Source organism: Chiloscyllium punctatum, chromosome 47 (assembly GCF_047496795.1).
Source record: "Chiloscyllium punctatum isolate Juve2018m chromosome 47, sChiPun1.3, whole genome shotgun sequence".
NCBI lineage: Eukaryota > Metazoa > Chordata > Chondrichthyes > Orectolobiformes > Hemiscylliidae > Chiloscyllium > Chiloscyllium punctatum.
This window is the reverse complement of record NC_092785.1, coordinates 8,758,271-8,902,449: the sequence shown is the minus strand read 5'-3', so window position 1 is coordinate 8,902,449 and position 144,179 is coordinate 8,758,271. Positions and strand designations below refer to the sequence as shown.

At 42.5% G+C, this 144,179-nt stretch overlaps 1 protein-coding gene across 1 annotated transcript; it reads right to left on the bottom strand.

Annotated features, from left to right (window-relative positions):
* Window positions 1-3,434: 3,434 nt before the first annotated feature.
* LOC140468501 (probable G-protein coupled receptor 139) lies at window positions 3,435-4,259 on the bottom strand. The gene has a single exon (XM_072564580.1). It carries the CDS (start codon window positions 4,257-4,259, stop codon window positions 3,435-3,437), a length of 825 nt encoding a protein of 274 aa, XP_072420681.1.
* Between the last annotated feature and the right edge of the window lie 139,920 nt (window positions 4,260-144,179).

The following is a 144,179-nucleotide window of genomic DNA, read 5'->3' as shown; positions in this document are numbered from 1 at the left end:
TGCCTTAATGAGAAACCCAACACCTCTTCTGGTCAAACATAGCATAATGCGGGAAAATGTCAAATTTCTCATTTTCGAAAAGAGTGCAGAGTATTATTCAACTGGAGGTAAACTTGTGCAGGACACACAGAAAGCTAACACTAATGGGCAGCAAGATAGAAAGAGGAGTCATGGAATGAGTTGGCACTTATTTCCAGGGGAGTTGGAGTGTAAGAGTTTCGAAGTCTTGCTGCAGCTGTACAAGGTGCTGGGGAGGCCACATACGGAGTACTGTGGGCAAATTCCGTCCTTTAATAAAGGAAAGGTATTATTCCATTGGAGGCACGTCACCAAGATGATCCTTGGATGGAGGGATTGTCTCAGGAGCAAAGGATAAACAGGCTGGGACCGTATTCACAGTGGCGAATGAGAATGGGAGGTGATGTCACAGAAACAGAGTGGAGTCTGACAGAGTCAATGCTGGGAGGGTGATACCCAACATGGAAGGGTCCTGTGCTAGAGGGCACAGCTTCAGAATAAAAGGGCACTAATTTCAGACTGAGGGTGGAATTTCTTCGCTCAAATGGTTGCGAGTTGGTTGCACATTAACCATGTAGTCAACATTCTCAGTCATTGTTGATGCCCACTCAAAATGGTTGGCCATGTATACAGTCCTTTGTTCAAACACGAGGACGACAATAGAAAAGCTGCTGACACCTTTTACAGTACATGGTCTCGGAGGAATTGACCTACTGTGAGAAGCTATAGGATAAAAGAACCGACATACGTCCCCAGACAGAGGTGGCGGAGGAATGCCGTTAACCTGTTGAGGACAGCCAAGTGGATTTAATAGAATTGGAGTTCCCTGATTGATGATCTGCTAACCTCCAAACAAAAGCCCTGGCTGTCATGTGAACAGGAGTGTCCGAAGTATGAAAGCTGGCTGAGGAAGCCAGACCAGTGTCAAGTACTGTGTCCGTGTAAATAAAGGGTGACAAGATGACGGGATGTCAGCTTCCATGTGACTGTGTCGATGTCCAACTGGGCCTCTGTTGCTCTAACGGTTATTCTCTCCCTCTCCCTCTCTGTCTGTCTCTATTTATGTATCTCACGCTCTCTTTCTGTGCCTCTTGTGTACAAGGTGACATAATGTTAATCTTATTTTGATGTGTGTCTCCATATGTGTCTCTATGTCTGTGTTGTTTGTGTGCATGAGCGCGTGTGCCCATCTCTCCCAACAATGTGAATGGCTTTATCCTGATGGGCGTGAATGAATTAACTTAAGTGCCGTGAATCAAAAGCTCAGAGCCAAATCCGCCCCATCTTTTCTCTCCCCATCTTGTGGTTAAAGAAATACAATGTGGTTAAAGAAATACAAAGAGATACAAAGAGATACCATCTTCTGGATGAGCCAAGTCACTGCAGAAGCAGTGGATTCAGAATCAAATTCTGTGATTTACTTACGTTGAACGGTTGTTTCCTTCTTCACAGGAAATGTATGGTGATGCAGCACATTTGTGTTCAATCCCTTGCGATGTTGTCCTTAAGATATAAAGAGTTGGAAATGCGCATCCCCAAAATTGGCTTCGAAGGGGTGGACGCTTGCAAGTTGTTTCCATCAGGCAGGGAGACTATGACCCGCTGGCACAACCTTAAAATTAGAGGGAATAAATTTTAAACGGAAGTGAGGAGACATTTTTTCCGCCAGAGAGTGGTAGACCTGTGGAGTTCATTGCCACGGAGCGCTGTGGAGGCCGGGACATTGGGTGTCTTCAAGGCAGAGATTGAGAAATTCATAATCTCGCTAGGAATTAAGGTTTACGAGGTGAGTGTGGGTAAGTGGAATTGAAACCAGCATCAGCCACGACTAAAAAGTGGTGTGGACTCGTTGGACCAAATGGCCTTGCTTTCACTCCGATGTCTTATAGTCTCATGGTCCAAAACTGGTCTTAATCACTCCGACTTTGAATATCACTTTAAACATGTGACAGAACATCAGAAAACAATGGCAGCTACAAAGTTCACCCTGTCTCCTCAAAAAACGTTTCCCTGGGAGGTGCCTGGATGCATTTGGAATGGAAATGATCGACTGAATATTAATAATATCAGCAATATTGCACAAAGACAAATTGTTTTCACATTGTAGAGAGAATGCAACATTTCTCCGCATGCGGATATTCCACACTGAGGGGCCTCAGTACAATTAGAATGTTCTCCACACCAGCATGTGAGTGTGCGTGTGTGTGTGTGTGTGTGTGTGTGTGTATGTTGATAGTGCCGTCAGTTTGGATGGTACTGTGAGCTGCTGTCCTCCCTCTCTCCCTGTCTGAACGAATCCAAAGGGTTTCCAGTGCGGTGGCTTGTGGTGGCCAGCAGAGGCGAGCATTTTATCACTTCCAACATAAAGGGAGCTAAAATGCACGATGTTGATTCTCATACCCATGGCACGAAATATCTCATTGGAGAGCATTGGCGAGGCAACCCACTCAGACGCTGATAAAACAGGAAGCCCAACAATTTGCTATCATTTATTTGGTGGGTGTGTTCTCATAACATGATGTGATCACCTGCCATAATTTCCCAACATGAAACCGTTCATCATTAACTATTTGTGACATTAGCATGTGGTCTGTCGAATTGCCACTCTGGAGTGAGACCATGCATTTTATCGTGGGGCACGTTCTCATATACTATTATACTTAATTTAATCAGAAACCTCCTAAGTCTTAGATTTTGATGGAAATTTATGTAAGGTTCTAATCTGATTGTGACAATCAAGTGGGAACTTCTATTCCCCTGGACAGTTCCTTTGGATTGTGATACGATGGGTTCCCAGATCAACTCTCTCTCTGGGCTGTGATAAGTAACCTCTGTCAGGAGTGTGATGGAACACTCCCCACTTGCCTTGGATCGGGACAGCTCCAGCAGCACTGAAGAAGCTTGATACCATTGAAGACAAAAGCAGCCCTCACTTGATTGGGACCACATCCACAAATATCCCCTCCTTCCACCACAGACACACAGGAGCAGCAGTGCATACTGTCTACATGATGCAGTGCAGATATTCGGCAAATATCCTGAGACAGCAGCTACTGAACCCACGACTACTTCCATCCAGAAAGGCAAGGGCTGCACCTACACTTGAACACTATACACCTGCAAATTGCTCTCCGAGCCACTCACCATATAGACTTGGAAATATAGTACCATAACTCACTGTTGCTGGGTCAAGGTCCAAGACTTTCTACTCTATCAAAATTTTGGTCGATGTGTATTCCGTGGACTGCAGTGTTTCAAAAAGGCAGCTCAATACCAACTTCAAAAGGGATGGCATTTAGGGGTGGGTAATAAATGTTGACCCAGCCAGCGACGCCCACATTCCACGAGTGAATTTTAAAAAAAACATTCCATGGTCTGGATAAAAAGAACCCACCTCTAGGTATCACTGAGGAGTTTTATTTATTCATAGCACACAGAATTCGTGGAACCAGGTACTTTACTGAATTACTGATTTTTGCCCTGAACCTAGACAATGTCGCTGCATAAATAAATGTGTTTATGCAACAACTTAGCCTCTGCAGCATGAAACCAATAATACCGAAGTGATATAGAAAGGGTGGGTAATCATCAGGATTGATTCCTTGAATGACATAAACTAAGAAATCTGCAACATTGATTAACCACAGGAAGATGAAACTCCCAGATATGGTGAAGAGCAAAATCACAGACTTCCTTCTGCTCTCCATCTCTGGGTCTCTGCGATCCTTTCCATTGCTGTCACCCTTCAGTCTCTTCCGGACTCGACTTGTCACCAAAATGTGCCTGACTGTCACAGCATTGAGCAAGAGAATTAAAACGAATGGCAGTAAAGGGGTTAAAACCACATCAAGTGAATCTAATGCCACCCACCAAGTCTCAGTATAGTAACTTGACTTTGTTTCACAGTAGAATGGTGCATTGTTGATTTTCGCCCAAGGTTCATATGCAAAATAGAAGGGGATGTTTTTCAAACAGAACACGGTGCAGGTTGTTGCGAGAACCACAGTCGCCGTTTTCTCAGTGCAATAGTTTGCTTTCAGCTTCTGACAACAGATGATCACAAATCTGTCAAAGGAGAAAGTGACCGTGAACCAGACAGAACAGTCTCTTGCTGCACGACACAGGGCCCCAATAACACTACACACTGGAGTGAGGGACAGGAAAGACCGTGGGTAATAATAAAAGCGAAAACTCGTCAGTATAATGTCAGTCATAATGACCATCAGATCGGCAGCGGCCATAACCACTAAGTAGCGAGTTGTGCAAGGGGAAACACCACACTTTCCCTGTGAAAGGAGAGTAATCGCCAGCAAATTAACTGTGGAAGAAAAGTTGCAAAAGACCTAATGATTTTCTGTTCAGTTATTCTCCCTGCCTGTTCCAAAGAGCAAGAATACCAATTTACCAAAACAATCTGGCACACCCTGTAAGTGCAAGTGATTGGATTTGAGTGAGGTTTAAATGAATGTTTCCACACCATCCTCACATTGTCCTCCAAGACAATCACTCTAGAGATTGCGGAATTTAGCCTGACTGACCTCACATCCCACCGAGGAGTGCAGACGGAGACATGAGATTTGTTTGACTTTAAGGTGACTGAGTGAATTTAACAGATTACTTCGGTTCCCAGCACCCAATCTGGCAGGCGCAGAAACCTATTAGCAACCTTGCTCTCAATACTGTCATAAGACTAGCGATTGGACTGTCAGTAAACCAAATTTACCCCTTCTCCATGTTTCAAATGATCTACTCTTCACGTTGAACCAAATCCTGATTGGAGCCGCAACAGGAAAGGAAACATGTCCAAAGCAAAATCGGATGTTGCTGTAAAATCTCAGCAGTTCTGCACGCATCTGTGAAGAAGAATCACCGTTAGCGATTCGGGTCCATTGACCCTTCCTCAGAACCAGATTCGATACGTTAACTCTGATTTATCTTCACAGATGCTGCCAGACCTGACGAGCATTTCCAGCAACATCTGCTTCCATGACTAATTTACAGCATTCTCAGTTCTTTCGTATTTTATTCAGGAAACGGGTAATCAGAACGTGCATAAGATTTCAAACAAAAATACACCATTGATCTTACTCAAGTTAGATTGGGTTAAATCCCCTACAGTTGGGAACAGAACCTTCAACCCAACTAGACCACACCGACCCTCCGAAGAGTAACCCACCGAGACACATTTCCCCTCGGTGCCGCCCAAGTGCAGATAACAGTACCTCCAGGGCTCGCTCAGTAACAACGTGTGAGTGTTAGCACTGCTATGATATTTTCACTGATAATCTACACATCCGTACATGACAAATGTCTCGATGTACAGGGATCAGGAAGGAAGTCTGCCAAGATTTGTTCTCTCTGAACAACGACTGTTTATCAGTGGATAGTTCTGCTGACAGTGCTGCTCAGTGAATTGCTATCACAGTTCTGGTTTCCAGACAAGGCTGACCAGTCAGTGAGCAGGAAAAAAACATGTTCAAATGGTAAAGACAGAGAGCAGCTCAGCAGCAGATTAAAACTAGTTTAATTTTAATTTTACCATACCTGGGATGCCAATAAAAGCAACGATTGTGTCGAATATCTTCTCCACATGTTCAATTGGTCGAAGCATTTTCCTGGGTGTCTGTTTCTTCATTGACAAGCTCCTTGTTTGAAATTCTGAGCTAATGCATTCCTAGCGTCGTTGCCTTATACAGTGTGGAAGCTCCTTGGGGAGGTCGAGTTCCAGAATTGCTCAGCTTTGTTGCTATTTTCAAATTTCTGTAAATGAACAAATTAATTAGAGTATCAAGCTGAATTCCAAATATGGAGGCGTGTTGCTGTTCATACATCATAATGCAAGAACAAAAGCAGAATCTGGAATCTGCCAACAATAATGCTATCTACTCAAATACTATGAGCTCCATCCCACAAATTCTTCAACCGATGCAACATCGAGGTAGTTTATTCTGATTGTGAACATATGTCTCAGAGCTATCCTTCAGTCCTCAGGGTAGGAGCTGCCTCATCTTTGCAAAAGCACATCCCATTCATTCATTGAAACTTGAGTCTTCAGTCACACTGAATGTGGGCTTTGTTGCCGAAAATTCAGCAGCTTTGTACAAAGAGTCAGAGAGTCATACAGCCTGGAAGCAGACACGTTGGCCGAATTTGCCCATGCCAATAAGATATCCTAAAGTGAACTATTCCTATTTACCTGCATTTAGCCCATAACTGGCTAAACCTTTCCTATCCGTGAATCTGTCAGACTATATTTTAAATAGTATAATTTCAGCAGCCTCCAGCACATTCTCTGGCAGCTCATTCCATGACTGCACCACACTCTGTGTGAAAACATTGCACCTCGGGTCCTTTTTAAATCCTTCATCTCTCACCATAAATCCTTGTCCTATAGGTTTGGACTCCCCCTACCCTGGGGAAGAGACCTGGGCTAATCACCTTATTTCTGCTCGTGGTTTTATTATTCTCTATATGGTCAGCCATCAGCCCCCAACACTACATAGAGAAAACTCCCAGCCTATCTACTTATCACTCAAACGCTCCAATCCCGGTGACATCCTTGTAAATCTTTATGTAAAACCAACCTCTGCACTCAAAGCTGTGACCAATGAAGGCAAGTGTGCAATAAGCCTTCCTCGCCTTCCTGTCTTAATGTGACAACACTTTCAGTGAACTTTGTACTGCCTCGTGGTGGCTATTGCTCATGGATAACTAATAGATTTTCTTAAAGCAAAGTTAAAACAGTCACTTGTTATTTTTTAAAAAACAGCGTACTCAGAAGTTGCTCGTTGTTGGTAATTATTTTGCGATGTATTTTTTCCGATTGTCACACATTCAATTCTCTGAGAAAGTATTGAAAGGTTTGGAATGGATTCCAACATGAAATGATTTGTCTACTGAAAAGAATGGAGGAGTGATTGTCAATTCTGTCCACATGCTTGTGTACACATTTTGGGACACTGAAGAGAATCAACCACTTGATGGAACTGCTTTGAGGGACTCGTATCTTTACAGATTTAGATAGAATGCAGAGTGTGCTAATGCCATTGCTGTGTATCTGTATAAAACTGAGAACAGCAGATGTTGGAAATCTGAACGAGAATGTATTTCCCAAAAATTCATGAGCTTGTTAAACAAATTAACACACTTCTATAATATGGATGAATACATCTTTATTACATTAATGAACAAACATTTATTGCGGAAAAAATAGCACATTTATTCCACGAGTGAATGCAAGTTTATCACGCAAATGAACAGTCATTTATGACACTTGCTAACTCACGTTTATTATTCAAATGAATTGTTTGTTACTCAAATTTTAAAAAGTTGTTTCATACAGAAGTAGACACGGTTAATAAGCTAAAGATGTTTCATGACTAACACAGATGAGCTGTACAACTGCAGATGGGAGTGCATAATTCTCTATTACCGACAGTGCACTGGATGCATACAGTGAAGAAACATGAAATGGCTGACTGATGATGAGATGGAACAGTTGGAAGGTAGATGGAAGGACTTGGAAACACAGGATACAGAATTATCAAATACGGGAGCTGTTAAATCTGGAGAGAAGGCATCCGAATGAGTTCAGAATTCACTGAGAATGAGAATGCCAGAGAGGCAGCACTGTAAGCAAAATAACATTGAAATATAAAAGGACATTAATATCTCACCTAATGGGAAAGATAGCGGAGTGACCTCACTGAAACATGCAGAATTAAGGGGCTACACAAGATTGATGTTGATAGGATGCTTCCCCTACGGCAGAGTCAAGGACAAAAGGACATCGTGTCAGAATAAAGGAACATCAGTTTAATACTGAGATAAGGCGGATTTTCTTCACTCAGAGGATTGTGAGACTTGGAATCGACTTGCCACAGAGAGTGTTGTGTGTATGTACTGCTGAGATAGATTCATGATCGTCGGGGAAAACACGTTTTCTAAGGAAAGAGCAGGAATGTGAACACAAGTATTGTGAGAGTATTGTCATCCATGGTCTAATGAATGGTGCAGCAACCTCGAGGGGCTGAATGGCCTACCTCTGTTCCCATTTCATATGATCTGATAGTGGTGCTAGAACTGAACCACAAGCCACACTCCTCCTTATACTTGAATAAAAACCTGGAAATAATTGAATTCAATTGAGAACAGTGCAAAGATTAGCTCGGTATTCTAATAACGTCAGCTTTTTAAAGGTTTTGTTGTGTCGTCTGGTGCTCTTCAGAGATATTTCCCTTGCTTTCTGCTTAGTTTGAGAAGTTATGTTGACCTGTGTGCTTGTGAGAAATGGTGTAAAAATTATTCTCATTAAAAAGCTACATGTTGTGAGAAAGAGAGACAGCAGATGGCGCCAGTTTTCTTCCTGTTCAAGGCTTCGCTCTGTTTCAGTGGATAAAATAACCCACTGAGGTTTAGCCACGAACAAACAATATTGGTCAATGGATCTCATTTCTTCAGAGGTTGCCACTGTCATTGTACTGCATGTGTCTATGTAGATTCAACCTGTTGTCAATGTCAACAAAACCACAACCCGTTCGTATAGAAACTGCACGTCTTCAATATACCGGGTTGAATGAACAATGTGCTGTCAATGTGAATACTTCTTCCCTCGATATCAGCCACTGATTATTTGTGCTGAATTTGTAAATTGGTCTGAAATGTCTATGATTTGAAGATTGCCGCGTTTACTTAATCAGTTCAGACCAATCTTAGACAGACCGAGCATAAATTAAATAAGAACCAGGAACAGGACTAGGCCATTCAGCCTCTCCAGCCTATTCTTCAATTCAAGACAACCATGTCTGAATTTGTCTCGGCCCTCTTCTCCACTTTCCTTCCCACTCTCTATAATCCTTTAACCTGTTACAAATCGAAAACCTGTCTATCGCCTTCTCAAATCTACTCAATATCGAAGCACTGGTCTCTGGAGAAGCGAATTCCACGGATTCACAACCGTTTTGAGTGAAGCCATTCCTCCTCATCTCAGTTTTATTCTGAACTATTACCTCTCATTCTAGGATTTCCCACATCAGAAAGCATCCTCTCTACACCGACGTTCTTAATCTCCTTTTTCATAGTAGAAATCTCAATGAGGTAGTCCCCCAAATCTTCTGAATTCCAGTGAGTTTTGGCATAAATTGTTCAATCTCTCTTCATAAGACAAATGAATGAACTGTCTCCAATGTAACTCCATCTCTTCTCTAGTAAGGGGATAAAAGCTCTACATAATACTTCATGCACAGAAGAAGTCAATTTGTTACATTGGTCCAATTCTGGCATTAATATAACATTTTGTTTTAATGCCAAATCAAAAGAAAATATCGATTCCTGTCAGTACCTGGGGACTGATTGCTTCAACTCTGGTATCAGAGAAAAAAAAAAGTATGGTTCCTTCATCGAAGAATTAAGTGTACAGTGTTCTGCTAAAATCAAGCGTTGACTGAACAAGCTGTTCACCACATTTGGCCCAGATGCATACCCATGTATATTACGACTTATACAGCCCCATGAGTCTTATTGAAGCTGAAACACGTTTACAGACATTAGGTGTACTTTGTGTACGGAGGGCTCATAGCTGTGGCCACGAATGTTTATGTGTTCTGCTGTTTGTTGAAGTAGGTAGTAATTTAGTTTCAACAGTTAGTAACTCGCTGTCCACCTTTTAAAACCCAGAGGAGGTGAGTTCTAATCCCCACTCCCTGTTTGATGATTCGATTTCAGTTTTGGAGAAGTTGCAAAAGAAATGAGCAAGTTTCAACAATAAAAGTTGCCAGGAAGAAAGGTAGCTGTTCAAGAAATGAAAAATAAAAGTTGTCATTATGTCACTTCGAATAATGTAGTTATCCAGTCCTTAACTAGTCGGTGGAATTTTAATTTTCAGTCTCATACCGACACTAATTCCTTACCAACGCGTCTCTCTCTCTCTCTCTCTTCCTCTCTCTCTTTCTCTCTCTCTCTCTCTCTCTCTCTCTCTCTCTCTTCTCTCTCTCTCTCTCTCTCTCTCTCTCTCTCTCTCTCTCTCTCTCTCTCTCTGTCTCTCTCTGTCTCTCTCTCTCTGTCTCTCTCTGTCTCTGCAATATGGATAGGCGAGCTCAACTGAACCTGCCTCCACCAAGCAGTGCATTGTATGCCCTATCAACTAGCACAGTGAAAACATTTCTCACGTTCACCCGCTTTGTTTGCACATCACTTAATCTCTTTACATCCTCAGTCATGTGACTGGCTGTAGTAATGTCCTCAGCATTGTTCAAGACAAAGGCTCACAGGATAAAAACAGACCCTTTAATCAAACCGTTCCAAGCATACCATAATCTGGACTAGAGTGGTGCTGGAAAACCACAGCAGTTCAGACAGTATCCAAGGAGCAGGAAAATCAAAGTTTCGTGGAAAAGACATTCATCAGGAATACAGGCAGAGTGCCTGAAGGGTGGAGAGATAAATGAGAGGAGGGTGGGATTGGGAGGAAGGAGCATAGAGTACAATAGGTGAATGGAGGTGGGGATGAAGTTGATAGGACGGAGAGGAGGGTGGGTGAAGGTAGCAAAGTGTATAATGGGTGGAGGGGGTGGGGATGAAGGTGATAAGTCAGAGAGCAGGGTGGAGTGGATAGATGGAAATGAAGATAGGTAGGTAGGACAAGACATGGGGACAGTGCGGAGCTGGAAGTTTGGAGCCGCGGTGGGGTGGGGGGAGGAGAAATGAGGAAACTGGTGAAGTCCACATTGCTGCCCTGGGGTTGAAGTGTTCCGAGGTGGAAGATGAGGCATTCTTCTTCCAAGCGTCAGAGTGAGGGAGCGGTGGTGATGAAGGCCTATGACCTCCATGTCCTCGGTGGAGTGGGAAGGGGAGTTGAATTGTTGGGTCACAGGGCAGTGTGGTTGATTGGTGCGGGTGTCCCAGAGATGTTCCTTAAAGGGCTTTGCAGACGATACCACATCGGGAGAAATGGATACAATCAATGATATTGGTGTATGTGCAGGTAAAACTTTGATGGATGTGGAAGGCTCCTTTAGGGCCTTAGTTGGAGGTGAGGGAGGAGGTGTGGGCACAGGTTTTGCAATTCCTGCAGTGGTAGGGGAAGGTGCCAGGACGGGAGGGTGAGTTGTTGGGTGGCATGGCCCTGACCAGGTAGTCATGGAGGGTTTGGCCTTTGCGGAATGGAGAAAGGGGTGTGGAGGGAAATATATCCCTGGTGGTGGGGTACGTTTTGAGGTGGCAGAAATGTCGGCAGACGATTTGGTTTTTGCGAAAGTTGGTATGGTGGAAGGTGAGCACCAGGGGCGGTTCTGTCCCTGTCACGGTTGGAGCCATAATTCCAATCTAAACTCGCCTCACCTGCCTGGCCTTGGTCCATGTACCTCCAAAACCTCCCTCTTCATGAACGTTTCTAAGTGACTTTTAAACGTTGTAACTGTACTTGTACATACCACTTTCTCTAATAGTTCATTTAACATAAAAAACATACTTTGTATAAAAACGTTACCCCCCTCCTTTTTGAATCTTTCACCTCTCACCTAAAAATTATGCTCTCTCGTATTAAACTCCCGTATATGAGGCAAAGGACCCTTTCATTCAGACACACGCATTTTCCCTCATCTTGGTCCAGCGTTTAGCATCCGGCTTAAAGATTCCGAGGGAAGATGCTTGAACTTCAAGTACTTGCTGCATACCTGTTACTCATTGTGAACACGTGTCCAAGAAATTCCACATGCCGCAGACTTGCAACATATATGTGACTATGCTGTGGCTTTAAGACATTCATTTTGTTCTCGTTTTTGTGAATAATACCTGAGACAAAGGTATTGAGCAATCTGCTCAAAACCAAAGGATTAATCAGTTTCTGAGTACCTCGAGTTCTTTTATTCAAATTTTGAACAATAGAAGCAGCCTGAATGGGTGGGGTCAAACTTCCAAGGAATCAAGAGATTTAGTTTTAACTTCCTGCAGTTTCTTAAAGCTGGGCACATAAGCTCTTATTACTGTCTGTATTACAGCTAAAAGCTGGAGCTCTCTTCCAGTTGGTAGCCTTGCAAGTGAGACAATGCATTTTTCTGAACTTTCCTTCGCCAAGGATCTGTCTATGGGATGCAACCATATTCAAATAGTAAATTAATATTAGTCAATATACATATTAGTTTAGTAAGCATTTCAACAATGTTAGAGTTAAACCAAGTCTTTTTTTTTTTCTATTTTGTCTGTATGTTAATTGTAGTTTAATATTAAAGCAAGTTTTATTTAAAGTTAATAGTTAGACCGATCGAATTACATCTGGAATGCAAAACTGTACATTTAATTTTAAAATTTAAAAAAAGTGGTTATACCATCTGAATATATTTCGGGGAGGTTTGGTCTGGGCTATAACAATATATTTACATTCATATTCTATATTATTCCTGAGCACACGAAGTAGAATTTGGAGGCTGAGGACAGACTATAATTACTGTGACATATACTTAACATCTCGGTTGGCTCCCTCTATTTCGGATTGAGAAGAAATTCCCAAGTATTGATACAATGGATAGATTTTTTTTAAAATTCGTTTATGGGATGCAGGTGACTCTAGATCTATTGCCCATTCCTAATTGCCCAGAAATCAAACAAGAGAAAACCACAACCATCAGTGTCCAGAGGTGCATGTTAGCCAGACAAGGTACAGATGGACATTACTTTCCCCAAATGACATTAGTTAACAAGATTCGTTTTAATGACAATCGATTGGTCGCCATCATTTGACTCTTAATTTTTGATTGATTTTCTCATGGATTTATGCTGATTTCAACTTCCACCACCTGCTATATGGAGATTCCAAGCGATGACCACAAAATATTGCCTGGGTCTCTGGATTAATACTCCATACATAACATCATTAGACCATCTCCTCACCTCTGTATTGTGAGATATTCACCAGTGATGAACACTCTCTCGTGACCAACCCCGTCTGCTGAATGAATCCACGTTTACACCAGTCAAAAATGCAGATAAAGTTGACAAACTAATCTCTTCTTTGAAATAGATGTGCTCCCACCCCATGAGACGGTGTGAGGTTGAACAAAATCGCACTGCAACCTGACCCAGAAGAGGACTTTGGTGATCTGTTACCCAAGGTGAAATTTTGCATTCTTCATATTGTACATTTAGTTCTTTTGTCACAGTTGCAATTTTCGACCTGGGAATAACAGGACAATTTCCACAAGGGGTCTGAGTGAATATTAATCAACGTGAGATGCTTCCTGAAGAATGGTCGCTGGACTCGAAGGATATTCACACTTTCTTTCTCCACAGATGCTGCCAGACTCCTGAATTTTATCAACGCTTTCTGTCTTTGTTTGTCCCAGGTGTCCAGTGATATATGTTCTTGTCTATTTCCGATTTCCAGTGATATAGGTTCTTGTTTGTTTATGATCTCCAGCAATCTCTACTTTTTGTACTTTTTTTGCAGATAGTCTTTTTTTTGTTTTTCTTTGTTTTAGAGATACTGCAATTTCTGTTGTTTACAGAATTCCAGTTTCCGCTGTTCTATGCTTTATTGCATCCTCCAATTTCTGCTTTTATGTGTCTCAGATCTCGAGAAATTTCTGTTTGTTTCAGATGGCCAGCATCTCAGTACTTTGCTGTATTTTATTATATCTCTGCACCGTCTGTAATATGAAGACATTACTGTGCTGTGCCGCCTGTGCAGACACTACACGTTGTGGTTGACTCCTCCAGCACTTATCACGAGATAAACAAGATCAACCTTAAAATAAAATAAACAAACTCAAAAAATCGAGCTTGTTTCACTGTCCACAATTGCTGCCAGAGCTGCTGATATTCCCCAGTAATTCTATTTTGTTACATATTGAATGACCGGCTACTATTTTGCAATGTTACTTTGTTTACAATGTGCTATCTGTAGGTTTTGTTAATTGAAGCCATCGGCGTTGCCTGTGGCTAAATGAGCTATTTTATTTTGAATAACATCTTCTTTGTGCATTTTGATTTCCAAATCTGCAATTTCTGTTGTTTATTTCCTTCTCAAGCTGATCTGCATAGCTGTCTTCATTGGAAGGGGCATTGAGTGTCAGGATACACAAGTGATGTTATGATTTAGAATATTGCAGACAGTTCTAATTATAACACTGCCAGAAGGCTATGGACACTTTGCAGACAGTACAGAAAAATGTTACCAGAATGTTGCCTGCTATGGGAAATATTAAGAGTGAAGAAATTTCAGATGGAGTGGGTTGATTTTCACCGGAATGCAGGTGTTTGAGGGGTTTACTGATAGATAGTTATAATATTGTTAATATCATAGATAAAGTAGGAAGTATGAGGCTTTTGCCCAGGGTGCAGGAGTTGATTACTAGGAATCAGAGGATCAAGGTCAGGGTATTTAGGTACTTTTAAAACAGATGTGTGCGTTACGTTGTTACACGAGAAAAGTGACGCGTGGCTGGAACACGCTGCCAGAGGAGGTCGTGAAAGCATGGCAACATTCAAGAAACATCTGGATGAATAACAAAGCAGTGAAGCTTAAGGCTCCTGTAAGTGAAGTCAATTTGTATGGAAGGGAAAAATGTTTCAGTGCAGACTTGGAGGGTAAAAGGGCCTGTTCCTGTGCTGTACTGCTTTTGTTCATCATTTATTTTTGAGGCGTTTTTTGAACATGCTATGTATCCAGTCAGTTTCGTTTTAGAATTTAAATACTGACCCTGCAATAAATGTGATGTTTGGTAACCACAATAGAAAAGTTGGAATGTATTCAACAATCTCTGCTTTTCACAGCAGAGAGGGCTGGAAGTGAAATTGGAGCGCAGAGCTGGTCGGAAAGGAAAGTGATTGATATTTGAGTGGGTGTGTTCTAGACGTCAGGCCCTACAAAGGAGGGCCGCCCTCCCATCCTCCTCCTCTAACCTAACTTTAAAGTCCGCAGGTAAGCTACTCAGTGTTCTTGTTTTGGAGACTAAGTGTAGAGTAATGGCAGCACAGGCAGTGGAATGTTCCTCCTGCAGGATGATTGAGGTAGGGGTGACCACCGATACTCCTGCCAACTTCATCTGCAGGAAATGCAGTCAGCTCCTGCTCCTCACAGAACGCGTTAGGGAACTGGAACTGGGGTTGGATGAACTGAGGATTATTCGAGAGGCTGAGAGGGTGAGAGATAGAAGCTACAGATGTGCAGGTCAGGTGAATTGGCCATGCTAAATTGCCCGTAGTGTTAGGTAAGGGGTAGATGTAGATGTAGGGGTATGGGTGGGTTACGGTTCGGCAGGGCGGTGTGGACTTGTTGGGCCGAAGGGCCTGTTTCCACACTGTAAGTAATCTAATCTAATCTAATCTAATCTAATCTAATCTAATCTACAGGGACATAGCTACGCCAGTGAACAGAGGTAGCTGGGTAACAGTTAGAGGTGGGAAGGGGAGGAAGCAGGCAGTGCAGGGATCCGCTGTGGTCGTTCCCCTCAACAATAAGTCTACAGCTTTGGATACTGTTGGGGGGAATGGCCTAGCAGGGGTAAGCTGCAGTGACCAGGTCTCTGTCACGAGGTCCAGCTCTGAGGCTCAGAAGGGAAAGGGGGAGAGGAGAAGAGCGCTAGTTATCGGAGACTCTATAGTTAGACGGACAGACAGGCGGTTCTGTGGACATAGGCGAGACTCTCGGATGGTTTGTTGCCTCCAAGGTGCCATGATCCGAGACGTCTCGGACCGTGTCTTCAGAATCCTTAAGGGGGAGGGTGTGCAACCAGAAGTTGTGGTGCACATTGACACGAACGACATAGGTAGGAAGAGGGGTGGGGTGGTCATTCAAGAACTCAGGGAGTTAGGCTGGCAGCTAAAAGCTAGGACGAACAGAGTCGACATCTCTGGGTTGTTGCCGGTGTTACGTGACAGTGAGGCAAGGAATAGGGAGAGAGTGCAGTTGAACACGTGGCTGCAAGGATGGTGTAGGAGGGAGGGCTTCAGGTATTTGGACAACTGGACTGCATTCTGGGGAAGGTGAGACCTGTACAAGCAGAACGGGTTGCACCTGAACCAGAAGGGCACCAATATCCTGGAAGGTAGGTTTGCTAGCACACTTGGCGGGGGGGGGGGGGTTAAACTAATTTGGCAGGGGGATGGGATCCTGACTTGTAGTCCAGCAAGTAGGCTAGCTGTTTGTCAGGACGTCCAAGAATGTAGGGAGGCTGTGGAGAAGGTAGCACTGACAGGGAATACTTGCGGACACAGAGATGGGTTCAAGTGTGTATACGTCAACACAAGGAGTATCAGAAATTAGGTGGGTGAACCTAAGGCGTGGATTGGTACCTGGGACTACGATGTTGTGGCCATCACGGAAACGTGGATAGAAGAGGGACAGGAATGGTTGTTGGAGGTTCCTGGTTACACATGTTTCAGTAAGATTAGGGAGGGTGGTGAAAAAGAAGGGGGGTGGCGTTGCTAATTAGAAATGGTATATTGGCTGCAGAAAGGCAGTTCGAGGGGAATGTGTCTTTGGAGGTAGTATGGGCTGAAGTCATAAATAGGAAAGGAGCAGTCACCTTGTTGGGTGTTTACTATAGGCCTCCCAATAGCAGCAGAGATGTGGAGAAACAGATTGGGAAACAGAATTTGGAAAGGTGCAGAAGCCACAGGGTAGAAGTCATGGGCGATTTCAACTTACCAAATATTGATTGGAAGCTCTTTATATCAAGCAGTTTGGACGGGGCGGTGTTTGTGCAGTGTGTCCAGGAAGCTTTTCTAACTCAGTATGTAGATTGTCGGACCAGAGGGGAGACGATATTGGATTTGGTACTTGGTAACGAACCAGGACAATTGATGGGCTTGTTAGTGGGTGAGCATTTTGGTGATGGTGACCACAATTCTGTGACTTTCACATTGGTTATGGAGAGAGATAGGTGCGTGCAACAGGGTAGGTTTTACAATTGGGGGAAGGGTAAATAGGATGCTGTAAGACAGGATCTGAGGAGCATAAGTTGGGAGCATAGGCTGTCAGGGAAGGATGTCGTGGAAATGTGGAATTTTTTCAAGGAACAAATACGACGTGTCCTTGATATGTATGTCCCTGTCAGGCAGGAAAGAGATGGTCATGTGAGGGAACCTTGGTTGACGAGGGAGGCTGAATGTCTTGTAAAGAGTAAGAAGGAGGCTTTCATAAGGTTGAGGAAACAAGGTTCAGACGCATGATGGCCAGAAGGGAGCTGAAGAAAGGGATTAGGAGATCTAAGAGATGGCATGAAAAATCTTTGGCGGGTAGGATCAAGGATAACCCCAAGGCATCTTATGCAAATGTGAGAAACATGAGAATGACGAGAACGAGGGTAGGTCCAATCAAGGACAGTAGTGGGGGACTGTGTATTGAGTCAGAAGAGATAGGAGAGGTCTTGAATGAGTACTTTTCTTCAGTATTTACAAATGAGAGGGACCGTATTGTTGAAGAGGCGAGTGTCAAACGGATTGGTGAGCGAGAAGAGATACTTGTTAGGAAGGAAGATGTGTTGGGCATTTTGAAAAACTTGAGGATAGACAAGTCCCCCGGGCCTGACGTTATATATCCTAGGATTATGTGGGAAGCAAGAGAGGAAATTGCTGAACCGTTGGCAATTATCTTTTCGTCTTCACTGTGAATGGAGGTGGTACCAGGGGACTGGAGAGTGGCGAATGTTGTGCCCCTGTTCAAAAAAGAGAATAGGGATAACCCCTGGAATTACAGGTCAGTTAGTCTGACTTCAGTGGTAGGCAAAGTAATGGAAAGGGTACTGAGGGATAGGCTTTATGAGTATCTGGAAAGACACTGCTTGATTAGGGACAGCCAGCACGGATTTGCGAGGGGTAGGTCTTGCCTTACTAGTCTTATTGAACTCTTTGAGGAGGTGACCAAGCATGTGGATGAGGGTAGAGCAGTGGATGTGGTGGACATGGATTTTAATAAGGCATTTTTAAAATTCCCCAATGGTTGGCTTATGCAGAAAGTCAGGAGGCATGGGATAGAGGGAAATTTGACCAGTTGGATAGAAAACTGGCTAACCAGTCGAAGTCAGAGAGTGGTGGTAGATGGTAAATATTCAGCCTGGAGCCCAGTTACAAGTGGAGTCCCGCAGGGATGAGTTCTGGGTCCTCTGCTGTTTGATTTTTTTATTAATGACCTGAAAGAAAGAGTCGAAGGGTGGGTCAGTAAATTTGCAGATGATACGAAGATTGGTGGAGTTGTGGATAGTGAGGAGGGCTGTTGTCGGCTGCAAAGGGACTTAGAAATGATGCAGAGCTGGGCTGAGGAGTGGCAGATGGAGTTCAAACCTGTCAAGTGTGAGGTTGTCCATTTTGGAAGGCCAAATAGGAATGCAGAATATAGGGTTAACGGTAGGGTTCTTAGTAAGGTGGAGGAGCAGAGGGATCTTAGGGTCTATTTTCATAGATCTTTGAAAGTTGCCACTCAGGTGGATAGAGCTTGTAAGAAGGAATAGTTGTAATCGATTAGTCTCAATTCCAGTCAGCCGTCTGTAGAATAGTTTTTCAAAAATATAGTCTCTAATGTATTAGTGAATTGAAATATCAAAATCAGCAATATCATTTTCTGAAGAAAATGGAATAATGGAATTGTTTCACAAAGGATATTACATACAATATACATTAAAAATCTAATTAACTCCCAAAACACATATTTCAGCGTTCATTGAAAAATGCTTGTAATTTCACGAACTTGGTTAGCAGTCAGGCACATAACAATCTGTATTGTTTAATTGCACAAAATTTATTGTAGAATATGATCGCCTTTGAACATCAATTAAATTCTTTTTATGTTCACTAAAGGTGTATTTACCGGCCAATATTTGAACATTGCCAATCTACGGAACTCGGAACCTGGATTTGTCATAAACCAGTAGTACAGCAAAGTGGAAGACACTGGGAGATTGAATGAAGGAGTTGTTCATCATCGTTTGGAAAATACAAGATGGGAAAATTGAAAACGTTAAGTGTAAGGTTGAATAATTTTTGTATTTGATTTAACCTGACTTAGATAGATGAACGAGAGAATCGACAGCTATCCTCAGTGCGATCATTCCGATAAAAACTTTTCTAGCTGCAATGAATCTCATTAAAGCCCATTAAAACAACATATGAAAACTGGTTCCATTCATCATCAATGAACATCTGGCAGGTATAATTTCAATATTGCCAACAATGCAGCAAATAATGAACAAACATATTTTGTTCCTTTCTCAACCAAAACTGGCGGTGGGCATCTTTGTTGAGCTCAATATTAAATGTTTATTCCCAATGTCCCTTTCAGAATATCGAGATGGACTTTCATCTTTAACTTCTACAAACCCAGTGTGAATGATCAGACCAGAATGTTACCATTTCATCTGGTGGTCATGACCCAGCGGAGATGGAGGACAAATAAAAAAACATTAATCATGCTTCGACAAGATCTTAACAATTCTCATTGCACAGGAGCTCAAAGGACGAGGATAAATGAGAGACACGAGGACCAGCACATGAAAGTTCTGCTCCGAGTCTCACACAACAGCTCTACTTGGATGTACATTACCAATTTTTGTTTACTTTGTAGCTGGCTCGAGATCCTGGGGACCCCTTAATAGCCGCACTGCATGTGTGTCCCGACAGCCAAGAACCGTAGCAGTTTTTCAAAGGAGCTCACCACCACTATTTGAAACACCCAGGATTCTTCAGGGCAAATGTTGAGAGAATGTTTCCCCTCGTGGGAGAGGCAAGTATCAGAAAGCATAAAGTCAGAATTACGTGGCACCAATTTAAAATTGAGATGAAGAGGAATTCCTTTTCTCTAATAGCTATAAATCGTTCCAACTCATTGCCAGAGAGCTGTGGGGATAGAGCCCAGTCATATATTTAAGGCCCAGCTCGATAGAGTTTCAATAAAAAGGGGAATCAAAGGTTATGGGGAAAGGGCAGCATGGTGGAGATTGGGAATTTCGGATCAGCCGTGGCGGAATAGTGATACAGGCTCGAACAACCTTGTCCTGTTCCTATTTCTACCAACATTTTGCTTCGAGAAAACAGACCAAAATATTTATGCCTTGTTCATGGTAAACTGAGAGGCAGGTTATTCCTGGGATTGTACCCTTCATTGTTCTGCTCCTCTCGTCATTCTTTTTTTTTATGTACAAAATGATCTGTGGAATTTTCTGATCGAAAACTAGCGGCTTTTCACACGACAAACATTTCGTTCTGTCCAACACTTCATGCTGCTTCTCGAACTTTTTCAGTTAAAAGCTCAGCACGCACTGCGTTTCTTTTGATTGTCCACAGCATTCTGCTTTCTCCCATTTCGGTTTTTTCTTTGCAGTTACCTGGATTAGCCAGAGATTTCCAGACCCACTAAATAATCAGAGATATAATAAAATCTGGGTGGGTAACTGCAGGGCATTTTCCAAATGCTACTCAGTTGTGTCTGTGCAACAGTGGTGAAGGTAGTGAATTTTGAATTTAGCTGTTCGCTTGCCAATCAAGCAGGCTTAATTATTTGTGCATGTTCCAATTGTCTCGCGTGTTTTTGGAGCAGTGCTCATCCAAGACATTCAAGAGGTTTTCATGACACTCCTCAGATGACCTTGTAGATGTTGGACAGGGATCACAGACAGAGGATGTGAGTGATTCTGAGCCACTCTCACCTGCTCTGCCAGGCATGGTATCAATAGAATGGTTAAATCCAGTTGCTTCATAATGATATTCTCAGGATATGAAGACCTGTAGATTTGAGGATGGAAATGCTGGGCTGATTATTGAATTTGTTTTTGTTGGAGATGCTCATCTGCCAATGATTGTGTAATATGAATATATTGCCTCCTACATGCGACAAAGTTGAAGGCAATGACTCATTGGCCAACTCTAACTGTGTCGATAACCTAATCGAATTCAGGGAGTCGTATCTGATCAGGGGCTCTTCTCCTCACATCATTCCCACGCGCAGTAAACTCCTTCTTTGATTGCACATACTTTGCTCAACCTTAATTTTGTGTCCTTTCGGTCATTAGGATTGGCTTGGGAGTGCTGGCTGTACTCCATTGGTACAAATTGAATTGTATGCCAGTATTTCAGAACACGCTATCCATAGCAAGGCTATTCGGGACACATTGGTGGAGCAGTTTGTCGGGAAGGTTCTTCGTAATTTGAAGCAAAAATTGTTAGAAGGAATGGGAAGATTGGAACCGAATAGATGACATGTTTAATGTTACAACGACATTCAGTGCAGGAAATAACTCCAACACTTTGTAAGCATTTTTATGTTTATGCAGGTTTCTCATGCACAGAGAAAAGGTCAACGATTATGCTGGCAATCCCAAATCGTATCGAAATTCAATTCAAAGTTGAATCTTCGAATTTGGCAATGTATTAGTTTCGGGTTCAGTGACTCTGCTTTCTTTCTACTGATGTTGCCAAACCTGCAGAATTTCTCCAGCTACTTCTGTTCTTGTTTGAGAATTTGAGCATCCGCAGTCTTCACGTACTGTTGTGATATTCTGTCTCAGTGATCTTCAATTTAAACATATTTCTAAATGGCATTGTTTCACATGTTTCAATATTTTATTTCGAAAACCCCTAAACCAAGTTTTCGTGTCATATTCTCGGTGTACTGAGAGCAGCTCACTTCATTACTTCGACCCAATATCGTCCTGTTTGTTTCGGTAACGTGAAATCGCTGCAGCACGATTGACAAATTGGTGGCACTGTTTGGAAATAAACTTTTATAATGTGTGCTGGCTGGAACGAGTTTACATCACCAACATTTTAAGCGGTGTTTCTCATGTGCGATTTTTCTATCAGAGGTGTTGTACAAGAAGTCAACCATTGCGTTCTACAAGAACAATCTGTAAGCAACTTGGTTTGGGTTTGCGAAGTGAACTGTTGAAGCGTGTAAAAAATGCTAAGTAGGAGATATGGTTTCATACTTCAGTTTGGAAAATAATCGTGGAACTTCCTGATCAAACGTTAGCGTGTTCTCATCCAAAAAAAAACAGCTTTCTTCCACCTGCCACACTTCCGTGAAGACATTCAGATTGTGCTGGAACATTCTCTGTAAAATGTTTCTGCACTTTACTCGGATTGTTTCCATTGTCTGCAGTATTATGCTTTCTCCCAGTTACTTACCGCATGCCCCTTTATTTCTTCATCTATTTGGGGACAAGAATCCAGACAGAGAAAATAACATCTTGCTTCAAGACATTTCGTTGAGAGACAGGGAGAAAAATAAAACGAAGAATTGAAAATACAGAAGATCTAATCTGAACACAAAACAGACATTTCTGCAGATCCAAAACAACAAAATGTAGAAACTGCTTTGCACCTAAATAAAAAAATAAAAACAGAACTCATTGGAAATCTGAAACAATTAAAATCAAAATGTGCTGGTATCTGAAACAAATTAGGACAGAAATTACTGGAGAACTGATGCAAACTAAAACAGAAAAAGCTGGAGATAAGAAACAATTAAAAAGAAAAACTGATGGTGATCTGATACAAGTAAATGCAAAAACTGCTGGCAATTCGAAACAATCGAAATAAAAAATCGCTTGAGTATTGATACAGATAAAAAGAAGAATTGCTGGAGATCTGACACAAATAAAACCTTAAAATGCTGGAGATCAGAAAAACAATTGCTCGATATCTGAAACAAATAAAAACAAAATGACTATATACCCGAAACAAAGTAAAACAGAAATTGCTGGAGGACTGAAATAAATAAAAACGTAAACTGCTGGAGATTTGAAACAAAGTAAAGGAGAAATCGCTGGAGATCTGAAACAGAAAGAGCATTGCTGGTGATCTCAGAAAAATAGGATTTGAAATTGTTGGAGATTGAATGCAAATAAAAGTAAGAATAGCTGCAAATATGAAACAAAACACAACAGACATTGTTGCAAATTTTAAACAAATAAAAGCAGAGATGGTTGGAAATCTGGAGCAAAGAGAAAGCAGAAATTGCTGTGATCCGACACAGACAAGAAACAGGTTTTGCTGCAGATCTGAAAAAAAAAGACACAAACAGAGAATGCTGGAGAGAGTCATCTGTAATCAGACTTGTTGCGTTTCTCCAGAAATTTCTGTTTCTTGTTTGTTGAGGCGAGTTACAACTGAGTCACAGTCCAAGAAATAAAATGGAATGGAGAACTCATAGTTTGAGATACTTAGTACCATTGTGAACGCGTTTGGTGAAGTAAAATTGATATGCCGGCTTTCCGTTCCAAATTATATTCTGCGGGACATTCTCATATACTCTGGAAACAATTTCAAGTGCACACCCTGTAAGTTTACCTATGCTGGAGTTCTGCTGTATGAAACTTTTAAAAGTTACCAGTACTGTGCTAATGTTCAATTTTTTTTCTAAGCTGATAAAGTCAAAGGTGCAAACAACGTCATGACAGTACTGTTCAGTCACACTATAGTAAAATATACACATGACAGGATAAAACCTGGAAAATGTTTGGTACTGAACCGCCTGCAGTGTATTCTTCTGCATTTCTGACACATTAATGCAGAATGTTAAAATCGGAGGTCGATGTATTGATTTTACGTGCAATCTTGTTATATTTGCAAGAATGTAAAAGAAAGCATCGCAGATGTGGCACGTAAGAAAACAAACACTCCAGGAAATAGAAAGTGTTGGAGAACTTGGAGTGTTGGAGTGGGCGGCACGGTGGCACAGTGGTTAGCACTGCTGCCTCACAGCGTCGGAGACCCGGGTTCAATTCCCGCCTCAGGCGACTGACTGTGTGGAGTTTGCACGTTCTCCCCGTGTCTGCGTGGGTTTCCTCCGGGTGCTCCGGTTTCCTCCCACGGTCCAAAGATGTGCAGGTCAGGTGAATTGGTCATGCTAAATTGCCCGTAGTGTTAGGTAAGGGGTAGATGTAGATGTAGGGGTATGGGTGGGTTACGCTTCGGCGGGGCGGTGTGGACTTGTTGGGCCGGAGGGCCTGTTTCCACACTGTAAGTAATCTAATCTAATCTAAACTATATGTTTTGGGACAGTGGCTCAGTAGTTAACAATGCTGCCGCTTAGTGCTGGGGAACCGGTTTCGAATTTCAACTAGGAAGGCTGTCTGTGTTGCGTTTGCACATCCTCCCACGCGTCTGCATCGGTTTCCACTCAGTCCAACAATGGGCAAGCGAGGTGGTGAATTGACCTCTGATGTCCTGAGGTGCGCAGTTGAGATGGATTAATCATGGAAAATGTGGGATTACGGGGACAATGTGGAATGCTGTTTGGAATGTCAGTGCAGACTTGATTGGGGCTTCTAGACTCGATTTGGAGTGGCACATCGCCTAGTACTGCTGCCTCATATTGTTAGGGATCCACGTTTGATTCCAATCTCGATTTTATGGCGTTTTCATAATCTCCCTTTATCGGCGTGGGTTTTCTTTGGGTGCTCCGGTTACCTCCCTATGTCTAGAAACATGCAGTTTATGTCCGGTAGGCCATGCTCATTTGTCTATTGAGTGCAGGAATGTGCACCATGGGTGGGTTAGCCATGGGAATTGCAGGTTTAGAGAGATAGGTCTAGGGTGTGTGTGGATTGCTGTTCAGAGGGTCAGTGCAAACTTGTTGGGCCGAATGGTTTCAACGTGCACTGTAGACTTTCTTTATCCGTAGAAGGGGTGATGAACAAGATTGGTTCCAGATGAGCATAGATTGAAAAGGTTGGAACTGGTCACGTTGCAGAGATGAAAGTTGAAAAGGAGATGGGACAGAGGTTCACAAAGTCAAGAGGGAGTTGCACAGAGTAGAGAGGGAGAAGTCGTTCCTGCTCACAAGAGAGTCCATGGATTAAAAGTGATGTGCAAACGAAGCAGCAGATTTGACAGCAAAGGTACTATTTCATGAAACCAGTAGCTACAGAATGTAATACAACGCGCAGAAATGTGATGGAGGCAGATTCACTTGGGGCAGATAAAGGCAGCACGGGATTGGTATTTGGATGTGGAGAGATATGGGTGGAAAGACAGGATGTTGGCACTGACTGATAGAATCATGGCAGGCACAATTGGCCGAATGGCCACTTTCTGCAGCGTCACAATTCTTCCAATTTGTTATATATCAAACGCTCCCTCCTGGAACAATGCACACTTTTCAATTGCAATGGTCAGCAATATAATCCTCACCCTTTGGACTAGTCTCCGTTGCTTTCACGCAAACAGCCAATGGTTATGTGATGGTTATCGGGGAGATTGGATATATAAGTACATTGTTGCTTACTTTCTGAACGTGCGGACGTGCCTAGCGTTGAGAAATATGACCAATGTCATGATGGTGATCATGGATGCATTCATTATTATTATTGAATTCAATACGTACATCCCAAATATCAACTGACTCTGCAAGTTTCGAATTTCCTTGTATAGTTAAAGCAAGGATAGAAAACGTATTGTCTTAAAACACACAAAAAGTACAAAGAATTACTTACTTTCATTGACTTTACTGTGCATGGAGCTCCGAAGCATGTATGGAACAGAACAACTCCCTCCATTGTTTTTACTTTACTTCAACTTTATTCTACTTAAGCATCTTACCTTATCAAGATAACAAAATTAATTTGCATTGGTATAGCCTTCATAAAAACACAAAACATTATTAACTGCTTCACATGAGCAATATCCAATAAGCCTCACTTCATGCTTTACAAGGTTGCTTCTAAGGATTTTGTTGGTGGCTCAGTGATTAGCACTGCTGCCTCACAGTGCCAGGGACACCTTTCGATTCCACCATTAGACAACTGACTCTATAGACTTTGCACATTCTACCCATGTCGGCATGCGATGGCAGACTCCGCACTTGCCGAGGTAAATGCGTCTCTCAAAAAACTCAATAGTCGGCATCATCCAGCAGAAAGTGGCCAGCTTGATTGGCACTGCACGTGTGACGTTTCAGAACTCACGACCTTCACTAATTATGCACCGGGACAGTACAGACTCGCAGCTCGAAGATGCACTAAAGCAAACCATGAATGCTCTGAGGGGAGCACTTTCCAAACCCAAAAGCGTAGAAACTTGAAAAGTACGGGCAGTAGATGCATGATCAACAGCTCACTCACTCCCCACCAGGATAGTCACACTTGGAGAGAGAATGGATGTCCTTCTTACAAGTTTAGTTACAGTGCAGGAGCATTATCGTTCCCAAAATAGCTGTATCCTTATTTAAAATGCATTAAGAGGGACATGGAAATAGATGTAAATTTGAAGAGTTTTAATTTCCAGTGTCGTTTTTAATTTTATGGGGGTTACGTTAACTGCAATATCCGCTACCATGGGGAAAGTTGTTAGCTATCTACCTTACCTGCACATTTCATGAACTTATAGACCAACATAATGTCCCCCGCCCACCCCGAGTTTCCCTCCTTTTCACACATTTCCAGTTCGGATAACATCCGAATAAAGCTTTTCAGAACTTAGTATTTTAACCATGTTCTCCCGATATTGGAGTGAAAAGAACTGCAGTCAGCACTCCAACTGTGGCCTTACCACTGGGGAGTCTAAAATTCGTGAGCATAGATTTAAGATGAGACGGTAGAGACATGAAAGTGTACCGAAAATCAATTTATTCACACAGAGGTTGGTGATTGTCTGGAAAGGCTGCCAGCAGTAATGATGGAGGAGAGAACAATGTTCTCATTTCAGAAACTTTTGAATAGGTCCATGGATGAGATATCTATGCGGAGATAGGGAAGAAATGAAAATGAATGCGACTTGATTATATGAGAAAGCTGAGCGATTTCGACAATTTGGGCCGAAGGTACCGTTTCAGTTCTGGAAACCTCTCTAACTCTGTCATGCACTTTCACCTTACATTACCATTCCCTCCCTGTCGAGGTATCAAACTCCTACAATTCTTTCCCTAACTGTTCTATGTCTGCATCCCAAGGGCAGCAACAATTCACAAAAATCCTCCCGAGACTAATGAGGGATGGACAGTATAAATCTGACCGTGTCAGTGGGCACGTAACACCAGAAGTAAGGCATTGAGGATGCATTAGAGGTTTGGATTAGGAATTGGCTGGCTGGAAGGAGACAGAGAGTAGTAGTTGATGGTATCGGTTCATCTTGGAGCGCAGTTACTAGCGATGTTCCACAAGGATCTGTTTTGGGACCATTGCTGTTTGTCATTTCTATAAATGACCTGGAGGAGGGGCTTGAAGGCTGGGTGAGCAAGTTTGCGGATGACACGAAAGTCGGTGGAGTTGTGGACAGCGAAGAAGGATGTGGCAGGTTACAGCACGATATAGATAAGTTGCAGAGCTGGGCGGTAAGTTGACAAATAGAATTCAATGTAGCTAAGTGTGAAGTCATTCACTTTGGAAGGAGTAACAAGATGGATTACTGGGCTAATGGTGGACTACTTGGTAGTGTGGATGAGCAGAGGGATCTTGGTGTCCATGTACACAGATCTTTGAAAGTTGCCACCCAGGTAAATAGTGCTGTGAAGAAGGCATATGGTGTACTGGGCTTTATTGGTAGAGGAATTGAGTTCCGGAGTCCTGAGGTCATGTTGCAGTTGTATAAGACTCTGGTGCGGCCTCATCTGGAGTATTGTGTGCAGTTTTGATCGCCATACTACAGGAAGGATGTGGAGGCATTGGAACGAGTGCAGAGGAGGTTTACCAGGATGTTGCCTGGCATGGTAGGAAGATCGTATGAGGAAAGGCTGAGGCACTTGGGACTTTTCTCATTGGAGAAAAGAAGGTTTAGGGGAGATTTGATAGAGGTGTACAAGATGATTCGGGGTTTAGATAGGGTTGACAGTGAGAACCTTTTTCCGCGTATGGAGTCAGCTGTTACTAGGGAACACAGCTTTAAATTAAGGGTGGTAGGTATAGGAAAGATGTTAGGGGTAGATTTTTTACTCAGCGGGTTGTGTGTTCATGGAATGCCCTGCCAGTAGCAGTGGTGGACTCTCCCTCTTTATGGTCATTTAAGCGGGCATTGGACAAGCATATGGAGGTTTTTGGGGTAGTGTATGTTAGGTAGGCTTTGGTCGGCGCAACATCGAGGGCTGAAGGGCCTGTACTGCGCTGTATTTTTCTATGTTCTATGTTCTAAGTTAAATTTTCCTCGTTATGAATTTTTGGGAATGACTTTGGCTTCTTCTTCTCTAAGTAAATTAATTGACTTGTTTCATAATGAGGTTGCATCCATAGATGATTTTAAAAGATCCAAAAACACAGCTGTCGTTGGAGTTAGTTAGAGTACTTCGACAGAATTAGAAAATAAACACCCTTTCAATGGGTGTAATCTTACACTGAAGATCTGTCTATTATTCTTCGTTCCCCAATCTATTAATTCTTATTTCGATATTTTAAAGTCTGGTCAGTTGGGATAATGGTGTAATCGAAGTTATGGGAGCAGGCAGTGGGGGTGGGGGGGTGGTGGAACACCAGTGATGAAAATCAGAATTATGCTCAATCATCTTCATTTCATATATTTGATGAAATGCTCTTCGCCACGGCTTGGGTTCATTTTATTCTATAATTGTGTTAAACGATTGCCTGCCACAATGTGTATTTCTCAGAAATCTCAGACTGTTCTAATCATGTTCTTCCCATTCATATATCGACACAGCCTTGGGTGATCTACTTACTCTATGGTTACTGGCCGTTTGGGAAGTATCAACATCAATTGCTGTTTCGTTTCTCGGGTGTAATGAACTGCACATCAGTTCTGAGACCCGAGTCAACAAGGTTTGTCTTAATAGTGACACTTGACAGCTCAGTTGGTGATATCGCAAAATTCTAACACCGTGGGTTGAATTCCTGAATCGGCTAAGTTGCACATAAAGGTCTCTCCTTCTTAACCTCTCACATGGCATGATGCATGTTGTACCTGAGATTAAACTCCTACCAGCGTCCTCTAATACAATAGCAATCCTGTGGTCTAACAGCACCATGGTGACTTCATGGTTGAACTGAAGAGATGTAAAGTACTTGGACTTCTAAAGTTTACAAATGGCGAATCAAAAAGCTTGTAGAAGTAATTGCTCAGTGTTCTTATTCTTTTGTGTTTAAAACTAGATTATGTTTCATGCACGTTGTTTGAGGGGATAGCTATTGTCCCCCAGAATTTGGTTGGAAATGCGACAAAGGATTCCTTCTGGCCAGCTGAGTTTTGTTTTTAATTTAACATCATTAGACTTGAACACAAGCAGTTTGGCTTAAACTCCACCATAGAACAGATGGAGTTTAAAATTTAGATTAGATTAGATCAGATCATGATCTGGGCAGACAGGATACATAACAGCTTGCTATTTACATATCAGTAGCCCTGTTATGCTTCTTTTAACAATGTGATCGCGCAGTTCACTTAAACACTAATTTCAATATTTATGGATGGAACTGCACTTTCTGCACTCCGGATTTTGCAGTACGCACAAACTTTGTGAGTGACTACTTTTTAACATCAGAAGAGAGTCCAATTACTGATATTCAAACAAGGCAGAACTAATTGCACATTCCCCTGAATGGCTGGGGTGCAAAATGTTGAAATGTTCTCCAGATTATTTCTCTGTCGGAATTCCGTTCATTGCAAAACAAATTGGCTGTTACCAGTTTCTGGATTTACTGATGCAAATAAAATAAATAGGAGCAAGGGTAAACTATTTCGCCCATCGATCCTGCTCAACCCTGCAATATGATCATGGCTGATCATCCAACTCAATAACGTGTGTCCTCCATATCCTGTCATCCCACGAGCTGGGAGCTGCTAGGTATGTGATAAGCGCAGATAGAACTTTTGACCTGACTTCTATTTCCCTTCATAGGTCAATGTTAGTCCAGTTGGATTTATTTCTCAGGATACTGTCTCTCCAACACCAGGTAAATCTCTGTCGAGTCTGGAAGGATCCTTTGGGGCCCTGGACGAAGGGGAGTGGGGAGATGTGCACGCAGGTTAGGCGCTTCTGCAGTGGCACGGTAAAGTGCCACGAGTGGGATGAAAGCAGGTCAGATCGTATATCTGACAAAGGAGTTGCTGAGTGAATAATCTCTCCTGAACACAAATAGGGGTGGTGAGAGCTATCTCTCCCTGGTGTTGGGGTCTGTTTCTATGTGGCGGAAATGGAAGATGTTGTGATGTATCCGGAGGTTTGTGGGGTGAAAGGTGTGGACTCGGGGTGTTCCGTCTTTGTTGCGATTGGAGAGTTGGGGTACATGGGCGGAAGTGCAGGAAATGGAGATGATGCACTGGACGGCATTGTCGACGATGTGGGAGGGGAAATTCCATTCTTTGAAGAAGGAGCCCATCTGAGATTTTCTATGGTGGAATTGATCCTCCTGAGAGCAAATGCAATGAAGGCCAGGACATGTCTGACAAATGTAATTGAGGTCTTTGACAAGGTAACATACGTAGTGGATGAGGAATGTGCTGTAGATGTTGTATATTTGGCTGTTCGGAAAACATTTGAAACAGAAGGGTTCTTGGAAAAATAAATGGAATTTTGTTTGCAAGAGAGGAAACAGAAGGAAGGTTTAGATGGGTATTCCTGAGTTTTGAGATGAGTCAAAAGTAGCGTTCCCCAGGGATCAGTGATAGGACCCCCATTTTTGTCTTATTCGTTTAAATGATTTGGAGATGTACATGGTGAGAAAAATCTCAAAATTTGCAGATGATGTTAAGCTCGGGAGAAAACTGAATTGCAAGGATGATACTGAGGAACATTGAGAGTTTGGCCAAATGGGCACACAATTTGCAAATAATTTTCAATGCAGAGAAATATGAGGGAATGCATTTCGGTAGAAGAAACACATGAAACAGTTGAAGCTCAATGGCACAATCTTCAGGAGAATGCTGGAGCTGAGATCCTCAGGTTATACGTACATGATTCACTGAAGGTGGCAAGACAGGTTGAAGCAACTTTCCAGATGTCTATTGGATCTTTAGTTTTATAAATAGAGACAGAGTATGACGTCAAAGAATTGAAGTTAAACCTCTACAGATCATTGGTCGGACTACATTTGGAGTATTGCATTCAGCTCTTGGGACGTTATTGTTGAAAGGATGTTAAAATGCTGGAGATAATTCAAAGATGATTTACTAGAATGAAGACAGGAAGGAAGGATTTTAGATACAAGGATAAATTAGAGAGATTGGTTTGATTCTCCTTGAAGTAGAGAAGGTGAAAAGGTGAGGTATCACGTTTTCAACATCGCCAGCTGGAGAGGTAGGTGTGAGATGAGACGAAGCTTCTTCACTCAGAGAGGTGTTAACATTTGCAATGTGCAGCCGGGGGGAGAGAAGGAAGGGGAATTCTGCAAAAGGTTCCAAAATAGAACCGGATGCACATTTTAAAGAAATAAAGATAGAGGACGATGGAGATAGGGCAGGAGAGTGGGAATACCTGGGTTGAGCATTGGCCATCCAGTACAAATAAGATGGGTCAAATACCATCTCTCTGCAGTGTGAAATTCTATCATTCTACGATGCTTTCATTCTGGAACATATTGAAACATTTTCCCAATCATGGACCTTTTGTCAACTGGTCTGTCAGTACCTGCCTTTTGTCTCCATCCCTTTTCAAATGACAGCGTTTCGTTGACTCTTCCCTGGCCTATTTTGATTCAGGTTCTGCATTTTATGTCCCCAAATTGGACCAATGACGTATTGTAGTGAATTTCTGTTACATCTGTGGCGATTAGGGCAAATTCCACATTCAAATTGATCTTTCTTCCTGTCAGAAATGCATTCTCCAAATTTCTGCCATGAACCGGCTTTTCCTGACCCATCATTTTGTAATAACAGGAAGACATCATATCGACTGAATGATGTTCACCCTGAGCCTCTCTCAAGTTTTACGCGATCACTTTTCTGTCCCCTGTCATTCCAACATTATAATTGATACATCACATTCATGAATGTGAATTACTTACCAATCCAATTGGAAAACTGCAGAAATTGCAATAAAATGTGATTAGACTTTTTGAAGCAATTTCCCTCTTAGGAGTCTCAAGTCAGTGGCAGTGTAACACTGTTAATATTTATAATATCAATTTCATGCCAGGCAAATATTACGAGGGCAATATCCATCAGATTCGAAATGCCAGAAGATGCAGTGTCAACGATAAATATCTTTATGCATAAAGATCCATTCTGGTGTGCCTCAATGTTCTTCCTTCTAGAAGGTCAGTCGCAGAAGATACATGGGAACACCACACCCTGTAATCTTCCTCCAAGCAATGCGCCATCGCAATTGGAAATAAACTGCCGTTCCTTCACGGTCACTCGGTCAAAATTTTGGCATTTTCTCCCTACGGGACATTATGGTCTACTTATGGCACATGGACTGCAGCGATTCAAGAGGGCAGCTTACTAGCACCTTCTGAAGGAGCAACTGGGAACAGGATAATAACGATGTCTATGACCCACGAATGGATAAACTGCACCGTGTCATTTTCTTCCCACTCCATAAGAGTCAGATTATTTTCTCTTTGGTCTATCTCCCAAACTGTTTTCTACCCAATAAATACTTAAACATGAATATTGGTGTATGACTGGCGACAGCTTTGTTCCAGCTTTCTGTATTCAGCCTCGAGGATTCTGAGATAACATTAATTATGGTGCAATATTAAGGGAAAGAAATGTCCTGTTTCACCTTGAGGGCAGCAATGCCCTCATCATATTGTCACAAGGTTCCTAATTCAGGCGAGAGTCAATCAGGAGAAATTAAGGGCTCAGCAGGTAATAGGAACAAATTCCTCATCCTCAAAATAGACTCGGGAATTTTACTATATTGATGCTTTAACCTTGTTTATATATTCCGCGACCTTAGTAGCCTTACACAATTTCTCATGGCCAGTTTATTGTTTTTTCATATAAGCTTTTGGGAGTTCCATCTTATATATGATCATTACCCAATTACATGCAGAATTTCCTCAACTCAGCAGTAAGTTAACCTTCCATCCTTTCATTAAGAACGAATCCTTGCAACCAAGATTCTAATTAACCATGAGGGAATGAGACAGGTCACTGACAATGTGCAAAAACCAGGCGATTCAACCAATTAATTTTGATTTTGTGATTTGGGCTAATGCAAATGATTATTAAAATAAATAAATAAAATAATAATTATTTGTAATTAAGGGTGGAAACTCAACAATTGACTAAGACACTTTAAAAGTCATCAATAAAAATTGGAAATTCATTTTTTAGCATTTAATACATAATATGTAAAATGTATGCAGTTTCTAACTTTGAAATCCACTATAATTACCATGTTTCAGTGCCTGAATTTAAGTCCAAGATTAAATTTCTTAAGTGGTCCTGACTAGTCATTGTTCATTTGCGATGCTATGTGTAATGAAATGACTGGAGTTGCCTTAAAAGATCTTGTTTACTCAGATGATAAAAAAAGATTTCTAATGCACGAATAATTGTCGAATCCAAAGACACAGATATTAACCATAAGATATTAATTTTGTTACATGATTTATCAGAACTTGATGTTGAATTAAAACTTCAGTCGTTGTTGAGGGAGGGGGATCCCTCTATAAAGCTGCGGCTGGCACATCATAATTACCGATGAAACACAGAAATCTTAAAATTAAGTGGAAACAAACGAATCTGAAACAAAAAAATGTTGTCTTTACCGTATTAAACTGATTTGAAATTGAATAAAGTTGGCTTTGATGAATGGTTAAAAGGTCAGTTACAAACGGACCGTGGGGCAATCATGAAGAACATGGGTTAATATTTCATTCCGTATTCATTGAAGGATCATTAACCTTAAAATGATGAATTTTCAAAGTGCAAATCGAATCCAAAACAGTCCCGGATCTCAAGCTACAGCAACAAAACGCACCATTCTCTCACTAACAATCAAATGTGCATTCAAACCGAATCTGGAATGATTAAACCTTCGGCAAACTGCAGGCAGTCTCAGAAACACCGCCACCATCCCCCACCACCACCCCACCCCCCGCCCCCCCCCCCCCCCCCCCCACACACCCACACACACACATTCCAAATGTCAAAGAAATCTTGGTTGTGGCAGATAGGTGCTTAATCAAGTGTTCAAGAATTGTACCACTGGTCAGCTTTCTTATCTATATTTTAACACAACAAGAACAGCAGCCACCCGGGTAAACAAAGAGCAAACATTGAAACGAACAGAAAAAAACGCAGCCAATTTACAGGTACAACAGTCACAATGAACAACAAGACTAATGAGTAGCCAATCATTGAAGGTTTGACTCGACAAAAGCGAACATTTTGTGAAAAACTTCTGATTTGTCCTTTGCCTCTGACTTGTGGTGGAGAATGAGTGTTATCAGGAGGTTTACCCAAGTGTCAAAGAAGTTCTGAGGTTATTCTCATGAAAACGTCCTTGGTCCGCCTGTGTGGCCCCTCGAGGGCAATTGGAGGTCACATGGAGGGGACTGCCGCAAGTAAGGCAGTTTCGAGTCAGGCAGTCACGGGCCCAGTGATATAGGCTGTTGCAATTATAACAGACAGGGGGCAGACACGCAGCGGGTGTCCCTCTGCCATACCCACGACCTTGGCCTCGAATGGGTGCAGGGCCACACAGGTAGTTGTTGAGGTGACTCCTCTTGGACTACAAATTCTGATTTTACACGGATTGGTGGTCTGTCTTCACTCTGCTGTTTCCACAAAGAGAACGACGGACTTGATTAGGATTCGCTTCAATCCAGTCCAAGTTGTTTGTTTTGACTGCTGTGACGACAGAGGGTGACAGCAAGTTTAATAGCCTAGAATTATACTGGGCACGAATAGCATTTAAATTCTAACCCCAGGTCGCTGGAATAAGACTCATAACGTTATCCAAAACTTTCAAGGAAGTCTTCAGCAGACTCCTTGTTTGTGGAGCGAAGTTCAAGGATGCGAGTAAAGTCAATAAGCTTTGCTGGTATGGCAGATGCAGCAGCAGGGATATCATCTTGTTGTTTCTGAGCTGGGGCTACAGCATTAGAGAGGGCAGTAAAATTATTGTGACCAATACATTCAGTAAAACGGGCATATTCAGAGCGGGTCAGGACTTGTTGAAGAACGGACTGAAAATCTTGGGCATTGCCATCATAAACTGTAATTCTGGTGTTTAAAAGATCAACGAACTCCTCAGGAGTCTTTTGAGGACCTCAATAGATTTCATGGCACCATCAGCAGTTCGTTAAATTTCCAATTCAGTGGCAGTATTCTACCATGGGCACTAAACTGATTCTTTATGAGTTTCATCATCATATTGTTTCCACATCTAATTAGTTCCTTTGCTTTGGAATTCATGTTCATTTGCCAAATCATTTGCTGGGCAGATTTGATCAATTGAATACTTTTTGAACCACATAGTGGCCATTGCTCATCACCCAATGCTTTAATTAAGGTGCCAGAAAGTTTCAAAAAGATTTTGGATATCACACACATTTTTACTAACGGTGAAGAACGGATCTTCCATCTTAGCTATTGATTACTCATCTTTAAGCAAACTTCCTTTTATAGTTCTGACTGAAAAGCACTAATTATCCAACAGCCTATCAACACACAACAATTTTCCGACTTCCACAGGCGCTTCTCGACTTTGTTTTCAGATCCGTTTCTAACGTCTGACCATGGATGTCACTATCCCCCCTTTTTCCGTGTATATAATCTATCTCTGACACTCTTTTGTGGAGTTCTCATCTCGATAAAGGTCCTCGACCTTCTCTCTCACTCTCTTTCTCTCTCTCTCCTTCTCTCTCCCTTTCTCCCCTCCCTTGCCAGTACCAATCCTTTTTGGGCTGTATTGGGGCTATAGACTACGAGGGGTCAGTTCAACCACTACTTGAATCAGAGGAAAACAAACGGATATAAAATACTCACGTCTGGCTGGCCCAATTCCTCAACACTCAAGCGTGAAGGACCCAAGGCTCTTACACCGCTGTCCATGATCCGTCTTTGCTGAACCACGATTCGCGCTACCATATGAAGATGTGGATCTGAGTCCGGACCTCTCGGTTTTGAGATCATTTAAAAGAATCAACAGGAATGCTGTCTGTACAAATCAAGGTTACCAGTTTTATGAAATAGGGCAGCCTGGCGCAGCTTTATCCAGCATCACAGAGGATAAAGCTTTTGTGTTCCATAGTGAAATTTTGTGCAATTACATTCGAAAATTAAACATCATTTATACATTTTGTAAAGAGACAGCACAGCCTTAATTACAAGAAAAGACCAATAAAATGTAATCAGACTACGTGATTGACAGCAGACGAATGCAATGGTATTTCTTGGGAAATGGTTCTTGCCTACATAAATCATCATCTCATGCTTACAGTTCAACGTTAGTACAAGTGGTCATTTTATGAAGACTATATTGTCTGCTTTATCCTGTAGTTCAGCTGACACAGCAAAGTAGAAATGCAGGTTCACACTGTCAAAGTATAACTTGAAGCCATTTTGTTACGTAAATTTAATTGGAAAAGCTATTTTGTGTTTAATAAGAACCTGCATAGATTTGTTTCTTCTAACAACAGTCTAAATCATATTTCAAACCCTCATCTCCTCATGAACAATTTCACTGAAAAGTGCCTGGATGCAATTGCAGTGGAAACATTCTATTCATTGTGTCCAATGTCAGGAATACTGCTCAAAAACAAATTACTCCCATATTGCAGAGAGGGCACAACATTTCTTCAATGAGTGTGTTCCACACGCAGGATTTCAGTACAGTTGTAGTCTTCTCCAAAACTGTGTGTGTGTGTGTGTGTGTGTGTCTGATTGTGTGTGTGTGTGTGCTCTGATGGTGCTGTCAGTTGACTGGTGTTGTAAGTTGTTGCCCTACTGCTGTCTCCCCTGAGGGTTTTCACACTTCTCCACCACATGTCCAGTAGTATCGGGGGGGGGGGGGGTGCATCAGATGATGAGATTGTATCATTTTTAACACAAGGAAAGGTGGTTAAATTATTTGGACGCTGTATCCTTTGACGGGACGTTTCTGGTTGGTGTTTTGTTGCTTTCTGTTTTCATCATTTTTAGGTCAGTTCTGGTTATTAACCCGTTTTTTGTACGTTCCGTAGTGTGTTTTTTATTCTATTGGGTAGCTGTGGCATGGGGTCTCACTCGCTCTGAAGGTAGGTATCAATGTCTGCCAGAAAGTCTCTGCTTTCTGAATACATTTAGTCTTGTCCACAAAGCAGAACTTCCAGAAATCCAACCCAAATTCTGGTTCAGATACGTGGATGATACTTTTGTTATCATGGAGAGAATAGAATTGAGAACGCACACTGAATAATCTTGCTTACAGGGATCAGAATTACGAGAGAGAAGGAAACCAACAATCGACACTCTATTCTTGGATGTGATGGCACAAAGAACACAGAAGGTGAATGCAACACACCAGTGTACAGGAAATCAACACACACTGACTAGGTTCTGAATTACACCAGCAAACACCCAAACACACACAAGACACGCTGCATTAGGACCATGTTCAAAAGGGATATAACACATTGTATCACTCCCGACCTGCGAAGAGAAGAATGAAACCAGATCTACAGAGTCTTCACGAAGTATGGATATCCCTGCCTAAGATGCCTAACAAACAATGCAATGAGCCATGACCAAACTCACTGTCCATGCTACCTCGCATAAAAAAAAAGTCTTGGAACTAAAAGCCAAACCTCTCTGACCACTGGGATTCATGACAGCCCATAAACCAACAGCCACGCTCAGACAACAACTCACCAGAATGAATTACGCTCTCCCCGTCATGTGCAAGACGAATGTAATTTACAGGGTTCCATGCAAAGACTGCACGTCACACGAGAATGGAGAAACTGGCAGCAATCGCTCAATCCACATCCACCAACACCAAGCAACCACTAAACACCACGACCAGCTGTCCCTAGTCGCCATGCACACAGACGACAAGGATCACAAAATCGACTGGAACAACACAACGATCGTAAGACAAGCTAAACAGAGGACGACCAGAAGCATGCACTCATCCACGGACTCCATCAATAAGCACATTGACCTCGACCCATTATACCGGCCACTATAAGAAACAACCGGCACCAGCAACCAGAAGTAACAGGAATGGAACCAAGCAGCGCTTTGTAGAAGGCTCCATCGCACCGAAGATGTCAGTTAGGCGGGAGATGGAACGTCTGCAAATCAACTTCCCAGCTTGGTAAACCACAATGTGACAACTGACACTCGATCTAGAAGTCCTTCTGCAAATCTTGAATGGAACACGCTGCTGGTTATTTGCATTGGTGGTGGAGGGATTTACTCACTGCAGGACTCCTAAAGTGAGACATTTCTCATGGCCTCAGTTCTTTGATCACATGGAATTCGGATGAAGTTGAGGTCAGGCATGATTGCATTGAATGGGGGAACAGCCTGGAGGTGCTGAATTTCCTGCTCCTGCTCCCAGTTTGTATGTTCTGATAGAACGCTATGATTTGTTGCGAGGGAAATGAATGCATTTGTATAGGGGTGACGTTTTAGGCTTTTGTTTTCATTCCTGAGACCGCCGCTGTAGTTCCTCCAAAGGGAAGCTCAAATACACCATGTTGCTGTGTGTCTGGAGTCACATATCGGCCACATCAATGAAAGATGGTAGATTACTTTCCCTGGACCAGACTGAAACTGTTGACGTGGTAAAACTTTTATTACATGTGAATGTCATCACCTGCTATGGTGGAATTCAAAATCAATTTGATTCTTTACAATTTAAGATAAAAATGGTAAAGATAAATAAAAACACCCTCCACTCTCCTCCCAGCAGCTTTCCCTGCCACCGCAGGAATTACAATACATGCGCCCACACATCTTTACTCACTTCCATCCATGAATCCAGAGGAGTCTTGCACATCCATCAGAATTTTCCTGCACTTCCAGTCGTCCTTTACTGTATCTGTTGCTCTCGAAGATGTCTTCTCCACATTGGGGAGACAGGGCACCTTCTTGCCGTGTGAATCATAGAACATCTCCAGGATACCCCCACTAACCAACCCCACTGCCTTGTGGCTGGACACGTCAATTCCCCCTCTCACTCCGCGGAGGACATACAGATCCTGAGCCTTCTCAATCACCACTCCCTTACCACCCAGCACCTCGAGGAAGAACGCCACATCTTCTGACTCCCTTCACCACCATGGCATCAATGTGGATTTCACCAATTTCCTCATTTCCTCTTCCCCTACATTTTCCTAGATACAATCTCCCAGTTAAGCACAACCCTCCTGACTTGTCCCATTTATCCATTTTCCATCCCACCTATCCGGTCCACACTCCCTCTGACCTATCACCTTTACCCCCAATTCCATCCAAGTGTCGCACTCTCAGCTACCTTGCGCCCAGCCCCAGCCCCTCCACTTTAACTCACCATCCGCTCGACTCCCAGCCTTATTCCTGATGAAGGGCCTTGGCCCGAAATGTCTGTACTCCTGCTCCTTGGATGCTGCAAAACCTGCTGTGCTTTTCCATCAGCACATTCTCGACATACATAGCAGCAATAATAATTACACAGTAATAGCGAAGGTGTTGCATTTGCTATCATACGTAATGTGAACCTTGTTGCTGGTGAAGATCAGATTGTGAACAGGATATCCTCAACTTCAAGACAGGAAGCAGACAGTCACCCTGAGCTGCTGTTATATGTCCAACTGATGAGGTAGATTACAGGCAAAAGTAAAAAAAGCAGAAACCTTCAACAAAGTTTACCACAGCACTTTTAAAAATCCAAGGATGACGAATTATGATGGACTGGTAATCAACGGTAATGCAATGATCAAGGAAGCTGATAATCGTGCAACTGGAAATGTAGCAGCTGAGCCTCTCAGTAGTATCAAGTGAGATGAAGAAGTGATACTACAAAGGCTGGAGGGAAGCTAGGTAAAGAAATCACCTGATGGGCTGTATTCTGGATTGACGAGAGAGGTAACGGATTCAAATTGGTTGGTCATTGACGGACATTTTCCACGTTTCACTGAACACAGGTCTAATCCCATGCGATTGGAGGACTGTAAGTGTGACACTGCTTTTTTAAGAGAAGGACAAATGATAACCCTGGAAACTACAGACTTCTCAGCTTGATATCAAAACTGGAGAAACAGCTGCAGACAATAATACAGGATAAGCAAAAATACTCGTACGGAAAAATAGGCTAATACCAGTCAGCGGAGTGGCATGATAGCTTGGTGGTCAGCACTGCTGTCCCCCAGTGCCAAGCATCTGGGTTCGAGTCCATTCTCAGGTGACTGGATGAGCAGTGTTTCCATGTTCTTCCCATTTCAGTGTGAGTTTCCTCCAACATCAGAGGATGAGTGAATTGACAATGGGAAATTATACAGGAACATGCCAGTTAGCTGCATTTGTCAGGGGTAAATATAGGGAATGGGCCTGGGTGGTTTACTCTTCAGAGCGTTGTTGTGGACTTCTTAGACTGAATGACCTGTTACCACTCTCTCGGGATGCTACAAGAAAAAGCATGGCTTTGTCAAGATGTATCATTTCTGGCATATTTAATTGATATCGTTAGCAATTTGACACAGGTGATGGATGAGGATAGTGCTGCGAATGTGATATGATTGAGGTTTCAGAAAACATTTAATATGGTGTCTCATTGCATTAGGTTAGCAAGTTAGTTGTTTGTTCAGGATTATACTTTAGCAGCATGGATTGGCAGTTGTCTAACATACAGGAAATAGGGGACAAATGTGTGAATAGGCATTTCTCAGCCTGGAGGCGAGTTGAAATTAGCATTCCATGGACTTTGGTGCTGGAATTCTTGCCTTTTCGGATTTAGATAAGGGATTAGGAGATACTTATCGGGGACTAATTTGCAGATGGTACGAAACTTGGGAGAATGGTGAATTATGAGGATGGCTTTGAGAAACGTCAGGGAGTTATTGACAAGCTGTACAAATGGGGAGACAACTGGCACCTGATTTTCAATACAGAGAAATGTGAATTGATACACTTTTGGAGAAGAAACGCAGAGAGAGAATACAGGCTGAATTGTACCAACTTTGAGGGGAGTATGGGAGCAGAGAATAAATGGAGTTAAGTGCACAATTCCCTGAGGGGTTAATTTGTAACAGTTGTTAAGAAGGCTTATACTATCCTGGCGTTTATAAACAGAGGGAGAGAGTAAAAAAGAACTAGCCAGTGATGCTACACCTCCACATACCATTGGTCAGACGACATTTGAGGTATTATGTTCATTTATGGGCACCTTCGTTAATGAAGGATGTTAAAAACGTAAAGAGATTTCAAAGAACATTTACTGGAATGATGCCAGGAATGAGGGGATTTTCATAAAAGATTAGAGAATCTGGCCACATTCTCCTTGGAGCAGAGAAGATTAAGAGAAGACTTTATTGTGATGTTGATAACGACGAAGAATTTTGACTGGCTCAAGAAGGATATTCCGTCTCCACTGGCCGTTATGCCAGTAACTCGGTGTCACAATTTTAAAAATTTGAACAAGGCAGTGAGATGAGCAGAAACTCCTTTGCTCCAGGAAATTTTGGGATGTGGAAAGCATGGCCTGCGAGAGTTCCGGAGGCAGATTCCAAACCGTGTTTTGAAAGAGAGCAAGATATATATATGAAAGTGATGAATTTGGAAGGCCACTGTGGGAGCGTTGGAGAGTGGAACTACCTGTGCAGTTCTTCCTGGAGCTGGTACAGTCACGATGGTTTCAATGGCCTCCACCTGGACTAGAAAGTTCTGTGACATTCTTGGAATTACTGAAGACCATAGAGAATGCTTTCCAAATTAGATGGAAATAATCAGTTGTGACAGTGAGAAATGCAATATTGCTGAATGGAGCCTGTAACTGTTGAATGCGTTCCCACATCTTTCAAAGAGTTAAATCTTCAGGTGCGACAGAAAACTGAGAATTAGTCGTAACTCTGTCCGTCGCTGTGTGGATCATGGAGATGAACATACAGGGTATGAAAATAAGATCAGTAAAAACTCTATTGGGGGTTTTACAAAGTCTGAATGGAGTTCAATATCATTCATTATCCAATCACTAATCTGGACAATTATGTTGACGGAACTCGGGACATCCATGCAGAGCTGGGACGTGACTACGGGGAACTGGGCAGAGAACAACTTCTCTGGCTTCCAGTCTATGTCTGCTAAGTACCAATTGGCGAGCCATTCACTTAGAGTTTCCTCACCAATTGATTCACTGACCACAGGAAATATTGGAATCATCAGTCAGTTAGGCTGTTTATTCCCAAACATCTCTTCTGTCACACTCTGACTCGGCCCTACATTCCCCATCACCACCATTCATATTTGGTGTAAAATTAGTTTTGTCCATCAAGACACCAGTGCCAATGGTGAATCGTTGATGAAAGTTTATGGTAAATGCATAAAATCACTCAGACTTACTGCTGCTCTGTCCTCGGGTAACTTTTGCGGCAACATTTACTTCAAAGATGTCAAACGATACTTTGGGAGAAGGTTGGATTGATGCCCGGTCTCCGTTCTCAGCTGGAGCGCCACCACAAAAGGACGCTAACATATTTTCTGTCTATTAGTTAACAGAATAATTGGCGCGAATAGATATTTCACAGTACTCTGCAAATGGTCTCTGAACTTGAATTGAGTTGCCATGTAAATAAAAGTGTTTGTGCAGTAATTGATGTTTTGCAGCAGAAACCCAACGTTTTCGAAAATATTGGCTGAATTATCGTTTTAGTAATATACAGCATTAAATTTTTAAAGACATGTACAAGCCACAAAAGTATGAAGCTTCTGGAAATAGCAAAGAGCAAAATCACAGATTTCCTTCTGTTCGGCATTTCTGGGTCACTGGGATTCATGCCCTTATTGACACTCCTCAGTCCTGTGCGGACTCGACCTGTCAATAAAATGTTTTTGACTGTCACTGCGTCGAACAATATTATTAAAACAAATGGGAGTATTGGTGTTAAAATGGCATTGAATCGAGAAAACACCCCCCACCCAGGCTCAGTAAAATAACTAGGCTTTACAGAACACAACCATGGTACCTTGCGAATTAATTTTGAAGGTTCATATAAAAAGTAGAAAGGAATGTTTTTCATTAACAGTAGAATGAATATCATTGCTAGAACCAAAACTGCGGTTTTCTCAGTACAATATTTAGTTTTAATCTTCTGGCAGCAGATGAACATAAATCGATCAAAGCAGAAAGTGACAGTGAACCAGACCGAACAGTCTGTGCCTGCACAACTGAGGACAGAGATTGCTACAGACAGGAGTGATGTCCAAGAAACATAATGGGAAATAATAAACATTAATTTGTCTCGATATGACCTCGATTATAATGAGCAATAGATCTGCCACTGCCATCGCGACGAGATAACACTTGATGCAGTTGCGCAGTACACACTTCTGCCGAGACAAGATTATAATCGCTATGACATTGACTGCAAGAACGGGTGATAGAATAAAAGAAATTAGTCACAAAGGAATTTCTGTTCAAGAGCTGACATATTTGGGTTGAATTTAGCACGTTTAACCATTGACTGAGTATAATCAGATATTTAGAAATCTAAGTCACAGTTCCAAATTTTCTCAATACGCTTTGTTTTGCTTATGAACTGAATCAGGAGTGGGAGGGAAAAGCATCGTCTCACCATGGGAGTGGCCATGCAGATAAACGTTCTGATTAGATAGGCCTAATGCTAATAATTATTGTATTAAAGTCATCCTTGTCATCGTTGTCTTTCCAGATCATGGAACTGATTTGTTGTTCGAGAAAGATGCAGTAGATCCTCCTTACCCGTGGGATTTACATTCCATGACCTACTACAGGAACCAAACAACCACGGATTGGAGCGAGCCCATTCATTAAATGAGGAGTTTACCTTCCCAACACCCGCAGGTGCCCCGTTCTGGAAAGTTCCCTAAAATAACTTTTGGCCGCAGTAAATCAGAATCAATAGTGCGCAATGCTGCAGACATCAACGATTTGGAGAATTGGCCAAGTGTGTGAGACACAGGGCTTGTGTTCAGAAATGAAATCGAGACAAATAACCGAGGTTATAGCAAAGGGTTATTAATTCAGGATACAGAAAGAAATGCAGATGCAGGAGATTTAAAACGAAAAAGAGAAGTTGGCAGAGAAACTGAACAGGTCCAACAGTATCTGTGGACGAAGAGAAAAAGTTGGACGTCTCGAGGTCAGTGACCCTTGCTTTGAACTCAAAGGATGATTTCAAAGAAGGGTCACTGGACTCTAGGCATTAGCTCTGCTTTCTCTCTATGTCCACAGATGCTGCCAGACCAACTGTGTTTCTTCACAATTTCTGTTTTCGTAACTTACTAAGCATACTTGACTAAGCAAAGTGTTCAGCTAGACTCTGGAGACTCAAAGGTTGATCTCTGATGAAGAAGAACACCAAACATGTGGGTTCAACACCCTACATCGTCCGAGTTTACCAAAAAGGATTCTCTTCCTCAATTTCGCCCCTCATTTGATATGTCGTGATCCTAAGTTTAAACCACATCTAATAATCTCTCTGAAGTGAAACAATAGGACTGTTGCTGGGTGGGACGATGGTGACTATCACTGAATAACACAAAAGAATAATATATCAGCATGAGAATGCATATCAATCCTTCAATAAAGGCAGTAAGCAAATAAATCCAAAAGACCTGCAAATGCTTTAAATCGAATAATTGAACATTAACGGCAGGAAAAGCTCAGCAGGTCTGGCAGCATCGATATAGACAAACCAGTGTGTTATGGACCAGGCCAGACTCCTCTGAAAACATTTGTAGGAAGGAGCCTAGCCCCTAACTTTCCCAATTGTTTTAAGCAGGTATAACATAAATATTCCAGGAGAGATGCAGCTGCGCAACACACTTAGTTTTAAACAAAACAGAATTCATTTGCAAGATTTGGAAACGAAACACAAACGAAACAGAACAGAAAATATAATAACTTACCCTTTTCGAAATTGCAACAGACTAACCAAATGAATGATGCTGTTCTAAATACTTAAAACAGGCCACGTAAATAGCTCTTGGCACAATAGGCAAAATCAAACCGTGGTCTGACAGAAGAGATGTCAGAGAGACTGAGGAGGACCTGCTTAGTTAGGGTCCCGCAGCCTTTTTCAAATCTATTGTGCTGAAGCCGAACCAAACCAGAGCGAAGCAGGACTGGGAGAACTGCCCCCGCCCCATTTTTATAGAAGTGATTTTTTTTATTTGAATGCCTTTTTTCTGAGGCAGTATCTATTAGCTATAATCAAATTGGCACTACAACCCTTCATCTCAGACTTTACGGAGTCTGTGTCCTTTACAATATCTCTGAAAGAAAAACAAAGATAACGTAACTGAAAAGAGCACTATCGTCACACAGGGGAAACATATAACTTTGAACTCTGTCACAAATGCTGCCAAATCTTCCTGCAATTTCTGTTGGAGCAAAAGCAGCAACCAGTTCCCAAATAGATTCGCAAATATTAACAGTTATTGTGACTAACCAGGAACACAAACGATGGCAATGATTACGTACACTACTTTAGACATAATTTGGAATAAGTCAAGCATTTTACTCCGTGAATTGGTCTGTGGTGTCGCACCCGAATCTATTAAAATTGAGGTTAAAAATTAATGCAGCCTGGGATATATAGCTGCGTGAGGTCTTTAGGAATTTGACATGTGTAACATGTGTTGGTTTCAGATCCAAGCAACAAGCAAACGCATTGCTTAAAAACTTTAAAAAAAAAGCAGACTTAAGAAGCAGTTTCTGTTTTAGCAAGGGAGAAGCAAGGGATTGATTAAATGGGAGAGAGTCAAGCTTGCAGAGAACAAAAACAATTCTGCATTAAATATTTCTTTGGCATGTAAAGAAAAAAGAATTAATGAAGTCAAATGGTTGTCCCTTACATATTCAAATGCAAATAATGGGGAAGAAATTTAAATGCATACTTAGCATGTGTGTTCACAAAGGAGGACACAAAAAAAAGCTCAGATAATATTGGGGGACAAACTCCAATGAGAGAAAAAGGATAGAGGCCCTCCAGCCCATCGCGCTCGACCCAGAATACAAATTACCCTCCACCTACACAAGTCCCACATTCCACAATTTGGTCCATAGCCTTGAATGACATAATATTTCGAGTGCTAACCCAAATGTCTATCAAGCTTGTGAGGGATTTTGTCTCCAATAACCTCATAGACAGCGCACTTCAGACCCCCAATACGATTTGAGAGAAAATATTCCTTCAAATCTCCTTTAAACCTCTTGCGTTTCAATTTAAATGCATCCCTGCTTGTTAATATCCTTCAGTGAAGGAACAGATGCTTTCTACCCACCTTACCATGCTTCTCATTCTATGAGAAGACAGCAACCAGGACTTCTTCGATATTCTCTGCTCTAAAGAGTGAGTGAATTACATCAGGGCGAGTGAGAATGACATCAGGATGAGAGAGAAAATGGTGCTGGGCAAACTGATGAGATTGAAGGCAGATAAATCCCTGAGATCCAATTACTGGCCTTCCAGATTATTTAAGGAAGTAGCTCAAAGAGTAATAGTTGCATTGATGGTCACCTTCCAAGACTCCACGAATGAGTGTTGACGGCATGTTGCTGGAAAAGAACAGGCAGCATCCAAGGAGATGGAGAGGCGCCGTTTCGGGTATATTCCTGATGAAGAGCTCTTGCTGGAAGCGTTGATTCTCATCTTTCTTGGATTCTGTCTGAGCTGCTGTGTTTTTCGAACACCTCACTCTCGACCTTCCAAGACTCCATTGACTCCGGAACAGAACACAATAATTTTTGCAAGGTTTGTGATTCACAACAGTATTAGAGCTCGGCGCAGCAGTCGGCCATTCGGCCCCTCAAGACTCAGTATGTGGATGTACGTACGAGAGAAGGTGCAAAACTTGACCTACTCTTGGGAAATAAGGCAGGGCATGTGACTGAGGTGTCAGTGGGGGACCACTTTATGGCCAGCGACAATAATTTTCTTCGTTTTAAAATAGTGATGGAAAAGGATAAACCAGATCTAAAAGTTTAAGTTCGAAATTGGAGAAAGGTCACTTTTGACGATATCAGGCAAGAACTTTTGAAAGCTGATTGGAGGCAAATGTTCACAGGTAAAATGACGGCTGGAAAATGGGAAGACTTCAGAAATGAGATAACAAAACTCCAGAGAAAGTATATTCCTGCCAGGGTGAAAGGGAAGGCTGGGAGGTATAGGGAATGCTTGATGAATAAAAAAAAAATGAGGGTTTGGTTAAGAAAAAGAAGGAAGCATATGTCAGGTATAGACAGGATAGATTGAGTGAATCCTTAGAAGAGTATAAAGAAATTAGGAGTATACTTCAGAGGGAAATCAGGTGGGCAAAACGGGGACAGGAGATAGCTTTGGCAAGTATAATTAAGGAGAATCCAAAGGATTTTTACAAATATATTAAGGGCAAAAGCGTAACTATGGAGAGAATAGGGCCCCTCAAAGATCAGCAAGGCGGCCTTTGTGTAGAGCCACAGAAAATGGGGGAGATACTAAATAAATATTTTGCATCAGTATTTCCTGTGGAAAAGGATATCGAAGATATAGACTGCAGCGAAATAGATGGTGACATCTTGGAAAATGTCCAGATTGCAGAGGAGGACGTGCTGGATGTCATGAAACGGTTAAAGGTGGATAAATCCCCGACACCTGATCAGGTGTACCAGAGAACACTGTGAGAAGCTAGAGAAGTGATTTCTGGGCCTCTTGCTGAGATATTTGTATCATCAATAGTCCAAGGTGAGGTGTTGGAAGACTCGAGGTTGGCAAACTTGGTGCCACTGTTTAAGTGCGGTAAAGACAAGCCAGGGAATTATAGACCAGTGCGCCTGACCTCCTTGGTGGGCAGATGGTTGGAGGAAATCCGGAGAGATAGGATGTACATGTGTTTGGAAAAGCAAGGACTGATTAGGGATAGTCAACATGGCATTGTGCATGTGACATCATGCCTCACAAACTTAATTGAGTTTTTTGAAGAGGTAACAAAGAAGATTGATGAGGGCAGAGCAGGAGATGTGACGTATATGGACTTCAGTAAGGCGTTCAACAAGGTTCCCCATGGGAAACTGATTGGAAAGGTTAGATCCCATGGAATACAGGGAGAACTAGCCATTTGGATACAGAACTGGCTCAAAGGTAGAAGACAGAGGATGGTGGTGGACAGTTGTTTTCCAGACTGGAGGCCTGTGACCAGTGGAGTGCCACAAGGATCGGTGCTTGGATCCTCTACTTTTTGTCATTTACATAAATGATTTCGACGCGAGCATGAGAGGTACAGTTAGTAAGCTTGCAGATGACACCAAAATTGGAGGTGTAGTGGTCAGCGAAGAGGGTTACCTCAGATTACAACACGATCTGGACCAGTTGGGACAATAGGCTGAGAAGTAGCTGATGGAGTTTAATTCAGATAAATGCGAGGCGCTGCATTTTGGGAAAGCAAATCTTAGCAGACTTTTGCACTTTATGGTAAGTTCCTGGGAGTGTTGCTGAACAAAGAGACTTTGGAGTGCAGGTTCATAGCTCCTTGAAAGTGGAGTCGCAGGTACATAAGATAGTGGACAAGGCGTTTGGTATGCTTTCCTTCATTGGTCAGAATATTGAGTACAGGAGTTCGGAGATCATGTTGCAGCTGTACAGGACTTTGGTTAGGCTACTGTTGGAATATTGTATGGAATTCTGGTCTCCTTCCTATCAGAAAGATGTTGTGAAACTTGAAAGTTTTCAGAAAAGATTTACAAGGATGTTGCCTGGGTTGGAGAATCTGAGCTACAGGGACAGGCTGAACAGGCTGGGCCTGTTTTCTCTGGAGTGTCGGAGGCTGAGGAGTGACCTTATAGAGGTTTCCACAATTATGAGGGGCATGGATAAGATAAATAGACAAAGTCTTTTCCCTGGGTGGGAGAGTCCAGAACTGGAGGGCATAGGTTTAAGGTGAGAGGGGAAAGCTATAAAAGAGACCTAAGAGGCCACTTTTTCACACAGAGGGTGGTACGTGTCTGGACTGAGCTGCCATAGGAATTGGTGGAGGCTGGTACAATTGCAATATTTAAGAGGCATTTGGATGGGTATATGAATAGGAAGGGTTTGGAGGGATATGGGCCGGGTGCTGGCATGTTGGACTAGATTGGGTTAGGATATCTGGTCTGTGTGGACGTGTTGGGCTGAAGGGTCTGTTTCCCTGCTGTATTCCTTGATGACTCTATGACTCTAAGCCTGCTGCACCAACCCTTACAATCACAATTAATATGAAGTTAAACAGAACTCCACTTTACTGTCCGCTCTGTCGTCCCTCAAGCCCTTGTTGATCAAAAACCTGTCCATGTTCCCTTCAAATTTACTCAATGTCCTTGCGTCGACCAATCTCTGAGCGAGTGAGTTCTGCAGATACATGATCCTTTTGAGAGGAATATTTCCTCCGCATCTCTGTTTAAATCTGCTTAATCCTTATCCTCAATCAGTGAACTTGCATTCTCGATTGGCCCACATTAGCATACATACTCTGTGTGTCTACTTTGCTAAAACCATTCATAACCTGATATTCCTCAAGATGATCTCCTCTCATTCTTTGAAATCCTGAGACTGTTGGGCGAGGGTCCTCAATGAGACTTCATAGGACGGTTCCTAAGGGGGGATTGGTATGTCACTGATGTAATTTGAATGTTTAAAGTGAGAAAACAGCAAATTAGAGACGTGCGAGAAAGAAATCCAAGTCGGAATTAATGCAGTTCTGGAGTAGTTATCTGTGTTTAACTTCCATCTCACCCAAGACATCCAACGACAATACAACTAATTATCCAAGACCATATTAATCTCGAACTGGACCAAACGGGATCAATGCAAGACGGATGTCACTGATTATAGAGGTCTCCAGAACGAGGGGGCACAACCGAAGTTGTGTGTCCATTCCCCACATACTTCGGCACTCTCTCTGTTGTTTTCAGTTGTGCCATTCTGACCAATTCCATGGACCTGCACTGTTGCAGTTACCCGAATCACCTTCCAATTCATCTGGATGTCGAAGATAGACCGTGTCTGCTGGGACTTCATGAACATAACTCTGAATAAGGCCGTGGTAAGACCGAACTTACCTCTACCCTCATCCTTATAGCCATCTTTTTGTGTGGCTGCATCAAGGTCAGCGTGGACCTTTGGTACACAATCTCCAAGCGTCATTATGTACTACAGATCGAATTATCCCCGGTGTTGTGAAGGATGGAGCAGGCCTTGATCCAGCTGGACTCTCCGTGTAATTAGACTGTTCTGTATCATCTGTCCTGCATCAAGAAATTTGCAAAGATAAAGCACCTTTAGACACAGTCCGTCAGGAAGTGGTCATCTCGTATTGTTCTCGAGACGCTGCGGGAAAAGGAGAGGGTGGGCCGTCTGTATGGTTCCCTGTGCAGGCTGTCAAAGGCATTTGGAAGAACGCCTCATCTCCAAAACTTTCCAATAAGTGTCAATGCTCCACTTGGCTGTTCGTGAGAAGTGAAGTCCCTGTGAGGTCCTTCCCATATGCCCTGTCGGCACACACTGCCAACAACGTGTCTGCAAGTTGATACAGGCTGTCACACACCTCCTTCTGCAATATGCCTTTGCAAACGAAATCTGGGGGAAGATGCAGTGGTTTTTATCGTGGTTCTTTGCGAGCAGTTCCGTGACGCAGGAATCTGTGCTTCATGGTCCTGTTCCCTGGGATACACACCAAGAAAAACATTGACTGAACATCGAGGCCCATTTACCCGGTGATAGACACTGTTTGGTCCGACTGAAAAATGTGGACTTCCAGAACAATGGGTTGACACCGACCGAGTGTTGCAGACTGACCCATTCAAAGAGCCAGGGTTATGTGCTCCGGGATACACTCAATCTTGGGGCAGTTGCCTCCAAAGTGCAGTGGGAAAAGATCACAATTTAAGTTTTTCAACTAATGCACTATGAACCTCTGTTCAATTATCGAAAGGTTCCAGTGTCCCAAGTCTATTTATTTATTTTTGTCTCAGATGCATCTTTTTTTGTTTGGTTAGTTTTCTTGTTATGCTATTGTACAGAACTGTATTGCCTTTGTGATTATTCATATATAAAGATCTCTTTTTTTTAAATTCATAAAATGTATTTTTGGATTAAAAAGAAATCAATGAAAACAATAAAACAGAATTTAAATAATTGTGACAGGAAAATCCGAACTCAATTTTTAATCATTTTATAAAAATCCATATTTAATAAGCTTCTTAATACAATAGAATGAAGGAAAACCGTCCTTGCAGTCCGGTCTCGTTTCTTCAGGAGCCTGTGTCTCAATGTTTCCAAGGCAATTTAGAAGGCGGTACTTGTATGGGGCTGAGCACTGGAAATCATTACCCACTCTTGATGCAGTTGATACAAAAGTTTTTGATGAAACAATGTATATAGAATTTACAATTTTCTCCAACTAAGATTAACAGAATGTATTGACCAGTCATCTGCACTGCGTGGAACCTCCTATTTATGTTAATCATAAGACTCCAGAAACAGCCAAACTTTTATTGGCCATCAATCTATACGCAATAACTTAAATGTGCAATTCCCTTCGAGTCACAGTCTTGCACATACACCGACACACTCAAATGCACACTCGCCCATGTAAACTGACACACACACAGAGACACACACACATGTATATACTCTCACACGCAGAAATGCACGTGCAAACAGAGGCACACACACATATACACACAAAAGCACAAGCAAACAGATATGCACACATTGACACGCACATGCATGCACACACACACACACATGCACATGCATGCACACACACATGCACGTGCACACACACATGCACGCACACACACAAACACGCACACACATGCACGCACGCACACACATGCACACACACATGCACGCGCACATACACATGCACGCACACACACACACACACGCACACACACATGCACGCACACACACATGCACACACACACATGCACATGCTTGTACACACACACATGCATGCGCACACACGCATGCAAACAGATCTGCACACATTGACACGCACATGCATGCACACACACACACACATGCACATGCATGCACACACACATGCACGTGCACACACACATGCACGCACACACACACACACGCACACACATGCACGCACGCACACACATGCACACACACATGCACGCGCACATACACATGCACGCACACACACACACACACGCACACACACATGCACGCACACACACATGCACACTCACACATGCACATGCTTGTACACACACACATGCATGCGCACACACACATGCAAACAGATCTGCACACATTGACACGCACATGCATACACACACGCAAATGCACGCGCGCACACACACACATGCACACGCGCACACACACACACACACACACACACACACACACACACACACACACACACACACACAGATGAGATAAAATGAAATAATGTCGTGGATGGCGGGAAGAACTAAGAAGGAAGTCCGAACTCCTCTTCACAATGAAAAATATTTATTTGTATTGATTCTCTTCTGGTCAAAATGTTGTTTCACAGTCTTCCTTCTCTCAATGCTCTTATTGATATACAAAAGGAACGAAGACTGATTCACAGCTGGAAATACTCTCTGTCATCCTCATTAAACGGCTGAGCTCCCATGAACTGCGGAAGGAAAACGTTACTGCAGGGAACAGAGAGAGACCTCCTATCAGGTGGAGGTCTGAGGCTTCACTGGATTTAATTCAGAGCCCCAAGTGGTTCAGCTGTTTTAGAAACAATCACGTCACTGCAGCCAGTGAGAAGGCCTTTGGTATTGATAATCTGTCGGTGGTTTACAAACCAAGCAACTCTTTGTTCTTAACCAAGGCTCTATCTGTAAGTACCTCTGTTCATCTGCAAACATTCAGCCATTGGGTCACTCTCACTGACAAGTGAATTGGTTCTGAATCATGCATCAATCCTCCACTGGACCTCTGGTTTTGAAGTAGATCTCTTCTCATTTCAGTCAACAATTAAAATCCAGATGTCGAAAAGAATGCTTTTCATATGATTCAGCACTTATGAAACTGAAATGCCATTCAAAAAGCATTTCCGTACAAAGTATATGATGTACAATAATAAAACATCAGACTAGAATCCATTTATTTTTTCTCCCATCTGACAATGTTTAACGATCAGGGTTCCTTATATCTTTCGTTTATTTCAGAATTTGACACATGAGACAATGCATTGGCCATTACATTATGTGTTCCAATAAGGTGCATGATCTTTATATTGAATAGATCCACCTAAATTGTTTTGTATTTTTTGTTGGAAAGTTTTCAATGAAGGCCAGTGGATTCTGTTCAGTGTAACTTCGCATTTTATTTTTCCCAGTTGGGCTTAGACCTCTTGGTATTGAACAGCCAACGGCAATCCTAAATCTTCTATTTCTCCGGGACGTGTTTTCCTAAGATGTGCATTCTTGCCAAGAGTCAAACACTATGAACTTCTCTATCTCAGATTCATTATCCTAGAACATGACAGCACTCAGCCCCAAGTCAACAGCATGAACTGCCATTTGAAAACTCTGTAAAGCTCACGGATGGCGACATTGGGCCCTTTGATTCAAATTCCCTTCATCCCCACAAAGGCAGTCTCGCATTCTACTCACCGGGCAAGTTTTGCTTGGTTTCTTCACAAATTGTTTTAATGGCACAACTCACAACCTGAGATTATGCAAAACTTTCCATCAAACGTACATATTCATAAAAAAATCGACTAATTTCTAATTTAGTTATTGGAAAGAAAAGCAATTAATGGAACAGAGAACATTACAGGCGCTTCGACCCTCGATGTTACACCGACCTTTGAAAATAATCTCAAGTCCACTTAACCTAAACTATTCCATTATCACTCACATGTTTATCTAATGATCATTTCCATGCCCTTAAAATTGGCAAGTCTGTCACTGCTGCAGGCATGGCATTACATGTCCTTTCTAATCTCTGAGTAAATAACCTACCTCCGATATCTTTCCTATAAACATCACTCCTCAATTTAAAACCATGTGTTCTCATGCCAGCCTTCACAATTCGAGGACATGTATGATAGTGTGTTTCTACATGCATGTGTGCCTCTGACTGTCGGTGAGCACATGTCTGAGTATCTGTGTGCGTATACATGTGATTGTGAGTGCATATATGCGAGTGTGTGTCTCTGTGTGTTGCTTTTGTGTGTGGGTGTCTCTGTGTCCGCCTGTTTTTCTCTCTCTGTTTATGCATCCATCTCTAGACATCTCTCTGTATATGTGAGTGTCTGTGTCTGCGCATATGTGTATCTCCCTCGCTATCGATCTGCATGTTTCTGTTGATGTATTTGTGTGCATGACAGAGGTGCATGTGCGTGTTTCAGTGTATAGAAGTGTGTCTATTACAGTGCGTTTCTTTGCTTGTGTATATGTATCACAGTCTATCTCTGTGTCTGTGCCAGTGTTGGACTGAGGTGGACAAGATAATAAGTCGCACTAAAGCAGGTCAGAGTCCAAAAAAATTTATGAAAAATCACAAGCTTACAAATAAAACTGTTGCTCTACAACATGTGACTTCTGACACCATCTAAATGTTTGTGCCTTCAGTGTGTTAATATGACTACGTTTATATTTCCGTGTGTATCTCTGTGACTGTATGTCTCTGCAGTAGCGTCTCTGTTGTTTTGGAAGTGAAGCCGTTGAACTGGGGTTCAAAACCGTCTGTCTGTGTCACGATTGTGTTTAAGGTGGTAAATTGATGCTGATGATGATGTGTGCTTGTATAAGTTTGTGTGTCTCTGTCTCTCTGTACTTGTATATGCTTATTTGCATGTGTGCGCAATGGGAATTCCTTTTTTTTCCAATGGAGATTTGAATGAATTAATCAAAATGTTGTTAATCGAAGTTTCGGACTTTCTCTCTCTCTCCGTCTGGCTGTCCATTTGTTTTCAGTTAAATAGTGCCATCCTCAACTGGACTCCCCACGCCATAGCAAAATCAGACTTTGCTCAGAGAAACGATCAAGCTGTGTGAATCTCTCACACTGCATGTTTGTTCCGTTCTACAAAGTATTTCTTTGGAAACACAAATCAGTTGTGCGATATTGTCCCTGAGACATGAGGAGAAGAAGATGAATATTTTTATCCACTCCAATTTTGTATCAGTTCTCACTTAGATTTTACGATTTGCATCAGAACACACCTGCAGAAAGTGTTATAAAATTCACCATAGTCTCCTGAAGAGACGATTCACTCCAAGGTTCTTGCATACAATTAAAGCAGAAATACTCTATTTCATGTCTATTATTTCAGGAACGCTGCTTAAAGACAAACCATACCTCACTGCAGAGGAATCACAAACCTTGCTCCCCTGAGTGTTTTCACTGACTGAGAGACCTCAGCACAATTGTTAGCAACTCTACTCCAGCCTTGTATGTATGTGTGTGCGTGTGTGTGTGCGTGTGTGTGTGCGTGTGTGTGTGCGTGTGTGTGTGTGTTTGTGTGTGTGTGTGTGTGTGTGTATGTGTGTGTGATTGCGCATGTGCCTGTTTGTGTGCAGATAAATGCCTCTGTGTGAGCTTCTGTATGTTTGTGATCATGTGTGTGGGTGTATCTGTGTTGATTGTGCTGGCCTCGCTCTCCCTGTGTCTGTCAGACTGATTCAGACAATTTTTACCCACCACCAATCCATGTGCAGTGGTGTGGGGAGTCCAGCAAAGGGCAACATTTATAATTACATTTGAACACATTGTGGATCGTCATGTAACAATGCACATAGGGACAGAAATAGGCCATTCAGCCCATCGAGCCTGTTCTGCCTGTCAATGAGCTGTGACCTAAGTCTATTGACTTACCTTTGGCCAGTATTACTCAATACTTTAGTTTAAGAGAACAATTGTTGATTTCTGATTGAAATTGAACAACTCATGGATTGCCAAATGCAGAGATTGGGAGGGATTTCCAAACCTCTCCCTCCCGTTGTGAAAAGAAATGAATCCTAATGTCTGATTTCATTGCTTTAAAGTTGGGGGTCACCGTTTGAGAAAGTGAATGCCAGTTTGTTTTTTCTCTCTCGCTCTCTGGGGTGTTATGTGAATTTAGTTTAACTGCATCAGGAGGTGATGGAGGCAGAATTCTTCAATACTTTTCCAAACTGGTGTTGATAGATTCATGTATAGCTGATCAATCCAGGGCTGTCTTGGGTCGATGGGAATGTGGAGTTCAAAATGCAGACAGAACAGCACGATTGTATTTAAAGTCACAGCAGGCTCGAGAGGTCGTAAACACTACTCTTGTTCCTGTTTCATACGTTCATACAAAAAAGTGAGATGTGCATTCGGCTATGGGACCTGTTTATTGATGTATTGCGGAAAACTAACGCCCAAGCCAGGATTATCGTTTCTTCAGAATGGATTCCTCTATCGCTCTATGTTGTTTCTTCCTGCTTTCCAGGGGAGTGAGTCAATCTTTGTTATTTATCAAGATTGACCTTGAGAAACTGGTGCTGAGCTTCCTTACTAAACCATTGATTTGATTTGATTTGATTTGATTTATTATTGTCAAATGTGACTAGGTAAAGTGAGAAGCTTTGTTTTGCATGCAATGCAGGCAGGTCATACCGTTAACATTGCAAAGGGCAATTTAACAGAGCAAAGAATACAGCTGCAGAGAAGTTTCACAGAGAGCAAGACCAACAGAACTCAGGGTAGATGGTTTGGAAATGGGAAATGCAAGGTTGCAAGGATAAGGCCGTAGGGTGATTCTGGGTGGGGCGCTCTTCATAGAGCAGGTGTGGACTGGTTGTGCCCAATGGCCTTACCCCCCACAGTAGCGATTCTAGATTCTGTAATAAATGTAGCAATTATGAGGTCTATTAGAAGTCTGAGAACAACTGGGAAGAAAATAATTCTGTTTCTATTTGCACTTATTACAGACATTTATGACTTCTTCCCGACGGAAGATGTTGGAAGATAGTAGAATTGTGATGGGAGGAGACTTTGATAACGTTAGTTGTTTTGCTGAGGCAGTGGAAAGTAAATTTCGAGTCAATGGGTGGAAAGCGTGTGTCATCATGATGGGCTGGGCTGTCATCATGTCTCCTAGTAGTTCTTGTAGTTTGCAAAGAACAGTTGCTACACCGCGCTGTGATGCATCCAGGTAGAATGCTTTCTATGGGGTGCATCTCCAAACTCTGGGAAGAATCCTTGCCGTCCGCCAAGCAAATTCAATCCACAATGCGTTGCTTCAAAAGGATTATCGTTAATAATTTTGGTTATGACAAAAGGACACCCACAATTCATAATACACTGGACAGCATCTACACATTGGCAGGTGAAATGTCAATAAATCTAATATTTTATTCCACATGGGAGGTGTGTGCCACAAGATAGGCAAGCATTTATTGCCCATTCCTCAGAGCCCAGAAAGCAGTTGTGAATCAACCATATTGTTATGGCCCTGAATCACAGGTAAGAGCAGCAGTTTCTTTTTAAAGGACATTACTGAATCAAATGGGATTTCCTCTGACAATTGACAATTATTCCATTTTCATCATTACATTAGTAGCTCTCGATGTTTATTGAATTCAAACTATACGAATTCAAATTAAAACGTCTAATTCAGATTTGAGCCAAAACCCCTAAATTATTATTTGGATTTCTGAATTAATAACTTGGTGATAATGTTGCTCGGTCCATCATCTATTCTATTGTTCTGTGTTCGCTAACTTACGTATTTTTCTTCTTTACCTGCAGCAAACCTCCTGCCAACTGTGATTCTCTTGAGAGGAAATTGTGGCCTTTCCAAATGTATTTCAATCTACATGTTGGCGATGGTGACAGCAGATCTGCTGGTCATGCTCATTAACGTTATTTTATTTCAAATTTTGAGCAGACGTTTCCATATTCATTCCTCTCCTACACTGTGGTCATCAAACTTATATTGGACATGAGCTGCACTAATGTGTATCTGTCGGTGTGGTACACAGTCTGCTTCACCTTTGACCGATTTATAGCTATATGCTGTGCGAAGCATAAAACCAAGTATAGCACAGTGAGAACTGCATCTACGGTCATAATAATTGTCACGGTGCTGGTGTACTTAGAGAACATTCCATTTTGGTTTGCATATGAACATCAACGCACAATTAACAATATTCACTGGGGATACCGTCCCAGTATGAATTTTCTCAAATCAACAACAGGTGCAGCTTATGAGAAGTTGCAAAATCTTTTAGTTACATGGATTCTTTTCTTTTTGATATTACTATTTAATGCTTTGACTGCCAGACACATTGTAGTAAGCAATATTCGTCGCAGAAGACTTCAGGCTCAGCAGTCTAAAAAGCAGAGCGATCCAGAGATTAACACTCGAAGAAAATCGATTCTTCTTCTCTTTATGGTGTCGGCCAGTTTTATACTGCTAAATATGACATCTGCAGTCACTTCTTTGGTCAACACCTTGGCTGTGCTTGATCAAATACATTATATTTCCTCCCCATACATTGCCACTGAGACTGGGTATCTGCTCACCCATTTGAGTTCTTGTGCAAACACATGCATCTATGCAATGACGCAAACTAAGTTCAGGTCAGAGCTACATAAAGTGTTGCATTCCTTTGGACGCTTTTCTTGACAATGGTCAATGCATTTAATAAACACTGCAAAATTTTGCGTCCAACATAAAGCTCAATTTCTTCCCGTGCTCTTGTGTGCAATGAGAATCTTCCATGCTTTGTAAAGAATCAGAGCAGGACTTTTACACTTAGTGTTCAGGTTCTGGGCAGTGCTGCTGAACAAAGAGACCTTGGAGTGTAGGTTTATAGTTTCTCGAAATTAGAATCGCAGGGTGATAGTTTAGTGAAGAAGGCAATTGATATGCTTTCCTTTCTTGGTCAGACCATTGAGGATCGGAGTTGGGAAGTCATGCTGAGGCTGGACAATGACATGACGAGGCAACTTTGGAATATTGCATGCAATTCTGGTCTCCTTCCTTTCGGAAGGATGTTGTGAAACTTGAAAGGGTTCAGAAAAAGTTTACAAGGATTTTGCCAGGGTTGGAGTATTTGAGCTACAGGGAGAGGCTGAACAGGCTGGGGCTGTTTTCCCTGGATCATTGGAGAATGAGTGGTGAACTTATAGAGGTTTCTAAAATCACGAGAGGCATGGCTGGGATAATTAGATAAGTTTTTTTTTTCCCAGGAGCGGGCTAGTCCAGAACTAGAGGGCATATGTTTAGGGTGAGAGGGAAAAGACATCCATGGGACAATTGGGGCAACGTTTTCACTCAGAGGGTGGTGCCTGTATGGGATGTGCTCCCAACGGAAGTGGTAGACTCTCGTACAGTTGCAATATTTAAAAGGTATCTAGATGAGTATATGAATAGGAAACGTTCAGAGGGATATGGGCCAAGTGTTGGCAAATGGGGGGAAATTAGGTTCGGGTATCGTTCAGCATGAATGAGTTGGACCAAAGGGCCAGTTTCCATGCTGTGCGTCTCTGTGACTCAATTTACGTAAACGTCAAAACGTTAACGTTGTTTCTCTCTGTCGACTGACGCGGCCAGATCTGCTGAGTTTCTCCAGCTCTCTCTTGTTATCATTTTAGATTTTAACAATTTTCAGATCTTTGCATGTATACTTCACATTGGGACTGAAAGTGGCTCTTCTTGTTAAAAGGATCAGTCCTCAGCAATCGCTTCTTCTCCATGTATTTTTTGTGCGACATCCGCTAAAACGGAATTTCCTTCTGGATCAAACACAGAGAGTAGCTGGAGAAACTCAGCAGGTCAGGCAACACCGGTTGACAGAGAAATCTAGTTAATATTTCGAGTCGAGCGACCCTTCCTTCGAACTGCAAAAACAATAAATGATGTTTATTCTGGCAGACTGGTGGGGAGGAGTAGGGCAGGAGTGTTGGGGGGGGGGGTGGTTATTTCCTCTTGAAAAGGTTCATTCTGCAGTCAGGACTCAAAGAGAAAATGCATGTTTTACCATTCACAGTTGATGATGACCATATGGGTGTCAGTCTGTTCTCTTGGTCTTCAGCGACTGGAATATGAAAGACTGTTCGAAATATTGTGGTTTATGTGTCTTTACAAAAAGACACGTAGGAAGGAAAGGGTAGTGGAGTATATTCAGTCTGAGCTGGAGCAATTAAAAAAGCAAGAAACGATCTTGCATAGGAATATGCAGAATCATAGAGATCAACGTATGGAATTACAAGGGCAAGCAGACTTTGTTGGGTTTAACAGAAAATATATCAGGAGAAATGAGGGCCAGTGCAATAATCAGTACATTACTGATGAGGAAGCACAATGGCTCAGTGGTCAGCACTGCTCCCCACAGCACCAGGGGTTGGGCTCCGGTTCTAACTTTGGGCATGTTCCAGTGGGGTTTGCATATTCTCCCCGTGTTGTGTGGGTTCCTTTGAGTACACCGGATTTCTCCCACAGTCCAGAGATGTGAAAATTCGGTGGATTGACTAAGCTAAATTAGCTCGTCGTGACTACGGATGCACAGGTGAAGCAGATTGGCTGTAGTGAATGCGCGGATATAGGGATAGGCTGGGGGTAGAAAGTCTGGGGAGAATGCTCTTCAGGTGGTTAGTGCTTGGGCCAAATTGCCTCTGTCACCAGTGTAGGGATTCTATGATTGATTTCTGCATAGATTCCTCAGTGTGTACGTCTCCAAGATACGAACAGGAAAACCACACAGTGCAGATAAAGATAAACAGTTTCCATTGTTTAGAGATTTTAGAACATGGGTGCATCAGAGCCAGACAATTAGGAAGCGTTTTTGCTCACAAAGGGTGGGCGAGGTCTGTTCTACAAACAACAGTGGGCGTTGGACATGTTGACAGATTTAAATTTGATATTGATACATTTTTATTAAAAGATCTTATGCACGAAAGGCGAGTATGTCACTCAAAGGGCTGAATGGCCTCCTGTGTACAATGTGATGCATATGTCTAATTCGACTGCAATGTTGGAGCGAATATGGCAGCTTCGACTATCTCCATTCCTGTCTATTCCCCATTCGTTTCTGGGCCAACAGGACGACGTGCTGTCTAATGCCCTGTAGAACATAGAACATAGAACATAGAAGAATACAGCGCAGTACAGACCCTTCGGCCCTCGATGTTGCGCCGATCAAAGCCCACCTAACCTACACTAAACCACTATCATCCATATATCTATCCAATGCCCGCTTAAATACCCATAAAGAGGGAGAGTCCACCACTGCTACTGGCAGGGCATTCCATGAACTTACGACTCGCTGAGTGAAGAACCTACCCCTAACATCAGTCCTATATCTACCCCCCTCCCCCTTAATTTAAAGCTATGCCCCCTTGTAATAGCCGACTCCATACGTGGAAAAAGGTTCTCACTGTCAACCCTATCTAACCCCCTAATCATCTTGTACACCTCTATCAAGTCACCCCTAAACCTTCTTTTCTCCAATGAAAACAACCCCAAATGCCTCAGCCTTTCCTCATAGGATCTTCCTACCATAACAGGCAACATCCTGGTAAACTTCCTCTGCACCCGTTCCAGTGCCTCCACATCCTTCCTATAGTATGGCGACCAAAACTGCCCACAATATTCCAGATGCGGCCGCACCAGAGTCTTATACAACTGCAGCATGACCTCAGGACTCCGAAACTCAATTCCTCTACCAATAAAAGCCAGTACGCCATATGCCTTCTTCACTGCACTATTTACCTGGGTGGCAACTTTCAGAGATCTGTGTACATGGACACCAAGATCCCTCTGCTCTTCCACACTACCAAGTATCCGACCATTAGCCCAGTACCCCATCTTTTTGTTATTCGTAAACCCATTAGTGGGTTTAGACTATTAGAGCAGGTAATGGCGGTGGTATGGGGGAGGGCTATCGAGATGACAGAGGGAGGAAAAGCACGCTGTGTGAAATAGTTGGACATCTGGGATGCTCACGATTGGAATGTCTCCACACTGAACAGTTGCAGCGGAGGCAGAGGAATCCAGAGAATGGGATGGAGTTCTTTCAGGGTACTGGGTTGGAGGAGGTGCAGTCCATGTAGTTATGGGAGTCTGTGGTTTTGCAGTAAACGTCCATCTGGAGACTGTCACTGGAGATGGAAATAGTGAGGACAAGAAAGGGCCGGGAGGTGGCTGAGATGGACCATGTCAATTTGAGGGCGGGGTGGAAATTGTGGGTGAAATCGATGAACTGCTGCAGTTCAGCCTGGGTGCAGGATGCCGTAATCGATGGAACAGTAGAAGGATTGGGGCACAGTGCCTGTACATGTTCAGAGGAGGAACTGTTGGATATAGCCGTCAGAGGGAGGCATAGCTGGGGCTGATCCGGGTACCCATGGAAAACCCTGGATTTGGAGGAAATGGGAGGAGTTAAAGGAAAAGATATTAAGGGTGAGGACCAGTTCGGGAAGGTGGAGGAGGGTATTGGTGGAGGGAGACTGAATGGGTCCATTCGAGAGGAACAAGCAGAGGGCCTGGAGGTTTTCCTTGTAGAGTATGAATGTTTATATGGACTGCACATCCATTGTGAAGAAAAAGCACTGGGAGCGGGGAACTGGAAGTTGCTCAAGAGATGGAGGGCGTGGTTGGTGTTGAATATGTAGCTGGGAAGTGCCTGAATTAAGGGGGAGAGGATGGATTCGAGGTAAGGATGAGATGAGTTCAGTCAGGCAGGAGCATTCTGACATGATGGGTTGGCCAGGGTAGATAGGCTTGTGGACCTTGGGGAACAGGTAGAAACGTGCAGTATGGGCCGGGGAATTATGATTTTGGGGACAGTGGATGGGGGAATCATTGGAAGCAATGACGGCATGGAGAGTGTGAGTGATTTGGCCTGATTGGTCACGGTGGGGTCATGGGAAAGGGGGAGTTCAGGCGTGATGTCGGAGAGTTGGCAATCGGCCTCTGCGACATAGAGGACCATTCTCCAGACGCCCACAGCCTTACCTTTGTCAGCGGGTTTGATAGTGAACAAGGGGTTTGGTGCAGAGAGAGTGAACTACTGCACATTCGGAGGGGGTGAGGGTGGAGGTGGTGAGGGGGTGGAGAAATTGAGGCGGCCGATGTCACCGCTGCAACGCAGAGGTGTAGGACACATGCAAGGCTGGCAGGTGGTGACCAAGTGGTGGAGGAATCTTCCCCGACAGAGAAGTGCTGACAAGGAGGAATTGGGCCGTGAGGGGGAGGAGGAGTGCATCCCTCTGGTGGCCAGGAGCAGGAAAATTAGAGACTGTCTGAATGAATGAAACTAGTTTATTTTTTAACGGAAATCTCCCGCTGGGTCCTCACTTATCCTTGCACCATCCTGTATCAAGGCAGCACACAGCCTTTGAAATACCAACATGAATTACTTCAATACCTTAATACAATACGAGTGTAATTGTTAGGAACCACGGAAGGATGGCAATGTTTCACATTATTCACCATAGTGTCCAGGGAGGAGCAGGCTCGAGTGGGTTGGTCATGGGAAATGCAGGTTAGAGCGACAGGGTAGGGGGTGTGTTTGGTTGGGTTGATCTTCGGAGGGGCAGTGCAGCCTCAATGGGCCAAATAGTCTTCATCTAAACGGCAGAGATTCTCAGACTCTCAGTTAGCTGGATGGATGCTTTGTAATTCAGAGCTAACAGCAGGAGCTGTGTTACTCCATACAGGCCGAGGCCCTCCAAATGTATTGCGTTCCCAACCCTGTGGGGGCCCGACGTTAAACTCACCAGTTGCCGAACTGTGGTGAGAGAAGGACCCTGCAAGGCAATAGTGACTGGGTGAGGGACAGACACACAGTGGGGTCAGTCTAATGTCCACAGGGGTCAGTGACAGAGACACAGTGGGGTGAGTCTAATGTGCCCTGGGCTCAGTGACAGAGACACAGTGGGGTCAGTCTAACGCCCCAGGGGTCAGTGACAGAGACACAGGTGTGTCAGACAAATATCACGTGGGGTCAGTGACAGAGACACTATGGGGTCAGTCTAATGTCCACAGGGGTCAGTGACAGAGACACAGTCGGATCAGTCTAATGTCCCCTGAGGTCAGTGAAAGAGTCACAGTGAGTCAGTCTAATTTCCCCAGGGGTGAGTGACAGTGACACAGTGTGGTCAGTCTATTGCCCTTAGGGGTCAGTGACAGGGACACAGTGGGGTCAGTCAAAGTAGCTGCGGGTCAGTAACAGCGACACATAGGTTAATTTGAATGCCCCCAGTGGTCAGTGATAGAGAAACAGTGGATTCAGTCTAGTGTCCCCAGGGGACAGTGAGAGACACACAGTGGGATCAGTCTAATGTCCCCTGGGGTCAGTGGCAGAGACATAGCGCAGTCAGTCTAATGTTCACAGGAAACAGTGACAGAGAAACAGTGGGGTCTGGCAAATGACGACAGTGGTCAGTGAGAGAGACACAGTGGGGTCAGTCTAATGCCCCCAGGGGTCAGTGACAGAGACACTGTGGTATCAGTATAATGTCACCAGGGTTCAGTGACAGTGACACAGTGGGTTCAGTCTAATGTCCCCCGGGGTCAGTGACAGTGACACAGTGGAGTCCATCTAATGTCGCCAGGAGTCAGTGACAGAGACACAATGGGGACAGTCTAATGACCCTGGGAGTCAGAGACAGAGACACAATGTTATCATCGAATGTCCCCAGTGGTCAGTGACAGTGACACAGTGGGCTCAGCCTAATGTGCCGAGCGGTAAGTGACAGAGATTCAGTGGGGTCAGTCTCATGTACCCAAGAGTCAGTGAGAGCGACACAGGGAGATCGGTTTAATGTCTCCTTGGGTCAGTGACAGAGATACAGCATGGTCAGTCTAATGTACCCAGGAGACAGTGACAGAGTAATAGTGGGGTCAGTCTAATTCCCCCAGGGTCTGTGACAGAGACACAGTGGGGTTAGTCTAATGCCCCCAGGGGTCAGTAACAGAGATACTGTGCTACCAGTATAATGTCCCCAGGTTCAGTGACAGTGACACAGTTGGTTCAGTCTAATGACCCAAGTGTTCAGTGACAGTGACACAGTGGGGTCAGTCTGATGTCGCCAGGCGTCAGTGACAGAGACACAGTGGATTCAGCCTAATGTGCCCACGGATCAGTGACAGTGACACAGTGGGTTAAGTCTAACGTCCCCAGGGGTCTGTGACAGAGACACAGTGGGAATAGTCAAATGACCCTGGGGGTCATAGACAGAGACACAATGGTGTCATCGAATGTCTCCAGTGGTCAGTGACAGTGACAAAGTGAGTTCTGCCTTATGTCCCCAGGGGTCAGTGACAATGACCCAGTGGGGTCAGTCTAATGTACCCAGGGGTCAGTGACAGAGACACAGTGGGGTCTGACTAATGCCCCCTGGGGTCAGTGAAAGAGACACAGTGTGGTAAGTCTATTGCCCTTAGGGGTCAGTGACAGAGACACAGTGGAGACAGTCTAATGACCCAGGGGGTCAGAGACAAAGACACAAAAGTGTCATCGAATGTCCCCAGTGGTTAGTGACAGTGACACAGTGGGTTCAGTCTAATATCCCGTGGGGTCAGTGACAGAGACACTGTGGAGTCAGTCTCATGCCTCCAGGGTTCCGTGACAGAGACACAGTGTGGTCAATCTAATGCCCCAGGGTTCAGTGACAGAGCCACAGTGGGGTCAGTCATTTGTCCCCTGGTGGGGTCAGTTACAGAGACCAGTGTGGGCAGTCGAATGTCCCCAGGGGTCAGTGACACTGACAAAGTGGGGCCTGTCTAATGTCCCCTGGGGTCAGTGAAAGAGTCACAGTGGAGTCAGTCTTATGTCCCCAGGGGTCAGTGACAGAGACAGAGTGGGGTCAGACTAATGTCTCCAGGTGTCAGCAACAGAAACACAGTGGGGTCAGTCTAATGTCCCCATGGATCCGTGGGGAGTCAGTGAAGTCGTGTAGTTTGTGACTTCATTACATTTAAGTCGAGACAAGATTTGAAAGCACTTGGCCTATAGTCCACTTTGTGACTCTCTCCCATTTACAATTTATTCCACATAAAAAGCTTCGCATATCCCTCCATTAGATTCCAGAATGTATCTCACTCAGGGCTATCTGTTATTCTGTATCTGAACCACCCTGAACCCATTGATTCGATTCCAGGCTGTAAATCACTCCAGTCTGTGAAGGACAAAGACACAGAGGAAGAGAGAGGGGGACAGAAAGAGAGGAACAGAGAGAGAGGGTCAGAGAGACAGAGAGTGTGAGAGAGAAAAGGTGACAGGGAGTGAGAGAGGGTGAGAGAGAGTGAGAGGGACCCAGATAGAGAGAGATGGGTACAGAGAGAGAGAGAGGGGGACACAGAGAGAGACGGAGGGAAAGACAGACAGAGAGAGAGAGAGTGTGTGGAGACAGAGAGAGACAGGGAGAGAGGGACAGAGAGATAGAGTGAGAGGGACAGAGAAACAGAGAGCGCGATAGAGACAGGGACAGGGTGACAGAGAGAGAGGGACAGAGAGAGAGAGAGGGTGGAGACAGAGAGAGACAGTTACACAGAAAAAGAGAGGGAAACAGAGAGAGAGAGAGAGAAAAAGGGGACAGACATTGAGAGAGGGGGACTGAGAGTGAGGAGGAGACATAAATATAGAGGGACACAGAGAGAGAGGTACGCGAGAGAAACGGAGGGAAAGAGACAGAAAGAGGGAGACAAAGAGAGAGGGACAGAGAACTAGAGAGAGGAACAGAGACACAGGGACAGCGTGAGAGAGAGAGGGAAACAGAGGGAGAGAGAGGGTGACAGAGAGAGAGGAACAGGGAGAGAGAAGGTCAGAGACAGAGAAAGAGGGACACGAAGACAGAGAGAAAGAGGGGAACAGAGTGAGAGAGGTACACAGAGAAAGAGAGGGACAGAGAGAGAGAGACAGAGAAAGGGTGACAGGGAGTGAGAGAGGGGGACGGAGAGTGAGAGGGAACCAGAGAGAGAGGGGTACACAGAGGGAGGGTGGGCGGAGAGAGAGAAGTACACAGAGAGAGAGGGGGATGCAGAGAGAGATGGAGGGAAAGACAGAGAGAGAGAGTGTGGAGATAGAGAGAGACAGGGAGAGAGGGACAGAGAGATAGATTGAGAGGGACAGAGAGAGAGAGACAAAGAGAGAGAGGGACACAGAGATAGAGAGGGACACACAGAGAGAAAAGAGGACAGAGAGAGAGAGAGACAGAGAGACGGGGGTGGGAACAGGGAGACAGAGAGAGTGAGAGGGACAGAAAGACAGAGAGAGAGTGAGAGGGACACAAAGACAGAGAGAGGGGGACAGAGAGAGAGAGGGACAGAGAGAGAGAGGTACACAGACAAAGAGAGGGAAACAGAGAGAGAGAGAGGGGACAAAGAGAGAGAGGGGGACAGAGAGTGAGGGGGAGACAGAAAGAGAGAGCGACAGAGAGAGAGGTATGCGAGAGAGACGGAAGGAAAGAGACAGAGAGGAGGAGACAGAGAGAGAGGGTCACAGAGAGACACGGAGGGAAAGAGACAGAGAGGGGGAAGACAGAGAGAGACAGAGAAAGAGAGGGACAGAGAGAGATAGAGTGAGAGGGACAGAGAGACGGAGAGAGAGAAGGGGATACAGAGAGAGAGACATCGGGAGAAAGAGAGGGACAGAGAGAGACAGACCGCGAGAGAGAGGGTTACACACACACACACAGAGAGAGAGAGAGAGAGAGAAAGGGGAACAGAGAGTGAGAGGGACCCAGAGGGGTACACAGAGAGAGGGGGAATCAGAGAGAGAGAGAGCGACAGACAGAGTGAGAGAGGGACACAGAGAGAGACGGAGGGAAAGGGAGAGAGAGGGCAGAGAGAGAGAGAGGCAGAAGACAGGGACAGAGAGATAGAGAGAGAGGGACAGAGAGAGAGGGACACAGAGAGAGAGAGGGACATTAGAGAGAGAGAGAGGCACAGAGAGACAGAGAGAGATAGAGGCAGAGAGAGAGGGACAGAGAGAGACACAGAGAGAGAGGGTCACAGAGAGAGTGGAACAGAAGGACAGAGAGAGAGAGGGACAGAGAGAAAGAGAGGGACAGGGAGACAGAGAGAGGTACAGAGCAACAGAGAGAGAGAGGGATAGAGAGACAGAGAGAGAGTTACAGAGTGACAGAGAGAGGGACACAGAGGGAGAGAGTGGGACAGAGACGGAGAGACAGAGGGAGATTGAAAGAGAGGGACAGAGAGACGGGCGGAGAGAGAGGGGGACAGAGGGAGAGAGAGAGAGAGGGACAGTGGGAGAGAGAAACAGACAGAGAGGGAGATGGAGTGAGAGAGAGAGTCAGACAGACAGAGACAGAGAGACAGAGAAAGAGAGACAGAGAGACAGACAGAGAGCGTGAGTCAGACAGACAGAGAGAAAGAGAGAGAGCACGAGAGATACAGGGACAGAGAGAGAGAGCGACAGAGAGAGAGCGACAGTGAAATAGCGGGACAGAGAGAGACAGAAAGAGAGGATGTGCGCACAGGACAGAGAAAGTGTGTGTGAAATATTGAGTAAGTGCGAGTGAATGCAAGCGAGTCTGTGTGAGGGGTTGTGAGAGTGTGTGGGTACAAGAAAGAGTGAGTGTGTGTGAAAGAGAAAGACAGTGCATGTGTGCGAGAGTGTGTGTGGGTGCAAGAAAGACTGAGTGTGTGTGTGTGTAAGGGAAATCGAGGGCATGAGTGCGTGAGAGAGAGAATGTGTGCGTGAGAGAGAAAATGCGTGTGTGCATGAGAGAGAGAATGAGCATGTGTGCAAGTGATAGAATGTGTGCATGCGTGAGAGAGATAATGTGTGCGTGAGAGAGAGAATGTGTGTGTGAGAAAGTATGTTTGTGTGCATGAGAGAGAGAATGCGTGTGCGCGTGAGAGAGAATGTGTGTGTGAGAGAGAGAATGCTTGCATGTGTGTGAGAGAGAATAAGCTTGTGAGAGACATAGAATGCATGCGTGCAAGAGAGATAAAATGTATGTGTACGTGAGAGAGAGAATGAGTGTGTGCATGATAGAGAGAATGAGTGTGAGCATGAGAGAGAGAATGTGTGTGTGTGAGAGAATGCAGGTGTGCATGAGAGAGAGAATGAGTGTCTGCATGAGAGAGAATGTGCATGTGCATGAGAGAGAAAATGCATGTGCACATGAGATAGGGAACGCATGTATACATAAATGAGAGAATGAGTGTGTGCGTGAGAGAGAGAGAAAGAGTTTGTGCATGAGAGAGAGAACTCGTGTGTACATGAGTGAGAGAATGTGTGTGTGCGTGAGATGCAGAATGCGTGTGTGCATGCGAGTAGAGAATGAGTGTCTGCTTAAGAGAGAGAATTAGTGTGTGCATGAGAGAGAGAATGCATTTGTGCGTGAGAGAGAATGATTGTGTGCGTGAGCGAGAGAATGAGTGTGCATGAGAGAGTTTGCATGTGAATGTGAGAGAGAGAATGCGTGTGTATGTGAGAAAGAATGCGTGTGTGCATGAGCGAGAGAGAGAATGAGTGTGTGCATGAGAGGGAGAATGAGTGCGTACGTGAGAGAGAGAATGAGTGTGTGAGAGAGCGAGAATGCATGTGTATATGAGAGAGAGAATGAGTGTGTACGTGAGAGAGATAATGAGTGTACGTGAGAGAGAGAATGCTTGTGCATGTGAGAGAGAGAATGCATGTATATGTGAGAGAGAGAGAGTGAGTGTGTGCTTGAGAGAGAGAATGCGTGTGTACATGAGAGAGAGAATGTGTGTGGGGGGATGGTGGTGGTCCTCTTGAAGAAGATAGGGTCTTCACCGTGTTGGAGGGAGAGTTTGAAGATGTCAGTGAGTGCCCCAGCCAGTTGTTCCATTCAGGATCTAATTGCACGGCAAGGGACTCCATCCAGGCCCAATACTTTCCTTGGGTTGACTCTCAGGATAACTGTTCTGACGTGTGCAGCGGTGAACGAGGGAACAAGTGTGTCTGCGGCTGTTGGGGCAGGAGTCACGGCGCCACTGGCATTCTGCTCAATCCAAGCAGAGAAAGGAATAAGCGCATCAGGGAGGGATGTGTCTTTGTCCGCTATCTTGCTCTGCTTCATTTTGCATCCTCAAATGTTCTTTCAGCCTTGCCATAGGGAGCAGGAATCTGTTTAGTAGGTATGGACCTCTTATGTGATCTGGTCCTCCCTCTTCGCATCCCTGATAGCCCAGCGGAAGTCAGATCTAGATTCCCTTTGTAGGTCAGCGTCTTCCCACTTGAACGTTGTTCAACTGGTCTTCAGCGGGAGAGGATTTCCTGATTCACTGAAGGTTGATGCTTGTGGAACACTCGGATTTCATTCTTCACTCAGCAGTCCTCCATGCATTTGCCCATGATGTCTGTGATGGTGGTGGTTTGCTCATCCAGGATTTCCACTGAGGACTTTAACATGGCCCAGTCCACCAATTACAAACAGCCCCAGAGACTGTCATTCCCAGCCTCAGACCAGCATTGTACTTCATTCCATAAGCAGTCCTTTCATTTCAGCACCTGTTTGTGAGGTGTTTATGCATGTCGGAGAGACTAGGACCAGAGAACATAGCCTCAGAATAAAGGGGCGACATTTGGAACTGAGACTAGAATTAATTTCTTCAGCCAAAGTGTGCTTCATCTGTGGAAATCACTGCTTCAGAGTGGTGTGGAGTTGAAAAGGTTGAGTGCGTGATGATGTTTACCAAGGTAGTGTGTCCTTGGTTTTATTCTTAGTGTGTTTGTAAATGCATTGGTTCTTGGGTGTTGAGTTTGGATGGGTTGCAGAGAAAATTTCATGATAGCTAACAGAAACTGTTTCAGGCAAAAAGGCATTCAAATATAAAACCATCTGCAATGAAAGGGGTGTGGCCAATTCTCCCACCTCTGATTTTCTCTGGTTTGGTTTAATTTGGGTTGGTGTTTGCAAGTTGTCAGATTTTTAAACTGCTGGTAAAAGGAACAGCGACAAGGAAGAAGTTGTTCCATGCTGATCTGTCTCTGACATCTCTTCTGCAAGACCCTCTGTTTGATTTTACCCGTTTTGACATTGGGTGCTTATGGAGGTTGTGGGAGGAATTTTGAACAATCATTAATTTGGGACAGTCTGTTGAGTTTTCGGATGGGTGAAGTTATGCAGTCTTCTGTTTGCATTTGTATGTGTTTCATTCGATGCTTTGTATATAAACTTTGCTTAAAAAAAAACCGATGAATGTTTACCTGCTCCATCAATCCTGGAATATCCACTTGACACATGAACAAAACAAATAGAAACGTTAGGGTCTGGGCTTCCATCTTAAAATGCTTTTAGAGGGTCTGGTCCAGAACAATTGCATTAAAACAGTGAAATATGGGTTCCTGGTTGATAGCGGAATCAAATGAAGTGTGGAGAAGGCCGGAGAATAGAATTGAGAAACAAATAATTCATGATCAAATGACAGAGCACTCTCAATGGGCTAAATGGCCCTATTCAGCTGATACATTGTATGGTGGAATGATCCAGTCTATAACAACATTTGTGGACGGATACAAACAGCTCCGACATGAAAAAAGTGTATGTATTGCATCCTTGCTTCAAACATGGAAGAAACAACTGGATTACTGCCTTTCATTGAATATTTCCCTGTCTTTTTTTTTCATTAGTCTTCGGTCCTTGAACTGATGTAACATTTCCGCAAACAGGGTGCAGGAGATACAGATACTGATACCTAGATATTTCCCAGGTTGCTGAAATGCACCATTGAGACCAATCTGTGCAACATCACCTGCTGAAGGTTTCACCTGTCCTTTTTCAGGGGAGGAAGTCTCATGATCAGACAGAGACAGAACCACACCCAGAGGGACACAGAAACACGCCCACACCATCACATACACATGTGCACATGCAAACAGAAACACACCAGCACACAGAAATGCAAGGTATGATATAGGGACTTACTGACAAATAAAAACACATACACGTGTGCACATTCAACTCACAAACATGCACACATGCACAGTCCAACTGAAATGTGAGAACACTCCTTTCCAAAGAGTAAAGAAATATACCTTCACAACACACATAGGAAAGCAATCAGAGTCCTGAGTGGGGAACAGCTACTCACATTGGCTTGAGCATTCATGCGCGCACGTGCACACACACTCAAACACATGAAAACAGGCATACGAAGACAGTTAGCAACACACCCACGTATGGTCAGAATGCACACATGTCCACACACAAAGAAATAGTCATACTGAGATATAAGAACGCAGACTCAGAATCACACTCACTCCTCCACACACTTACATTAACAACCTCAGATTAAGAGACATTACACACCAACCTGCAAGAATGACAGCAACTTCTTGTACATACATAAAAACACATTCGAACACCGTTACAGAACCATCGCCACAATTAGATATAGACAGAGTGACACACAGAAAAAAACACAGAGACAAAAGTTTGGGGGCACAGAAATATTGTGACACATGGACAGGCAGCCAAAAACAGTCTGAACAACATGCTCACCTGCTTAAACAAGAGCACAGCCAGGCAAAAACTAACTCCACAATCCCACATTAATATAATGACACTCAGAGACACACACATATCATATCACAGAACACACACACGCAAAACCACATCATCATTGAAATGCAATCCGACATGCAGCATACACACAGGCACAAACACAACAGATGCACATGTGGAAAACACAGACAGATACGCAATCACAGAGGTACAGTAACATACGCCAACATAAAAACGCCCACCTTTACAGAAACGATCTCAGACAGACTGAATGTCATTCCCAAACACATGGACGCATGAATCGAAATACTTACCAACACAAACAAAGGGAAAGCCACACTAACATTCATAAAGACAGTCAAAATGTGTCACACTTAGGGACATGTTCAAGGACAATTACTGAGACACACACACACACACACACACACAAGGAAATCCCCACAAAGGCAATGAAACCACCTCCCTCTCCAGGCACACACACAGATTCCCACAAAGACAATGAAGCACCCTGCCCCGTCCCCAAAACGGAGGGAGATACCCATAAAGGCAATAAAAACCCCTCCGGCCGACACACAGGGAGATTCCCACAAAGGCAATGAAGCCACCTCACCCACCCCCCCCCACACACACATACACACATGGAGATCGCCACAAAGGAAATGAAGCCCCCTCTGCACCACAGAGCGTGACACAGACACCCTCACGCAGAAAGACTGACAGACCGGCAGATAGCTAGAGAGAAAGAGACAGAGATAGAACGATGCAGGCATGGACACATACAGAGTGGGACAGAGAGAGAGGGAGAGCGTTAAGATGAGAGATGGGGCACAGCGCGAGAGAGGAAGAGAGGAACAGACAAAGACAGACAGAAAGAGGCAGAGAAAGAGAGTCTGAAATAGCCTTATGAATGAAGTAGACAAAAAGTGGACGCAATAAACACACTCAAATACAAATATGCACGTAACAACATCCCATTCAGATGAGGAGATCACCAGTACCCAGAACATTTCCCTTGTTGTAATAAAGTGTTTATTGTGAGCTGAACAGAGAGACGCTGACAGTTATCATGGTGAAGGAGGGACTGTTTCTGTCCCTCCCCCCTCCACGCCTGCAAGGAAAATTCAGAGACCTCTCCTGCCACAGTCATTGACACTCACCCACAGGGTTGTCCGTGAACACTCAATGTTCCAGCTGAACCCATCACTCACAGACTTTCCAACATTTGGAATCACTCTTGCAGCCTGTTTCCATCCTACCCTGCCCCAGATAGTTACCTCTTCCCCTCTTACCTGCTGTCCTTTTGTCATAACCTTCAGTATCATTGAAAGGAATGCAGATAAATTATTGCAAATGTTTTGAGGAATGATGTGGGAGAGGTGTTCAGGTGTACAGGGAAATGCGGGAGTAATGGTGCAATTGCATCAATCATGATTTTCTGGGCTGGCAGAGCAATCAGACAAGGTGTTTTCACCCAGAGAATGGTGAGGGTGTGGTAATTCATCCCTGGAGGGTGGTAAAGCAGGAAACCTCACAAACTTTAAAAACTACTTGTATGAACACTTGAAGCGTCAAAGTATTTGAGATTACGTGCATAGTGCAAGAAGCTGGGCCGGGTATAGATTTCGTGTCGATTTTATCGCACAAACTGAGTGGCACGAAGCACCTCTTCAGTATCGTTGGATTTGATTTTTCTGAGAATTACTTCTGGGGGATGATTTGGAAGTGAAGCATTTTAATGCAATAAATGAAAGGGATTTGAATGCTGAAAACATGAAACTGAATGAGATATAACTGGCAAAACCCAACAGGTATGGCAGAATCTGTGGGGAGAGAAACAGAGTTAATGGAATCACTGTTGATCAGAGCATTTTCATTTAACATGGATCATTGAACTCAAAACATCATCTCATGTTTCTGCGCACGCAATATCCTATCATTTCAACCGAAAACATAGGGATTTATTTCTAACAGAGAATTGTGATTGAAAGTGGTGTTATTCACCTAAAAATGGAACATTTGGTAAACTGCTATTCACTTACCAGGCATAGTTAGAGTCATAAAGATTTACAGCACAGAAACAGGCCCTTTAGATCAAATTGTTCATACAGTCCATATATCCTAAATTACTCTTGTCTCATCTGTCCCAACATCTGTCTAAAATCTTTCTAAACGTTTACATATCCAGATTACATTTAAATGTAATTGTACCAGCTACCATCATATCGTCAAGCAGCTCATTCCACACATGCACCACCCTTTGCATGAAAAGGTTACCCCTTAGGTCCCTCTTAGTTTTTCCCCTTTCACCTTAACCTATCCGCTCGAGTTTTGGACTCCTAAAACCCATGGAAAAGAACTTTTCTACTTACCTTGGCCATGCTCCTTATGGTTTTGTAAACATCTATACGTTACCCCTCAGCCTCCGACACTCCAGGGAAAACAACCGCAACCTCTTCAGCATCTCCGCGTAGCTCAAATACTCCAATCCTGGCAACATCCTAATGCATCTTATTCGAACTGTTGCAAGTTTCAAGACATCCTCCCTTTTGGAGGAAGACCTGAAATGCACACTATATTCTAAAAGTGGCCGAAACAAAGTCCTGTCCAGACACAACATGATCTCTCAATTCCAATACTCAGTGCTCTGACCAATCAAGGAAACTTCACCGTCTTCTTCACCACCCTAGCTAACTGAGACATCACTTTCAAGGATCAATGAACCTGCACTCCAAAATCTCTTTGAGTCATAGAGTCAAAGAGATGTTCAGCATGGAAACAGACCCTTCAGTTCAACCCGTCCATGTCGACCAGAGATCCCAACCCAATCTAGTCCCACCTCTCAGCATCCAGCCCATACCCCTCCAAACCCTTCCTATTCTTATACCATCCAAATGCCTCTTAACTGTTGCAACTGTACCAGCCTCCACCACATCCTCTGGCAGCTCATTCCAAACAGTTACCACAATCTCGTGTAAAAGTCGCCCCTTCGGTCTCTTATCTATCTTTCCCCTCTCATGCAAAACCTATGGCCTCTAGTTTTGGACTCCCCGACTCCAGGGAAAACACTTTGCCAATTTATCCTTTCCATGCCCCTCATAATTTTGTAAACCTCTATAAGGTCACCCCTCAGACTCCAATGCTCCAGGGAAAACAGCCACAGCCTGTTCAGCCTCTCCCTATAGCTCAAAACCTCCAACCCTGGCAACATCCTTGTAAATCTTTTCTGAATCTTTTCAAGATTCACAACATCATTCCGATAGGAAGGAGACCAGAATTGCACGCAATATTCCAACACTGGCCGAACCAATGTCCTGTACAGCTGCAACATGACCTCCCAACTCCTGCACCCAATACTCTGACCAACAAAGGAAAGCATACCAAACGCCTTCTTCACTAGCCTATCTACCTGCGACTCCACTTTCAAGGAGCTCTGAAGCTGCATTCCAAGGTCTCTGTGTTCAGCAACACTTCCTCGGAACTTACCATTAAGTGTATAATTCCTGCTAAGATTTTCTTTCCCAAAATGCATCACCTCGCATTTATCTGAATTAAATTTCAACTGCCACTTTTCAGCCCATTGGCCCATCTGGTCCAGATCCTGTTGTAATCTGAGGTAACCCTCTTCGCTGTCCACTACACCTGCAATTTTGGAGTCAAGTGCAAACTTACTGACTGTACCTCTTATGCTCGCATCCAAATCATTTATGTAAATGGCAAAAATAGAGGGCCCAGCACCGATCCTTGTGGAACTCCACTGGTCACAGGCCTCCAGTCGAACGAAATAACCCTCCACCACCACCCTCTGTCTTCTACCTTTGAGCCAGTTCTGTATCCAAATGGCTGTTCACCATGTATTCCACGAGATCTAAACTTGCTTATCAGTTTCCCATGGGGAACCTTGTCGAACGCCCTACCGAAGTCCATATCGAGCTCATCAACTCCTCTTCCCGAATCAATCTTCTTTGTTACTTCTTCAAAAAACTCAATCAAGTTTGTGAGACATGATTTCCCACGCACAAAGCCAGGATTCCCTCCAACGACTTGCCAACCACCGAGGTCAGGCTCAGCTGAATATAGTTCCCTGGCTTGTCTTTACCACTCTTCTTCAACAGTGGCAACACGTTTGCCAACCTCCGGTCTTCTGGCACCTCACCTGTGACTATCCATCATACAAATATCTCAGCAAGGGGCCCGGCAATTAATTCTCTCGCTTCCCACAGAGTTCTCAGATACACCTGATCAGGTCCTGGGGATGTATCCACTTTTAACCGTTTCAAGACATCCAGCACTTCCTCCTCTGTAATCTGGACATTTTACAAGATATCACCATCTATTTCCCGACAGTCTATATCTTCCTTATCCTCTTCCACAGTAAATACTGATGCAAAATTCATTTAGTATCTCTCCCATTTTCTGTGGCTCCACAGGAAGGCCGCCTTGCTGATCTTTGAGAGGCCCTCTTCTCTCCCTACGTACCCTTTTCTCCTTTATATATTTGTAAAACCCCTTTGGATTGTCCTTAATTGTATTTGCCAAAGCAATCTCTTAAGTATACTCCTACTTTCTTTATACTATTCTTCGAAGGATTCACTCGATCTATCCTGTCTGTACCTGACATATGCTTCCTTCTTTTTCTTAACCAAACCCTCAGTTCTTTTGTCATCCAGCACTCCCTATACCTACCAGCCTTCCCTTTCACCCTGACAGGAATATACTTTCTCTAGATTCTTGTCATCTCATTTCTGAAGGCTTCCCATTTTCCATCTGTCCCTTTATCTGTGAACAACTGCCTCCAATCAGGTTCTGAAAGTTCTTGCTTCATACCGTCAAAATTGCCCTTTCCCCAATTTAGAACTTCAACTTTTAGATCTTGTCTATCCTTTTTCATCACTATTTATACACAAATAGAATTATGGTCGCTAGCCCCAAAGTGCTCGCCCACTGACACCTCACTCATTGCTCTGCCTTATTTCCCAAGGAAATGTCAAGTTATGCACCTTCTACAGGAGGTACATCCACACACTGAATCAAAAAATTGTCCAGTACACACTTAAGACATTCCTCTCCATCTCATCCTTGAAATCTATGGTAGTCCCAGTAGATGTTTGGAAAGTTAAAATCCCCTACCCTCACTCCCCTATTCTTCTTGCAGATTGCTGAGATCTCCTTACAAGTTTGTTTCCCAATTTCCCTCTGAATATTGCAGGGTCTATAATACAATCCCAATAAGGTGATCATCCCTTTCTTATTTCTCAATCCCACCCTAATAACTTGCCTGGATGTATTTCCAAGAATATCCTCCATTTGCACAGCTGTCATGCTATCCCTTATCAAAAATGCCACTCTCCTTCCTCTTTTGCTTCCCTTTCTATCCTTCCTGTAGCATTTGTATCCTGGAACATTCAGCTGCCAATCCTGACACTCGCTGAGCCATGTTTCTGTAATTGCTATGATACCCCAGTCCCATGCTTCTAACCATGCCCTGAGTTCATCTGCCTTCCCTATTCGGCCGCTTGCATTGAAATAAATGCAGTTTAATTTATTAGTCCTACCTTGTCCCTGTCTGCCCTGACTGTTTGACTCACTTCTGTTCTTAGCTGTAACCGTTTCACATCGATCACTTTCCTCTCTGTCTCCCTGGGTCCCACCCCTCACTACCCCCAACCGCCACCCACTCCACCGCCCTCCCCCGCACATATCTTGCTCGTTTTAATCCAAGCAGTTCTTACAAATTTCCCTGCCAGTATATTAGTCCCCTTCCAATTTAGGTGCAATCCGTCCTTCTTTGACAGGAACCTTCTATCCCAAAAGAGATTCCAATGATCCAAAAACGTGAATCCAACTCCTGTACACCAGCTTCTCCGTCATGTATTCATTTGCTCTATCGCCCTATTCCTGCCCGCACTAGCTCGTAGCACTGGGAGTAATCCAGATATTAATACCCTTGAGGACCTCCTTTTTAAATTACTAGCTAATTCTCTGTAATCTCCCTTCAGAGACTCAACCTGTTCCCTTCCAATGTCGTTGGTTCCAATATGGACAATGACCTCCTGCTGGCCCCTCACCCCCGTGAGAACATTCTGCCCTCTCTCTGAGACATCCTTGATCCTGGCACCAGGGAAACAACACACCATTGTGTTTTTTTCTCTGCTGCCCACAGAAAAGTCTGTCTGTACCTCTGACGACAGAATCCCCTAACACAATTAATCTCTTCGTATCCGACGTACCCCTCGTTGCATTAGAGCTAGGGTCAATACCAGAAACTTTGCATATTGGTGCTACGTTCCCCTGAGAATCCATCACGCCCTACATTTTCCAAAACAGCATACCTGTTTGAAATGGGTATAGAACATAGAACATAGAAGAATACAGCGCAGTACAGGCCCTTCAGCCCTCGATGTTGCGCCGATCAAAGCCCACCTAACCTACACTAACCCACTATCCTCCATATACCTATCCAATGCCCGCTTAAATACTCATAAAGAGGGAGAGTCCACTACTGCTACTGGCAGGGCATTCCATGAACTTACGACTCGCTGAGTGAAGAACCTACCCCTAACATCAGTCCTATATCTACCCCCCCTTAATTTAAAGCTAAGCCCCCTTGTAATAGCTGACTCCATACGTGGAAAAAGGTTCTCACTGTCAACCCTATCTAACCCCCTAATCATCTTGTACACCTCTATCAAATCACCCCTAAACCTTCTTTTCTCCAATGAAAACAACCCCAAGTGCCTCAGCCTTTCCTCATAGGATCTTCCTCCCATACCAGGCAACATCCTGGTAAACTTCCTCTGCACCCGTTCCAGTGCCTCCACATCCTTCCTATAGTATGGTGACCAAAACCGCCCACAATATTCCAGATGCGGCCGCACCAGAGTCTTATACAACTGCAGCATGACCTCAGGACTCCGGAACTCAATTCCTCTATCAATAAAAGCCAGTACGCCATATGCCTTCTTCACCGCACTATTTACCTGGGTGGCAACTTTCAGAGATCTGTGTACATGGACACCAAGATCCCTCTGCTCTTCCACACGACCAAGTAGTCTACCATTAGCCCAGTAATCCATCTTTTTATTACTCTTACCAAAGTGAATCACTTCACACTTAGCTACATTGAACTCCATTTGCCACCTTTCTGCCCAGCTCTGCAGCTTCTCTATATCCCGCTGTAACCTGCCATATCCTTCCTCACTGTCTACAACTCCTCCGACTTTCGTATCATCCGCAAACTTGCTCACCCAACCTTCTAACCCTTCCTCCAGGTCATTTATAAAAATGACAAACAGCAATGGTCCCAAAACAGATCCTTGTGGAACACCGCTAGTGACGGCACTCCAAGATGAACCTTTGCCATCAACTACTACCCTCTGTCTTCTTCCAGAGAGCCAATTCCTAATCCAAACCTCCAACTCACCCTCAATGCCATATCTCTGTATTTTCTGCAGTAGCCTACCATGGGGGACCTTATCAAACGCCTTACTAAAATCCATATATACCACATCTACCGCTTTCCCCTCATCTACCTCCTTCGTCACCTTCTCAAAGAATTCAATAAAGTTTGTGAGGCACGACCTGCCCTTCACAAAACCATGCTGACTATCCTTGATCACATCATTCTTATCCAGATGTGCATAAATCCTATCCCTTACAATTCTCTCTAAGACTTTGCCCACAACAGAAGTGAGACTCACTGGCCTATAGTTACTAGGATTATCCCTACTCCCCTTCTTGAACAAGGGAACCACGTTTGCTAGTCTGCAGTCCTCTGGCACTACTCCTGTCGACAAAGAGGATACAAAAATCAAGGCCAATGGCTCTGCAATCTCCTCCCTTGCTTCCCAGAGAATCCTAGGATAAATGCCATCAGGCCCAGGGGACTTATCTATTTTCATCCTTGCCAGAATTTCCTACACCTCTTCTCTACATATCTCAAAGCCATCCATTCTACTTATTCGTGCCTCAGTATTCATATCGACAACAATGTCCTGTTCCTGAGTGAATACTGACGAAAAGTATTCATTCAGCGCCTCCCCAATTTCTTCAGCCTCCACACGCAACTTCCCATTACTATCCTTGATTGGACCTATTCCTTCCCTAGTAATTCTTTTATTCCTAACATACCTATAGAAAGCCTTAGGGTTTTCCCTAATCCTACCAACTAAGGACCTTTCATGTCCGCTCCTTGCTGCTCTTAGCTCTCTCTTCAGGTCCTTCCGGGCTACCTTATAACTCTCAATTGCCCCTATTGAACCTTCACGCCTCATCTTTACAAAGGCCGCCCTCTTCCATTTAACAAGGGATTCCAACTCCTTATTAAACCACGGCTCCCTCACACGACCCTTTCCTCCGTGCCTGATAGGTACGTACTTATCAAGGACACTCAATAGTTGCTCCTTGAACAAGTTCCACATATCAATTACGCTCTTGCCTTGGAATCTACTTTTCCAATCCACACCTCCTAAGTCATGCCTCAACGCATCATAATTTCCCTGCCCCCAGCTATAACTCTTGCCCTGTAGTACACACTTATCCCTCTCCATCACTAGAGTAAAAATCACCGAATTGTGGTCACTGTCCCCAAAGTGCTCACCTACCTCTAGTTCTAATACCTGGCCTGGTTCGTTACCCAGAACAAAATCCAGTATGGCCTCACCTCCTGTTGGCTTATCTACATATTGTGTCAGGAAACTCTCCTGCACACATTGCACAAACACTGACCCATCTAACGAACTTGAGCTATAGCTTTCCCAATCAATATCAGGAAAGTTAAAGTCTCCCATAACAATCACCCTATTACTGTCACTCTTCTCCTGAATCATCTTCGCAATCCTTTCTTCAACGATTCTAGGACTATTAGGAGGCCTGTAAAAGACTCCTAACAGGGTGACCTCACCTCTCCTATTCCGAACATCAACCCAAACTACCTCAGATGGCAAATCTTCGTCCATCTTCCTTTCCACCGCTGTAATACTATCTTTGACAAGCAAAGCCACACACACCCTCTTTTGCCCCCACCTCTGACCCTACTAAAACATTTAAACCCTGGAACCTGCAACAGCCAATCCTGTCCCTGATCTAGCCACGTCTCCGTAATAGCCACAACATCGAAGTCCCAGGTACCAACCCACGCTGCGAGTTCACCTACCTTATTTCGTATACTTCTGGCATTAAAGTATACACACTTCAAGCCACTCTTCTGTTTACAGGCACCCTCCTTTAAGATTGATGCCATATTCCTAACCTCCCTACACTCCAGGTCCTGCACCCTAAAGCTACAGTCTGGGTTCCCATGCCCCTGCAGAGTTAGTTTAAACCCCCCCCAAGAGCACTAGCAAACCTCCCCCCAAGGATACTGGTGCCCCTCAGGTTCAGGTGCAGACCATCCTGTTTATAGAGGTCCCACCTTCCCCAGAAAGAACCCCAGTTATCCAAGTACCGAAATCCCTCCCTCCTGCACCATCCCTGTAGCCACGCATTTAACTCTTCTCTCTCCCTATTCCTCGACTCTCTATCACGTGGCACGGGTAACAAACCAGAGACAACAACTCTGTTCGTTCTAACTCTGAGCTTCCAACCTAGCTCCCTAAAAGCCTGTCTAACATCCTCAGCACTCCTCCTACCTATGTCACTCCTCCAACCTATATCCACAAAAGACTCCTGCTCTCGCTGCCTATCTCTCTGACCCTTCCTGGAGTTAATCCATCCATGTGAATGTATCTGAGACTTCCCCCCTTTCTGTAACTGCCATCCTTCACATACTGTTGTTGTTGCAAATTCCTCATCACTTCCAGCTGTCTCTCCTACCGATCCACTCGATCTGCTAAGATTCGCATTCAAAAGCATTTTTGGCAGACATAATCCACAGTAATCCTTAAACTCTCTTTAAACTCCCTCTTTCAGCAACGTTCTCAAGAACATTACCATTAACTCTATTTGTCCTGCTCTGAGTTGGCTTACTAAAATGTACCATCTCACATTCATCTGAATTAATCTCTATCTGCCACTCTTCAACCAATTATCACATCTGATCATGACCCAGTGTACACTGAGGAATATTTATTCGCTGACCACTCCAACTCTAGTTTTGGTGCCATCTGCAAACTGACCAACTGGATCTCCAATGTTCAGCTCCAAAGCATGTATATGAATGACGAAACGCCGTGGATTCTGCACCGATCCTTGCAGCACACCACTGGTCACAGGCCTCCAAACTGAAAAGCAACCCTTCACTCTAACATTCTGTCTTCTACCTTCAAGGGACTTCTGTTCAAAAGTTTGGGTCTCCATTAGTTCAATGTAATATAAATTTGCTAACTACTCTACCATGAGGAAACTGATTGAATGCCTTCCTGAAGTCCATATCGATCACATTCGCCGTTCTGTGTCATCAATCTTCTTCGTAACTTCTTCAAAAAAAACAGAATCAAGTTCGTGAGATATATTTTCCTATGCACAAGGCCATGTTGACTGTCTTTAATCATTCATTGTCAATTAAAATACATGTAAATCCTCTCCCTGAGGATTCCCTCCAGGAACCTGCACACCACCAACATCGGGTGCAACAGTCTATAGATCCCTGGATTTTCCTTAAAGCCTTTCTGAAACAGTGGCACCACGTTAGTCAAACTCCAATCTTCTGGCATCTCACCTGTGACGAACGATTATACAAATATCTCAGTAAGAGACCCAGCAATCACTTTCCCAGATTCCCAAAGAGTTATTCGGTTCATCTGACCAGGTCCTTGGGGTTTCTCCACCTTTATGCGTCTTAAGACATCCAGCGCCGCCTCTTCTGCAATCTGGATATTTTTCAAGAAATCACCATCTATTTCCTCACATTCTGTACCTTCCATGTCTTTCTCCACAGTAAATAATGATGCAAAAATACTCAGTTAATTTTTCCTCCATCCGCAGCATTTCCTTGCTGCCTTGCTGATCTTTGAAGGGTCCTATTTTCTCTTTGGCTTTTGTCCTTTTTGTATTTGTGAGACCCCATTGGTTTCTCCTTAAACCTATTTGCCAAAGCCATCTCATGTTCCCTTTTTGATCTCCTGATTTCCCTCCGAAGTATACATCTTTACACGTTTTTAAATATTCACGCGATCTCTGCGATCTTTATCTGACATATGTGTCCTTCTTTCTCTTACCAAAACATCAAATTCTCTTGTCGTTCAGCATTCCCTACACTTACCAGCCTTGCCTTTCATCTGAACTGGAAGATATTGTCTCTGGACTCTCGTGGTCTCATTTTTAAGATTTCCAATTCTCCACAGTCCCTTTGCCTGTGAACATCTGTTCCCAGTCAACGTTTGAATATTCTTGCACGTAACCATCAAAATTGGCTTTTATGCAATTTGAACTTTTGCATCTGGTCGATGCTTTTCCATCATTGTACTAAAACTAAGAGAATTATGGTCGGTGGTTCCAAAGTGCTCCCCATCTCACACCTCAGTGACCTGCCCTGTCCTATTTCCTGTCAGTAGATCATGTCTTGTGCGTTCTCTAGTAGGCCCATCCACATACAGAATCAGGAAATGTTCTTGTACCCACTTCCCAAATTCCTCGCCATCTCAACCCTTAACACTATGGACGTCTCAGTCTATGTTTAGCAAGTTAAAATTCCTTCCCATTGCCACTCTATTGTTCTTACAAAGATCAGAGTTCCCCTTCAAAGTTTCTCCTCAAATTCCCGCTGGTGGTGGGGAAGGGTCCATTATACAATCCTAATAAGGTGATCATTCCTTTCTTATTTCTCGGTTCAACCCAAACGACTTCCCTGTACATATTCAGAGGAACATCCTGTAAGTACAGCCGTCATGCCATCCCTTATCAAATATACAACTTCTCCTCTTTTCTTGCTCCCCCTTTATTTCTTTCCCACAGCCTTTGTATTCTGCAACATTTAGCTGCCAGTCCTCTCCACCCCTCAGTCACACCTTTGGGATTTTGCCCAAAATGTCGATTTCCCTGCTCCTCGGATGCTGCCTGAAATGCTATGCTTTTCCAGCACCACTCTAATCTAGATTCTGCTTTCCAGTGTCTGCAGTCCTTGTTTTTCCCCGATAAAATAAAATAAACCAAACTACGTGCTTGTTATGCAGATTCAAAGGCAATGAACACACAGTAAACGTACAACTCTCATTAACATCAAAACAATATATAAATGAAACAAAAGGATATGAGTTACATATTATGCAAATCACGACTTCCAGAGTCGATACAAAGAAACAACCCTCAAATAATATTCACACCAGAATATCCCTGTTCGTATCAATTGGTTAAATGTTTGCGACTCTCACTTCTAAACTGGAACTGCAGTGAATTCCTTTATGGAGCAACTACATAGCTGAGTGTCAATGTACTCAAGTTTCAATAATCTTTTCAGAGATTTTTCTTGTCCCAACACTTCTGTCTGGAACCAACATAACATTTTCATTTGAAAGTAATGTAATTTACAAAAACTCTCAATTCCTTCACATGAGCATAAATCTACACATCCAATCATTTTCAGGGTCTGAGTGGAACTGAAAGAAATGACAAAAATGAGATCAGTGAAGACAAATCTTTTGCAGTTAAGTGTTTCTTCCACCATCGCTTATTCCAGAATTCTCCAACAAATATTTCAGGCTCCCTTAATAACATGCTGGGTTGCAATCATCGAAACTAAACACAGGTTCACGCATGCACAAAGCCATTTAGCCGAAAGTCAAACCAAAATTTGAAAACAAATTTATGTTATTGCAGAAATAACTTCAGCTTCAGATGCACATAGAAGCCTACTGCTTATTCATTCAACAAACCAGAACAACATGCAATCAATTGGATTTCCAAACTTTACGGCTTAGATTTTCACAAAGTGATTCATTTCATCAATTCCACCGAAAATCTTCATAGTCTCGGATTGAAATGTGGATTTATGGATGTTTCCCAGCAGAGAGCAATAATTATCCAGGCAATTCCTGTGGAATCTGCGATGATGTGGATTCCACGGGGTCCCTGTAATCTGAGACGAGATTACTGATCTTCTGCCACTGTCTGAATTTTGGGCACAATATGCCCATGTGTCAATATCAGTGGCAGAGTGAACCCGCAGAGAATCCTCAGACAGAGACACACAAATTGAAAGGTGCAAGATACTTACGTGGAATTGTTACAAACGGACGGGTCGTGACAAATAAATTCCACACAATATAAACTGAAAACGTCATTTTCTTCATCAATCACTGTGTGATGTCAATTTCTCTGTACTCAATGCCAAGGTGATAAAGTCTCAAAGCTTTTCACTTATGTCTGCGGGCATCGTCTGGGGGAGTGTTAGATTACGATATGGTTCAATCAGTTTCTTTACAAAATTGAACAAACAGGTGACAGCGGTGAGTTAACTCCCAGTTCTCACAGAACATTTTTAGAACTGATCTTTATTGGATGATGCAAATCTCAAATGGTCGACAGCAAACATTGGAAAATGCATATTGAAGAAAATCATAGAATCCTTACAATGTGGAAGTAGGCCAATGTGCCCATCGAGTCCACACAGACCCTGCAAAGACTATCCCACCCAGACCCACCCGCTGTCCCGGTGAGGCAGCAGAGCCAAGCACTGAGCCACTGTGCCAACCTGTTCACCAGCATTGACTCCACAACACCAGCTGTTGAACACTGAAATCTCATTTTAATTCAATGTCATCCTTCCCTTGCCTTTGACCATTTGCAAATTAAATTCCGATTGTTGATTGTCTCTCTGAGAAATGTTCTCCTCAACACTGGGATGTGGATTCCCTGGTTATCAGGAGCTGCTCTGTGAAGGGATGATAGTTTGTACGTTTTAATAAATCAAACATGGTGATTGAATTCCTCACCCTCCACAGATTCAGCGTCTGAAACAAGTATCACTCCTCCAGTGCAGGCAATAATTGAAATCAGTAAATTAGGCACAGAAAATTGCCCTCAAAGGCGATGCAAACTCCAATTAATACAGATCCTTCTACTGGGATAAGAATGGCCTGGACGGTTTGCAGAGCTGACTCTGAGACACACCTGATCTGTACAGAAACACATGGGCCTGAGTCATTCTGTCCTCTCTGCAGTGTACTGAGCATGTACAGAGAAGAAACTTCAAACATCTTACTGATGGTGAATTGCAAAAGTTTTAAGCGAGATGGAGGAATGAGGCTGGGGAGGGATTTGCATACTCAGGGGTACAGAAATTTCAAAATGTGGAAATGTTTGAGAAGGGGTCAATGTTGTCAAAGAGCCCTGCAGTGATGGGAAGATGGGGCTTGCTGTGAGGACTGATAAAGTACAGAAAACAGAGAGCAGGAATAAATCTGTCATATTCATGTTCTTCGGCTAATATTAGTGAGGACCACAATTATCATTCCTCGTGTCACGGCTATTTATAATCTGTATCCATGACTGAGGTGATAGGATCATATGTTAAGTTGTTGTTAGCACAATGTTAGGTGGACAGTAAAGGAGGAGTGAGGAAGTCTGAGAAAGGGAAGGACAGGTTCAGTGAGTGAATGAGCACAAAAATAGTCTGTGCAATGTAATGTCGAGAAAAGTAAAGAATTATTCAACCATTTTAGTCTTGGAAAGATTTCAGACCATCAATAATTTTTGGATGCTTATCCCAGTCGTAAATCAAGAGGCAACAGGAAACATTCCGTTCCATCCAGTGCTAGTAGTTTCGATTATTCTCTTGAAAACTTTACTTCCCTCAGACCCTTCCAAATTTGAGGAATTTCACCCTGGGTTTGCGTCATTTCTTTCCCTCAAATTGAACCCTTGCTCTTCTGTTATCATTCTGGTCAATCGATGCTGCACTCAAAAAGACATGGACTCAAAACTTTTTTTTTTGTTTTTTCCCAATTACAAATTCAGTTGCTGCTGTGTTAGCATCAGGATTCAGCAGTGTTGACAGCTAAATTGATTAACTCTTCCAGAATTATACATCCTGACTTGAAAGAGTCCGGGATGATATATTGCCTCAAAAGTGCCGAGGGTCAAAAATGTCACACGTTTTTGGGGTGAGGTGGACTGTGAGTGGGCAGGGTGAGGGAAATTGGGAAATAAGGAAGTCCTAGTCCACATTGGTGCCAACCCTTCAGAAACTTGCATCCTGCCATTATTCACTTTTTATTTACAAAGGCAGACCCTTTGATGTAAGCCTGTCACTGAGTCAGGTACTCAGCATCTCAGTATCCCTGACATTTACACTTTGGAATCAACCTGGTTTCCCTGACTGACACAGAGTAATGGCCCCATACAGGGATCTCATGTCCAGTATAATCCAGCTACCCGACTTCATGACAATCATTACTAGGGGAAAAAAAATGAGTTTCTGAAAGTGGGAAGTAAAAGTCGGGAAAGAAATTGAAAAACTATGCCATGGGTGAGTCTGAGTGAAAAACGTGTGGCTGGAAACATTTGTTCCGTGAGGAAGGATTTTGGGCATCTTAGTCATTGGAAATGTTTCCCAGGCTGCAGCAATCTGAATACATTGTGATTGTTTTGTTTTAATTGGATGGGGATTACTACCCAGTTTGGGAGACTTGCGAATGTTGTTGGGGAATATTTAAGCAGACCTGTCACAGGATTGACAGTCTGGGATTAATCTCATATAGGAGGGAAATGAATCTGTCCACGGGAAGTAGACAATCTGTGAGTGAAAGAGAAAAGCAGCAGAAGCACATTCTGGATCGCCTAAGATCCTGTGCGTCTGAAACCTAGTCTTCAGGATCAAACATTGCCCTACCGTACCTCACAGGTTTAGGGACAGAGTTATTCCCAGCACGTTATTTTTAGTTTTCAGGAGATGCTCAATAACATATGTGTTAAGTAACACATTTACTATCGAAAGATTTTTTAAAATTTTGTCGTTATGATGGTGTGCGAGTTATTTGTTCTGAAACAGACTGAAAGAATGCATCGATATTTTGAACAGTTCACAACCACCCAAGAACCTAAAGCCAGAATGCACATTCAAAGGACTAATTTATTACAGCTCACAGCATTGGATTCACACAGGAGCACAGATGTAAGCATGCAGCAACATGTTATATATTTCCCAAAATTACGAACACAATGAGATAGCATTATGTCACGATATTACTGTATTTGGGAAGAATGAACATAAAATGCTCAAATTGTTTATTAAGTTGGAGAAGGAATAAATTGCATTTGAAACTCAGATCCACGAAGCTAACGAAGAAGAACAACAAGGAATTGATGCACAAATGGGCAAACGTGGAATGAGTTCTCAGTGGATAGGTAATGGCTAAAAAGTATGAAACATCTCAACGAATCGCAACACTAATTCAATCACCTTTCAGACAATAATAAAATAGTAAAGGTGACAATGGGCGGCGCTGCCTGATTCCACGACTGTTCGGGAAGCTTTCTGATTCCCACCCATTTACTGAGACGCACTAACGCTGTTGGTGCAGAGAAAGTCAATCCAATTGCAGGTATCATTCCCAAAGCCAATTTTGGAGAGTACGCCCCACGTGTTGGTGTGCAATCTGCTGTCAATGACCTTTTCCTGGTGAGGCTGGTAAGGCAAGTTTCCAACCTCACTGTCACACACAGAGACAATTACATCGCTGAGGAGTGCGAGACTCTGAGAGATTGTTCTGCCCAGCAAAGAACAGGTTTGGTCGGGGTGAGTCATTCATTCCACAGCAGACCTGACCTACTTGGCGATGATCTCAGTCAGGATTCTGAAAATTGCATTTTGCAGTGAAACCGGTCGTCAGTCCTCCCTGTGCCTCTTCTAATTGTAAATGAGAGGGATGATAACTTTCCTGTTGGATTCACAAAGGCTACCTGTTCGAAGTGTACTGTTGTCCACTTCAAGAATGTCCAGGTCAGTCAAGTGCCACGGGGTTAAAACCACGCAAGTGATAAGCCATCACTTCTGGAAGCTTTGTGCTTTCCTAAGGTCTTCAGGGCCTTGGTGAACTCCTCCAGAGATAACTGCTGGTACAGTTTTTAGTGTCTGCTGTCGTCTAATGCCTCCGTGATAGAGGAGACGATTACCTGAGAGGCATTACTGTCTGTGCGCTTCATTTCATGTCGACTAGCATAAAATGGTCGCTCTGTCAATACAAATAATGCAAAGAACAAGAAGTCAATGAAGGTTCTATCAACTCTGCTCCCCATGATTTCTGCTGTATAGTTCACCTTCTCCTGAGGGAATTTTCGATATGGTAAGAATAGGAAGGTTATCGATTGATTTGGGACAATTGGCACAATTTAGGATATCTGACGGGCACGGATGAGTTTGATTTTGATTTTATTCAATTTGTTTAATTTATTGTCCCATGTACCGAAGTGCTGTGAAACACTTTATTTGTGAGCAGTACCAGCCGATCATACGCAGCAATGATGTGCTGAACAAGAAATAATTAAAGCGAGGCATACAAGTCATATTGCACAGGGCGTAGAAGAAAGATCCGTGTAAGAAAGGTCAGCATTACTTGAGTCAAGAGAGTCGCTTCAATATTTTTATAACGACTCTGCAGAAGCTGTTCCTGGAACTGGTGTGTGTGTGTGTGTGTGTGTGTGTGTGTGTGTGTGTGTGTGTGTGTGTGTGTGTGTGTGTGTGTGTGTGTGTGTGTGTGTGTGTGTGTGTGTGTGTGTGTGAAGTTTTTGGGAATCTTTCCCAGGGTTGTTTGGGGATCTAATGGAGTCAATCGACGCATGTTGTTGTCAGGATGTCAGACTGGGATGAGGTAGGTGATTGATGCAGAAAATGAATTGATTGAATAGACATCAATTTCTGTTTTCGTTGCTTATCTCCAGCGTTCACAGCTCGTTGGGATTTACTCAGCCCTGTCTCTAGCCTGTTACATCGGAGGAGGCCATTTAGCAGATGTCGGAGATTGCCTAGTGGATTTATCACTCGACGGTTAACCCAGAGACCCAGTTAATGTTCTGGGAACCCAGACACAGCAGATGGCGTTATGTAAATTCAATAATAGTCGAGAATTAAAGAGGCTCATGATGACCGATTGCCGGTCAGTCATACCCGTCAGAGAGGGAAACTGCTGTCCTTCCCAATACAGTATGACATGTACACTCCAGACTCACAACAACGTGGTTGAAACGTCACTGCCCTCTAGGCAATTAGGGATGGCAATTAATGCTGGTGCTAGCCGGCAACGCCCTCATCCCCGAATGTATTAAAGCAAAACCGCTCCTTCAAACGACAACAGAGGAATTTTAGAAGGGAATTTAATTCATTTTGAGATGACAAAGGGGGAACAGCAGACGTCCATTCATCTCCTCTCATGTGAGTACAAGGCGTGGGCATTACGTCAGTCCACACTGATCGATTGAAAAAGAAGGCTCGCTGGAAAGGGAGATCTAACCTTATTAATCCGTCTGCCATGGGGAACCTTGTCTAAAGCCTAACTGAAGTCCATATAGATCTACTCCACCGTTCTTACCTCATCATCCCTCTTTGTTACTTCTTTAAATGGAACTCAATCAAGTTTGTGAGACTTGATTTCCCACGCACAAAGTCATGTTAACTATCCCGAATCAGCTTTTGCCTTTCGAAATACATGTCCATCCTGTCCCTTAGGATTCCCTCCAACAACTTTTGCACCAATGACACACGGTCTATAGTTTCGTGGTCTGCCCTTACCACACATCTTAAACATTGGCACCACGTTAGCCAACGTCTAGTGTTCGTACACCTCACTTGTGACTATCAATGATACAATGACACAGCAACGGGCCCAGCAATCACTTTTCTTGCTTCCCACATTTATCGAGGTTACACCTGGTCAGGTCCTGGGGATTTATCCACTATTATGCGTTTCAAGACATCCAGCTCTTACTGCTCTGTCATATAAACATTTTTCAAGATGTCAACATCAATTTCCCAAAATTCTATATCTTGCATGTCCTTTTCCACAGTAAATACTGATGCAAAATACAGGTTTAGTATCACCACCATCTCCTGCGGCTCCACACAAAGGCGGTCCTGCTGATCTTTAAGGTGCCCTATTCTCTCCCTAGTTACCCTTTTGTCCTTAATGTATTTGTAAACAACCCTTTCGATTCTCCTTAACTCTATTTGCCAAAGCTATCTCAGGTACCTCTTTTTCCCTCATTATTTCCTTCTTAAGTATACTCCCATTGCCGTTATACTCTTCTGAGCATTCATTCGATCTATCTTGTCAATATCCGGCATATGCTTCCTTCATTTTCTTAATCAAACCCTCAATTTCTTTTGTCATTCAAAATTCTTTTCACCTACCAGTCTTTCCTTTCACATTAACGTGTATACCCTGTCTCTGGACTCTCGTTATGTCATATCTGAAGGCGTCCCATTTTCCAGCCACCCCTTTACGTGCAAACATCTGCCCCCAATCAGCTTTTGAAAGTTCTTGCCTAAGACTGTTAAAATTAGCCTTCCTCCAATTTCGAACTTCAACTCTTACATCTGGTCTATTCTTTTCATTCACTATTTTAAAACTAATTTAATTATGATCGCTGACCCCAAAGTTCTCCCCCACTGACAACTCTATCACCTACCCTGCCTTACTTCCCAAGTTTTGTACCTTCTCTCATCGGTACATACAGATATTAAATCAGAAAATTATTGTGCACACTGAATAAATTATTTTCTATCTAAACACTATTATTCTCTATTACTGTGTATTTCATCATTTGTCTACTTCAAATTTGTAATCATGTCGATTATCCTGCATATCATTCAGTCTCTTCCCCAGTGTTTATTTCTCTCCCGATTACTCTTTCTTCCACTTTTTCTGTATCTCTCATTGGATTTAAGCCTGTATTAGTACTCCATCCCCTCTATTCACTACCTTTTGTTTACTCCTCTCCCTATTAGTCTGTTCTTAGACTCCACTGTTATTCTTTACCAACCTCATCGTTATCTGTATTTGTTCTTCTCTATTTCCCTGTCGTTACCCATCCCACTTCCTTTGTATTAAGCACTTACCCTGTTATTCTCTTTTGAGTCCTTTTCCTAATACTCTCCATTTAGACTCCTCAAAATTACTCTCTATTGCTCCTGCTATATTAAAACCGCACACATGACACACGTTCACCTTGACTCTGTATTCAACTTTCTCCATATTGCACTCAAATTATCCCTCTCACTATTGTTCGTCATTTATTCCTCCCCACTCTGGACTTAATCCTTTCCATTCCCCTGCATTTAACCCTGTCCCTGTAATGCTGTGTTCAACGCGCTTCTCATTACTCTCTAGTTATTTTTCCTATTACTCTGTGTAAACTCGCCTTCCTTTTCCCCATACCTGGGCATTTCCGGGACTCCCCTGTATTCAACGTTCTCCTTACTACTCTGTATTATGTCATCTCCAGTTCCACAAAGGTGGTAACCCATCAAGTTACTCTGCATTTATACTTGCAAAGGACCTGACACTGACCCAGCGAGCAGAAAGCTGGTTCCTCGAGTGAACAGAACGCTAGACACTACTGTTTATATCTATCGGCCAGGACTCCCTATTTGTACCAGGTTAATAGGCGAATCGGAGAGCTCATCTTCAAAGAGTTTCTTCTGGCTGACCTCAGTCGAATCACTCCAACTTCCCCTGTATTAACCCTCTCCCTGTGTCCCTGCAATCAGGACACTCCCCCTTATTCATTAAATAATTCTTGTTTTGTTATTTTCTCTTATATTCCTCTCCCTGTCTGTCTGTAACACTCCCCCATTTTCTGCACTCAGCTCTCTTCTTATTACGCTTCACTTAGAACTCTCCGATTGTCTATAATATTCTCAAACCATTATTCTCGATTGAATACTCTCCCTTTAACAATCTTTAGTTCAATCTCTCTTTGTATTTAAACCTCTCTGTTTCCCCAGTGCTCTTTAATGATTACCCTCCATCCCACCTACCCCTATTGCAGGATATGTGTTTACTCACGACAATAACCAGAAACCAGGAGTCCCTGACTGAGCAGACCCCACATCCGCCAACTCGGGACCGCCGCTGCTCTGTGCTGCCACCCCTTTGGGCGGCGCTGGGACTGCAGATCCATCCCAAAGTGCTGCAGGAGTTCAGCAGCAGCCCCACATGGTCATACACGAAATTACTGATGGGAAGAAGATGGGCACAACGTCAACATAAACTAACACAGTGTTGGTGTATAAATCGTAAAAGGTACAACACACGACAGGATTTACATAAAAACGTGAACAGTTCTATTATATAACTATATTTATATAATCTCAAACATATCCGACACAAACAATATTTAAATTCCAATGCCGAATAATATGAGCTTGTGCTAAAAGCCGACAGGTAACGCTACAGGAGTCGAAGGAGCAATCATCGTCAAACTTGCATTGAGAGTGGAAAGGATCAAACAAAGCAAGTTTGAAAGGAGAATGAGGCCATTACAAATCTATGCTGCTCGTATTTTATTTCAGAGGTGCTCAAAATTTCACTTCCTGATGTAATGAGAACTCATGTGGAAGAGCAGAGAATTAAAGGTTAGCAGCTGAAGTGACTAATGATTATGAGCTAGTTCATAAATCCAAGTTTGCCTTCCAACATCACTTTCAAACTGTGAGCAATAGAATTTGGGGAAAAGAGAAATCCTCACATGGAAAGGGAAAAGTAGACTTGATGAATACCACAAGGATAACTTACCACGTGTGAAATGGAAAACCTTGAAGGGGAAAGAGAACTTAAAAAGTTCCGGTGTTTTCAGTGCAATAGGTCAGACTACATGAAATTACCATTGGTGGTTTGGGAAAGGCACTGGGAATCCAGATGAAGGAAAACAGGATAAGCCAGTGAATTTTGTTGGAGTGGTAATAAAAAGCATAGTGGAGGCTAGAAAGCCGAACCAGAATGTACAACCTGGTTGGAGTTTGGTTAAGGAGGATGTCCCCGATCTTCTTAAACCATATACCTGCAAAGGTGAAGTTTAATCGTATCAGCCAGGAGCAGCATGTAAAGAGGTTCAAATCTTAAGAGAAACGGGATCCTCCCATCTTTGATGTTGAAAGATGTACATCTGAAAAATTATTACAGAAAAGAACCTAGTAATGGGAATTCATGGTGTGACAAAATGCACTGAAAGACGTAGAGTGAGGATAGAGAGTCAAATGAAGAGTAGAGAAGTTGTGGAAGTAGGTTGCTCCCTGAACTGCAAGGTTTATATCCAGAACCTCCCAGCTCAGCGAGCAAACCGACATTTAAAACCTAAACCTGTGTAACAAATCTTCTCAAACTGGAGAAGTAGTGATAGGACAAACTCTCAGCTCCAGGAATTCAATTTGCCCTTGCTGATAATATCGCTTATTCACAGGTAAGAGTGTGGTCTACTGTGGTTGAAACGCCAATGGATACTCAGGCAACTAAACCATGGGACGACACATATCCTGGGTATTTTTTTTTTTGCTTTGCGGTAACAAGGTCACAAAGTCACCAGTTGAAACAGGAAAAATCAAAGGGTACAGACAAGGAAGTTGACGTGGGATTAGCAGATACCCTGTTTGATAATATGGTTTACACATAACAGTTGCAAACATGACAAAGCAGGCATCATTAAGTCAGAGAAATTAACGGAATTACAGCAGAAAGATGAGAAACCTAACAAATTGTTTCAGAAACCGTAAATGGAAAAAAACTCTAAATATATCCTGGTGTCCAACTATCTCAAAACTGATGTCTTAATGAGGAAATGGAGACCATCACATATCCAGACAGCTGAGAAATTGCTGCAAGTTCTTCAAGTTGTATTGCCAGTGTGTGTGGAAATGTGCGCGGTGTGTTAACGACCAGTAGGTGGTCATTCAGATGGAAGAAATATCCAAACTAAAATACAGAAGCGATTTTCCTGGCGTGGATTGCACGAAGATGTTGTTGATTTTTGCCAGACATGTCAAACAGGCAACACCGACAACTTTAATAGCCTTTCTTAGACTTGAGGAACCTTTTACAAGAGTCTCAATTGATCACGGAGGAGCCCTACCTAAAATAAAAAAGGCAATCATTATTTGTTAACAATAATAGATGTTCCACTAGATTTTCAGATGACATTTCATTATGCAATATCACAGCCACAAAGATTGCAGAGGAGTTACTCAATTTTTTCATTAGATATGGACTACCCACAGAAATACAATCAGATGAAGGTTCAAACTTTATATCAAACTTATTCAAGCAACTATACAGTTTAGGACTAAACCTATTCAAATCTACCGCATACCATTCGGAATCGCAGGGAGTGGGAGAAAGGTGGCATCAGACATTAAAACCATGTTGAGAGTTCATAGTCAAGACTAATTAGATGATTGGAATAAAGAAATTCCATTTGTACTTTTTGCGATCAGAGATGCACCAAATGATTCGACCAAATTCAGTCCATTTGAATTACTTTTTGTGCAAGAAGTGAGAGGACAGTTACAATTGATTAACCGAAATTGATACGGCAAAATTCAGAGGCCGCATATTTAGGCAATGTGTCAGAATTTCTGGAACGATGAAATAGAATGGGGGATTGGAGAAACAGTATTTAAAAAGTATCACAGCTGACATTGAAACAGGAAAGATAAATGCAATCAAAAACTCGCAATTTTATTATTGGAGCTGTTCGTAAACCTTTAAAAGCAAATTTCAGTGGACCTTACCATTCAAGGAGATTGAGTGAGGTACACAACTGATAAGGACTTTCACAGAGTGTGTCATGTGAATATGCTCAAAAGGCATTTTGACAGGGGAGGAAAGTCAAGGGAGATTGTGTTCTTGATGACAACAATGATCGAAGAACCAAGTTCAGAGGATTCTGAATTTTAAGTTCCTCCAATTAAATTTGACCATGACGTACTTGTCAGAAATTTGGATAAATTATTAAGTTAATTTCTGGAGGAAAATGGAAATGATCTGAAGAATTTATGACAATTGCATTGGGAGCTATGTGGATATAAGCTGGGAAGTACGAACCTAACTATACATGATGGAGATAGAGGAAACACTCTTCGGATTAAACGACATCCTTATAAACATAATGCCCAAAAGATGGCACGGGTTTTACATGAAATTGAAGATGTGCTCTGAGATGGCATAATCAAAGTGAGTTTAAGTTACTGGGGCTCACCCATAGAAATGGTGTCAAAAATAAATGGTACCCATCACTTCGGTGTAGATTATCACAAAGGCGGTGCAAATACAAAGACTGATGTATATCCGACTGCACGTTTAGAAGACTGTGCTGAAAAGGTGAAACAAGCAACTTATATTTCGAACTTGGACTTGCTCCTAGGATACTCTTGGTCTGAAAGAGTGAAGTCAGTTTCAGCTTTCGTCACGCAAACTGACCCTTATCAATCTAGAGTCATACCATTTGGTATGAAAACTGTGCCAGCCACATTTCAGAGCCTAACCAATAAGGTTATTTCTGTCTTACCAATTGTGTCATATATCTAGACGATCTAGCGATTTTTCGTCATACATGGAAGAAAAATTTATAACATTTATCAGAATTGTTACATTGACTTTGCGAGGCAGGTGTGGTGATGAAACTGGCTAAAAGTGAATGTAGCAAAGCCCAAGTCACCTTGGTCCATGTTATTTGGCATGGACAAACGACCACATGGAATTAAAAGCAAAAATAATTAGGGAGTTTCCCATACAATCAACAAAATGAGCAATACTAAACTTCCTGGGATGGAATGGGTTTTACTGGAAATTCACACCAAATTTAGCAGTGTGGATTCTCCACTCACTGAATTACTAAAGAACGGCAAGACGTTTTTTTTTGATAGGAAACTGTCAGAAAGAATTTGACAGTCTGAAAGTTTTGTTGACCACTTCTCCAGTGTTAGACATCCCAAATAATGCAAATCCATTCAAGGTGGCGATCGATGCGTGTGATCTGGATGTTCGTACTGTGCTCTTATAGGAAGATGACGAAAAGATTGAAAGACCTATCAGGTATTTCAGCAGGAATTTGAACATACGTCAGCAGAATCAAACATTGAGAAGGAGACTTTGAGATTGGTGTTTGCTTTAAATCGATTCAACTTTCCTGTTACCATTAACATGCCTGAGTCAAATATACGCACTGATCATAACTCATTGAAGTCCGCACTGAAATTTAAGGACAAAAATTCCAGACTGTTTTTAGGGAGCTTGTTATTGCAGAAATTCAGTTTGAAAACGTGTATGTGACAGGACGGGAAAATGTGATTGTCGAGACTTGAAAGAGAAACAGAGTGCTCAATGGTAGGAGTGAAACAGATTGAACCAGAAAATCGTAGTGAATGTTTGCATGGTTATTGTCAATGTAATGCACATGGGTGTTGTTGTGTGCAAACAGTTAAAGATTAAGGGCTTGTATAAAGAAGCCATTTTTGGATATTGATGGCTCACTTGTTTGGAAAGGGGAGATGTTATGATGCTGCTACTTTCATCAGGTTGTATTTAGATTAGATTAGATTACTAACAGTGTGGAAACAGGCCTTTCGGCCCAACAAGTCCACACCGCCTCGCCGAAGCATAACCCACCCATACCCCTACATCTACATATTCATTTACCCCTTACCTAACACTATGGGCAATTTAGCATGGCCAATTCACCTGGCCTGCACATCTTTGGAATGTGGGAGGAAACCGGAGCACCCGGAGGAAACCCACGCAGACACGGGGAGAACGTGCAAACTCCACACAGTCAGTCGCCTGAGGCGGGAATTGAACCCGGGTCTCAGGCACTGTGAGGCAGCAGTGCTAACCACTGTGCCATCGTGCCGCCCACGGTTGTGTTGTCCTTATGTTTTTTAGTGTGGTCAGAAACACTGGGGTTCAGGGGTGTCTAGTTTGGATGGGTTGTAGGACCAATTTGATTATATCTAACAGATAATGCCTCGGGTATTAGGCTTTCCAGTGCGCAAAAAGGAGCACTTACACAATGAAAGGGAAGTGGCCAGTTCACCTAGCTCAATCTACCTCTGGATTAGTTCAGTTTGGTTTGGTGTAAGTTAACAGTTAGCTTTGTTAAGACTTTTGGGAGAAGGAACAGCAACATGGAACAAGTTGTGCCATGCTGAATCTCTCTCTGACTTCTCTTCTGTTAGACGCCATGTTTGAATTTACCCGTTTTGCCATGGGGTGTTTATGTGGATTGTTGGAGCAATGTGCAACAATCATTAAGTTGGGATAGTTTGTTGGGTTTTGGATGAGATCAATTAATGTTTTTCTGTATTCTGTTCTCTTTTGTTTGTGTTTCGTTCAGTACTCTGTAAATCAATTCTGTTTACTTGAAAACAAGGAGTTCTGACCAGCTGCATCACTCCTGGAATATCGACTCTCCACCTGTTCAAAACAAGTAGAAAATTTAGAGTCTGGATTGCCATCTTGAAATGTTTGGAGAGTATCTGCCTGATTCATTACAAATGCATTTAAATTTGTAATTTATTGTTTCCTGATTAGTAAGTGATATTTATGAAAAGAAGGCAGGAGAATAGAATTGAAAAAAACAGATCTTTCATGATCAAATGGCAGAACAGGCTCAGTAGGCTGAATGGTCTAATTCTGTTCCTACATTGTAAGGCCTAATCAGAAAGAACTGGCACCCTTAATTTCATCGAACATTCCACTGTCTTGTTTCGTTCATTAGGCTAAGTTCTTTGAACGGAAGTAACAGTTCAGCTTTCAGGGTGCAAGAGGCAGCCATACTTTTATTGAGATATTTCACAGCCTTCCAGAAAAACGCCGCTGAGAGCAATTTGTAAAGCGTGGCCTACTCTAGGTTTCTCGAGTCATTTTACAGGAGAGGTTCTCAGACAAAGATAGAACCACACGTAGAGGAACACACAAACACACCCACATCCTCACACGTAGGCGGACACGAAGAAGCACACCCATCCACAGCAATACAGTCAAACATGAGCGTACTGATGAACAAAGACAAACATACACGCACAAACCCAAACATGCAATCACGCACAATAATACAGTAAAACCAAAATGTGGGAACACACCCGCACAAAGACCGCAGGAACATTCACACACTCTCTTAACCCATACAAGAATACAATCAGAATGCTGAAGGGAGACACACCTACTCACACATGCATGCATGCACACACACGCAACCAGAAAAAGACATGCTTAGACATATTGGAACACACAAATATCTAGCTGAACGCGCACACATTACGCACACAAAAACATTCATGCGGTGATATAAGAACACATCTTCACGCAGACACAGAATCACACCCTCACCCTCACGTGCATAGAAGCGAACTTAGAGTAAGAGACACTACACACCAATCTGCAAATATTGACAGAAACTTCTTATACATACACACAAGCACATTTATACACAGTTTCTGAAACACAACCACAATTAGACACAGACAGAGCGACACTCAGAAACAAACAGAGATATAAACGTAAAGAGGCACAGAGAGATCCCGCTGGGGGCACAGAAAGATCTTGACACATGAACAGACAGCCAAACACAGTCTGAACAACACACTCACCTGCTTAAACAAGAGCACAGCAAGGCAGATACACACCCCGCACTCCCACAATAGTACACTGACACTCACAGAAACACACACGGAGTCACAGAAAATTCATGACATGTTGACATTGAAACACACATACACGCACATGCACGCACTCAGTCATAGGAATGTAACTCCACAAACAGCATATACACAGGCACAAACACAACAGATGCACATATCTAAAACACACACATTTCTGCAGTCACAGAGGCACAGTACGAATGACCCACATAAGAAAACACTCACTTCACAGAAGTACTCTCGCATACAGAGTGAATAACATTCCCAAAGACATAAACGCATGAATATATTTTCACAGAAATATACACAAAGGGAAACCCACACTCAGATGCATAAACACACTCATAATGTGTCACAGTCAGGGACATATCCAACGACAAAAACCAAGGGACACACACACAGAGTGACATCCCCACAAAGGCAATGAAACCCCCGCAACACACACAGACGCACACAGACACCGTCACGCACTGAAAGGGAAACGCATGAACACACTTCCCGCCCAGCCACGGGGATAGGAAAGGGAGATGATCAAACTCCAGCCGACTTACTTACAGTAATGTGTCAAGGTATTCCTGGCTGTATCTGTGCACTTTGTACTTTGCAAAATCACTGCCTGTGGAAAGATCAGTGAATGGAGTGATCAGGAAGTGAGGTCAGTAAATGCACGTGAGAATGTGCTGAACTGAGACAACAATTGTCTGGCATGGTCAATGTGAGAAAAAGACACATAGAGCGAGAGGGAGAGACAGAGAGACAGGAAAATAGATCGACAGAAAGACAAAGAAGGATAGATAGAGGGACATGGAGAGACAGACAAAAAGATAAAAAAGTGGAGAGAGAGAGAGAACGATACAGACAGGGAGATCCACACAGAGCGAGACAGAGAGAGAGAGAGAGACTGAGCAGGTTTCTGAGAGATAATGACAGTGGAGAGAGTTAGAGAGGAACAAACACAGACAGAAAGAAGAAGAGAGAGAAACTGAGCAGGATTCTGAGAGATAATGACAGTGGAGAGAGTTAGAGAGGAACAAACACAGACAGAAAGAGGCAGAGTGAGAGAGAGTAAGCAAACATCCCTTGAAGACAGTAGACAGGGGGTGGACTGAATAAACTCTCTTTCAATTATAATGCTCGTTGCCAATTCAGATGTGAGGATCACCAACACTCGGAGCCTTTCCTTTGTTGTAATTAAATGTTTATTAGGAGCTGAATAGGGAGAGTCTGACAATAATCGTGGTGCAGGAGGGTCCGTTTCTGTTTCTCTCCCTCTTCCCCTGCAGGGGGAATGCAGAGACCACATTCTGCCGGTCAATAACACTCATACTAAGGGCAGTCTGTGAAGATGCAATGTTCGAGCAGAACCAATCACTCACAGCCAGTCCATCATATCAAATCTCTCTACCAGCCTCTTTCCATCCTCTTTGCACCATAAGTGAAGAATTTACGTGACCAGTTGCCGCATCGCATTCCTGAACTTATCTCGAAACTTGGGCACAGTCACTGCATAAAATAATGTGTTTGTGCTGCAGCTAAAATCCCTCAGCATTGCTCCGGCCCATGAAAAGTGAATTTTACTCCCACGACCTGTTGCTTTAATGTTGAAGTATAAGATGTTTGCACTGTGCACTCCCCAAAGAAGTATGAAGCTAACGGATATGGTGAAGAGGCAAATCACCGACTTCTTCAGGCTCTCCATCTCTGTGTCTTTGCGACTCTCTCCCTTGCTCTGACCCATCAGGCTCTTGCGGACTCGACTGGCCACTAAAATGTACCAGACCATAAAAGTGTTCATCAACAGAATTAACACGAATGGGATGAAAGGCGTTAAAATGATATCAAGCCACTTTAACCCTAGCCACCTAGGGTCAGTAAAATAACTTGACTTTACTCGGCAGTACCTTGGAACATTGTTAATTATCCTCCCAGGTCTATACCGAAAATAGAAGGGAATGTTTTTTGAACAGAGTAGAATGGTGGTTGCAGCCAGAGCCACAGCCAAGGCTTTGTCTGTCCAATATTTTCTGTTCATTTTCAAGCAGCAAATGGCTACAAAACGATCAAAGGTGAAAAGGACAGTGAACCAGACGGAACAGTCTGTGGATGCACGAAGCAGGACATCGACAAAACTGCACACGGGGGTGATGTCCAGGAAGCACCCTGGGTAGTAAAGTTCTTTCAATCGCCACAGTATGATCTCAGTAAAAATGAACAGTAGATCTGAGGCTGCCATAGCCAGCAGGCAGCGGGTTGTGCAGTTCGAGAGGCCACACTTTCGCCGAGAGAGAACAAACATCAGCAGGAAATTAACTGAAAGAGACAGAATATAAAATATAAATTGGAAGTCACTGATCAAGCATTCTCCACTTCTGCCCAGGGAGCTATGGAAGATCTCCATATCTAACTGGGACAGGGAATTGGCAGATGGCAAAAGGGCAAATATTTTAAGGTGAACAGCATAAGGTTTGGAGGGGATTTGAGGAAAGGTCTTTCACTCAGACAGTGGTGTGTTTTCTGATAATTCAGTGCTTGGAAGAGTTATTGATTTAGGAAACCTCACAATCATTTACAACTACCTGGGACCAGACCAGATTTCATCGAGCCTTGACAACACAAGCTTGACGACTGATGTACCTTTTCAGTACAGTCGGGTTCCACAATTCTAAGAAGTACTTCTGGGAAGTAGTTTGGGAAGTGAAACATTTTCACAATATAAATAAAAGTGCTGTGGATACCAGAAATATAAAAAAAGAAATATAAATCACAGGAGAAGCTCAACAGCTCTGGCAGCATCTGTGGAGAGAGAAACATCGTTTATGCAACCATTCTTGACCAGAACACATCCCTCTGAACATTTGTCAATGATATCCAAACGTCAACTCGGTTTTCTCCTCGCACAAGACCCCAACATTGCAAACAAAAGACGGGGATTGATTTTGAAAAGGGAATTGAGAATCATCGTGTTGATATTTATCGATGATGGAACATTTCTGCGACTGCTCCGATCATGCTGGGCGTAGTTAGATTCAAAGAAACTATGTCTCTGATACTACCGTGGAAGTATTCCCGGGAGTATTCTCCCTAAGTCCAACTGTAATATTATCCCTTATCAAAAAGCAACTCGTCTTTTTTCTTGACACCTTTCTTTACTTTCTACAGCATTTCTATCCTGTAATTGTCAGCTGCCAGTCCTGTCCATCCCTGAACCACATCTGTGTAATTGTTATGATATCCAAGCCCCATATTCCTCACCACAAGCTCAGTTCATCTGTTTCCCCTGTGAGGCATCTTGTGTAGAAATAAATGAAATTTAATTTGTCAGTCTTGCCTCATTCTCTGCTTTGAGTCTGCCTGACAAGTGGTCTTGCTCGTTTTCCCCTCTGGGTCAGTCTCAGGCTGATTTCTTTCCTGACTGTCAGTCTGATCACGCGACCACACCCCCACTCACCCACCATTACCGTAATCCCCACTCCAACCTTACGAGTTTCAATATTCCTGAGCATCTCGAGCAAATCTCCCTGCCAGTAATTTCGTTTGTTTTCTAATTCAGTTACAATCTGTCCTTGTTATACAGATCACTTATTCCCCAAGAAATATGCCAATGATGCAAAAATGTGAAGCATTGTGCCCTGCACCAACTCCTCAGCCAAACATTCATCTGCTCTATCCTCCAATTCCTACGCTCACTAGCTCGTGGCATTGAGAATGATCCAGATACTCCTACCCTTAAGGACCTCCTTTCATTTTCCATTCTAACCACATACTCTGCCTTCAGAATTTCGTCCTTATTCTTTCCTGTGTTGTTAGTTCCAATGTACACAATGACCTTATGCTGATCCCACTCCCCTTTGAGAATATTCTGCACGCTCTCTGAGATATCCTTGATCCTGGCAAAAATGAGGCAACAGTCTGTCTGTGCCACTGTTGAGAGCGTCCCCTATTAGAATTGGTCTCTTGGAAACTCGCGTAGCAGTCGTTACATTTGAACCAGTCTTTGTGCCAGTACTTGGCTGTTCATGATACATTCCTCTCAGAGTCTATCACACCCTACATTATCAAAAACAAGTTAACTCTTTAAAATGGGGATAGCCACAGGAGACTCCTGCACTACCTATCTCCCTCGCCTGCCTTTCCTGGAGGTAACCTGTCTACTCGGTTATGTCTGCTTTTGTTCTCTCTTCCTTTAGCTGCCATCTATCAGACCGCTTAATTCCCGAAAATTCCTCATTGCCTCAACATTCCTCACTGCTACTCCAACCAATACAAGTGATATGACAGGATTCACGATCAAACATATTGATCAAACATATACTCTAGTCATATAGATCAGTAACACGTAAACTCTACCACATCTGACAAGAAGAGTACATCGCTCCTCTAAAGGCCATCTTTGCAACTTAATAATCTACGCACCCAGAACAAACAACAGCCTTACTGCTGTAAAGGACACTGCTACTGGCAAATGTAGTGCTGATGTTTTATATTTTTACATTTTAATCAAGAGACAGATCTCAATAAAACCTGCAACCAAAAATAACTAATTCTACTGAATATTGCAGATATACAGCAAAAAATCAGCAAAACTATACTGAAAACAACTATAAACGTCCTGCTCCTGTGCTGTGAACTCTCCCACACAATTTCCTTCTTTTTTTACATTGTGTTGCTTTAATCTTTCTTTACCCCAAAATTCCAAAACAATGTAACAGCACATAACAAAAAAAAACTTTTCCAGCATTTTTTGGAAGTCAGCGCTGACACCCGAACTATCTCAAAAAAGGAGCCGCTCTCACAGTCACAATTATTTCCTTTTCTCCAATTTGGGTTACCTCGAAACGGCTGGTCACTATATTACACAACCATTGCTTGTTACAATTGTGAAGATGCATCTGTTTGATATTCAATGCTAACAGAGCTGAGACAGGTTTGTTTCATCATTAAAGGTGTAATCCATGATCTGAGCCCTCTCTCTGATGGAAAACTGAGGGTCTGTTAACTCACTGAATCCCACACAGTTTGGTTTGGAAAGTGAACAATTCCTTGTCAAGTTTAGCAAACGTTCTAATTTCGCTGGCATTCAGTCAGCAAAGAATACAAAATGCAAATAGGGAGCTGTGAAATTTCTTATTGCATTCTCTGCACTACCTGACTCAAATATTTTTTGGAAGGTGCTTGTTGACATTTTACGAATAAACTACACAATGCAAATCAAAACAGACAGTTCCCTACTGCAATTTCTGAATGCAATTTTGGCAAATGCTGATGCTCTAACTTTAATTAATAGATTTCCTCCCCATGCAAAATTGATTTATGCATTTTAAAGTTATGAAGCTACAAACACTTCTTCAGGGAACAACAGGAAGTTGGACACAACCCTGTGGAGTTCATTTAACAATCCACAGTGTTGCAGTGGTGGAAATGGAGAACATAGAAACAGGCCATTTAACCAACCAAGTAATTCACGTCAACACTCCTCAGTCTTTCTGCAATAGCACAGAAATGAACGAACGTTATGGCACTGAAAGAGGTCATTCATGTCTGCATCAATTGAAAAAACGAACAAGCTACTCTGATCCCCATTTCCGGCACGTGGTCCACAGTGTTGAGTGTGCTTCCAACCTGTTGGACTGTAACCTGTGGGTCTATAAACCAGTTGGATTATAAGCTGGTGTTGTGTGATTTTGAACGCCGGAATTTCCACATACCAACACCATCCTTGTAAATATCTTCTCTACTCTCCTCATAATAATTCTGTCGTCACTGTTCGGTGATGACCTGCACTGTGCGCAAAACCGCTTGTGTGTGAGCCAACAAGTGTCTCATGCAGTTGCAGTCTTACGTATCTGGCAGGGAGAGAGGGAATTTATTTTGAGTTATTTCTGCTGCAGAGTGAGTGAGAAATAACTTTGTGATGAATGATAAGGTATTAAACTCAGGGTGGATGACTGATCAGGTTTTGGGCCATATAATGGATCTGGATGGATATAGTTGAGGCGCAATTTATATGAAGAGTTGGGTTAGTTTATCAGTTCCTCAGCAGAGGGTATTAGTCTTTAATCGCCTCACTTCTGTTCTAATACCAGCTGATTAGTTACAGAACAAGCCAGATCCGAAACACAAATCCGGTTTGATGTATGATAACCTTCCTTGTTTGATTTAACAATGTGATATCTTGCTCAATCGTAAATACATAATGCTGCGAATATTATTTCTACAACAAAACAGAAATTTATTGCACAAGAAAATACCATTAAGCACAATGAATCAAACTACTTACTTAGAACGCAGATTCAAAAGCAATGCACACGGATGAACTGTATCATTCTCATTACCCTTAAAACATCCATAAATGAAAGTAAACACGTGACCTTGATATATTTTACAAAACACGACTCTCAGTACCGTTCCAAACAAAACACTCACATAATATTTACACGAGAATTTCTGTATCTTTCATTTGGTGAAATGACTTGACACTGTCACTTCTAAACTGGAACTGTAGTAAATTCCTTCATGGAGCTACCAGAAAGTCAACGTACTGAGCTTGAAACAATCTCTTCAGCGATTTTTCTTGTCACAAAACCTTTGTCTGGAACTAATACAACATTTTCATTCCAAGGCAATATAATTTACTAAAACTCTCATTTCCTTCGCATGAGCACGAATCCATACACTCACTCAGTTCCAGGGTCTTACAGGAATTGAAAGAAATGACAAAAATGATTGAAGTGAAAGTAATGCTTTCTCAGTTAAGGGTTTCTTCCTTATTCGCAAATTCCAGAACTCTTCAACAAATCTTTCAGGCTCCATTAATGCCATGCTGGGTTGCAAGCATCAAATATAAACAAAGGCTCATGTAGCCAAACATCAAATGCAATTTTTAAAATAATTGTTGTGACTTCAGAAATAACTTGAAGTTAACTATAAAGTTCAGATGCACAGAGAAGCCCACTGATTATTCACTTAAAAAATCCCCAGAACCAAACTCAAACTAAATGATATTGCACTCTCTACTTTAGAATACCACCGCTTATATTTTGCCAAAGTGTATCCTTTTCTTAATTCCACCGAAACTCTCCATAGTTTCCAATTGAAATGGAGATTTCAGGAACGTTCCAAGAAGAGATTAATAATTTCCAAAGCAATTCCTGCCGAATCTGCAAGATATGGTTTCCACAGGGTCTCTGAAATCTGAGACGAAATGGCTGATCATCTGCCATTGTGTGACTTTGGGCACAATATGCCCATGTATGATTGTCAGCTGTAAAGTGAACCCGCACACAATCCTCAGACCGATTCACACAAATTCAAGGCACTTACCAGGAATTGTTACAAATGGAAAGGTTGTGTAAAATATTGTCCGCACATGACTAAATGAAAGCGTCATTTCCTGCCTGAATCTCTTTGTGCAGGCAATCTCTCTGTACTCAATACTGAGGTGATACAATCAAAAGCCTTTCATTTATACCTGCTGACATCACCTGGGGGAGTGCGACATTTAAATGTGGTTCAATTCATTTATTTAACAATTGGAACAAACAAGTGTTACCAGTGAGTATACTTCCAGCTGTCATATTCTAGTTTAAACCTGATGTTTATTGGATGATACAAATATAAATCAGTCAGTAGGAAACATTGGAAAAAGGCATGTGGAATAAATTCATAGAATTCTTAGAAAGTGGAAGCATGTCAATGGGCCCATCCAGTCCAAACCGACCCTGCAAAGGCTATCCCACCCACACCCACTTGTCTGGCCTTGTGAGACATCAGGGCTAACGACTGAGGGTCTGTGCCACCCTGTATACCAGCATTGACACACCAACACCATCTATCAAATCTCATTTCATTTCAGTGTTCTTCCCTCGCCTTTGACCATTTCGAAATTAAATTCCGGTTGTGAAGTGTCTCTCTTAGAAATGTTCTCCTCACGAGAGGAATGTGGCTTCCCTGGTTCCTTGTTCTGTGAAAGGATGATAGTTGGTTAATGGAGACAACACATTGTAGTTTTTTCAAAAACTAAAGTCAAAATAGAATTCCTCAACTTGCATGGATACAGCTTCTGAATCAATAATAACTTCTCCAATTCTGGCAATAAGTGAAACAAGTAAAATGAGTCACTGAAAAATAACCTCAAAAGTTACATGAATTTCAAATCAATACTGATCCTCCGACCAGTACTTGAGTATCCTGGACATGTTTCACAGCTGACTCTGAGGCACACGATCTGTGCAGCAGCACATGGGGATGAGTTATTCTCTGTTCCCTGCACTGTACTGCACATGTCCAGAGTAGATACCTAAAACATCTGACTGATGAGGGGATGGATCAGCTTCTAGCGAGACAGTGGAGTGAGGCCAGTAGGGATTTGCAAAAGCAAGGATGTAGAAATGTCAAATTTGGAAACATTTCAGCGGGTATCAATGCTGCCAATAACGCCTGCAGTGATGGGGAAATGGAACTTGGCTTGAGGACTGATTTAGAACTGAAAGCAGAGAGAAGGAATAAATCTGTCATCTTCATGTTGTTGGGCTGGTATTAGTGAGTGCCACAAGGTCCATTTCTCCGGACACAGTCATTTATTATCTGTCAATAACTGACATGGTGGGATCATGTGCGACGTTTGTTGATAGCAAAATGGAAAGTAAAACACAAAGAGAGCGGGAAGGACAGTTTCAGTGAGTGAATTGACACACAATAGTCAATGCACTATAATATAGAGAAATTTGTGGCATTGTTCATTCATTTCTCATTTGGAAAGATATCAGAACATCCATAATCATTTAGATGCTTATCCTATTCATAAGTCAAGATTCAACAAAAAGCCGTTACGTTCATTTAGTGCCAGTAGTTTCCATTATTCTCCTCAAAGATTTACTCATCTCGGACACTTCTAACTTTGTGCAATTCAACCCTAGGTTTTCGTCATTTCACTCCCTCATCACTGAACTCTTGCTGCCCAGCTCTATTATGGTCAATCAATCCTGCGCTCAAACAGACATGAATTCCCAACTCACCAGTTTTTTTTTTGCTTTTCAGTATCTATAAGGTCAGATTGTTGCTGATTTAACATCAAATGGCAGATGTGGACAAACATAAAGTGACTGAGTGAATCTATCAGAATATCATCATTCCTGACTTGACAGGAGGCTGTAAGGTATATTGCTTCAAAAGTGCCTAGGTCGAGAACATCACAGAAAAACTTCAACATACCTTAAGGTGCGGGGTTTACTGGGTAGGGACAGAAGCAGGAAAGAGAAAGTGTTGAAACTGAAGAGCCCGTGGGCCTGGTGCACATTTACACCAACAATATCTGGTCGTGAAATCACACTTCAGAGGCCGGCATCCTGTCATTATTCTCCCATTTATTACAAATGCATATCCTTTGACAGTGGCATCTTACTGAGTCAGGTGTTCAGCATCTCGATATTCCTGACATTCATCCTTTTAATTCAGACCGGGCTCCCTGATTCGATCAGTTTCAGAGCTCCAATCAGGGAACTCATACACGATGAGGTTCAGCTGGCTGATCGAATGACAATAGCAGGGAGAAACAGTCATTAATCCCAATCAGTAAAATGTGGCAGATCACGCAAGACATTGAAAGGATGATCCCCTTGTTATTCTGAGTACACATTAGGCCAATGAAAATGCGGCTGGAAGCATTGGTTGAAGGACGAACTGCTTTGGATGTATCGTTGATTTGTGAGGGTTCTGGGCCTCGTACAATCAGAATACATTGGAAACGTGGGTTTTGCTTTAATTGGACGGGGATTGCTCCTGTTCTGGGGAATCACACCACAGGCATTGTGGAATATTTGTTCAATCTTTGTCAGAGTGTTGGGAACCTGGAATAAAGCTCAGTTAGCAAGGAGATGAAACTGGCCACTTGAAGTACTAAATCTATGAGTGAAAGAGAAAAGCAACAAAATTCGCTCTGGAACCATGAAAATGATCTGCTTCAGAATCCCAATCTTCAGGATCAAACCCTTCCCTCACATGTCTCACAGATTCGGGGACAGAGTTCTTTCTGGAGAGCTACATTCTCATTTTTAGGGATATTCTCAATAATTTATGCATTACGTAATACAGTTACTGTCGAGATCTCACCTATATTTGTTATTATTTATGATGATGATTGCTCTATTTGGACAGAAATAGCACTTGAAAAGGATTAACTTCTTTAATTTCACAGGTTTGAAGTGATACGAGAGAACAGATGAAAACATGCAGCAAGTTAATTTGCTTACTCCAAAACAAACAGACACAATAAAATAGCATTAATTTACAATATTATTGCAATGGGGGAGAGTGACCTTAAAAAAAGTTGAATTGTTCATTAAGATGGAGAATAAAGAATTTAAGTCTGAACTCGGGTCCTGAATTTAAACAACGATTTGATGTAAAAATGAGCAATGGTGGATTGAGGAACCTCAGTTCAGAGGTTCTCAGTGGATTGACATTTGCTGAAGAGGAAGAAATGCCTGAATGGTTTTCAACAATGGCTCAGGTGCCTTCAGGTCAACAAAACAACAGGAAATGTGAGATGAGGCAGCACTGCCTGACTGTCGATCTGATCAAGAAGCTTTCTGTTTCCCAACCATTGACTAAGGCTGCATTCAAAATGTTGGTGTCGAGTAGCATGGTTCATTTGTAGAATCCGTCTCCAAAGCCTACTTTGGAGAGAACATCCCACATAGATTTGTGTAAGATCGTGTCAAGGACCTCCTGGTGCAGGCTGATGAGGCAGGTTTCCAACTCCCCTGTCCTGCACGGAGGTGATCCTATCCTTGAAAATTATGAGGCTGCCTGTACAGATCAGATTTGCTCGGGGTGAATCACTGATCCAAAGCAGAACTGACCCAGATGGTGACGACCTTATTCAGGACATTTTAATTTATGTTCATCAATTAAATTGGTCGTCAGTCACCCCTCTCCCTCTTCTGATTGCAGAGGAGGGCATGATACTTTTCCTCATGGACTTATACTAACTACTTGGTGTATTACTCTTTCCAGAGGACACGAAAACCTTGGCCAGCACACCCAGAGTTAGCGGCTGGTGTAGCCTGTCCCAGTTGCTGTTGCCTAAGGCCTACCAGATAGGGAGGAATGACCACGAGGCTGTGCTGTCTGTGGGCTTCCTGTCACACAGTCCGTCATGAAAGGATTCGCTGATCCTCAGGATGTCAGGCTTGCAGCGCCACCTTTTCCCTTCAGGCTCTGAGAACAGAGCAACTTTTCAAAGAATAAGCATGAGCACATCTAATCCTCCTCCACGTTGTGGACCCTGGACAAGGAAATTACCTTGGAGGCTTCGAAGGTAAAGAGCGAGGCTTGCTGGATGTTCACATTCTTTCGATCCTCCATGACATCAAACCACATCGTCTGCAGCAGGTGTAAGTTCTGCACACTTTTCTGGAGTTTTAACAGTTCTCCCCCGTTTCTCTGTCACGTTCAGAAACCTTTGAGAATAAAGATCATCTTTATGTTCCCTTTGACTGTTTGCAAAAAGTCTGAAGTAAACTCAAAGTGGGGTTTCACATTTCTCCAACTGGTGGAACCCCTTTAGAGATATTCCATGTTTAATGGGATCAGCAGTTTCATATTCAATTTCCCTGCTGACCAGCAAGAGTCAGTGGTCAGAGAAGAACACCGGCTTGATATCGGTGAATTTCCCGAAATCACTCCCAGTCTCTCCAGTCTCACTTCACAGGTGCATCACTTGAGCCCTGGTGAACATCCCTCGTACAATTCTGCATGATTGTGTTTGTTTTAAGATTGCGGCATTGACTGGGTCCTGGTCTCATTGGTTCCGATCAACAGGCCGGTCGCATCCTTCTTTCATCTTTGCTGTCTCATCTTCATCTTGGTCTTCTATTCCTTCTGGTGGTGACGGGGGAGGAAAGTGGCATCAATGGTGTCTGCAGAAACAGCGTTGTGAACCTGGAATAGGAATCCTGGTGTAGGTAATGGCGCTGGTGTGGTAGGACCCGGTACTCAATGCCATTATCTTGATTGATTGCATTGAATCAGTGTTAATGGGACAATGGAACTGAGATAGAAAACCAGGACGCTTGCAGCATTCACTGTCAAGTTCAATCATGCCAGATAACAGATATGGAAGCCTTCACCTTGGCTGAACATTGAATGGGTTCTGCACATGACATTGCCACAAGGTTTTAAATATCCTGTACTGTTTTATGTAATATCCTTCCTGGATAGAAACTAAATTTAATTTATGCCAATGATATTCTTAAAACAAACTACAGCTAAGCCACTGCCATCGGAAATGACCTTGATAACTAGCTAAAAGAAGGTCAGAAGTCACACAAAAGCTTCTGATTTCAATTACACCTATTGGACGGTAACCTGGTGTCGTGTGACTTCAGACCTTGCCCACCTCAGTTCAACACCGGAACCTCCACATGAATGCTGAAAGAAGCCACTTATATCAGAGAGATCCCACACACATTCCAGAAGATATCAGGACAAAGAAGCAGGTATCTTTGGAGTAGAGAGAAGAGCTCCAACTCGAGTACGAAGAGCTGCATTTGGGAATTTGAAACTCGTGTGTGGGCAGAGACATCTCAGACTGGAAGATTACTGGGGATCATGGAGGAAAAGTCTGATTTGTTTTAATGATTGTACATTGATATATTGCTTTTCAAAGATAATAAACCACATCTCATTATTAGTGTTAAACGAGTTCCACTAACGAAACAAGTCAATCAGTCCATACAGTAATGAGGTTATCGGTGTGTACTGTGCCTTTAAGAGAGAATGTACGTTTAAGAGAGACTGGAAGCTGGCATGTACTTAGAGAGGCACCGAGTTTGCTGAAATAATTCATAACATAACATTTGAGTGTGAAACCAATAGTGCAATTGGGTTGCCATGGCACACAACAAATTCGAATTTGGCCACTCAGTTTAAATTAAGCCCCAAGATACCAAATTCAATCAAATTTGAATTTAATGTTTTGATGACATCAAAGCAATGAAATGATCTGATGGTGTGGGGTATAAAACCTGATGTTTTGAACAGTTAGGGAAGAACAGAAAAGAGCATCCCCAAAAACCAACAGACTGCTGTCCAAAGTATACTCTGGAAGATACCTGTCCATTAGGAATTTGTGCAATAGAACACCGAAGCCGACCTACAGAAATCTACAAAGAAAGTTTGACATACGAAGATGCCAACTGCATTTGAAAGTGATTTGCCGTAAATATCGGACCAGTATTATGGAGTGTAAGGTAAAAGATAGTTTTCAAGTAAGGAGTTGTAAATAGTGGCTTTCATGTTCTCTGGTGGACTTAAAGGATAGAATTATTATTTTTTCTTTAAATACTGAAATCTGGTAGAGTTACTTGCATCTCGAAATTTAACAGATTATGATGCGACGTGAGCTCCTCTTTGTGTTTGCTTGAAATTAGCAGAGGTGTTTCCCCCCGTAGTAACAATCCAAAAATGAAACTTACGATGGATATTGTCAATGGGTATAGAGAAATATCCAACATACCGATTAATTATTTTGCCTCAGTGTTTTTGAGGAAAATTAAATCAACAAGTGAACTTTCACGCATATCCTTTTGGGAAAAAAATTGATGTCCTCATCTGGTCAGGTTGATATATGACTCGAAACTGAAGAAATGTGGTTGACTCTTGACTGCGGTTTGGGATGGGGAAAAAATGCAGTCCGAGCCTGGGTTGCTCTCATCCCACATAAGGCCGCAGTAGTTATGCTGTAGTTATACAAAACCCTGGTTAGTTCTCACTTGGAGAACTGTGAGTAGATCCAAGCACCGCACCTTAAGAAGGACACATTAGCCTTGGAGTAAGTACAGTGTAGAATTGTAAGAATGATAACTGGAGTTTAGCGGTTTAGCTATGAGATAAAACTGAACAATTTATACCTTGTTTCTCTACAACTAAGGAGTCAGGGTGTAAAAAGATAAACTATTTTCATTGTTTGGGGATTCTAGCACAAAGGGACATAGCAGGCGAAGTCGGGTCATTGTGTTCAGGAGAGATGTTAGGAAGAACTTCCACACAGAAAGGGTCGGGGATGTTAAGCACTCTCTTCCACAAAGAGGACTGGATGCTGGATAATTTGTTAATTTTCATTCTGAGGCAGATTTTCTTTTGTTAAACGTAGGTGTTAAGGGATAAGGTACACATGCATGAATATGGAGTTAGGCTACATATCAGCCATTGACTGTCAGAACGAGCTCTCACTGGGGGAGAATGGCCTGTTTCTATATCCCAATGATGTTTAATCTCCTCCTATAACCTATCCAAGGCATTGACATTCTTCCTAAAGTGTCGTTTTCAGGAGTGGACAGAGCTCAATTTTAACACAATGTGAGGCATTTGACTTTCAAGAGTTCAAATCCAGTCTGCTTCCCACAACTGTGGCTGAAACGGTCAATTATAAAGGTTTGAATACATTTCACTTCTCTTTACATTCGAATTCCAATTTGTACGCTTTCTTTTTACACATCTGCTCATCCAGCGCAATCACTTTCCCAAAGAGAAGTGTACACCTCCAAGTTTTGATCATATTATGCCTCCTCCAGAATTAGGCCAGTTAATCTTTCTTATCTCGCTTTCTCACTTTCTACAAGATCTGTTATTTGCCTGCCCGTTTCACTGGATAGAGGGATAAAATGCATTCAGAAATATCCCACTAATGGATAGAGAATAGCTGCACTATTTGAAATTCTGCGAACAGTCTTCGTTTAAAATATTGCTCAACGGGAGAACAGAAAGTCAGAGACTTGACAATTTCACGGAAATTCTTTTTTAATTCAGTGGACTGAGCTTTGCAGTTGGCATAGACGCACCCAGCAGCACAGCAAAAGTAGATTGCTCATCAGCTCTTTCTCCAACCTTTTATTTCGGGAACAGGATGCCATTCACCTCTAATTTCTCTCTACAGATGCTGTCAGACATGTTCAGTTTTTCCAGGAATTTGTGTTATTATTTCTGATTGAGAACATCCTCAGTACTTCCATTTCATATTCAGTCCCTTCTCCAGCCTTTGATACAGCAGGAGGCCACAGCAGGATGGGAATTATGACTGGACTGCTCATCCACGCACCCAAGTAATGTTCTCGGGGCATTGCTTGAAATCCCACTGTGGCAGATGATGGAATTTCAATTCAATGATTTTCTGGAATTAAAGAGTCTAATGATGAACCCAGAATGTTTCTCTGTTTGCTCATGCCTTTTACAGAGGGAAATGACTATCCTTTCCTGGTCACGACTACACGTGACCACACAACAACAACAATATGATTGACACTTCACACACATCGAAGGCAATTAAGGATGGGAAATAAATATTGGCGCTTTCCAGCAATGCCCTCATCCCAGACTGAATAACAGAAGCCTTCTTGAGAATGATATGAAGGAAGTGGAGGAGGCAATTTAGCTCATTCTGAGATGGTAAACTTGTATAACAGAAGGCCATTCAGTCCCATTCGTGAGCACAAGAATATCAGAGTGGCAAAACGTCAGTCCACACTGGCCTCCGTGAAAAGGCGAAGGTAGGAGGGAACGGGAAGGTGTGAGGAGATGGGATTGTCGGGTGTAGGTTTGCTCGCTGAGCTTATGTTTAATATCCAGGCATTTCATTACCTGGCTAGTGGCGACCTCCAAGTGAAGCAAAGCTGTTGTCTCCTGCTTTCTATGCTTTCTGTGAGGAGGTTGTATGAGGTGTAATGACAATTGGAATGAGAATGAGGGAGCAGTCGGTCAGAAGGAGAGAGCTTGTCCTGGGAGGCAGTATAACATGGAGGTAACTAATTATGGGAATGGACACAGTGAGAGCCAAGGTACAATGTTGATGTCAGGAAATTTGAAAGGAGGGTACTGCCCAATGCCACCTCTCACCCAAATTGATTAAATGGTCACAATGACCCTGTATTTAATCATCTCGATTGTCTATTAGTTCTGCTCCATTTCGGTGCAGTTATGCGTTTATATTTGCCTGTAGACAATAGTCAATAGGTGCAGGGGTAGGGCATTCTGCCCTTCGAGCCTGCACCACAATACATTAAGATCATGGCTGATGATCCTCAATCAGTATCCTATTACTGCCTTATCTCCATAACCCTTGATTCCACTAACCTTGAGAGCGCTGTCCAACACTTTCTTAAACGAATCCAGAGACTGGGCCTCCACTGCTTTTTGGGGCAGAGCATTCCAGACACCCACCACTCTCTGGGTGAAGACGTTTCTCCTCATCTCTGTCCTAAATGGCCTATGCCTTATTTTTAAGCTGTGTTCTCTGGTTCGGCACTCACACATCAGCGTAAACATATTTTCTGCATCCAGAGGGTCCAATCGTTTAGTAATCTTATATGTCTCAATCAGATCTCGTCTCAGTCTTCTAAACCCAAGGGTATACAAGCCCAGTGGCTCCAATCTTTCAACATAAGATAGTTCCGCCTTTCCAGGAATTGACCTTATGAACCTAAGCTGCACTCTCTAAATTGCCGGATTTCTTTCCTCATAGTTGGAGACCAGAACTGCACACAGTATTCCAGGTGCGGTCTCACCCCAGGGCCCTGTACAGCTGCAGATGAACCTCTTTGCTTCTATACTCAATCCCTCCTGTTATGAAAGCTAGCATGCTTTCTTCACTACCTGCTGTACCTGCATGCTTGCCTTCATTGATAGGTGTACAAGAACATCCAGACCTCTTTGTACTGCCCCTTTACCTCACTTGACTCCATTCAAGAAGTAATCTGCCTTCCTGTTCTTGCCACCAAAGTGGATAACCATACATTTATCCACATTAACCTGCATCTGCCATGCATCTCTCCACTCACATAACCTGTCCAGGTCACCTTGTCATCTCCTAACTTCCTCCTCATATTTCACCCTGCCACCCAGCTTAGTATCATCAGCAAATTTGCTAATGTTACTATTAATACCGTCTTCTCCATCATCAATATATATTGTAAAAAGCTGCGGTCCCAGTACTGATCCCTGTGGTACTCCACTGGTCACCGCCTGCCATTCTGAAATGGAGCCGTTTATCACTACTCTCAGTTGCCTGTCAGCCAACCAATTTTCAATCCAATTCGTACTTTGCCCCCAATACCATGTGCCCTAAGTTTGGTCACTAACCTCCTATGTAGTACTTTATCATGCTCAAAAATTTCCAGAAGATTAGTCAAGCATGATTTCCGCTTCATAAATTCATGCTGACTATGACCTATCCTGTTCCTACGATCCAGATGTGTCGTAATTTCATCCTTTATCATTGACTCCAGCATCTTTCTCATCACTGAGGTCAGACTAACTGTTCTATAATTTCCTGCTTTCTCTCTCGCTCCTTTCTTAAAACGTGGTACAACATTAGCCACCCTCCAATCCACAGGAACTGATCCTGAATCTATCAAACTCTGGAAAATTATCATCAACGCATCCATGATTTCTAGAGCCACCTCCTTCTGTACCCTGGGATGTAGACCATCAGGCCCTGGGGTCTTATCAACCTTTAGACCTAACAGTCTCTCCATCACCAAATTGCTGGCAAGTATAAAATCCCTTCAGTTCAGGTCCTTCAGCCACTGTTCCCTCGCGGATATTGCTTGTGCCTTCCCCAGTAAACACAGATCTGAAGTACCAATTCAACTCTTCTGCCATTTCTTTGTTCCCTGTAATGTATTCCCCGTTTCTGTCATTAAGGGCCCAATTTTACTCTTAACCATTTTTTCCCCTTTCACAAACCTAAAAAAGCTTTTACTATCCTCCTTTATATTTGTGGCCAGTTTACCTTCATACCTCATTTTTTCTCTGCGTATTTCCTTCTTAGTAATCCTCTGTTGTTCTTTAAAAGCTTCCCAGTCCTCAGTTTTCGCACTCAACTTTGCTATGTTATATTGTTTCTCTTTTGACTTGATATAATTTTTATCTTCCCTCATCAGCCACGGCCACCCCTTCCTCCTCATAGGATCTTTCTTCTTTTTTGTAATGAACTGATCCTGCATACTCTGCATTATACTCAGAAATATCTGCCAATGTTCCTCCACTGTCAACCCTGCTAAGGTATTGCACCATTGCACTTTGGCCAGCTCCTCCCTCATAGCTCCATCGTTCCCTTTATTCAACTGAAATATTGTTACTACCGACTGTACCCTCTCCCTTTCAAATTGCAGATTGAAGCTGATTGTATTATGGTCACTACCTCCTAATGGCTCCTTCACTTCGAGGTCCCTGATAAATTCTGGTTCGTTGCACAATACCAGATCCAGAATTGCCTTCTCCCTGGTGGGCTCCAGTACCAGCTGTTCTAAGAATCTATCTCTGAGGCACTCCACAAAGTCTCATTCTTGAAGTCCAATACCATACCGATTCTCCCAGTCTACCTGCATGTTGAAATACCGCATAACAACTGTAGTGACATCTTTGCGTCAGGTTTTTTTCAGCTCCTTATCCAACATACACCCTACATCCACACTCCTGTTTGGGGCCTGCAGATAACTCTCAAGAGGGTCTTTCTACCCTAAGAATTCCTCAGCTCTATCCACCCTGACTCTACGTCCCCTGATTCTAGATCCCCGCGCAAGGGACTGAACCTCATCCCAACAGGGCCACCCCACTCCCTCTTCCCATCAATCTGTCATTACGATAGCACGTATAGCCTTGAATATGAATTTCCCAAGCGCTGTCACTTGAAGCCACGTCTCAGTTATCCACACAATGTCGTACCTGCCAATTTCCAAAAGAGCCTCAAGCTCATCCATCTTATTTTTAATACTTCGTGCATTCATATGTAGTATTTTTAATTTGTTACTGCCCTCACCCTTCCTATCAACCCCTATTTCACTCAACCTTACGGCATGATCCCTCTTTGAGTTTTCTGCTTCATTGATACCGTTGTCTTTCCTAACTTCCCTTGTTCTAACTTTCCCTTCAATTTCCTTCTTAAACTTCCAGTGTGTCCCCTCCCCCCACTCTACTTAGTTTAAACACAGCTGTATACAAACCTACTGCAATTAATTGTATCTCTGATCCCTTGTATGTTCGTTAACACTGTTCCCCAGTGTTTCATTCTCTTCTGAATTAAGGAATATATTTATGCTTATGCTGTGATTAGGTGAATCTCATGTGCAGGTCGACCTCTCATTTTTGATGAAAAACATCGTGTATTTCCATACATCTCATGTATAAGTAGACTCAACGATATCATATTACAAATCCCTCACAAAGGAATCTGCATTTTATCAATTTACCTGCTTACACAAAATCGCATTCGTTCATTTATACCTGTAACTCTACTCATCTCTCCTTGTTTGCTACACTGCAGCTTTATGCATACATGCATTTATTCATTGATAATTATAATTACCGCAGTTGGTTTACTACAGCATGTTTTGATTCATTCATTTATTCAGACCAGTCGTAAGTCTATCGGTACTTGTCACACTTTGTTCAGTACACATCCAAAAGTTAATCTCGTTAAAAAAGTTCTTAATTTCAATTTTTGCCATGATATCTGAATAAAAGTGAGATATATTAGCTACCTACTGACATATCTTTAATTTTTTGACAAATGGGTTAATGTTGCAGAGTTTCATAGCATACAAGAGTAAATGGGAGGGAAACAGATGAATTTGGCGGGAAAGTTCGAGACACATATACATTCTGAGTTTAATAAGTGTTTCAAGTTAAGTGCGCCACTGAATTATGTCATGAAGATATTGAATAGTGTGATTTGCAAAATTTAAATGAATCTTTGCCACGTTAAACATTCGTACGTGTCTCTTGCTTTTATCAGTCATTGCCATTCCCATACTTGATGGCATTTTCTTCCTTGCTTGGATTAATTGTGCAATTAAATTGACTTTTGCTAATAGTGGGATATTTCTAACTGCAGCATGCTCTTCAGTCCCTCAACGTTTGTGCTCGTGTATGAGTTGAACCACCAAATTGATCTTTTAAAATAGTATTAACAATTCGAACTATACACGTGTATTTACGGTAATCACCTTGGTTTAATACAAAAGATCGTATTTTTATGTAGAGAGTGCAATAGCATGTTGAGAGAGATTTGTTATGAATTTTGAGTGAATAAGTTGCAGGGTTCGCTGTGCTTCTGAAGTTAATAGTGAACATTTCAGTATTTCTGTAATCACAGTGAATTGTTTTTAAAACTGCTTTGGAAGTCTGGTTGTTGGCTGAATGGTTTTGTGCAATAATGAACTTCAGTTTATTTTTAATCGTTTGCAACCCACATGGTATTAACGGAGCTTCAAAGAATTGCTGGAGTGTTCTACTATCTGAAAGAGGGAATAATCCCTGAACTGACAAACCTTTGGTTTAACTTTTGTCATTTTTGTCATTTCGTTTCGTCCTTGTAAGACCTGGTACTGAGTGAATGCATAGACCTGTGCTGAGGAGAAGGGAATCAGAAACTTCATTAAATATATTACATTACTGTGAAATTTTCGTGTTGATCCCAGACGAAAGTGTTTAGATAATTTAAAAAAGCCTCTGAAGAGGTTACTTTAAGCCGAGTACATTGACACAAAGCTGTGAGGTAGTTCTTGAAAGATGTTGACTGCAGTTCCAGTTTAAAAGTGGCGGTCACAAGTCTTTATCCAACTGTATGTACAGGGAATCTGGTGCGAATATTACACAGAGGGTGTTTTAGATTTGGAATGCCACCAGGCGTGGTGTAATACCTAAAAATCGTTTTCTTTCATTTTGTTTAAGTGTTGTTTTGAGATGGATGAGATTATACATTTACTCCGTGTTAATTATCTTCTCATCTGTGAAATAAATTCGGAATTTGACTTATCCTATTTTGTCATCATTTGATTTGTAATAACCTTCTGTTTTGTTGTGGAAGCAGTATTTGCAGATTTGTGTGTTTATTGTTCAGGAAGAGAACATTTTTTTTAAAATCAAAAGAAATAAGGTTGATGTCAATCAGACCGGATTCGTATCTGGCGTTGGGCTTGTTCTGGAATTACATCAGTTGGTATCAGAACAGACATGTGCCTATTAAACGCATCATCGAACTCCTTGGTAATTGATAATCTATAACCACACTTCAATCAGACTATGCCCGAAATATACCCAACCAGATCCATTATGCGCATCGGATCCTGATCAGATATCCATACTGAGATGTAATGCCATATTGCCCCTTCCAGGGTTCCTGATCTCTCAGCCTGCGCCAGTCCCAGTTCAGAACAAATTATCACTTTCCCTGCCAGGCTTGTCACACTGGAACTACATTAGACACTGGGTGGATCACAGCTGCGGATTATGTGCATCGTACTGGTCATCACCTCGTTGTGACATCTGAGGAGACAATAAAACAGATTGAAAAGAATTTCGTGAAAATTACTTCAACATTGAGGTAACATGGATGATGTCATTTTCTCTACAACTGATCAGACTGGGAGCTGATGTGATTTAGGTGTCCAAACTATTCCCGATCTTGGATGGAGGCATGTCACTGCAAACTCAGGACAAATTTACCAGGACACACAGTGTGAGAACATTTGATGGAAGGTTTACAGCGGGCATAAGGACGATCCCTTTCACTCATGGTGTGCCTGCAATTAACATCCCATTTGGTAAGTGTTTGAAGTGGCAACCTACAACACATGGAAAGGAAACCTGGATCTGTACCTGAAATGAAGTAACCTGCAAACCTGTGGACCAGGTGCTGGAAATTGGGAGCAGAACAGGGGCTTGTTTATGCAATTGATGCAGACATGAAACATCGTTTTTTGTTCCCTAACGTTCCCGTAATACTATGGCATTTCAGAAAGACTGAGGAGTGTTTAAGTGAATTCACTCAGTGGGCTGAATGGCCACCTGTGCTGTACATTTCCGCGAATTCTAAAGTATCAGTGGAATAGTGCAGAGTGTTAAAGTGAGTTCCGGAGGGCTGTGACTGTCTTCCAGTCGTTCCCTGAAGGAATGATTGTCGATTCGCAATTTCTACAATGCACAAAGTGATTTTTCATAGGGAGGAATAATTTTAACGAAGATTGGAGCAGAAGAATAAATGAAATGGATCATTAGGTTGATCTTGCTTTCCTTGTTTAGTTATTCTCATCATCAAGTGAAGCGTTTTTGTTTTAAAGAAGGATTGTGAAAGCTTGTTCTCTGTATGAAGTGCTATATATTAGTTGAACAGTTTAAATATGAGTTGCCCCTGACATGATCAGAACACAACAGAGAGTCAGAGACACCCGATTTTTACTATATTACAGTTGATTGTACATGAATTGCAGCATCCGTGTTCAATAATTGCAGCGTTGACCTTTTTAGTTTTGAATTATGTAGGTTACTTATGAAATATAAACAAGCACATTCCGAAACTACATGAGTCAGACAATTTGGAGAATGCTGAAAGAAAGTCGCAGTTCCCTGTTTGAATTTTACACTCTTTGCTGACTCGATGTACAAGTAAACTTAGAACATTTGCTCTAATGACAAAGAATTCCAAACTTTCCATACCAAGCGATGAGAGGCTCATTGAGTTAAGAGTTCCTCAGTTTATCATCACAGAGAGCTTAGATAACACCTTGTAACGTCATTGATGAAACAAAACTTTCTCAGAACTAGCATTCTCCATGGAATGATTACATCTTCTCAAATGCAACAACTGACATTTCTTTAATATTGTGACCAGATGATTTTGGATAATCCTAGATGAAGGACGGAAAATAAATGTGGCTCATACAAGTGCTCCTTTTCTGAGCGATTTTAGATTTTGGAGCTGATTCTCTTGAATTCCACGGGCAGTAATTATTATCTTACAAGCTGTTGCTTTTTTGCGGATTGTTGCAGGTGAAAAATCGGAACAGCAGCTCTTTAAAAAGGAGGAAGAGACACAAAGGTCGGGACCACATGGTCAGAGACAGAGAGAGAAAGAAATATACACTGCTGTCTGACACAGCAATGAATCTGCACAGCTTCTGTCTTTGCATTTTGAGCTCATGTATATCTGAGCATCGGAGTGCACTTGAGACAACGTAACCAACAGCAAACTTCATAGGTGACCTTGAAGGAGGAAAAGCTCACAGCACGGAATCAGCGCATGGTTTTTAAGTCTTACCTTACAGATTTTTTTTGTAAATCTGCAGTAGTGAGTGGCTGGATTGTCATTGATTGTCATATTATTGAGATATGTCTCTCGATTAAAATTTAAAAATACAACACATAGGCACGAAGTAAGCCTGGAGCAGTGTCTTTTTTAGAGCAAGAATAGCGTGGTGCTGGAAAAGCATAGCAAGTAAAGCAACATCCGAGCTGCAGGAAAATCGATGTTTCGGGAAAAAGCTCTTCATCAGTAATATCAGAGGATGGCGAGGAACAGAAACAGAAACAACCTAATGATTGCCAGATTCCCTTTGTCCAACTCTTGATACACACTTTGTTAAAATTTTAAAAATGCCTCCGAGTGCTGGTTATACCTTCATCTGATTTGCTTACTATTTCATGGTCGATTTTTAAAAAAAATTCACCTTGATTCTTGAGTCCGCATCCTGTATACTTACATCACAAAGATATTGCCTTCTGTCGCCCTACCTTTTTCTCCATGTCATTGCCTCTGTTCCTGTGTTGCTCGCTCTCTCAAACTCACTTTCGCAATGTCTGTACCTCTGACCCTCAATTTCTAGGTTTCCTGCTGTTTCTCTCTCTCTGTCTCTGTCTCCCTCGATCTCTGTCCCTCTGCCTGTTTTTGTCTCTATCTCATGTTGTTTCTCTCTGTCTGTGCCTCACCCACTGTTTCTTTTTCTCAAATTGACCACATCAGGCCCCTTTCTGAAGAAGGGCTTCTGCCTGAAACGTCGACTCTCCTGCACTTCGGATGCGGCCTGATCTGCTGCGTTTTCCAACACGACACTTTCGAACTGGTCTCCAGTATCTGTCGTCCTAACTGTCTCTACATCAGGCACATGTTGTTTCAGTTAAACACATGCTCACATGAATTGGCTGAAATCACTTCCACATGTCTTCATTCACTGATTTTACCCGATGAGGTGATTCTTGCAAAATACAAAATCCACAAACAAAATCATCAATTCATTAACGTAATAATAATTACATTTCGGTCAATGAACTGCCCCTCCATCTCCCGCACTTTGATTGTCTCCTTCTCTCTCCTTGTCACTATCATGGAGTTTGAATTTGCGTATTTCTCATTTGGTGTGTGAGAGCCTTTCGATAAGGTTTGTGAAGGTTTGTACCTTGGGTTGAGGTTTAGGGTGTAGGTCTTATTGCTGAGCTGTAGGGTTGATATCCAGACGTTTCGTTACCTGACTAGGAATCATCATCAGTGGCGACTTCCAAGTCAGGGGAAGCTGTTGTCTCCTGCTTTCTATTTATAGGTTTTTCCTGGATGTGGTTCCTGGGTTTGTGGTGATGTCATTTCCTGTTCGTTTTCTGAGAGGTTGTTAGATGGTATCTAGATCCATGTGTTTGTTTATGGCGTTGTGGTTGGAGTGCCAGGCCACTAGGATTCTCTGGCATGTCTTTGCTTCGCCTGTCCCAAGACAGATGTGTTTTCCTAATTGAAATGTTTTTTTTCCTACGTGTGTAGGGCTACGAGGGAGAGACGGTCGTGACTTTTTGTGGCTAGAATGTTTCTGTGATGGTGAGTATATTTGTGTGGCTCTTTGTTACTGTACCAGTGTGAATGTGTGTGTTTTGATACATTCATCTGTTGTGTTTGTGTCTGTGTATCAGCTGTGTGTGTGTGTGTATGTGTTAACTCTCATATGTCAAAATTGTTCTGTGACTCTATATTGGTGTGTGTCTGATTGTCGGTGCATTATTGTGGGAGTATGGGTTGTGCCTCTGCCGGGCTCTCCTCTTGTTTAAGCTTCTAAGTGTTCAGACTGTGTTTGGCTACCTACCCTTGTGTCAAGATCTTTGTGCCCCCTGCAGGAACTCTCTGCACCTCTCTGTGCGTATTTCTCTACGTTTGTTTCTGAGTGTCACTCTCTGTCTGTACCTTATTGTATGTGTGGTTGTGTGACTGTATTTTCGTGTGCTCATGTGTGTATACGAATGTTTCTGCAATTCTTTGCATTTGGATGTGCAATGTCTGTCAATATCATTTCTCTTCGTTATGTGTGTGGGGATGCAGGTGTAATTCTTGTCTGTGTGCTAATGTGTTTATTTATGGCAGGATAATGTTTTTACTTGTTTATCTGTGTTCTGTTTCTGTGTTTTGGTCTAGTCGTACATTTCAGCATGACTGTATTTAGGTTTTTGTGCGTGCGTGTGTGTGTGTGAAGTGTGTGTCTGTTAATGTATCACTGTGTAGTTTGGTCACATACTGCAGTCTGATTGTTTTCCTCTGTGTGTGTGCGAGAGTGAGGGTGTGTTTCTAACTCGGTTTGCAGTTGGCTTCCCATATCTCACTTTGATTCTGTTTCTGTGTGTGTTGATGTTTTGTGATGGGCGATCCGATGTGTTTCTGTTTCTGTTTATCAGAAAATTCCTATGTCTTAATTTGACTGTACGTGTGCGTGTGGGTATGTCTCTGTGTCTGTGTCTGTGTGTATGTTGTGTGAAAGTGGGTGTTTTGAAACCTGTTACACTTGTTTTAAGACCTATTGTCTAACTAGCTAAACAAGACAAGGGAATATACAATGAGAAGCAAGGCACCAGGAAGCTCATAGAAACAGTTGGATCTTGGGATGTTTCCCCACAGATATTTGAAGGTGGCATGACACGTTAGTAGATTATTAAGAAGGCACATGTGACAAAACATACCTTGATCAGTCGTGGTGCAGATGAAAGGAACAGGGAGGTTTTGTGGGGATTTACATGAATTTGGTGAGAATCCTGCAGAAGTATTGTGTACAGTTCTGGTCAAAACATGATAGGAATTTATACCCTCACAGAAACACATCAATCTTCAAAACGCTGACGAGGGATGGGAAGTTTGACAGAGTTTAATATGGGGAACAGGTCAACTATGTAAGAGTGGAGATAATCTCTTGTAAGTAAAGGTCCAAAAATGGTTCTATCCAAAAAGGATATCAGTCTCCTCTTATTATTGGGAAAACAAATATTCAGCTCACATTGTCTCCAACAGAGCTGATTCGCTTAGCATTGCTACTGCCCAGAAGCCTTGGTGGTTTTATGCCGTGCATCTGGTAGTTGCTACTGTCAATGGTGGAGGAAGTGGATGCTTGTGGATGTGATGTAAATCAAGCGGGCTGCTTTTTCCACGATGGTGTCAAGCTTCTTGAGTGTCGATGAAGCTATATCCATTCAGGCACGTGGGCAGTATTCCATTACACATCTTAATTTTACCTTGTCTTTGGAGAGACAGCTGGTGAGTTACTCGCCGTAGTATTCCGAGCCTCTGATCTGCACTTGGAACAATAATATTTAAATTCGTTATGAACAGATAGTTATTGATGAAGCAGCTGAAGTTGGTTGTGTCTAGTCCTGTCGTACTCCTGCTCAGCTGTCCTGGAGCTGAGATGACTGACCTCCAACAACCACAACCATCTTCCAATGTGCCAGACATGACATCAGCTCGTTGGGAGTGTGCCGCTGATTGTCATTTTGTGAGGGACACACGGATGTCCCTCTCACCTCACGTCTGGAATTCAGTTCTTTGTCCATCTTTGAAGTACCGATATATTGATAAACTGAAAAAACCCCATTAATTTCTGGAAAGGTTCAATAGATCTGGCAACATCCATGCAGTGAAATCAGAGTCACAGCTTCAGGACCGTTGACACTCTCTCTGAACCCGATGCAACCTTCCCAACTATGTTTGTGTCATCTGCAAAATTGGCAACAGCACATTGGCTTACTTCATCCATGTCATTCATATGCACAATATTAAAGTACGTGGATTAGTATATATTGGAGCTATGTGTCTGTCCGAATATTACCATGTATAGAAGCAGATCATGTTTACGTGCAAAGATTAATGTGCATTGTAACTATGTGTGTTTATATTGAAATATTCTTTTGCATCGGAGATGCTTCAGCTTCTATATAAATATAGTTGAGCATTAGGACTGTTCATTTGTAAGTATAAATATTGTTGAGTCTGGAAAGTGTTCATATTTGTATTCATTTCCTTTTTAGTTTCGGAGGTGTTCATGCTTGCATATAAGTATTGCTGTATCTCAGAACTGTGCTCTATTTCATATGAACCTGTTGTGAGTTGCAGATGCACATGTTTATGTGGAATAATTTTTCCATTTTTGAAGTATTTACGTTTATACGTCAATCTTTCCGCAGGAGATGTAATGAAACTGTTCATATTTCGTGTCTTGAAATTGTGTCTTAGAACTGACCATGTTCATATTTAAATATGGTAGATTAGAATCGTTCTTGGCTATATGTAAAAGTTGAAGTGTGCTGGAGCTGGTTCAGTTCATATATAAAAGTTGTAAATTGGAAATGTTGCAGTTTATGTATTAGGATTACTTTATATTGGAACTGCTCCAGTTTGTACATAAATATTGTTATGTATTGGAGCTGTTGCTATTTATATGTAAATATGAGTGTACGTTGAAGTTATGCCTGCCTCCTATTGATGAACAGTCCTGTGTCTAACATGGGGTTCTGCTGCTGTGCCCCTGTCGAGCTTTGGAATAAATTTGCAATTCAAGCGCTGACCATTGGGGCGGCAACACGGGTTTCAGCAGAGGTCACGTGCTCGCGGTCGTGGAGTATGATCCGGCAGGGAGTCCTGTTCTCTGTTTTTAGTAGAGTAGATGCATATTCTGGAATAGTGAACAATAATTTAACAGGATCGTGGAAGATACAGAGAGTTACAGAGGGGATGCAATATTTTAATAGGGAGCGAATTCAATTCAGAATAATTGTGCTAGTGAATAGACGGTAACAATGAGAGGGTTATACAGAGAGTAATAGGAAGAGGATTCAATACTGCATAACGGGATGGGAGTTAAAGCAAGGTAATAAGGAAAGATGAAAATGGAGCTTTATTGGAAGAAGATTGAATATAATAGATTGAAGAAATGATTAACTACATGGAAGGAGAGAGGATTTAATATCAAGGAGCAGGTTTAGGATTAAGTAGGGAATAACGCGAAGAGAGTTCAATATGAAGGAATAGAGATAGTGGAAATGGGAGTGTTATGACATGGCAGTGAATCCTTCTGCTAATTAAAACAAACACAGAGAAAAGCTCACCTCAACTCACAATCTGTTCATGTATGAGTGACAGAGAACTCTCCAAATTCCACTACTTAATGAAAAGTATCAATTTTATTCTTTAACTCTAAAAGTGAATATTAAACAACAAATGCATACAAGTCTGAACGTCCTTCCTCTTAAAGATCTGTAATCTACATTCAACGCTATGACAATATTTTGATCCAATAAAAGCCCCTATTTTAAACTGAATCAACTTCATTTTCAAAACAAGAAAGCAGCTGTTGGCGTCGGTGTCTGTCTTCTTTCAACTCAACAGCTCCTTGGGTCATCTACGGTCTTTTATTCTAAAGATGCTTCTTATGAAAAAGTTCCATTGGTAGCAAGTGTTTTGCTAGCAGATATTCTGATGATGGCAATTGGTCGTTCTCTCTCGCTAACTGTCCAAAATGCGGGCTTTTTTATTCTCTAAACCTTGGATCTTCTCATTGGTTCAATGTTGTCAAAACAGTAAAATTCAAATTCGAATGGGGTTTAGAATTCTGGGGCATCATGAAAACTGATGGCTTAAATTTGAACTGGTGTGAACATCGCACCAAATGTTGCATATTTTCAGTTTTCCACTTCACTTTGAGACTGCGATTCATTCACATGACAGGTGTCTGCAAACTCACACTGCTCCAACAGGCTTCTCTCTCTCTTAAAGGTACCGTACATGCCTTCAACTCTCTTCACAAAACTAATAGGGAGAAAATTGAAAAGAGTGCAATTGGGCGAGAGTTGAATACAGAGAAGGGAACGGAATTAATGTGAAGTAATTGAAGAGAAGTACGTGGAGTTTAAGAGGAAGTGTTCTTATTGCAGGAGCACAGAGATAGGTCGAAAACAGAGAAAGCTGTAGGAATTGTAATGAGGTGGATATCATTGAATCTGCGGCTTCTCTGATTGCGAATGTTGGTGATGGGTTGTCAGTTTATGTGGAAGGGGAGAGAGTGTAACAGCTTAATAGGAAGAAGAGAAAATATAGAATAATAGGGATGGTGTTGAATGCAGTGGAGCAGGGTGGCAGTTAAATACAGGAGAAAGGGAGAGGTCTTAATACAGACCATATAGTGATGTGATGTTTGAATAAAGGAGTATAGGAGGAGAATTAAGTCAAGGGGAAGAGGACAGTGGAGAGGAATAAACAAAAAGTAGTAGTGAGAGGGCAAATTATGGAGCAATGGCAAGAACACAGAATATAGAGATGGCTGAAGACTGTGATTGTTGGGATTTATATCGAGCGCGTTCAGTGGAGGGTAGGTGTGTGAGTACTAAATGCAAAAAAAGGACACGATTAAATAGAGATTATCAGGAAAAGGATTGAAAACAGTGTAAGAGGAAAATGGTTACGTGCAGGTGAACAGAGAGGATCGAATGCAGATAAAGACAGGATTAAGTAAAGATCAATACGGTAGGACACATTATGGCTCAGTGTTTTATACTGCTGCCTCACAGCACCATGCTCTCGGGTTCGATCCCAGCCTCTGTTGACTGTCTGTGTGGAGTTTATACATTCTCCCTGTGTCTCTGTGGGCTCCCTCCAAGTGCTCAGGTTTCCTTGCATAATCCAAAAATGTGCAGGTCAGGTGAATTGGCCATGCCTACATGCCCATACTTTTCAAAGAAGTGTACATTAGGTACATTAGTCAGTGGGAAACGATGAGCAATAGGGTGGGGGAATGGGTTTAGGTGCGATGATCTTCAGGGGGTTAATGGACAGCAAGGTAAGAATTATATGATTTACTAATTACAAACAGGATTAAATACTGGACAGTTAACAGAGAGGACTGCATTATGCCGAATGGCTTAAATGCAGAGTAAAAGGGAGCGGTTTAAATACAAAGGGAGAGAAGGTGAAATCAGAAGAGAATGAAACAGTGGGGAACAGTGTGGCCTACGTACAAGGGATCAGAGAGACGATTAAAAGCAAAAGGTTTGCATGCAGGCAAATATAATTGTTGAAATGCCGGGAAATGGAGCGGAACAATACACAATCGAGATGATAAAATACAGGGGTGAATGGCCTCCTGTTCCAGGATAAAGGTTGGAGATAGAGCTGAGCAGCGTTCTACATTTGCTGTGCTGTTGGGTGTGTCTCTGCCAACAGCAAAGCTCATTCCATTGAATTTAAAAACATGTCCGTGAAATGTTAAATTCTCTGCCTTTCTGTTCTCCCGTTGAGCAATATTTTAAATGAAGGCTGTTTGCAGTTTTCCAAATAGTGCAGCAAATCTCTATTCGTGATTTAGTGGGATATTTCTAGAGGCATTTTATACCGTTTCCCAGTGTAACGGGCAGATAATTAGCAGATCATGTAGGAAGTGAGAAAGATTCATTATTTTTTCTGAAGAGAGATAATATTCATGAAATGTCCGAATTCTGGACGAGGCATAATATTATCAAGACTTGGAGGTGTACACTTCTCTTTGGAAGTGATTGGGCAGGTTGGGCAGGTTTGTAACAAAGTAAACGCATAAATTGGAATTAGGATATAAACAGAAGTGAAATGTTATCAAACCTTTATAATTGACTGTTTCAACCACAGTTGGGGGAAACAGACTGGAGTTGAACTCTTGAAAATCAAATGCCTTGCATTATGTTAAAATTGAGCTCTTCCCACTTCTGAACACGACACTTTAGGAAACATGTCAATGCCTGGGGTAGATTATAGGACGAGATTAATAATCATAGGGATATAGGAACAGGCCATTCACACCCCCTCCCCGTGAGAGCTCGTTCTGACATTCAATGGCTGATCTGAAGCCTAACTCCATATACCTGCATTTGTACTTTATCCCTTAACACCTAAATTTAACAAAAACAAATCTGTCTCAGAATGAAAATTAACAACTAATCCAGCATCCAGTCCTGTTTGTGGAAAAGAATGCTAAACATCCCCCAACATTTCTGTGTGGAAGTGCTTCCTAGCATCTCTCCTGAACACAATAACCCTCCATCGCAGAATGTGCCCCTTTGTGTTCGAATCCCCAAACAGCGAAAATAGTTTATCTTTTTATACCCTGTGTCCTAAGTTATAGAGAAGCGAGGCCTAAATTGTTCAGTTTCACTTCCTAACTATCCCAGATTTCACTGTTTCAAGAAAAAAATGATAATTCTATTCTTTAAGTCCACCAGAGGACATTCAAGCCACTATTTATAACTCCTTTTCTGAAAACCAACTTTTGCATTACACACTATAATGCTGGTCCGATATTTACGGAAAATCACTTTCAAATGCAGTTGGCATCTTCGGATGTCAAACTTTCTCTGTAGATTTCTCTAGATCAGCTTTGGTGTTCTACTGCACAAGTTCCTTATAGACAGGTATCTTCCAGAGTGTAATTCGGACAGCAGGCTGTTGATGCTTGGGGCTGCTCTGTTGTGTTCTCCACTAAATGTTCAAAATGTCCGGTTATATACCCCAGAACATCAGATTATTTCATTGGTTTGAAGTCAATAAAACATTAAATTCAAATTTGATTGTATTTTGAAATCTTGTGGCTTTGTTTTAACTGATTAGCCAAATTCGAATTTGTTGTTTACCATGGCAACACAATTGCAGTGTTGGTTTCACAGTCAAATATTACATTCTGAATTATTTCAGCACACTATGTGCCACTCTAAGTTCATACCAGCTTCCAGTCTCTCTTAAATGTACATTCTCTCTTAAAGATACAGTACACACCGAAACCCTCATAACAGTATGTACTAATCTACTTGCTTAGTTAGTGGACCTCGTTTAACACTAATAATGAGATGTGGTTTATTATCTTTTAAAAGGAATATATGTTTGTCAATGCACAACATTTGAAAAAATCTGTCTTTTCCTCCACTATCCCCAGTAATATTCCAGAATGAAATGTCTGCCCACACACTAGTTTAAAATTTCCAATTACAACTCTTCGATCTGGGTTTGGGGCTATTCTTCCTACTCCCAAGGTACCTGCTTCTTTGTCCTGATATATTCTGGAAGGTGTGTGGGATCTCTCTGACTTAAGAGGCTTCTTTTAGCTGTAATGTGGAGGTGCCAGTGTTGAACTGAGGTGGGCAAGGTCTGAAGTCACACGACACTAGGTTATCGTCCACTCGGGTTACTTGAAATCAGATGCTTTTATGTGACTTCTGACCTTCTTTTAGCTCGTTATCCATGTCATTTCCGATGGAAGTCACTTAGCTGCAGTTTGCTGTAACAATGTCATTCGCATACTTTAAATTTAGTTTCTATCCCAGGAATTATATTTCATAAAACAGTACAGGATATTTAAGACCTTGTGGCAATGTCTTATCAAGAACTCATTCGATGATCATTCAAGGTGAAGACCTGCATATCTGTCAGGCTTGATTGAATTTGACAGTGAATGCTTCAAACTACCTGGTTTTATATCTCAATTCCACTGTCTCATGAACACTGATTTACTGTAATCAGTCAAGATAATGAGACTGTGTACATGGGCCTACCAAACCGACGCCCCTTCCGGCACCAGGATTCCTATTCCTGGTTCACAACACTGCTGCTGCAGACACCATAGATGCCACCTTCCTCAACTGTCACCACCAGAAGGAACAGAAGACCAAGAAGAAGATGAGACAGCAAAGATGAAAGAAAGATGCGACAGGTCTGGTGATTGGAACCAAATGGGCCGAGGACTCTGCCAATTCCGCAATCTAAAACCAAAAAAAAACATGCAGAATGGTACGAGGGAGGTTCACCAGGGCTCGAGTGATTCACATGTGAAGTGAGACTGGGATTTGTTTCGGTCAAATTCACTGATATCAAGCCGGTGTTCTTCTCTGACCACTGACTCTTGCTGGTCAGCAGGGAAACTGAATATGAAACTTCTGATCCCATTAAACATGGAATATCTCAAAAGGCGTTCCACAGGTTGGAGATACGTGAAACCCCACTTTGAGTCTAACTCAGACCTTTGGGAAACAGTGAGGGGAACATCAAGATGATCTTCATTGTCAAAGGTATTCTGAAGGTGAGAAAGCAACGGGGGAGATCTGTGAAAACTCCAGAAAAGTATGCAGAACGTACACCTGCTGCAAACGATGTGGGTTGATGTCATGGAGGATCAACAGGAGGTGAACATCCAGCAAGCCTCGCTCTTTAATTCGAAGTCTCCAAGGTAATATCCTTGTCCAGGGCCCACATCATGGAGCAGGATAGACGTGCTCATGTTTGTAATGTGAGAAGTTGCAAAAAGAGTGCTCTGTTCTCAGAGCCAGAAGGGAAAAGGTGAATCTTTTAGGCTATCCCAACCTAACATTCTAAAGATCAGCAAATCCTTTCATGCCGGACTATGTGACAGGAAGCCCATAGCCAGCGCAGCCTCTCGGTCATTCCTCCTTATCTGGTAGGTCTAGGACGACAGCAATCGGTAGAGGCTGCAACAGCCGCTATCTCTGGGTATGCTGACCAATTACCTCGAGTCGTCAGGAAAGAGTAAGACACCAGGAAGTGACGGCCTACCAGCCGAATTGTATTCACTTCTGTGTGACTTGATTGGCCAGGACCTGCTGGAAGAGGATGACATAAAGCTTCTAACAGGTAGTTCGTGTCAATCCATGTGGAAAGGTATCATCCCGTCATCTGCAATCAGAAGTGGAGAGGGACGACTGATGAAGGGCTCATTCCTGAAACGTCGCTCCTCCTGCTCATTGGACGCTGCCTGACCTGCTGCGCTTTTGCAGCAGACACATTTTCAGCTCTGATCTCCAGCATCTTCAGTCCTCACTTTCTCCAGGGACGACTGATGACCAATTTAATTGACGAATGTAAATTAAGTTGTTCTGAATAAGGTAATCACCCATTTGGGTCAGTTCTACTCTGGGATTAGTGATTCACCCGAGCAAATCTGATCTGTACAGGCAGCCTGACAATTCTGACGGATAGAATCACTTTTGTACAGGACAGGGGAGTTGGAAACCAGCCTCATCAGCCTGCACCAGGAGGTCCTTGACACGATCTTACACACATCTATGTGGGATGTTCTCTCCAAAGTCGGCTTTGGAGAGGGATTCTACAAATGAACCATACTAGTCTACACCAACATTTTGAATGTAACCTCAATCAATGGTTGGCAAACAGAAAGCTTCTCGATCAGATCTACAGTCAGTCAGGGCTGCCCAATCTCACCTTTCCTGTTGTTTTGTTGACCTGAAGGCACCTGAGTCACTGTTGAAAACCATTCAGTCATTTGTTCCTCTTCAGCAAACGTCAATTCCACTGAGAACCTCTGAACAAAGGTTCCTCAATCCACTATTGGTCATTTATACATCAAATCGCTATTTAGATCCAGGACCCGAGTTTCAGACTGAAACGGGTTATACTCCGTCTTAATAAACAATTGAAGACTTTGAAGATCACTCTTCCCCAATACAATAATATTGTAAATTCATGTTATTTCATTGTGCCTGTTTGTTTTAGAGTAAACAAATTAACTTGCTGCATGCTTATATCTGTTCTCTTGTATCAGTTCAAACCTGAGATTTAAGAAGTTAACTCTTTTAAAGTGGTATTTCTGTCCAAATACAGCAAGCATCATCATAAGCAATAACAAATAAAGATGAGATCTTGATAGTAACTGTATAAAGTAATGCATACATTATTGAGAATATCCCTAAAAATGAGAAAGTCGAGCTCCAGAAAGAACTCTGTCCCCGAATCTGTGAGACATGTGAGGGAAGGGTTTGATTCTGAAGATTCGGATTCTGAAGCAGATCATTTTCATGGATTCGGAGCATGTTTTTGTTACTTTTGTCTTTCACTCACAGATTTACTACTTCAAGTGGGCAGTTTCATCTCCCTGCTGACTGAGCTTCAGTCCAGGTTCCCAACACTCTGACAAAAATTGAACAAATATTCCACAATGTCTGTAGTGTGATTCTCCAGAACAGGAGAATCCCCAACAAATTAAAGCAAAACCCACGTTTCCAATATATACCTGATCGCACCAGCACCAGAACCCTCACAAATCATCGATACATCCAAAGCACTTCCTCCTTCAACCAATGCTTCCAGACGCATTTTCATCGGCCTAGTGTGTACTCAGAATAACAACGGGATCAGCCTTTCAGTGTCTTGCTTGATGTGCCACATTTTACTGATTGGGATGAATGACGGTTTCTCCCTGCTCTTGTCATTCGATCAGCCAGCTGAACCTCATAGTGCATGAGTTCCCTGATTGGAGCTCTGAAACTGATCGAATCATGGAGCCCGGTCTGAATTAAAAGGATGAATGTCAGGAATATTGAGATGCTGAACAACTGACTCAGTAAGACGCAACTGTCAAAGGAGATTCATTTGCAATAACTGGGAGATTCATGACAGGATGCCGACCTCTGAAGCGTATTCTCACGACCAGATATTACTGGTGTAAATGTGCACCAGGACCACGGGCTCCTCAGTTTCAACACTTTCTCTTTCCTGCTTCTGTCTCTACCCAGTAAACCCCGCACCTTAAGATATGTTGAAGTTTTTCTGTGATGTTCCAGACCGAGGCACTTTTGAAGCAATGTACGTTCCAGGCTCCTGTCAAGTCAGGAATGATGATTCTGATAGAGTCACTCAGTCACTTTATGTTTGTCCACATCTGCCGTTTGATGTTAAATCATCAACAATCTGACATTATAGATACTGAAAAGCAAAAAAAAAAACTGCTGAGTTGAGAATTCATGTCTGTTTGAGCGCAGGATTGATTGACCATAATAGAGCTGGGCAGCAAGACTTCAGTGATGAGGGAGTGAAATGACGAAAACCTAGGTTTGAATTGCACAAACTTAGAAGTGTCCGAGATGAGTAAATCTTTGAGGAGAATAATGGAAACTACTGGCACTAAATGGACCTAATGGCTTTTTCTTGTCTCTTGACTTATGAATACGACAAACATCTAAATGGTTATGGGTGTACTGACATCTTTCCAAGTGAGAAATGAATGAAAAATGCCACAAATTTCTCTATATTATAGTGCACTGAATATTGTGCGTGAATTCACTAATTGAAACTGTCCTTCCCGCTCACCTTGAAGTTTACTGTCCAACTAACATTTTGCTATCAACAAACGTCGCACATGATCCCACCATCTCAGTCATTGACAGATAATAAAGGGTTGTGTCTGGAGAAATGGTCCTTGTGGCACTCACTAATACCAGCCCAACAACATGAAGATGACAGATTTATTCCTTCTCTCTGCTTTCTGTTCTAAATCAGTCCTACAGCCAAGTCCCATTTCCCCATCAGTGCAGGAGTCATTGGTAGCATTGATACCCGCTGAAATGTTTCCAAATTTGACATTCCTACATCCTTGCTTTTGCAAATCCCTCCTGGCCTCACTCCACTATCTCGCTTGAAGCTGATCCATCCCCTCTCAGTCAGATGTTTTCAGTATCTACTCTGGACATGAGCAGTACACTGCAGGGAACAGAGAATAACTCATCCCCATGTGAGACACACAGATCGTGTGTCTCAGAGTCAGCTCTGAAACATGTCCAGGACACTCAATTACTAGTCGGAGGATCAGTATTGATTGGAACTTATCCTACGTTTGAGGGTATTTTTCAGTGGCTCATTTTACTTGTATCAATGATTGCATGAATTGGAAAAGTTATATTTGATTCAGAAGCTGTATCCCTGCAAGATGAGGAATTCTATTGTGACTTTAGATTTTTGAAAAACTACAATGTGTTGTCTCCATTAACCAACTATCATCCCTTCACAGAACAAGGAACCAGGAAAGCCACATTCCTCTCGTGAGGAGAACATTTCTCAGAGAGACACTTAACAACCGGAATTTACTTTCGAAATGGTCAAAGGCGAGGGAAGAATACTGATATGAAATGAGATTTGATAGATGGAGTTGGGGTGTCAAAGCTGGTATACAGGGTGGCATAGACCCTCAGTAGTTTGCCCTGCTGTCTCACAAGGCCAGCAGGTGGGTGTGGGTGGGATAGCCTTTGCAGGTTTGGACTGGATGGGCCCACTGATCTACTTCGACTTTGTAAGAATTCTATGAATTTATTCCACATGCCTTTTTCCAATGTTTCCTACTGACCGATTTAGATTTGTCTCATTCAATAAACCGCAGGTTTAAAATAGAATGTGACAGCTGGGAGTATACTCACTGGTATCACTTGTTTGTTCAAGTCGGTAAATAAATGAATTGAACCACATTGAAATGTCGCAGTCCCCCAAGTGATGTCAGCAGGTATAAATGAAAGGCTTTCGATTGTATCTCTTCGGTATTGAGTAAAGAGAGATTGTCTGCACAAAGAGATTCAGGCAGAAAATGACGCTTTCATTTCGTAATGTGCGGATAATATTTTACACGACCTTTCCATTTGTAACAATTCCTGGTAAGTACCTTGAGTTCGTGTGAATCGGTCTGAGGATTGTGTGCGGGTTCACTTTGCAGCTGAAAATTATACAATGGCATATTGTGCCCAAAGTCACATAGTGGCAGATGATCAGTCATTTCGTCTCAGATTTCAGAGAACCTGTGGAAACCCTATCTTGCAGATTCGGCAGGAATTGCTTTGGAAATTATTCAACTCTTCTTGGAACGTTCCCGAAATCTCAATTTCAATTGGAAACTATGGACAGTTTCGGTGGAATTAAGAAAAGGAAACACTTTGGCAAAATATAAGCGGTGGTATTCTAAAGTAGAGAGTGCAATCTCATTTAGTTTAAGTTTGTATCTGGGTTTTTTTTGAGTGAATTATCAGTAGGCTTCTCTGTGCATCTGAAGGTTATGGTTAATTTCAAGTTATTTCTGAAATCACAACAATTGTTTTCAATATTGCATTTGATGTTTGGCTACAGTGAATCTTTGTTTATTTTTGATGCTTGCAACCCAGCATGGCATTAATGGAGCCTGAAAGATTTATTAAAGAGTTCTGGAATTTGCGAATAAGGAACAAAGCCTGAACTGAGAAAGCATTACATTCACTTCAATCATTTTTTCATTTCTTTCTGTTCCTGTAAGACTCTGGAATTGAGTGAGTGTTTGGATCCGTGCTCATGTGAAGGAAATGAGAGTTTTAGTGAATTATATTGCCTTGGAATGAAAATGTTGTATTAGTCTCAGACAAAAGTTTTGTGACAAGAAAAATCTCTGAAGAGATTGTTTCAAGCTCAGCACGTTGACACTCTGGTAGCTCCATGAAGGAATTTCCTGCGGTTCCTATTTAGAAGTGACAGTGACAATTCATTTCACCAAGTGATAGATACAGGGATTCTCGTGTAAATATTACGTGAGAATTGTTTTTTTAAAACGGTACTGGGAGTCGTGTTTTGTAAGATATATCAAGTTCACGGGTTTTCTTTCATTTATGGATGTTTTGACGGTAATAAGAATCATACAGTTCATCCGTGTTCATTGCTTTTTAATCTGCGTTTTATGTAAGTAGTTTGATTCATTCTACTTGATCGTTTTTTCCTTGTGCAATAAATTTTTGTTTTGTTGTAGAAATAATATTTGCAGCATTGTGTGTTTGCGATTAAGCAAGAGATCACATTGTTAAATCAAAACAAGTAAGGTTATCATCCATCAAACTGGATTTGTGTTTAGGATCTGACTTGTTCTGTAACTAAGCAGCTGGTATCAGAACAGAAGTGAGGCGATTATAGACTAATACTAACTCCTGAAGAACTGATAAACTAACCCCACTCTTCGTACATTTTGCGCTTCAACTATATCTATCCAGATCCATTTTATGGCCCAAAGCCTGATCAGTAATTTACACTGAGTTTAATACCTTATCACTCATCACAAAGTTATTACTCTCTCACTCTGCACCAGAGCCAACTCAAAATAAATTCCCTCAGTCCCTGCCAGATCAGTAAGACTGCAACTGCATGAGACGCTGGTTGGCTCACGCACATACGGTTTTGTGCACAGTACAGGTCATCACCGAGCAGTGAGGACAGAATTACTCTGAGGAGAGTAGAGAAGATATTTACAAGAATGGTGTTAGTGTGTGGAAATTCCGGCGTTCAAAATCACACAACACCAGGTTATAGTCCAACAGGTTTAATTGGAAGCACCCTCAACGCTGCGGACCAGGTGCCAGAAAGGGGGATCAGAGCAGCTTGTTCGTTTTTTCAATTGATGCAGACATGAATGACCTCTTTCAGTGCGATAACTTTCGTGCATTTCTGTGCTATTGCAGAAAGACCGAGGAGTTTTGAAGTGAATTCACTTGGTCGGTTAAATGGCCTGTTTCTATGTTTTCCATTTTCACCACAACAACACTGTGGATTGTTAAAGTGAACTTCACAAGGTTGTGTCCATATTCCAGTTGTTCCCAGAAAAAGTGTTTGGAGCTTCATAACATTAAAATGCATAAATCAATTTTGCATGGGGAGGAATACTATTAATTAAAGGGAGAGCATGAGAATTTACCAAATCATGAAATTTATGTTACTTACCTTGTTTCGTTGTCTCATTACAATTTAAAGATTTAGAAAAGAAGGATTATGAAGTCTTGTATTGTCGATGAACGGATGAGTATTCACATCATCAATTTAAACATTAATTGCACCGACATGATAGAACGCAAGAGACAGTCAGAGAGACGTGATTTTTTTATCATATTTTATTATACATTGGATGGGAGCTGTCACATTCAGAAAATGCAGTAGGGAACTGTCTGTTTTGATTCGCATTGTATAGCTTATTCATAATATATTAACAAGCACCTTCCAAAAACTATTTGAGTCAGGTAGTGCAGAGAATGCAATAAAAAATGTCACAGCTCCCTATTTGCATTTTGTATTATTTGCTGGCTGAATGTCAGCGAAATTAGAACATTTGCTAAACTTGACAGGGAATTGTTCACTTTCCAAACTAAACTATTTGGGATTCAGTGAGTTAACAGATCTTCATTCCATCATCACAGAAAGGGCTCAGATCATGGATTACACCTGTAATGATGAAACAAACCTCTCTCAGCTCTGTTAGCATTGAACATCAAACAGATGCATCTTCACAAATTTAACAAGCAATGGTTTTGTAATATAGTGACCAGCCGTTTCGAGGTAACCCAAATTGGAGAAAGGGAAATAATTGTGACTGTAAGAGCGGCTCATTTTTTTGAGATAGTTCGGGTGTCAGCGCTGATGTTAAAAAAATGCTGGAAGAATAATTTTTTCCATGTGATGTCACATAGTTTTGGAAATTTGTGGATAAGAAAGATCAAAGCAACACAATGTAAAATCAAGTAGGAAACTGATTGGGAGAGGTCACAGCACAGGAGCAGGTACGTTTATACTTTTTAAGTGTAGTCTTGCTGAGTTTTTGATGTATATCTGCAATATTCAGTAGAATGAGTAATATTTGTTTACAGGTTTTATTGAGATCTGTCTCTTAATTAAAATGTAAAAATATAAAACATCTGCACTACATTAGCCGGTGGCAGAGTCCTTTACAGTGTAAGGCTGTAGTTTGTTCTGGGTGTGTAGATTGTTAAGTTGCAAAGATGGCCTTTAGAGGAGCGATGTACTCTTCCTGCCAGATGTAGTGGAGCTTACGTGTTACTTATCAATATGTCTGGAGTAAGTATGTTTGATCGTGAATCCTATCATATCACTTGTATAGGTTGGAGCAGCAGTGAGGAATGTCGAGTCAATGAGGAATTTTCAGGAGTTAAGGGGTCTGATGAATGGCAGCAAAAAGAAGAGACAACAAAAGCAGACATAACCAAATAGACAGGTTACCTCCAGGAAAAGCAAGAGAGGGAGATACGTAGTGCAGGGGTCTCCTGTGTCTATCCACATTTTAAAGAGATATATCGTTTTGGAAAATGTAGGGTGTGATGGACTGTTAGGGGAATGTATCATGAACAGCCAAGTACTGGCAAAAAGACTGGTTCAAATCTAACGACTGCTACGCCAGGTTCCAAGGGACGAATTGTGATAGGGGACACTCTCAACAGAGGCACAGACAGTCTGTTGCCTCACTGTTGCCAGTATCAAGAATATCACAGAGACCGTGTAGAATATTTTCAAAGGGAAGTGGGATCAATAGAAGGTCATTGTGTACATTGGACCTAACGACACAAGAACGAATAAGGACGAAAGTCTGAAGGGAGAGTATGAGGTTAGACTGGAAAATGAAAGGAGGTCCTTGAGGGTAGTAGTATCTGGATTACGGTAAGGTTGGGTGAGCGTGGGTGGGGTCGCGTGATCAGACTGATAGTAGGAAAGAAATCAGCCTGGGACTGACACAGAAGGTAAAACGAGTAAGTCCAATTGTCAGGCAGACTCAAAGCAGAGAATGAGGCAAGACTGACAAATTAAATTTCGTGTATTTCTACACAAGATGCCAAACAGGGGAAACAGATGCTTGTGGTGAGGAATATGGGGCTTGGATATCATACAATTACACAGATGTGGTTCAGGGATGGACAGGACTGGCAGCTGACAATTGCAGGTTAGAAATGCTATCGGAAGTAAAGAAAGGTGTCAAGAAAAAAGACGAGTTGTTTTTTGATAAGGGATAACATTACAGTTGGACTTAGGCAGATTATTCCTGGGAATACATCCACGGTGGTATTAGAGTCATAGAGACTATGACTCTAACTACGCCCAGCATGGTCGCAGCAATCGAAGAAATGTTCCATCATAGATAAATTTAAACACCATGATTCTCAATTCTCTTTTCAAAATCAATCCCCGTCCTTTGTTTGCAATGTTGGGGCCTTGTGAGAGGAGAAAACCGAGTTGACGTTTGGATATAATTGACAAATGTTCAGAGGGATGGGTTCTGGTCAAGAATGATTGCTTTAATGATGTTTCTCTCTCCACAGATGCTGCAATAGCTGTTGAGCTTCGCCTGTGATTTCTGTTTCTTTTTTATATTTCTGGTATTCAACTGCTCTTTTATTTATTTTGTGAAAATATTTTACTAACCAAACTACTTCCCAGAAGTTCTTCTTAGAATTGTGGAACCCGACTGTTCTGAAGAGGTACATCAGTCATCAAGCTTGTGCGTTCAAGGCTTGATGAAATCTGGTCTTGTATCAGGTAGTTGTTAAAGGTTGTGAGGTTTCCTACATCAACATCCATCCCAAGCACTGAATTGTCAGAACACGCACCACTCTCTGAGTGAAAGACCTTTCCTCAAATCCCCTGCAAACCTTTTGGTGTTCACCTTAAAATTTATGTCCTTTTGCCATCTGTCAATTCCCTGTCCCAGTTAGATATGGAGATCTTCCATAGCTCTCTGGGCAGAAGTGGAGAATGCTTGATCAGGGACTTCCGACTTATATTTTATATTCTGTCCCTTTCAGTTAATGCCCTGCTGATGTTGGTTCTCTCTCGGGGAAAGTGTGGCCTCTCTAACTGCACAACCCGCTGCCTGCTGGCTATGGCAGCCTCCGATCTACTGTTCATCTTTGTTGACGTCATACTGCGGCGATTGAAAGAAATTTACTTCAAAGGTTATTTCCTGGACATCACCCCTGTGTGCAGTGCTGTCTATGTCCTGTTTCGTGCATCCACAGACTGTTCCGTCTGGTTCACTGTCCTTTTCACCTTTGATCGTTTTTTTGCTATTTGCTGCTTGAAAATGAACAGAAAATATTGGACAGACAAAGCCTTGGCTGTTGCTCTGGCTGCAACCACCATTCTACTCTGTTCAAAAAACATTCCCTTCTATTTTCGGTTTCGACCTGGGTGGATAATTAACAATGTTCCAAGGTACTGCTACATAAAGTCAAGTTATTTTACTGATCCTAGGTGGCAAGCGTTTAAGTGGTTTGATATCATTTTAACGCCTTTCATTCCATTCATGTTGATTCTGTTGATGAACACTCTGATGGTCCGGTACATTTTAGTGGCCAGTCGAGTCCGCAAGAGCCTGATGGGTCAGAGCAAGGGAGAGAGTCGCAAAGACACAGAAATGAAAAACCTGAAGAATTCGGTGATTTGCCTCGTCACCATATCCATCAGCTTCATACTTCTTTGGGGAGTGAACAGTGCAAGCAGCATATACTTCATCATTACAGAAATAGGTATTTGGAGGACATTTCACATTTTTTGGGCCGGTGTAATGCTGAGGGATTTCAGCTGCAGCACAAACACATTATTTTATGCAGTGACTGTGCCCAAGTTTCGAGATAAGTTTAGGAATGCGATGCAGCAACTGGTCACGTAAATTTTTCACTTAGGATGGAATGACGATAGGAAGATGCTGGTAGAGAGATTTGATATGATGGACTAGCTGTGAGTGATCGGTTCAGCTCGAACATTGCATCTTCATGGACTGCCATTTGGATGAGTGTTATAGACCGGCAGGATGTGGTCTCTGCTTTCCACCTGCAGGGGAAGAGGAAGAGGGACAGAAACGGACCCTCCTGCACAACGATGATTGTCAGACTCTCCATATTCAGCTCGCAATAAACACTTCATTACAACAATGGAAAGGCTCCGGGTGTTGATGATCCTCTCATCTGATTGGCGATTGGAGATGTGCATTTTTATTGAAAGAGAGTTTATTCAGTCCACCTCCCGCCTACTCTCTTCAAGGGGTCTTTGCTTACTCTCTCTCTGCCTCTTTCTGTCTGTGTTTGTTCCTCTCCACCTCTCTCCACGGTCCCTATCTCTCAGAATCCTGCGCATTCTCTTTCTCTAGCTCTCTGTCTCGCTCTGTGTCGCCCTCCCTGTTTGTATCGTTCTCTCTCTCTCCACCTTTTCATCAGTTTGTCTTTCTCTCCGTCTCATTCTATCTATCCTTCTTTAGATTAGATTACTTACAGTGTGGAAACAGGCCCTTCGGCCCAACAAGTCCACACCACCCCGCCGAAGCGCAACCCACCCATTACCCCTACATCTACCCCTTACCGAACACTACGGGCAATTTAGCATGGCCAATTCACCTGACCTGCACATCTTTGGAGTGTGGGAGGAAACCGGAGCACCCGGAGGAAACCCACGCAGACACGGGGAGAATGTGCAAACTCCACACAGAGAGTCGCCTGAGGCGGGAATTGAACCCGGGTCTCTGGCACTGTGAGGC

Excerpts from the sequence above, each read along its gene's own strand:
- LOC140468501 (XM_072564580.1), bottom strand. The coding sequence starts at position 4,259 with ATGGCCGCTGCCGATCTGATGGTCATTATGACTGACATTATACTGACG.